The sequence below is a fragment of the Balaenoptera acutorostrata genome, chromosome 16 (genome assembly GCF_949987535.1).
Source record: "Balaenoptera acutorostrata chromosome 16, mBalAcu1.1, whole genome shotgun sequence".
Taxonomy (NCBI): Eukaryota; Metazoa; Chordata; class Mammalia; order Artiodactyla; family Balaenopteridae; genus Balaenoptera; species Balaenoptera acutorostrata.
In genome coordinates, this window is record NC_080079.1 from 1,063,740 (window position 1) to 1,171,782 (window position 108,043).

At 58.4% G+C, this 108,043-nt stretch overlaps 2 protein-coding genes across 6 annotated transcripts; one reads left to right on the forward strand and one right to left on the reverse strand.

Moving 5' to 3' along the window:
- The first annotated feature begins 4,330 nt into the window (after window positions 1–4,330).
- STK32C (serine/threonine kinase 32C) lies at window positions 4,331–89,616 on the forward strand. 5 transcript variants are annotated; one of them, XM_007173318.3, is made up of 12 exons: window positions 4,331–4,451; window positions 54,615–54,670; window positions 76,014–76,165; window positions 77,793–77,966; window positions 78,841–78,878; window positions 78,977–79,066; window positions 79,536–79,639; window positions 80,250–80,366; window positions 81,359–81,484; window positions 81,559–81,690; window positions 87,705–87,772; window positions 88,738–89,585. In XM_007173318.3, the coding sequence occupies exons 3-12, from the start codon at window positions 76,047–76,049 to the stop codon at window positions 88,880–88,882; spliced, it is 1,113 nt and encodes a 370-aa protein (XP_007173380.1). In that variant the 5' UTR covers window positions 4,331–4,451; window positions 54,615–54,670; window positions 76,014–76,046; the 3' UTR covers window positions 88,883–89,585. The 5 variants fall into 5 exon arrangements, 4 of the variants coding, with proteins under 4 accessions (XP_007173380.1, XP_057387564.1, XP_057387565.1 ...); XM_057531581.1 differs by lacking the exon at window positions 4,331–4,451 and adding an exon at window positions 6,333–6,745 and having other exon boundaries at window positions 88,738–89,596; XR_009005741.1 differs by lacking the exons at window positions 4,331–4,451; window positions 88,738–89,585 and adding an exon at window positions 6,580–6,745 and having other exon boundaries at window positions 81,563–81,690; window positions 87,705–87,771.
- Window positions 89,617–90,989: 1,373 nt separating this feature from the next.
- On the reverse strand, window positions 90,990–107,309 carry DPYSL4 (dihydropyrimidinase like 4). The gene is made up of 14 exons (XM_057531601.1): window positions 107,086–107,309; window positions 103,547–103,635; window positions 102,697–102,881; window positions 100,573–100,737; window positions 98,645–98,706; window positions 98,467–98,547; window positions 97,397–97,465; window positions 96,905–97,025; window positions 95,832–95,988; window positions 95,433–95,574; window positions 94,638–94,808; window positions 94,261–94,440; window positions 92,579–92,744; window positions 90,990–91,849 (listed from the first exon to the last, which is right to left on the reverse strand). Exons 1-14 carry the CDS (start codon window positions 107,122–107,124, stop codon window positions 91,758–91,760), a joined length of 1,719 nt encoding a protein of 572 aa, XP_057387584.1. The 5' UTR covers window positions 107,125–107,309; the 3' UTR covers window positions 90,990–91,757.
- Window positions 107,310–108,043: the final 734 nt, after the last annotated feature.

Consider the following 108,043-nt stretch of genomic DNA (forward strand, 5'->3'; position numbering starts at 1 on the left):
TTGGAGAAGCTAAAAGACTCGGGGAGACAGACTAGCTGCACGCCTGCCCCCCACCAGTGAGGTGAGCTGGCAGAGAAAGGACATTGTGTGCGAGCTGCAGCCACACCTGGGCCCCTGCCCTGGCCGTCCAAGTATAAAATCATTACAGCTGCTACCTCACTACTCCCCCTTACTCCCCAAATCTTATGCACAATGCCTCTTGGGCCGAGTTAGGAAACCTGCAGAAAAGAGAATTCTGGAGAAGTAGTTCAGCCTAGCCACACTGACACATCACAAAGCCACCACAATACCTGAAAACAAATGGAGGTACTGTTAGAAGTAAGGAATGGGGTGGCTGGTCGCTGAGCAGGCAACCAGAAGTGTCAGCTACAAGAGCCACTGAAGAGTTTCACACTGATTTTAACATAAGGCCCACCTTGTTGTAAAATGATCACTTTGGATTTCTGCTATGGTCATGGCAGGTGATGCCATTCAGAACAACCCTTCCATGACCAAGGGAGTGAGGAATATTTTCTGCATGTATGCTGTATGTCGATACTAGAGTTTATTCTATACACGTTCTTAGAAGAAAATATGGGTGAATTTTATTTTGTTCTTAGGCTAAGAAAGGATTTCTTAAACAGGATATAAAAGCACTAACCATAAAAACAGATGTTGATAAATTCACTACATTAAAAGTACTCTTGTTGGGGCTTCCCTGGTGGCGCAGTGGTTGAGAATCTGCCTGCCAATGCAGGGGACACGGGTTCGAGCCCCGGTCTGGGAAGATCCCACATGCCACGGAGCAACTGGGCCCGTGAGCCACAATTGCTGAGCCTGCGCGTCTGGAGCCTGTGCTCCGCAACAAGAGAGGCCGCGATAGTGAGAGGCCTGCGCACCGCGATGAAGAGTGACCCCCACTTGCCACAACTAGAGAAAGCCCTCGCACAGAAACGAAGACCCAACACAGCCAAAAATAAATAAATAAATAAAATTAAAAAAAAAAAAAAAAAGAGAGACTCTTTAAAAAAAAAAAAAAAAAGTACTCTTATTTATCTAAAAGATACCATAAGGAAAATTAAAAGTTGAGCCCCAAATGAGAGAAGATATTGGCAATTCTCATATCCAATAAAGATTAGTATCCACAATATATAATCCAATGAGGATTAATATGCAGAATACATAAAGAACTCCTATAATTCAATTTTTAAGAGATTGAGGCAATAGTTACATTTAGGTTAATGGGCAAGAGATATGAACCAACAACTCCCAGTAGAGAAAAAAAATGGTCAATAAAGATATAAAAAGATGCTCCACTTTACCAGCTAGCAGGGAAATACAGTTTTATCTGAAATGAGATACTGTTTTACCCTTGCTCAGTTGGCAAAAATGAAGAAGCCTGGGAACCCCTGTGTTCATGCCCGTAGCTCATTCTTCTGTCAGGGTGTCCATCGGAACTTGGGGCATCTGGGAGAGCACCCTGCTCTCCTGTCGGGCTGGATTCCCACGTGCAGTGACCCCCACCGTTCCCCTCTGGAGTCTCAGACACAGAGTTGCATCAGGACACGTGGGCAGAGACATTCACAGCAGCCTAACTCATTTTAGCAAAACCTGGGAAGGACCCCAGAGGCCAAGAAAGAGAAAGCCATGAAATGAACAAACAATAGCTACTCACAACAACAAGAATGAATCTTAGAAACAGCTTTTGACAGAAAAAGCAAATTCCAGGAGACTTCATAGAGTATGAAATGCTTTTCATACAAGCAAAACTAAATGATAAGCTGCAAATGTTTATGATAAGATTCTAAAACAAAAAATCAAGAGACGAGTTGGCCTATGATATGAGCCAGGGGAAGCAGGAGATGGGGTGCACCTGGTGGGTGTTATGGGCTGAACTGTGTCCCTCAAATCCAATCCCTGACCCCCAGCACCTCAGAATGTGACTTATTTGGAGGTAGGGTCTTTAAAGAGGTGACTAATGTTAAATGGGGTCATTGAGTGGCCCTTATCCAGTGTGACTGGTGTCTTTATAAGAAGAGGAAATTAGGACACAGACACACAGAGGGATGACCTCGGCAGGACACAGGGAGAAGACGGCTGTCTGCAAGCCAAGGAGAGAGGCCTCAGGAGAAACCAGTCCTGCTGACTCCTTGATGTCAGACCTCCAGCCTCAGACCGTGAGAAAATAAATTTCTGTTATTTGACTGCCTGGTCTGCAGGTTTTGTTACCAGAGCCCCAGGAACTAATGCAGTGGAGGTTCGAGGACAGGTGGTCCCTCAGTCCAGGCCGGGGCAGTGGGTGAGGATGCTGGTGAGTTGGGTGGCCGCTAAGGGCTATTTCATTATTACACTTCAGAACATTTATACTTTTTTTAAGGTTTTTTTTTTTTTTTTTTTTTTCCTCCCCTCGCGGCTTGCGGGACCTTAGTTCCCTGACCAGGGATCGAACCCAGGCCCTCAGCAGTGAACGCTCGTAGTCCTAACCACTGGACTGCCAGGGAGTTCCCAGAACGTTTATATTTTGCGTGTGTCCCTTTGTCTGCATCCTGCTACACAGCGAAAGAAGGGTTGCAGTGGGGGCGGGCTCAGCACCAAGCGTCTGCTGCCCGTCTACTGGGTGTGGGGGTCCTAACACCCATTCCTGCTCAAGCCTGGGCCTGGGGGTCGTCCTCGGATGTCAACAGGGCCGTTCCCACAGGGCCGCTCCAGCTGGGAACTTGGGCAGCTACTTGCCTCCCAGGCCTTCTTTCCTTCATCTGTGAAGTGGGATGGTCACGAGAGGTGTTTTGTAGGGTGGCTTATACCCGGAGTCTCACCCAGACCTGATTTAATGGTGGGACTTGGGACTTCTGAGCTGATAATATTTAGATGAGATTTTGGACTTAGAGCTGAAGCTCTAACGGTGAGACTTCTGGGGATGCTGGGATGCGGTGAATGTATTCTGCACATGGAATGGGCTTAGATTTTGGGGGACCAGACGGTGGACTGTAGTGGGTTTAGTGGTGGCCCCCCAAAAGATATGTCCACCCAGAACCTGTGAATGTGACCTTACTTGGAAAGAGGGTAATTAAGTTAAAGAAATCAAGAAGGTATCATCCTGCGTTAAGGTGAGTCCTAAATCCTGTGACAAATGTCCTGATAAAGGAGAAAAGGGGAGAACACGCAGATGAAAAGACGATGTGATGATGGAGGCAGAGCTTGGGGCGATGCCTCTGCAGGCCGAGCGATGCCAAGGACTTCCTGGAGCCGCCAGAAGCTGGGAGAGACGTCTCAGGACCTCCAGAAGGGACCACCCCTGCTGACACCTCGATTGCAGACTTCTGGCCTCCAGAACGGGGAGAAAACACACTTCTGTTGTTTTCACCCACAAGTCTGTGGTCCTTTGTCACAGCAGCCCTGGGAACTGACACACTAGGAGCCTCATGGAGTTAAGCGGCGAGTTTGTGCTTCAGTCCTGGTACCATGACAACAGAGAGGAAGGATTCCTTCCCAGCGGCCATGGGGCTTCTCTTCTCCACTGTGCATTTTCCTCTCCCCATTCACGCTCTCTGGAGTCCTCGGAAGCCAGGCAGCCCCATGACCTCGAGAATCAATACCATCACCAAGCAACCCAGCCACCCAGCACTTGGTCCCCCACGTCCTTGCTTCCACATGGACTTTGTCCCGTGTCCCACCAGGGCTAAGTCGGATGGCAGCACAGCCAGGGATGACCTGGTTTTCCATTTCCTGCTGGGAAGGGGACTCATGGTTTCCCCGCATAAGTGAGCAACTCAGGATCGGAATCCCATTTGAGCTTGTTTCCTGTTTCCTGGGGCCAGTTCTGGTATGTTTCCCAGCAGGAAACAGCACACTCAAATTGGGCAATCTGAGGGGAGTTTAAAAACAGGACTATTTACAAAGGTGCAGGCAGCGTGTTAATTTCAGAATGATGCTATTGGACAAAGTACACATGAAAACTGGAGACTCTGCCAACGATCACACCCTCTCAGGAAGCTTGGCTTTTTGGATGAATTATGGGCTGACGCACGTTTGTGCTTGGGTTTCAGGGCTTGAGCCTTGAATACAAATCAGACCCCTGCTGTTCTGCACATGCCCTGTCTAAGCAGGCACTCGCTGTCCCCCAGAGACACTGGCCGCTTTCTGCCCTCGCACACACTCATTTCAATCTCAGGGACAGTGTCATCACAGCTCCTGGGCCCCAGGCCTTCACAAGGTCACTTGCTCGGACCCCTGCCGACCGCCCCAGCTGCAGCAGTCCTGTGATCACGCACTGCCCACGATCCTGTGTGGGCGCTCCCATATGCTGTGTGTTGTGGACACGTTTATCTGGTTACTGAGTCACTGACAGTCCCCTGTCACTGGCACAGGACGGAGAAGGCCCTGTCCTCACCCTGCTGAAGTTCCTGATCATTGTGGGCACCCCTGGGCACAGGGACACTTTGCTGGCCTCACTGCCCACTCCCCGTTCACAGGTAAGTCCCTCCCAGGCCCCTAGAACTTCACAGTGGCCCTCGGTGGAGTGCGGCAGCCTGGTCTGCTCTCGGGTGAGGCAGCTCCTGACCTTTGCGCTGTCTCCTGCCCACTCTGCACCCCTTGCTCTCAGCCTGCCTGGGGCGACACCCTGCCTCGGTGCCCCCCGTCTTCAGAAACATTCCTTCACTCGCTGCTGCCCCAGAAGGATGGCTACAGAGCCCCTCCTCTGTGCCGGCGCTGAGCTGGGTGCCTTCAACACGCTGACCGGGAGAGGGCAATGGTAGGGGGGAGCCATGTTCCGAGAGCGGCTGCAGCTCAGGATAAGGAGGCTGAGCCCAGCCTGGGAGCCCAGAGCCCAGGGAACCTGCCTCCCTGGAGTTTAACTCAAGACTGGATGCGCGGCAGGTGGTCGTCGGCCAGGTTATGCTGCGGTAAATGCACCTCCCAAATCTGGAGGGCTTCCCACAGTGGCTGATTTCTCCCTTGTTCTGTGCATCCACTGCTAGTTGGAAGGTGGTCCCCAAGTGATGGGGACTCCCTCTTAGCCAAGGGGGCATGTATGGCCAGTCTGAACACTGGCTCCTAAAGTGTGGCTCAGAAATGACGCAGATCACCTCTGCTCACATTTCATTGGTCAAGCAGGCCACAATGGTCAAGGGGCTCCACCGAATTTCAAAGGTGGGGTCGGGGACAAGCGTAGTTCTACCTCGGGCAGGAGACGGGAAGCGGGAACAGCCAAGACTGAGTGCCACAACCTGGGGTGAGGGGCCGAGTCAGGTGAGGGGCTGTGAGGGAAGGACAGAGCCCAGGGTGGCTGAAAGATGTCCACGGAGGGACGGGCGGTGGCGGGAGAGACCCGCAGGGCCTGGTGCCTTGGCCTGCAAGCCGGGTGGGTGGTCCTCTGTCATGGCGGGGCGGGGGTGGGTGGTCCTCTGTCATGGAGGGGCAGCGGAAGGCCCTTTCAGGACTTCCTGGGGGAGGAAGGAACCGCCAGCTCTGCGGGCAGAACCTAAGGAGGCAAAGGCTTCCAAAAGTCTGAGTAAGACAACTCATAACGAAACAATTCTTCAGTGAAAAAGTATTAGGCGCAGGGAGCTGGGCGGTACTGAGAGTCTTCTCCTGGGTCGTTGGCTGTGCAGAGCGCTTTATCCGCGAGGCCAATCGAATGTGGGGAGGCGCATCGAGGTCAAATCGCGCCTCGGACCCGCCCCCCCCATACGCTGCACAAGGTCCCCGGGCGGCCTGAGGCGCGGGCCATCGCCAAGGGGTTCCGCTCGGGAACCGTGCCGGGCGGACTACACTGAGAGCCGGACTGGAGACCCAACCAAGGGTACCCCGAGAGCGCAGGCGCGTGTGCCCAGCGTCGCCGTGACCCCGGGCGCGCCCGTGCGTGCGTGTGCGCGCGCGCTCGCTGTCAGGCTCTGGGCCGGCCGACCGGAGTGGGGCTCGCGAACCGGGCCCGCCCCCACCCCGCCACCTCCCTCCCTCCCTTGGCGGTGCAGCCCGGACCCGGGACCGCGCGTCCTGACACCGACCCGGCCTCGGCCCCCGCACAGCCGTTTCCCGCCGCCCCATTCCGGGTCCCGCGCGTGGTCTCGCCGAGGGCAGAGCCGCAGGATGAGGATTAAGGCTCCCCCGGGTCGGGCGGCAGCAGTCCGCAAGCCACCTTTGTTCACAAAGGCCAAGGGGACCCCCCTCCTTCTCTCCTGTCTCTGCCGCCGCGTCGTTGTGCGCTGCATCCGCCCCTACTGAGGCGGGCGGCGGGTACCCGTAGCCGCTCGCCTCACCCCGCTCCGGCCCCGCCCCGTCTCCGCCCCCGGCGCTCACTCCGCCCGGACTCCTTCCCGCCGGCCCCGCCCTGGCCCCGCCCCCGCGCGCTAGCGTTCGGCGGAGCCGCCCGGGCGGGCAGGACCCGCGAACGCCGAGCCAGGGGCGCAAGGCGAGCGCTGCCAGTCGCTCTAGCTCCTGCTCCCCGCCCGGCAGGCGGGTCATGTCCCGGGCTCTGGCCGCGGCGCGCACTCCGGCCCGGCCATGAGGAGCGGCGCCGAGCGCAGGGGCAGCAGCGCCGCGGCGCCCCCCGGCTCGCCGCCCCCCGGCCGCGCGCGCCCCGCCGGCCCCGACGCGCCCCCCGCCCCGCCGCCGCCCGCCGCGGGCCAGCCCCGGGCCAGGGACACGGGCGATGCTCGCGCGCAGCCGCGCCCCCTGTTTCCGTGGAGCAAGTGGAAGAAGAGGATGGGCTCGTCCATGTCGGCGGCCACCGCGCGGAGGCCGGTGTTTGACGACAAGGAGGACGGTGAGAACGGCCGCGGCGGAGACTCCGGGCCGCTCGCGGGGACAGCGTTGGGACCCGCGCCGTCTGGGGACTCGGCGCGCGCTCGCAGCGGGGCCGCGGCGGGAGGATTTCCGCGGGTCGGGGCACCAAGGCCTCCGGGTGGGAAGGCGTCAGGGGCGTCTCGGTTTCCGAGGAAACTCGCGAACGGTGCTTGCGGTGCCCACGCATGTCTTCCGTGTCCAGTGGCGGCGCGACGGGCGGAGTAGGCCGGCCGGCCCTGCGGGGTGAGGGTCTGCGGTCGGTAGGCGCGAAGGCCCCCGCAGTAGCGAGGGCGCTGTGTTTGCATTTTCCTTTCCTGCGAGGTGTGAGCGCTCGGTTGTTACTCTGCACCTGAGGTGTGCCGAGTTTGCGAAGGGAGATGCCTGCCCCACAGGTGGCGCGGGGGCCCGTCCCTCGGAGATCTCAGTGTAGGTGACGGCGCCGCGTGGCTGCCGGCGTGCCCACGTTTGCACTCAGATGTGCGGTGGAGGCTTGCCTTTGTGCAAAGACCTGCCCTTTTGGGAACTAGTTTGCCCTCAGGTCCCCCTGCAGGTAAAGCTAGTGACCCGGAGGTGGGCGCTGGTGGAAAGCAGGAAAGGCCCGCAGGCACGCCTCCTGGAGCCCTGCTGGGCACCGGCCCTTTCACTTAGCACCCTCGGGAAAGGTGGCTGTGCAGCGTCCGCCCCTGAGGCACTGTGATACTTTCACAGGCAGACATACAGCTCTTCTCTGCAGATGTCATGCAGATAAGTTAAATGCTACAAGATGACACATTTGATGTTTTTTTGACATTTTCTTAAAATAGTCGAAATATGCATTTTTCATTTGTAGGCAGCCTGCAGAAGTAGGATGGATCTTTTATAATTTTAGAGCACAGCTCAGCGAAAGAGCCCAAGCTATTTATTTCTGGTAAATAATTTAAGCATTATAGGAAATTACAATAATACGCCCTCAGGCCAGTGTTGGAGAATGTGCAGGCCACGTGGGCTGTCCTCACAGACAGCGATACGGGGCCTGTTGCTGGGGGGGGGCCTGGGCTCGGATGAGCCTGGCCCCCGTCATCGGGGAGGGGCATGGAGCCTGGACTTGCTGGAGGGGCATTCAGGACCAGCCACGCCCACTCAGTGTGTTCTGGGGAGACCTGTCCTCGTGTTCTGAACTTTGGAACACAGCTCACTGCTGGGAGTGTTTCATATGTTATATGTTTTTGTTTTTAGAGTAAATATTCAAAGTGGAGAAAGCCCAGAGTGAATTAGGAACTAATCAAGAAGCAGATTTGCACCTAGCTTCTGGCCGCACGATGAGAAAACGTCTGAGAAATACATCAGATGTCTGATTTCAGTACTTGCTGGTGTCAGTTGAGAGCTGGCCACTCTTTCATTTCTTAGCATTATGCTCCCCAAGGCAGGTGATGTAGAAAGAGAGAAATTGAGGTAGCACAGTGGCTGCCTTCAGCTTTGAAAGGTAGAATTTTTCTACCTGTTCGCAGTGTGTTATGTCTCAGAATCCAAGGATCGTTAAAGAGGGACCAAGAGCACAGAATCCATTTATGCTGCTCGCAATCTGATTTGAGAATTATTTAACACGACCCCCTTCTCCCCACCCCGTCCCCATTTGCCTGAAGCAGGACGGCAGAGGTGCCAGGCTTCAGCTACAGGTGCTCGCTCTTTAGCACATGTGCCCATCAATCACCTGCTCATCCCGGGGCATGGTGGCCACATCTCCAAACTGAACACAGCACGAGACTTACCTGGGCTTTGTTTGGTCAGATTAGGATGCCAAGCCTGGCCCTGGTCCAGTGGCCGTGGATGTGATCTGGGTGGGCGGCCACTTTGTTCCACTTTTATTCCATGTTTTCACGTTATCGTCAGGGCGCACAGGGCTTGGGAATCACAGTACGTGTTTGCAGAGAGAATGTTGTGCAGCTCTTGGCCTGAAGGCTGTGGGTTTATTTAGGCAGAAGGAGTGGGGTTTGGAAAGGCGGAAGGCCAGTCTTTCAAGAGGGGAAAGGCTGCACCCCACCTTTCTTTCAGGGGGTGAAGTCATCCCCCCAGACAGGGTCCCACACTTCCTCGGCCCCGTGCAGGGTGAGCTGAAAGAGGTGACGGTGCTGTGCTGAGGACGTGCATTTACTGGGACTGCACGGTTGCCATGGCGATGTGAGACCTTCTGATGAATTTTTTAGATTAAAATACCCAATTAATATATCAGATTTGGTATGCAGAGAAAAGGAAAAGAGAAAATAAGAGCGCAGTTTAACAGAGTGCCAGGTAGATTCCAACTAAAAAGCGGAGTTATGACACATAGGATCTTAAATGTCCCCTTCCCTGTTAACCCTGAGGTGCCTGGGCCACTGTCCTTATTTGGCAGGTGTTGGGTGCATGTTCAGAATTCTCTGGGCTTCCTCCTCACACCAGAACCAAGGGGCCCCTTTCCTCTTCCCGAAACCCCATGCCTCCTCCTGTGCGACCCCTTTCGGGCTTCAGGAGCAGTTGATTTAGGGGTTGACCTTGCTCGGGACCTGCCCCAGTGCTGCGGGGTGCTGGGCAGGCCCCTTCATTCCTCTCGTCTGGGTGTCCCCACGAGGGTGCTGAGCGGGGTTCCATCACTTTCTGCCGAGCAGCTCTGTAACCGGTAACTGGGGGGCACCCGCCCTTCTCAGCAGTCTGGCTAGTCTCAAACCTAACATGGTATTAGCTTGCTAGTGGGGGGCAACTAATCACCGAGAAGGTTTGCCTTTGCCCAGACAACTGGAAATAAGGGGGCCCTCGAGGGCTGGAATGCCTGGCCTGGGTGTGTTGGGTGGGGTGGGCAGTAAGGTGGGACACGGGGCTACCAGAGTCTCATAACCTTTTTCAAAATTTATAAAACCTTTGTTTTTTTAATTATAGAAGCATTAAAGGGTATAAATTTGTGAAAGAGTTTAAGACTTTGCTAAAATTGTCCTATATAGGAAAACGAAGACATCAGTAATTTCAGCACTGAGACCTATTAGCGTACTCTGCCCCAGCCTTCTTCTAGGAATGTACTCACACATCAGCCATGTAGAAACAGTCTTTACGTCTTTGATACAGAAATGGGATCATGCTCCGTATACGGTTTTGTCTTAACCTGCGTTTTTTACTTAGCAGCGTGTCATGACCGTCTTATAGATCTGCAGCATCCTTTGTTGGCTAAATTTACAATAGTGCTTCTCAGCCCTGTGAACTAGACTCAAAGGATGCTCTTAAAAACTGTGGATGCCTCCCCCGGAAATTCAGGTTGAATTTGTTGGGGTGGAGTTGGGGGGCGCTGGAGCTCAGGCACCAGTACGTAAACAATTTACCAGTGAGCCTCCTTGTATGTTCATCTTTGTACACCTGACATTATTTCCTTAGGATAACTTCCTAGGAATGACATCGACGGGTCAGAAGAGTGTGCACGTAGAGTGGCTTGGTGCCGCTGGCCAGCTCCCTTGGAGACGGGCAGTCCCGGCACAAGACGTGGCTGTCCTGGACGGTTGTTACGTGGTGGTGACCAGATGGGTGTGGCAGCTGCAGGTGCGGGGTGCCCAGACGAAGGAGGAGGTGCGGAGACCAGTAGCAGACAAGGAAACATGAATAGATACAGTGAGCGGCAGGAGGGGCCAGAGGAGAGAGGAAGAGGGAGGCCTGTGTCCGCGGTGGCTGGCCGGGAGGGAGGTCCTGTTTGCCGGCTCTCGGAGCGCACGGAAGACCTCTTTCTCCGATCCTCACCACCTTTGGGTGTTAGTGGGGTCTATTTTTGGACCGTCTGAAAGGTAGAAAGATTGTAGTAGTGCTCCGAGTCTCTTTGGTTACCAGTGAGGTTGGTAATGTTTTTCTTTCCATGTTTGGGGCGTTTGTGCTCTTCTTTCCTGAATTGCCAGCTCTTACCCCTGACCTGTGCTTCCTGTTGGGATGTTTGCTGCCCGGTTTCTTTTCACGGTTCCCAGTATATAACGGCATGCCCCGGAGCAGTCATTTATCTTTCTCTGTTGCTAATTTTTTTCCGTGTGGGTGTGCTTAGTTTTTGTGTGGTCAGATTCATCAAGATCTTCCTTTCTGGCAGTTTCCGGCCTTGGTGCCCTGTTACACCAAGCACAAGTGATACTCATTCAACTTACAAACCTGCACCTGCACTTTCTTCTAGTACTTCTGTGGTTTCACTTTTCATGTTGCAAATTTTGGTCAGTTTGGACTCACGCTGGCCACAGTGAGAATGGTTTCCTCCCGTGGGTCCTGCTCTTGCTTAGGTTGGGCGTGTTCATTGCCTGTTTCGGTCGAATTGTGAACGAGATCTTTGCACCCACCACATTCCACCCTGGTTAGTGCTGGTATGAAGGAAAGCTTAACTTTGAAAATTATCCGTCCCGCGTGTGGTTGCTGTGCTAAGCCTCCCGTTAGTCCTCATGGCTTTTGAGTTGATTTTCCCAGGCTTCCTGGGTGGTCGGTCGTGTCACCTGCCAACAAGGGCTCGGTGACTTTACGGTGCGTACGCCCACTCTTCCCCGTCGTGTGCCCAGGGCTCACGGGCAGCGGAGAGCGGTGCTGAGTGCATGGGGGGCTGACCCGATTGTGCTGATGGGGCCGTGGTTCCAAAGTGACAGTCTAGCCCTGTTTACTGAGTCTTTGTCCAGTGGTGCGTGGACCTGGGTTTTAATAGGTGTCTCTTCCCTTCCCTCCTGACCCTGGGAAGAGGGGGTGGCTGGCGATGGGGGTGGCAGCTCTCTGTGTGGCCCAGGCTCGGGCTGATGGCAGTTCACACCCTGTCCCCTGCAACGCGGGGGCCTTGGTGGCCAGCAGCCTCATGGCTGCAGACCCTGGGTTCCTTTACCAGCTGGCAGCAACGGTGCAGAGGCCTCCGGTGCAGGGGTGGGCATTTGGGTTCAAGGTGGGGAGGAGGCGTGTGGTCCCGGCTGGCCTTGCACCCCTGCTCCTGGATTCCCTGGGTTCCCACATGCATTGCCAGGTGTCCCGGCGGGGCCGTTGGGTGGCGCTGAGTTTGCTGTGTTCCTGTGGCTGACGAGGCTGGTCTGGGATGGACTTGGGACCCACTGTTGTACTTTTTTATGTAACAAATGTCAGCTCTGCACGTCTATCCATCTGGCTGTGTGTTTTAAAATGCTAAAAATAAGTTGATTTTCTTTTAAAAATTGAACCACCCATCCTTCCGGTTGAGAAGCAATGCAAGGATGCATTGGAGGTAAGTTTTGTTCAGGGCTTCTCTTTGAGGATGGAGCCTCCCAAGGCCCCAAGATGGTCTGAGGGAGGCAAAGCCACGGACAAGCAGTTGTTCGGAACAGGGTCGGGGCAGCTCACAGTAGCTCCCAAACTGTCAGGGCCCCCAGTCCCCTGGGGACCTTGTGACAGTGCAGATTCTGATTCAGCGGGTCTCGGGGGGGGCCTCGGGGTCTGCGTTCCCATCCGTCCCCAGACGGTGCTGGACACGGAGAGGACACGCTCTGGGTGGGAGGGCTTAGCGAGGACCCAGCAGGCGGATGGTGGAGTGGGAGTGGGAACCCACGGGGCGTGGTCCCCAAGGCACCGGCCCGATGCGCAGAGAGCAGCAGGGGGCCGCCTGCCCTGGCGCTCCGCGGGGCCATGGCAGTGGTGTTGGCGATGGATGGGAGTTTCCAAAGCTACTGCTCGCCCTTCGTCTGGAGACGGGCTGGCTCTTCCTGCAGAGGCATCTCATTTAGTTTTGTTCTTACTTCTGTGTCGTTCTTTTTCTCTGGCGTCGCCTGCTACACACGTACCCAAAACATCAGTAGCATTTTGTATCCTGCATTTTCAGCTGACGCTACAGCCTGAACTTCTTCCTTTGCGATGACTAGGACTCAGCAATGTCCTCTGAATCTCACCCAGATGAGGCAGAGGACGCGCTACCAGAGGCAGGTGGCCCCGGGCTGTGTGGACAGCCCCTTCTGGTCGCTGTGTCCTCTTGTCCTGGCTGCACTGAGAGTCCAGCCCCACGCCCGGGACGTGCCCTGTTCTAGGCCACCCCAGGCGGGACCTTCCCGGGGGCCTGTGTTCAGGGTCTGTGCTCCGTGGCCCTGGCCCCGATTCCCCTGTCAGTAGGAAGCTCAGAACCAGATTTGGTGTTCGTTCACCTTAGTGTGGGACCAGGCCTTCTACCTGGTGTCATTTTTCCTTCCCCATCAGATTCTTCCTCCTCATTTGAAAAAGACCTAGAACTTTGGGTTTCTTCCTACCTGCCTCGCTCTGCTATCTCTGTATAACTCTAGGTAGAAATAAGGCTTTGGTAACCAGTGTTTCTACGGGCCGGTGAGGGTCTGGTGAGTGCTGAGCCTGGCTGTTCCCGCAAGCTGTGTGCACGCCCCCTCCAGCCCTGCTCCTGTCCCCCGGGTCGGGTCAACACGCCGTCCACGATGGCTCCTCTCTGGGGCCTCCTTCCCGCCTGGGAGGTGGGCGCACGCTGACCAGCGCCCTGCAGAACACACTGGGCTCCCCTCTCTTCCCCAGACACTGGCTGGGGCCAGCGTGCTGAATGATTTTAATGCTCAGGATTGGAGACGAAAAAAAAAAAAAAAAATTGGAGACAATTTGGGAGAAGCTACAATTAATAAAATTATTGTTATTTTCAAAAACTGGGAAGCCTGCTTCATCAAAAACTTTTTTTGTTTTTTAAATGAAAGCTTCTTTCTTTCTTTATTTATTTTTGGCAGTGTTGGGTCTTCGTTTCTGTGCGAGGGCTTTCTCTAGTTGCGGCGAGCGGGGGCCACTCTTCATCGCGGTGCGCGGGACTCTCACTGTCGCGGCCTCTCTTGTTGCGGAGCACAGGCTCCAGACGCGCAGGCTCAGTAGCTGTGGCTCACGGACCTAGTTGCTCCGCGGCATGTGGGATCTTCCCGGACCAGGGCTCGAACCCGTGTCCCCTGCATTGGCAGGCAGATTCTCAACGACTGCGCCACCAGGGAAGCCCCCAAAACTGTTTTGCCCGTTGACCTGAGATCTATTATCTAAAAACCAAGGCAGCTGACCGAGATCCGTGTGGCTCCGTCCAGCCCCACGTGGGTCATTTGTCCCCACCCTCCGCGTCCCCAGGTGTGACGCGGGAGCCTGAGGTGGCCTCCAGCACGCGGCCCGTGCAGGCGTGGCCCCAGTCGGCGCTGTGCAGACCCGGCTTGGTGTTCTTTAAGTCGTGAAGCCAAGGAGATGATGTGGGTGAGAGTCAGCATCGCCCCCAGTTTATTAAAAATAGGAGCTGAGCACATTCAGATTGCTGGTGTTTAAACGCTGACTTGGCAGGTCTCTGCCCTCACATCGCGGCTCTTCCTTCACACGCACCAGGCGGGGCTTTGCCACCGAAGCCAGAGACGGGCAGCTTTGCGCTCGTGTGTCTGTGAGTCTGTTAGGCCTGGCAGGACGCTCAGCCTTCTCGGGCACCAGGAACCCCCCCACCCCCGCCCCGAGCAGGGTCCGAGGTGCTCAGTGCCGTCCTCCCGGGCCCTGCATGGGACTCGAGCCCGTTTCCAGAGCACCCGGGCCCTGGGAGCCAGGAGCGGGGTCTTGGTCCCGGTAGCTCAGACCGGACACTGTTTTATTATTTATTGCTGGTAATAAAAACCCCCCAAACTTAGTGACTTAGCAACGACCATTTTTATCATTTCTCAAGATTCTGTGACCTGGGAATCTGGACAGGGCCCATGGGGGTGGGTCCCCTGCTCCACGTGCCACCTGCGGAGCCGGAACGTGCTTGGTGGCTTCCCGTTCATGGTGCCTTGTGACGGCTCAGAGGCCTCAGGCTGGTGGAAGCCTCCGCGGGAGTCGTGTCCCGGGGGTGGGGGGGTGTCCTTGGGGGGCTGTCCGTGGGGTCTCAGTTCCCGCTGGTGGCTGCCGGATCAGTTATCTATGACCTCTTAACACATTGCCCCAGAACGTAGCGGCGTAAAGCGACACACATCACGTCCTTGTTTTGGGAGTTGGTAACTCTCGGGGGTGGCTCAGATCCCGGGCCCGCGCTGCACTGTTCCAGGAGCCCCCTGTGGCTGTCCTGGGGTCATGTTTGTTTGCATTGTCCCCGATTCTTTCCTTTTTTTTCTCCGTGTCAGGGTCCTCTTGTGTTTCTGAAATCATATTTTAGCTCCTCAGGCAGAAAGGATAATTTGCAAAGTTAGCACAGGACAGAGAGAGGAGAAAAGGAGGAAGATAAGACAGAAAGGAGGGAAGATGCAGAGAAAAGGGGGGGTAAAAAAATCACACGCTGAAGAAAGGGTTGGGCCCCAGCGTCCATGGGCTTGTGCATGGGCTGGCGTGGCCCTGCCTGGTGGCAGATCTGCCCAGTGCTGCAGGCAGTGGCAGCTGAGACGGAGCAGCGGGTGGGCAGCGTGGGGTGCGTGGCTGCCGCCCCGGGCGTCTGGGGACGAAGCGGAGAAGGGAGGCCCGGGCGCTGTGCCCCGTGCAACTAGAGTCGGGCGGTGGACCCTCAGCTGTGTGGACCCCGAGACTCCCTTCCCAGAGCCCACAGCACTTGGAATGTGCCGAAAGGAAGGGGCTTAGCCGACAAAGAGCCCCCGGAGCTGGGCCTGGCGCAGACCCTGTGCTGGTGCGGGGGGTGTGAACCATCAGAGCAGGAAGTGGTGGGAGGGACCGAGAATTTGGGGTCAACTCCTGCTGTCCCAGGCTGCCCCCCGACGACCTCAGCCCCCCCGCACCCCACGCTGCCCTGGGCTCCTCTCCAGGGTCACTGACCTTACGGGAATCAGCGGGCGTGAGCCTGCGGCTACTGCAGCCTCACCGTGGCCGCGCACCCGTGGATCCCCTCCTGTCCGGTGAGCAGGCATCATTATTAATAGTGTCTCCTTTCGCTCTTAGACGTGTCCCAGTTTGGATGATAGATTATACGGCTGCCCATCTAGCTGCCAGACACTGTTGCCAGATGATCCTTTTTTCCTTTATAGCTTTTTATTATATAACGGAAAGGGACAAGAAAAATATTAAGACTTTCAGTGTCTTATGTAATCTCACCACTATTATAACAACCCTTTGCACTTTTTCATATCGCCTTCCAATCCATACTTGAATACATACAAAATACCTATTACTTTTAAAAAACTTTTTTAAAGTAAACTTTGTTTAGAACATTTTAGCTTTACAGAAAAGTTGTGAAGGTGGTACAGAGGGTTCTTATATACCCCACGCTAGTTTCCCCTAACGTTAATATTGTACCTTTCTCATAACTAGGGAACCAGTGGTGAGACATAGTTGTACTAGTCAGGGTTCTCTAGACAAACAGACCAATAGAATAATAGCGTGTGTGTGTGTGTGCGTGTGTGTGTGTGTGTGCATGTGTGTGTGCATGCGCGTGTGTGCGTGCGTGCGTGTGTGTGCATATGTGTGTGTGCGTGCGCGTGTGTGTGCGTGTGTGTGTGTGTACACACACATGCTTACATACACGTATTTAAGGAGATTTATTACGAGGAATTGGCTCAGGCAGCTATGGAGCCAAGAAGTCCCACAACCTGCCGTGTGCGAGCTGGAGCCCCCGGGGAGCCTGTGCAGTGATTCAGGGCGAGTCTGAAGGCCTGAGACCCCGGGGAGCCGATGGTGTGGTCCCAGCCTGAGAGCAGGAGAGGATGAGACCAGGGGTCCCTGCTCAGCAGGGCGGCAGGAGAGGGGAGCCTCCCTCCTTCCTCCGCCTTCTGCTCTGTTGAGGCTTCAGGGCACTGGTTGACGCCCACCCACATCTGGGAGAGCCACCTACCCTACTGGGTCCCGGGTTCAACTGCTAATCTCATCCGGAAACGCCCTCACAGACACGCCCAGAACACTTTAATCTGGGTGCCCAGGGCCAGTCAAGGTGACGTGTGAAATCTCTCAGTAACTGAAGTCGTAGTTTATTCAGGTTTGACTTGTTTTTACTAAATATCCTTTTTCTGTTCTAGGATCCCACCCAGAATCCCACATGACATTTAGTTGTCCCTCTTTAGGCTCCTGTGAGCTGTGACAGTTTCTCAGACTTCCCTTCTTTTTTTTTTATTAATTAATTTTTTATTTTTGGCTGTGTTGGGTCTTCGTTTCTGTGCGAGGGCTTTCTCTAGTTGCGGCAAGTGGGGGCCACTCTTCATCGCAGTGCGCGGGCCTCTCACTATCGCGGTTTCTCTTGTTGTGGCTCACGGGCTCTAGAGCGCAGGCTCAGTAGTTGTGGTGCACAGGTTTAGTTGCTCTGCGGCATGTGGGATCTTCCCAGACCAGGGCTCGAACCCGTGTCCCCTGCATTGGCAGGCAGACTCTCAACCACTGCGCCACCAGGGAAGCCCTGACTTTCCTTCTTTTGATGACCTTGACAGTTTTGAGAATAACTGGTCGGGTATTTTGCAGAATATCCTTCCGCTGGGATTTGTGAGATTTTTCTCATGGTTAGACTTGGGTTATGGGTCTTTGGGAGGAAAACCACAGGAAAAGTGCCCTTCTCGCCACGTCCTGTCAAGGTATGTACTCTCAGCACGACTTAGTGCTGCTGTTGCTGACCTTGATCACCTGGCCGGGGTCCTGTCTGTCAGGGGTCTCTGCTGTCAGGTTACTCGCCCCCCCTCCCCACCCCTGTCCACACTGTGCTCTTTGGAAGGAAGTTACACTGCACTGCCCACACTTAAAGGGTGGGGGGGTTAAGGTCCACCTCCTTTAGAGGAAGGTAGTTACATAAAATTATTTGGAATTCTTCTGCACAGAAGATTTGTGTATTCTTCCCATTTACTTTGTTATTCAGTCATTCATTTGAACCCATATGGACTCATGGATATTTGTTTTATGCTTTGCATTATGATTCAATACCATTGTGTTTTGTTTATTTATTTTTTGCTCAAATCGTCCAGCTTTAGCCATTGGAAGCTCTTCAGTTGGCTCCTGTGTCCCTTTGGCCTGCTGTCCTCACTGTTTTCTGCCTTTGCTTCTCTCTGAGCACTTCCTTACTTTCTGCGATTAGAAGATGCTCTAGGCTCATCATGTATATTCCCTGACCCAACCGTAGAATCAGCCAGTTCTCCAAGGAGCCCTGGTCCTTCTACTGGGGAAGGTGTTAGAAACCAAGATCTGGGTGCCAGGTGTGCTCACCGTTACTGGGAGATAATGATCTTTTAAAGCACAGAGCTATGTAAAATAGATAGCTAGTGGGAAGCAGCTGCATAGCACAGGGAGATCAGCTCGGTGCTTCGTGACCACCTAGAGGGGTGGGATAGGGAGGGTGGGAGGGAGGGAGACGCAAGAGGGAGGAGATATGGGGATATATGTATATGTATAGCTGATTCACTTTGTTATAAAGCAGAAACTAACACACCATTGTAAAGCAGTTATACTCCAATAAAGATGTTAAAAAAAAAACAAAGCACAGAGCTGATCACACTGCTCCCTGGCGTAAGGCTCTGGTGTCCGCCATCACTGCATTCGTTTAACTGAATGTACCTACTGTGCACCTACTCTGTACGCTGCAGGCGGGAGGGAGTGTGAATTGATACAGCCACTTGGGAAACTGAGTGGTGCACCATTTCTGGGAGAGAGCACAGCCCTGACGTCCAGGAGCTAGCCTGGACCTCGCCGCTGGCCCTGGCATTCTCCTGCTGCACATAAACGATTTCACAGAGCCCCCGCAACAGACCCCTCTGACCGTGGTGGGTCAAGACAAACACAAGACCCCTCCGTAATCCTTCTGGAACACAGGCAGAAACATGACGATTGTCCAGGCCCAGATGACCAGACTCCCTGTGTCCTGGCCGCTGCTTTGCCAGTTGCAGCTCTTGCTTCACTCCTTCTCAGCCTCTGTAGTGGGGTTAAGATGCCCAATCATAAAGTCACGCAGCCTCCAGACAGTGTGGGGCCGTGCTGCTTGAACCCTCCTGAAGGTCACTGACACGAGCCCAAACCCTGACTCTCGCTGAGATGCCCGTTCTCCCTGTTGCAAGGACAGTACACGGCTGTGTGCAGCCTTAAGCTGTCTCTGCTGGTCTTTGGCTGGGGGCATGGACACCTGCAGCCCAGGATTGCATTCCTAGGTGGGACCCATCCAAACGTGTACATCCGTGCGCCCAAAGACGCACACACGGGAATCCATACGGCACTACGTGTGGTAGCCAGAAGCTGGAACCGGACCAAGCGTCCACCGACGTTACTCGGACGAGTGAGTCCTCGGGTCTTCTTTCAGTGCATCCTCTGTACCGTGAGAGTGAAGGCCTCATGGCCGCACCCCACACGGTGCACCTCTTAACCTGCTGCCGAGGGAGCGAGGGTCCCCGCTGCTGACTCCGTTTGTGTGACAAGCACAGAAACCGCCGAGGTGCTGGTCTGTGCCACAAGATGTCAAGCCCATGTCCCCCTGGGGGGGGCACCAGGGTCCCCTATTGTTTGAGCTGAACGCTTGTCAGATGTGCACTTTTTCTGCGTGTTTGTTATACTCTCATCAAAAGTTTATAAGAATATTTTAAAAACCCCACTAGTGCCCAGCCTCCCACCCGGCAGTTCTGGGGCTGGGGAAGAGCTGTCCAAGGTACCGGCTCTGGGCGGGAGGAGAGAGGCCTGCAGGTCAGGCTCCGGGGGCTCCAGGGCTGAGCTTGAGCTGTGCACTGGGCCGAGTGCACGTTTCGTAACTGTTGACCCGTCACATCACAGGCTCCCAAGGTGGACAGGAGTGAACCATGTGTTTTGGTGTCCCCAGGGTAGAGACGAATGCCAGGCGTGCAGAATACATTCGATGTGTGGCTGGGGAGAGAACAAACAACCTGCTTCATGCTTCCCGTATTGAGAAAGCTTTGCTTGATGCTGTGGCCTGATTCCTTTGCTCCCCATTTTCAGCAAAACTCTTTGACAGCACTTTGTTCTCTCAGGTGGCAGTCCTGCCCTGCGATGCTCCCCTGAGTCTACAGGAGCCAGGATTTGTCCCCATGGCCTCACAGCCCTAGTGCGGGTCCCCTGCATGGGGCGAAGTCTGACGCCCGGTTCTCAGCTCTGTTGTCCTGGACCCACGGCAGAGCTTGACCCTCTGGGCCCCTCCCAGCTTCCCTGTCTTCCCGCAGCTTCCAGGACGCCCACTGCCCTGCTGTTCCTTCTCGGCCCCTCTTAGGACCCTTCTCCCCTCCCCGCCATGGTGACGCTGGAGCACCTGGGGCCCCTGCCCGCTCCCTCCTTTTCTGCTGCGCTCACGCGGACAGTCTCACAGTTTCAAGTATCATCCATATGCCGGCGACTCCCGGTTTTATCTCCAGCCCGGACCTGCTTCACACGTTCCAGACTGTTCTGTCCAGTCTCTGGCTCCTATGTCACAGATACCTCCTTGAACACATTCACACCTGCACCCCTGCAGTCTCCTGACTCGCTGACCTCATCCTTCCAAGTGCCCCTAGACCCATCCGTGAGCCCTCTTCCACTTGGCAGCCCCTCCCTGCCCTTCAAGTCACCTTGGCTCTACCTTCCAGAGCATGGGCTGCCTGTGTCCCTCCCTCCCAGAGGCCCCGGGCACCGTGTCCCCGCTCCCTCCACCTGCACCCAGCACCCTGGTCCCCACCCCTCCTCCTGCACCCGGCTCCCTGGTCCCCGCCCCTCCTCCTGCACCCAGCACCCTGGTCCCCGCCCCTCCTCCTGCACCCAGCACCCTGGTCCCCGCCCCTCCTCCTGCACCCGGCTCCCTGGTCCCCGCCCCTCCACCTGCACCGAGCACCCTGGTCCCCGCCCTTCCTCCTGCACCCAGCACCCTGGTCCCCCCCCCCTCCACCTGCACCCAGCACCCTAGTCCCCGCCCCTCCTCCTGCACCCGGCACCCTGGTCCCCGCCCCTCCTCCTGCACCCGGCACCCTGGTCCCCGCCCCTCCACCTGCACCCAGCACCCTGGTCCCCACCCCTCCTCCTGCACCCAGCACCCTGGTCCCCACCCCTCCTCCTGCACCCGGCTCCCTGGTCCCCGCCCCTCCTCCTGCACCCAGCACCTGGTCCCCACCCCTCCTCCTGCACCCAGCACCCTGGTCCCCGCCCCTCCACGTGGCCTGAGCACCAGGACTGCGCCCCTCCGCGTGTGCCTCTGCTCTCTGCAGGGCAGTGTGTCCCAAGGGGCATCCCCTCGTTCTCTGCTGGGAGGCCGGAGTGATGCTCTCTACTGGGCATCCACCACGCCAATGGCCCACCTAGCACCCAGGGGTGGCTCTCCGTGTGGCATCTGCCCACAGCTCCTGCCCAGAGCATCGCATGGCCCGCTCTCCCCAGAGGCCAGGAGAGCAGCCGGCCAAGTGTTTTGGCAGCAGGGTGGGGCAGTGATTTGGCCAGAGCACGGACCACCATGTCTCCTTCAAGCCTTTGCACGTCCTTCTCCCAGGAGACCCACTTTACAATTGTGCCTGGGGACCCACCGGGCCCCTGCCAGGCCCCTGTCCTGCTTTGCTTTCTGGGCACTTACCCTGGCAACTGTGTACTGCATAGCCTGTGACATCTGCGTTCATCTCAGCCCCTGGCCCCAGGGCGAACATCCCACGAGGCGGGGTTTTACGTCCTGGGTTCCTTCCTGTATCTCACGTGACTCGACATCACCTGGGTAGGGCAGGCACCGAGTGAACACGGGGTGAGGGGGGCTGTATGCCCATGACTCTCCTGAAGGGCCCGCTTCAGGGCAAGCAGTAAGACTCCTCAGAGAGAGGCCTTCCAGGACCCTCACTCCCCCCGGACAGCACGACCACTCTGCTGAATTAAGGCCCAGGGCACACTGTTCCTTCAACAGTGCTTTCTGTGTCAGGTGGCAAGGGCCCTGGCCTTGTGGGGCCAGGCAGAGGGTGACCCCACCTCCCTGGGCAGCAGGAGCCGATGTCCCTTTGGACAGTCAGACCTGGGCTTCCGTCCTTGCTGACTCTGTTCCCCCTTCTCTGACGGACGTGCTTTCTGTTCTGGGCTGTCGGAACATTTAGGTCAGGCCCGCGGGTCACTCGGAGAAACAGGCCCAGAAAGCTTGGCGTTCGGACAAGTCGCGGAGCAGCATCTGCAGGGCCAGGGCGGTGCCCGGGCCGTTTGAAGGGGGCACAGATGTGATGGAGGGGCTTCGGCAGCTGCGGGCGCCACTGCCCCGAGTTAGGCTGGAAGCTCTTGCACGTGGGCTGGTTACGAAACACACGTCTGACTGGAGCCGAGTCTGGTCGATGGGCTGCCCGCATGCAGGGCCGGGGCGGCCTCCCTCCGCAGAGGGTCCTGGGGCTGGCAGTGCCTGGCTGTGCCCGCAGGACCCCCGGACGTCCACAGGCCTGAGAGTGGAGGCTGCCCTGTGCTGCCTGGAGCGGGGCCGCTTCCCACCCGGGCAGAGGCAGCAGTGCTGGCGTCGGGCCCGATCGCCCCGGGGGGCAGGGCCGTGCTGTGCACGGTGGGGGGGGGGGCGGGGGGCGCTGTCAGCAGCTGACTCTGATGCAGGAGCACACCCCGCTCCGTGCTCCTGACAACTCATCATGCCTCCAGGCATTGCCACGTGTCCCCTGGGGGTGACACCGCCCCCAGCAGTGAGAACACGGCGCTTCGCTTTTCTGTGGCTGCAGCTGGGGAGTGCGTGGAGGCCGTAGCTGCCGGGCTGGGGCGGGCGGTGTCGCTCCCGAGCGCCTTTGGGAGTCCCTGCCCCTGGCCAGGCTTCTGGGGCCAGAAAGGTGCAGACGGGGCGGAAGACGCTCCGAGAAGCGTTGGCCTCCGTGGGTGTCAGCCCCAGGCCAGGCCCCAGGTCCCCCAGTGTCCCCTGCACCAGGCACCACAGCCTGGCCTCGCGTGGCTCATTTTGCCAACTCCAGCGCCTGCTTTGGGGGGCTCCAGGGTTGAGAACTCTAAGGGCACCTGGGCTCTGCCTGGGGTTCTGGGGTTAACGTGGGTGTGCCTGTGAGCGCCGGCATGTGTGTGAATGTGTGTGTCTGGGGGGTGCACGCCGAGGCCAGGCTCACATGGTGCTGCCCTGGCCTCCCGCCTTCGTGGACCCCTTGTCCCCGTGCAGGTGCAGGTGCCGTGGTGGCGCTGGCCTTCCCGGGGCGGGGGTGGGGTGGGCAGCCCTCGTGGGCTGCCGCCGCCGATGTTCTGTTTCCTTGCGTCTTGAAGGAGTGGCTGGAGTCGTCGAGGCCCTGGGAGGTTCCGTCTCTGAAGGACCCCATGGTCTCCTGCAGGGGAAGCCCTGGACGTGGGGCGAGGCCCAGGGTTTGGGTGGGGAGGCAAGGCTGGCGACTGACCCCGTGTGGGGCTCTGCCTCCTGCCCCCTTCTCTGCTGGGATGGCAGGGGCGTGGAGACCCACTCCCTCCCACTGGAGCGTCCAGTCTGCCGGGGCTGCAGGTTAGGAATGGCCGTCTCGTGCACACAGGCAGTCCTGGAGCCCGCACGGGCTGTGTCTACGAGCTCTGAGGCCGGAGGCTCCGCGCCGAGCTGCAGGGAAGGTCAGAGCCACAGGCGGCAGGTCGCAGAGCTGTACATCGGGCTGGGAGGCAAGGTTTGTTCAGCACAGCTTAATTTGGGGCTTATCACTTCCAAGGGCAGGGACTTGTCCTGCCCGCACTCCCCCAGGGATGACACACATCTTCGGGCCCCGTGTGTGCAGCCTTGGAGTGAGAGCACTGTGGGCTGAGAGGGCCAAGGGGGCAGTGGTCACCTGGAGCCAGGCGGGGTCGGCCTGGCCTTGGACCTACGGGGCTGTGTCCAGTGGAATCTCAAGAAGCCTTTACAAAACGAACTCAAGTTGCTTTTAATTTTAAAAAAAAGCAATGCTCCAGAGAACGCAGGTTCACTCATGTGCAGATGTGTTAATTGAAAGGTTCAGAAGGTTTGTTAATTACACTTCCATCAGCAGTTCCTTCTCTCCCAAGTGCACTCACTTTCCATCTTGTCAACGAACAAATGATGCGCTCCCGCAGGACAGGCGTCAAAGGGAGTGAGGTGGGGGCAGTTCTGAGATGGGTTGTGCCTCTGCCCCTGGGCCTCCTGGTGTTGGGGGCCTGGGGTGGGTGGCCCTGGGTGGGTGACCCTGGATGGATGTCCTGGATGGGGTGGTCCTGGTGTGCTGGTCCCGGGTGGGGCGGCCCTGGGTGGGTGGCCCTGGTATGGGACCCAGGCCAGTGCAGAGACACCTTCTCTAGGGGTTTTTCTCCACTTCTGGAAGAGGCACGGTGGCGGGGCTGCCTTGTGTTCACTCTGGACTCCACAGGGCCTGGCACCTAAGAAGCTCTCAGTAAATGCTTGTTGGATTTAACTAAACTGGACAGAAAGAGACAAGGGAGGAGTCAATGTGGGTGTGCTTAGACCAGCCCCAGCTGGGGGCATTGTGACCGACGGGTGTCGCCATCTCCTCCAGGGACTGTTATGGAGCATGCCGGGGGCAGACGCAGCCCAGCCCTGCTCTCCTTTCTGGATGGGTCCTGGGGGTGCTCATGGGGTCTGGGGTAAAGGCATCTGCTGGCCAGAGGGCAGCCAGCTGGTACTGCAGAGGCTCTGCAGGATCTGTCCAGCAGGCGTGGCCACATCGGTTGCTGTGGAGGACTATACAGATATCCAAAAATTATGCCTCTTATGTTGGCAGATGAGGGGCATTTCCAAACGTGATGAACAAAATAAACAAAGAGAAAGTTTGGTCTTAGGAATATCTGCATTTCCCTGATGACTAAGGCTGTAGATGACTCATTTGCTGATTGGCCCTTTGTGCAGTTATTGTGTGAAGTGACTGTTCAAGTCTCTCACCCATTTTGTGTTGTGTGTGTGTCATTAATATCGAGTTGTAAGAGTTCCTTAAACATTCTGGATTCAAGTCCTTGGATGGATGTGTTTTGATTAGTGCCTGTTTTGATTAGTCATTTCTGTGTCTTGTCTAGGAAATCCTTGTTTACCCTAACGTCAAGTTTGGATCTAGGATAACTTTCAAATTAATTTTTGTGTGGAGTGTGAGGCAGGGGAGTTCATTTTTCCCTGTGTGGATACCCATTTATTTCAGCACCATTCTTTGAAGAGACTTTTCTTTCTTTGCTGGATTACTTCGGCAACTTTGTCAAAAGTCAGTTGATCTACATATGTAAGTTTATTTCTGGAGTCTCTTTTTGTCTTTCCTTATACTGATGACACACCATCTTTGTTATTGTAGCTTTATAGTAAATCTTTTTTTTTTTTTTTTTTAAGGATTTTCTTATTTATTTATTTATTTATTTATTTATTTTTGGCTGTGTTGGGTCTTCGGTTCGTGCGAGGGCTTTCTCCAGTTGCGGCAAGCGGGGGCCACTCTTCATCGCGGTGCGGGGACCGCTCTTCATCGCGGTGCGCGGGCCTTTCTCCATCGCGGCCCCTCCCGTCGCGGGGCACAGGCTCCAGACGCGTAGGCTCAGCAATTGTGGCTCACGGGCCCAGCCGCTCCGCGGCATGTGGGATCTTCCCAGACCAGGGCTCGAACCCGTGTCCCCTGCATTAGCAGGCAGATTCTCAACCACTGCGCCACCAGGGAAGCCCTATAGTAAATCTTGAAATGAGGTAGCGTACATCATCCAACCTTGTTCATTTTCCACATTTATTTTGGCAATTCTAGATCCTTTGTATTTTCTTACAAATTTTGAATCAGCTTGCCCATTTCTACAAAAATGTCTGCAGATATTTTGATTGGGATTGTATTAAATCTACAAATCAGTTTTAGGGAGCATGGACATCTTAGTGATACTGAGTCTTCAATCCATGAACATGGTATGTCTCTCCATTTATTTAGGTCTGCTTTAGTTTCTCTCAGCAATCGGTTGCAGTTTTCAGTAAACAGGTCTTGTACATCTTTTATTAAATGTATTTCCCAGTATTTTATGTTTATTTGATGCTGTTATAAGTGGCATTATTTTTATAGTTTTGTTCTTAGATTTTTTCGTTGCTGGTACATAGAAATAGAGTTATTTAAAATCAGTTTTATTGAAGTGTAATTAACATAAAACAAAATTAATCAATTCTAAGGATGTGATTCAATGAGTTTTGACAGATGTATATAGTCGTATAACCACCACTGCAGTCAAGTGTGGAGTCTCTCTACCACCCCAGGAAGTTTCCCTGCATCCCTTGACAGCCAATCTAGTCATGTGCTGGGAGGTGGGAACCAGTGCTGCATTTCGTATCACTCCCTTTCAGTTCTTAATGGTGATTCTGGAAAAGGAGACATTTTTAATTTTGGTGAAGTCCAGTTTTTCATCAGTTTCTTCCTTTATGGTTTGTTCCTTTTGTGTCCTTTCTAGGAAATATTTACCTAACTCATGGTCATAAAGATTTTTTTCCCTTTGTTCTAGAACTTCTATGGGTTTTTTTTAGCTGTTAATTTTGTTTATGCCCCATTTCAAGTTGATTTTTGTATTGATAGGAAGTAAGGGCCAAGGTTCTGTCTCTTCTTTCCTCCCCCCATTCCTCCCTCCCTCCCTCCCTCCCTCCTCCTCCCCATTTCCTCTCCTTTCCCTCTTTCCCCCTCTTCCTCTTCCTTCTGCTTTGCCATATGATGTCTGTTTGATCCAGAACCACTTGTTGAAATGACCATCCTTTCCCCCATTGAAGTTCCTTGGCATCTTTCTTGAGAGTCAGTTGAACTTATAATCATGGGCCTATTTCTGGACTCTATTCTGTTCCATTGATCTCTCTCTATCTTTACGCCAATACCACACTGTATTGATTATTGTAGCTTTAAAATAGGTCTTGAAAGCTGATATGTTTGCCCTCCAACTTTGTTCTTTTTCCAAATTGTTTTGACTCTCCTAGATTCTTTGCCTTTCTATGTATATTTTAGAATCAGTTTGTCAATTCCTAAAATAAGCTGGCTGAGATATTGATTGGGATTGCATGAAACTGTTGGTCAGTTAAAAAAGAATGGACCTCTTAACATTTTGAGTTTTCCAGTCCATGAACATGGCATGCCATGCATTTATTCTGGTCTTTGATTTCTGTCAGCATGGCTTCATAGTTTTCAGTGTGCAGGGACTGCACATATTTTAACTTATCCCTACATATTTTACGTTTTTAAAAAATAAGTTGTTGCATATTGACTGTATCCTAAAACCCTGCTGAACACGCCTATTCTAGTGTCTTATTTTTAGATTTCCTAGGGTTTTCTATGTCACTTGTGAATAAAAGACAGATGTATTTCTTCCTTTTTACAACTTTATGCCTTTTCATCCTGTCTAGACATCCAACACAAGGTTGAAGAGAGGTGGTGGGAGCAGACATCCTTGCCTTTTTCCTGATCTTAGGGAGAAAGTGTTCAATATTTCACGAATAAGTACGATGTCAGGGACTTCCCCGGTGGCGCAGTGGTTAAGAATCCACCTGCCAATGCAGGGGACACGGGTTCGAGCCCTGGTCCGGGAAGATCCCACATGCTGTGGAGCAACTGGGCCTGTGCGCCACAACTACTGAGCCTGCGCTCTAGAGCCCGCGTGCCACAGCTACTGAAACCCGCACACCTAGAGCCCATGCTCCACAACAAGAGAAGCCACCGCAATGAGAAGCCTGCGCACCGCAACGAAGTGTGGCCCCCGCTTGCTGCAACTAGAGAAAGCCCACATGCAGCAACAAAGACCCAAAAATAAAAAAAAATTAAAATTAAAAAAAAAAGTATGATGTCAGCTGAGCTTTTTCAAAGATTCCCTTATCAGATTGAGGAAGTGTCCTTCTTTTCGTAGTGTGCTGAGTTTTTTGTTTTTAAGTCATTAATGGTTGTTGAATTTTGCCAGATGCTTTTTCTGTATCTGTGGAGATAACCTCCTTTATTCTGCCAATGTGTTAAACTGCACTGGTTGACTTTGGAACAGTATTCCAGTCTCACATTGTTAGGGTCATGTTTAGATATTGCTGAATTCCATTTGCTAATATTTCATGATTTTTACATTTATACTCACTAGGGATATTGGTCTAGATTTTCTTTTCTTGTGATGTCCTTGTCTGGTTTTGGTATCAGGTTTATGCCAGCCTCATAAAAGGGGTTGGAGGTGTTCCCTCCTCCTCTGTTTCCTGAAAAAGTTTGTGTGAGGTTGGTGTTATTTCTCTGTTAAATGTTTGCTAAATGTCACCAGTGAAGCCATTTGAGCCTGGAATTTTCTTTGTGGGAAGATTTTAATGACGAATTCGCTTTCTTTGATAGATATGGGGTATTCAGAGTTTCCATTTCTCCTCGTGTTGGTTTTGGTAATTTGTGTCTTTCAAGGAATGGAATTTATCCCATTCATCCAAGTTGTTGTGTTTGTTGGCATAAAGTGGTTATTTTTCTTTCAGTGTCTGTAGTGATGCCTCAGTTTTACTCCTGATGTCAGTGTTTCATGTTTTCTCTCTTTTTCTGTCTATCAGTGACAAAGAGGAATGATGAAATCTATAGCTCTGTTGGTGAGTTTGTTTCCTCCTTTCGTTCTGTTGGTTTTGCTTCATATATTTGGTCTGATTTTGGCTGCATACACATTTGCTACTGCTGTGTCCTTTGGATGACTTGAACCTTTTATCCCTAAGAAATGTCTGATAATGTTCCTTGGCTTAAAGTCTCCTTTGATGTTAATATGGCTTCCTGGTTCTTTAGTTGGTGCTTGTGTGAGCAACCGTTTTCCACCCTTAACCTCTCACCTCTGTACATTTAAGTGGGAAGTGGTATCTTTATAAATAGCACATGGTTGACACTTGCTTTTTAAAATCCAGCCTGAAAATGCCTGCTTTTTAATTGGAATGTTAATCCATTTACTTGAACATAATTGTCCATACATCTAAGGCTACAATCTTGCCATTTTTTCTACTTTTCCATTTGTTATCCCCATCGATTGTTTATCTTCAGTCTCCCATGTTAGAACGTAGACCCCTTGAGGGGAGGGGATTGTTCCTTGAGTACATACACTGAATCCCCCCCTCTGTGGGATGGGTGGTCCCGGTGCTGCAGCCCTCGGGCTGTTTATGTGCATGGAAGAGGCCACGTGGTCAGCAGTGTCTGTGCGGGGTGCCCGCACTGTCCTGTGCCCCCACCTCCAGCCACGCCTCCTCACCCGCACGGCTGATGTCCGTGCCTCTCCTTGTAGCCCAGCGAGCCCCTGGCTAGGTATGCGGTCTGGGTGGTCTCAGGCCTCTTTAACACCATATCCTGGCGTCCGTGAGATGCCTCCCTTCCCTCGGCCAGTGGGGACCCGAGGCTGCAGATGCCCAGAAAGTCCACAGCAGTGAGTCCCAGAATCTGGAGAAACTGCGACAAAGGAGGGCATGTCTGCACCAGACAGCTGCTGGTCCTGAGCCGCTGGCTCCCGTCGGGAGGGGCGCACCCTCTGCTCCTTCGGCGCCTGTGGCCGTGGTGGTGGCTGGGGGCGGGGGCTGGGCAGGGCCTGCTGGATGCCTCAGGGAGAAGCGGGCGCCATCTGGGACCGTGGGGAGGAGAGGTGGGCGGCGACAGCTGGCCGTGTCCACGCCGTCACCGCCGCGGCGGAGCCAGACTGCATGCTGTCACCGAGCCCTCGGCTCCCTGTCCCTGGGGCGCTGGGTCATCTCCATGACAGCCTCCGTCTGCACCGTCCTCTCCCTGCAGAGGCCTGGGCTCGCAGCAGACGCTGGGGCTCGGAAAGCCGGCGGGCCCTCCGGGCTTCTCCGGCTGGTGGGGAGAACGGTGCCCTCCACCTACTCCAGGTAGCAGGCTGCCCCCTCGCCTGCCTCCTCGGCGCCCGAGGAGTATGGGGGGCCGCTTCCAGAGGAGGCCGGACGCTCCCCAACACGTGCCAGGAGCTCCCGCCTTCCTTCCGCGTGGCCCCGGGCCGGCCCAGCACGATGCTCCCTTCCCTTTGGTTGTGTCTGCCCGTTTTGGGCCCCGGGGGAAGGGCGTCCGGGCTGCTGGGCCACACGTCCAGGAAAGCCCGCCGGGGCACCAGCTCAGCCTTGGATCCTTGGAAGCTTTGAGCCTCAGTGACATTTCCTGTTCGAGTAACCCCTTCACCCGCCAGCCCTGCCCTGCTCCGCTCCATGTCCGGGGCCCGAAGCCGCTCCGTGTGGAGTGAAAGGGGGGCCTTTCCAGGGCTGCTTCGCACGGTTCGCAGATGCTGAGACGAGCAGGCCCCGCCCTGGGTCTGAGGCCTCGGCTGAGGGCCGCTTGTGCCCGGTCCGGCCCCCACCCCTTCCCACCCCACGTGGCCCCCACCTGTGCTGCCCGGGCCTCACCCTTCTCTCCCCTGGGCGCCCGCACCGGCTTTCCTGAGTGGTGGGTGTCTGTGCTGATGGTGGCCCATTGTGTGGGGGGGGGCAGAGGATGTGAGCACCCTGGACCCAGAGAACTCAGAACAGGGCCAGCCTCCTCAGCCTCAGCCTCCAAGGGGTGCGCTCAGGGCCTGGAAGTGGACCAGCCAAGCTGTCATTTACACGTCCCGTGCCTTCTCCCAGGGACACTGCACCTTCCCTCTGGCGACAGATAGGAGCAGCAGAATCCCCTCCTCCGGCTGAGTTCCCTCACGCAGTGGCAACTGGCGGCCAGGACATTTAGCTGGTGGCCCCTGGGCTCATCGCTGGTTAACCGAGTGATCAGAATGCCCTTCGCTGCATCTTCCTGTCGGTCCTTGCCTTTACTATGTTTCTCTCAAGCGGGGGCATCAGTGTGCTCCTTCGTACGTTAACCTCCCCCCACCACGAGCCTGAGGCCATCAGGTCCCCAGGCACAGGTACCCACTGGGTCAGTGCCCCCTTCGCCCGCCACAGAGCTGTCTCTGAGAGGCCGCTGCGCTCCATCTGGGGGCGACGGTTCCTGACCCCTGCAGAAGGCGACCCAGGAGCCCTTTCGGTCGCAGCTGGCACTTTGGCTCCGCGGGGGACACGCGGCCTGGGGAGGGGGTGGCACTAGTCCGCTTGCTCTCAGCAGTGGCGGTGGGTGGTTCTGTGGAGCCCTCGCGGGGGCAGCAGTCACAGGCGCCTCTGAGGCTGGGCTCCGGGTGTTTGCAGCCCGGCCAGGCTCTGTGTGAGCACGGCGTTGGGGTGCAGTTCAGCGCCTCTCCCCCGTCTGCCCCCGCGCTGAGTGTTGCCGTGCGTGCCTGATGGGGCGCGAGGATGGCGTGGGCCGCAGAGCACGGCCCCTCCCCTGCACGTGGGACGGTGGTCTCACGCCCTCCCTTCCCTGCTCAGACGGTGCCCTCGGGGGCTGGGCCGGGACAACCGCGTGGGCGAGGGGAGCCCCATCTGATGCTCAGCTTCTCCTGCTGGGGCCTGAGGGTCCCGTGGTCCCCGAGCCCACCCTGTAGGGCCCCAGCCCTGTGAGAAGTTGCTTTCCTCGTACGGTGGCCGCGAAAGCCTCTTGACCAGCTGCAGAGTAGACACACCTCCGTCTGTGTAGCCATTTTCTCGGAGGAAGATTTTAATTTCCTAAGACAATGTTTCCAGTGCTTTCCAGACTGGGTTCCAGGAGCATATTCTTGGGCTGTGTGAGAATATATTGTTTTTTAAAAAAAGGTCGTTCAAGGAACTTCCCTGGTGGCGCAGTGGTTAAGAATCCGCCTGCCAATGCAGGGGACACGGGTTCGACCCCTGGTCCAGGAAGATCCCACGTGCTCCGGAGCAACTAAGCGCGTGCGCCACAACTACTGAGCCTGCGCTCTAGAGCCCGCGAGCCACAACTACTGAGCCCGCGTGCCACAACTACTGAAGTCCGCAGGCCTAGAGCCTGTGCTCTGCAACAAGAGAAGCCACCGCAATGAGAAGCCCACGCACCACAACGAAGGGTAGCCCCCACTCGCCGCAACGAAGAGTAGCCCCCGCTCGCCGCAACTAGAGAAAGCCCGTGTGCAGCAACAAAGACCCAACACAGCCAAAAATAAATAGATAAAAAATTTTTTTAAATTAAAAATAGGCTGTTCATACTGAGCATGAGAAACATGGGTCCAGGCCCCTTAAGACGTGCGTTGGCAGATGGTAGGGGAGGTCTAGTGAAGTAGGTAGGAATAGCTTGGTCCTCCTCTATATCATTTAAAAGGCGCTTTAAAAAAAAATAAACAGCGGTGTAAAGAAGAAAACAGAAAATAGCCCATACTCTCATGCCCTGGTAATCCCTATTGGCATGAAAAAGCAATTCACATGCAAGTTTCAGACATTAAAACTGCCTGAGGAGGGCTTCCCTGGTGGCGCAGTGGTTGAGAGTCTGCCTGCTAATGCAGGGGACACGGGTTCGAGCCCTGGTCTGGGAAGATCCCACATGCCACGGAGCATCTGGGCCCGTGAGCCACAACTGCTGAGCCTGCGCGTCTGGAGCCTGTGCCCCGCAACGGGAGGGGCCGCGATAGTGAGAGGCCCGCGCACCGCGATGAAGAGCGGTCCATGCACCGCGATGAAGAGTGGCCCCCGCTTGCCGTAACTAGAGAAAGCCCTCGCAAGAACTGAAGACCCAACACAGCCAAAAATAAATAAATAAATAAATAAAGTAAGCTATAAAAAAAAAAAAATTTAAAAAAAAAAAAAAAAAGCAATACAGAGAGACATAGATTAATAAAAAAAAAAAAAAAAACAAAAAAAAAACTGCCTGAGGATAGAAAATGGAGAGTGAAGACCTGTGTTATACACACACATGTGGGCCTCTTGCTCCAGAATTACGAATAAATTCACTCATTTTTCCCTAGAACGCTTCTGGATTCAGTGTGTGTGTGTGTGTGTGTGTGTGTGTGTGTGTGTGTGTGTGTGAATCCTGAGGGGTCACAGGCCAGCAGGTAATTCAGGCCCTCAGTTCTCCATCCAGCGGAGGCCGCCGGGGGCCAGACTGGCTCGCCAGGTCTGAGGCCTCCCCACAGGAAGAAACCTGCGAGGGTCGCAGGAGAGGCAGGCCGCCGATGGTCCTGCAGGTCCAGAGGCCCAGGGCTGTCCCAGCAAACCCCCAGCCTGCCACCTCCCTGCCCGCGGCCAGCGTGGGGCTGGACCCCAGTCCCGTGGCGGTCGCTGTGCCTTCCTCCGGAAGCGGGGTCGGCTCTGGCTCTCCCCCCAGAAGCTTTTGGGGAGCTTCTTGTTGTCCTGGCCACCCTCATCCCTGCGTCATGTGGTTTTTGTATCCTGGCCAAGACGCTCATCCTGGAAACCACAGACTTGAGCACCCACGAAGATGCAGGCTCCCGGCTCTGCTTGGTTCTTTGACTCTTATTTTTGGCATACAAGAGAACAGAAGTCTATGCTCCGTCTCAAAATAATGTCTTTCCTTAATTCTATTCAGTTTGACCAAAAATAGACCCATCCCTTTTCCAGGATGATAATCCAGCCTGTTGAACTGGAAGGGGGAGGGGGGAGCCAGCATCGCGGCCGTTTGGGGCTTGGCCGCGGGGCCTTGTGAGCCTTGCCTGGGTCACCCAGGAAACCAGCCCCGGAGCAGAGCCACGTGTGCCTTCGTACATGGTGGGTGTCCTCCTGGCATTGTTAGACAGCACACGGAAACCCATTTAAACCCCTGGGAGCCAGCTCAGGGCGGAGGACCTGACCCCATCCTGTGCCGGGAGGGTGGGGGAGGCCCACGTCTGCAGGATCGTGGGCCACCGGCAAGCCGATCCCAAACTACTCAGCTTTTTGGCATCTTGTGCCTCTCTTTAAAAATCACCTTCTTGTATCTTTCCTCGAACATTTTTTTTGCTGCTCTTTTTGTGCTGTTTTCTAGCTGCACATCCACCTTCTAATTTTCTGTGGGCTGGAGAAATTGGCGACCAAAAAGTCACTCATCAGAAAGTGGTGTCCAGCCTCGGGGTGAAGGTCTGGGTGAGGCCGGGCGAGGCCGCGGGGCAGGGGCGCGCTGTCGTGCGGGTGTGCTGGCTCTTCTCGGCTGCACACAAGTCCCTGCCCCACCGTACGGAACTCTGTCTTCACTGCTGCCCGTCCGCAGAGAGGCCACAGCCCCAAAGGGGAGCCTGTATTTCCTGGAGAGATGGGATCTCCCTGTAAACTCTCCTCTCCCCACCAGGGTTAGAGCATCTTTGCTTCCTCACAGAGATGCCAGGGGAGGAAGGAGCAGGGGAGGGACAAAACGGGGCCCCTGGGGAGATTTTGGTTGGAGGCTGATGTGTCTCTAATGGGAGGGGTCGTCCGAGGGTCTCCTGACCCCAGAGAAGGCACAGGAGGTCCGTCCGACTTGGAGTCTGGGCGTGGTGAGGAGCTCAGGGTCACGCTGGACGCCGGCCACGGGGTGGTTTGCTGGAGACGTGACATCGTGTTGTGGGGAAAGCGTGGGGAAACGAGTTGGAAGTAGAAGACGGACTCGAGACTCTGATGCTTCTGGAGAAACCGCGGGCCTCCGACTATCCCCGTGCTGGGATCCTGACAAAGCGACAGCTTCTCATCACCTGTTCCTGGCGCCCAGTCTAGACTCTTCAGGGCCAGGCCAGGCTGTGACCCCCAACGGGCGTGCACGTGGGGGTGGAACCCGCCCCGAGGCGGCTGGGCAGCATCTGGGACAGGGCCCACTGGGCCTGGGCTCCCGCGGCACCTCCAGGAGGCCGTGTGGTTTGTGCGGTCATGGCCGTCCTTGGCCCTAGGAGCCAGGACACGTGCAGCAGGACCCTGTGGTGTGCCCTCGGGGCTGGGGGCCCAGGGCCGATTTCTTAGGGTCCCTGTGGTGGCTGTCACCTCTGGTTTGCCTTCCTCCGAGGTGCGGCTGTCTCTGCTCCCACAGCAGGGATGCCCTCGGGGCAGTGGACGGGCACGTGACCCAGCCCTGCCATGCTGGTCCTGATCGGCAGTGGCCCTGAGGTTGAGAGGCCCCATCTACTGGTCAGGCTCTGCCCTGGGGCGTCTACGGGCCCTTCCTGCGTGGCCACGCACTCGGTCTGCCTTTGCCCGGGTTTTATTCTGCAGACGGGCCAGTGCTTGCAGGATTGAGATGGCCCGAGGGCTGGGTGGGCTCATCTGGGCAAGGGGCAGGGGACGCTCCGTGGCCAGGCTCCACGAGGTCCCCAGCCTTGGGTACGTGTCCATCAGGTGGCGTGGCCTCCACAGGCTGGTAAAAGGCTTTGTCATCACTCATCTCCTGCAAAACATGCAACCGTGCAGCTTGTTAATCCTAAGTATCCACTTTCCATCGAAAGCATATGCAAATTTCTTTTCCAAGAAAAGGTCTGAAATAAACCCGTGCACTTACCGGTGAGGTGGAATTTAAAATAGCAACTTTTCATTCACAATGCTGGGTGTGGAACCGGCGTTTGACTGAGACTCCAGCTGCCCTGGTGTGGGTGAGATGGGCCTGCCTTGGGGCTGTCAGTTGCCCCCCAGGCCGGCAGGGCCCCCACCACGCGCACCAGCGCCCCTGCTCACGGGAGTCGTCCTGCCGCTGAGTCCCAGCCGGGTCGGTGTCACAGCCCCCAGGTGGCCACACGCAGGGGTGGACCAGCTGTTACGGGGGGGATCCAGCTCTGGGACTGCGGGGCCTTAGCCCACCAGGCAGAAGCCTGCCTCCGTGTCTTCCCTCCTCCGGCCGCCCTGGAGAGCTCTGGTCCGCCCTTTCCTGCCCCATCCCGTCCTGCCCTGTCCTGTGCGAAGGCCCCTCAGGGTCACAGACCCGTGGCAACTTTCTCCTTGACTCCGGCCTGAACGCTTCATCTTGCAAACGGTTGGATTCCCTGTGTGTTTCCAGAATCCCACGGATCTTAAAAAACAAGTAACCAAAGCCCAGCATCTGGTCAGGCAGGAGTCCGCCTCGGAGGGAAAAGCCCCATTGGCCAGGGGCCGGGGTCAGCGCGGGGGGGGCGGCCTTGTGGTTCGTCTTTCACTCACGCACTTGTTCACTCGTTTATTCGTTCAACAAGCCTCTGTGGGTGCAGAGGACCGGGCTTGGTGCCGCAGAGGTGCTTTGCTGAGTCCCTCAGGTGGCACCGCAGTCACCGCAACGTGCACCTGCCAGGGACTCGGAGCCGGAACCTCAGAGCACCTTCTGGGACAAACAACTTCCTCTTCTGACTGGAGGCTGCCCTCTGGCTGAGGCCCTTTAGTGAACATAGAAAAGCACCGACAAAGCCCCACTGATGTGTTTGAGAGCTGTTAGGAGGCTGAGTGGATAGGAACTGGTTGTTGGTGAGGCTTTGGTGAATGTGTAGGATATTAACCAATAATACATGCCCAGGGCGTGTGAGCTAAGGGGGACCCGGGGCCTCCCCACCTCTGCGTGCCGAGGCGAGGTGCTCCCAGGTAGATGGGCAGCCTGGAGCCTGGCAGCTCTCGATGTGTACGCTGGCACCCGGGAGTGAGACCGTCCCCGCTCGTCAGCTCAGCGAGGGCCTTTGTGCCTCTGGGGATGAACCCATCCATCTGCCAGCCTGAGGCCCAGCAGGCGCAGGGAGGAGGCTGGGGGAGGTGGCGCTCTTAGCAGGGCAGTGGGGGTGATAAATGGCTGCGAGGCCCCATACTCGCCTCGACAGCTTTCTCCCCAGCACCCCCGCCTCCCCGCCTCCCCGCAGCGGCCGGGAAGATCTGGCTCAGCCGGCACAATCTGCTTGCTGCATCTCTTCCCGCAGCGTGGGCACTGCCGGGATCCCAGCGCAGCGGGCAGTTTCCAGCAGGATGTGGCTGTTGGACCTGGGGCTGGCGCTCAATACAGCCACTCGAAGAGGGCTTGTGCAGGTCTCTGTGCCCCACGACTGTGCACGCACACACATCAGACACGCAGGTGCACACAGGAACACGCGCACAGGGAGCTGCGCGCACAGGGAGCTGCACCCACAGGTACACACGTGCACGTGCACCCACCGACACATGCTCACCAGCACAGGCACACACGTGAGTGCACATGTGCACACAGGGACACACGCACTGAGAGCTGCACCTATAGGTACACACGTGCACGTGCACCCACCGACACATGCTCACTGGCACAGGCACACACGTGAGTGCACACGTGCACACAGGGACACACGCACTGAGAGCTGCACCTACAGGTACACACGTGCACGTGCACCCACCGACACATGCTCACTGGCACAGGCACACACGTGAGTGCACACGTGCACACAGGGACACACGCACTGAGAGCTGCACCCACAGGTACACACGCGCACACAGGTGTGATCTGAGTGCACCACTGGGCTCCAGCGTAAAAGGGAATTCTGTGCTGGGCCAACTTCTCCCATTTTGGCCAGGTTTCAAGGGACCCCAAAAGGAGACCAGCGCCCTGCACCCAGCACCCTGCTTCTAAAGGGGATTGGGTCCCTGGTTCAGCTGTTCGCTCTGCCCAGGGCATACGCGTCACCGGCCAGAGAAGCCACGGAGCGGGGGAGCGCCGGGTAGGCCTGGGGCTGGCCTGGAGAGTCCCAACTGTGCGACCTTCTGTGGGCATAGGCTCTGGGGCGGGGAGGGGAGAGAGGGCAGTGGGCCTGTGTGGGCCCAGGCTGGTGCTGATGGGCTGTGCGGGGTCGCCCAGGTTGCCTTGCTGGAGCGGTCTCAGACTTCGCCCGCTTCTGTGTGGGCTAGACAGCCAGCTGAGCTTACTCCTTGGCAGCAGGCGTGGGGGAGGGCATCTGGCCCAGCAGACCCCGCCCCCCCGCCCTAGCTGCCTCCCTGGCCGGGCTGCCCACTCCCGGTGTGCATCGGTGAGTGGCAAAGGCAACCGCTGCAGCCCCTCTCGGCCTGTGCTCACAGCTCCCCCTCCCCGTCGATCCCAGGCCCCCGGGCTGGCTGCTTACACGACGTGCTGCTCGTGTGGTCTGTGCTCCTGGGAGCCCCTTCGCACCGTCTGAGCCCACTCTGAATACCCCTGCCCCGAAAGCGCTTCTAGCCGACTCCCCGCCCGCACCATGAACTCGCACCCCCCCCCCCCCGCCTCCGCACCACGACCTCTGCCCCCATCCTGATCCTGACATGCGGGTTCTGATCCTGACTGCTCTCCTCGGTGGCCCTGTGACTGTGGGCAGGTGGCCCAACCTCTCTGGTCTTTAGTTTCCTGCGCTCAGATAGTGAAGGACTCTTTCCTGTAATACAATAAATTGGGTACCCAAAACTCCCCCTCTACAAAATATTCATAATATGTATTTGTGTATTTCCACTGAGGTATAATTACGGTGAAGTGTCCAGCTGATGGGTTTTTACACGTGTGTCCACCTGTGTAACCAAGACCCCAGTCCAGATACGACCATTTCCGCAGTCCTGGAGCCTTCCGTCCTGCTCTGCTGCAGGCAGCACACCTCCGCCCCCCAGGCACACGCTGGTGGTTTCCGTCACTACGGGTTAGTTTTGCCTGCCCTTGAACTTACGTAGTCAGAGTCATACGCAGCGTGCTCTTTTAAATCTGGCTTCTTTCATTCAGTGCAGTGTTTTGGGGATTCATCCATCTTGTTACGTATCAGTAGTTTGTTCTTTTCTTACAAGAAAATTGCGAGTACTGTCCTATATTGTACGAATATAACTCAATTTCCTTATCCACTCTCCTGCAGATGGGTATTTGGGTTGTTTCCAGGGTGTGGCTGTTAGGAATAAGGTTGCAGAGAACGTTCCCCGTGTAGACATCTGTTTGGTTTCTCTTGGGTAAATATCTAGGAACGGAATTGCTTGGTAGCACAGTCAGTGTACGTTTAACTTTGTAAGAACCTGTCAACGAGTTTTCCAAAGTGACGTGCTGTGCTCCATGCCCAGCAGAGCGTGTGGGGTTGGCTGTTCTGCATCCGGGTGGCCCCCTGGTGCGTCAGTCCGTCACGGGCTGTTCCGGCGGGAAGCGGTGGTACCCTTTCGGGGGGTGGGGGGGGAATTTCCATTGCCTGGTGTCTAAGGACGTTACGTGTCCTTTTCTGCGCTTGTTGGCCTTTTGCACATCCTCCTCGGTGAATTGTCTATCCACGTATTTGCCCATTTTTGAATTGCGTGTTTGTCACTGTATTACTGATTTGCAAGTGTTCTTTATATAATCTGGTTACAAGTCCTGTGTTGCAAATGTGTTGCAACTACTTCTCCTAGGTTGGACTTTTCGTTTCCTTCATGGTGACTTTTAAAGAACACACATTTTAAATCTTGATGCAGCAAAACCTATCAACTTTTTTCTTTTACGGTTGGTGTTTTGGGCATTATGTCTAAGAAATCTTTGCCTGTCTTTAGGTTGCAAAAATATTATCCTAGTTTTTTTTCTAGGAGTTTATACTTTCAACTTCTGTGTTTATGTCTGTAGTCCATCTAGAATAATTTGGGGGCATGGTGTGAGGTGCTGTCCAGGTTAATGTTCCTGATGGCTACCTGGTGGTTCTGGTTCCATTTGCTGAAGGCGGACGTTGCCCGTCAACCTGCTCTAGTGCTTTTGTCAAAAACCAGTTGGCCGTGTATGGTGCCGGGCAGTTTCTGAACAACCCGTCTGTCCTTTGCTCCGTGTGTCTGTCCTCACACCAGCACCAGAGTCTTAAGTCTTGAAATCAGATAGCGTGAGTCCTCTAACTTTGCTCTCCTTTTTTTTAAAGGATTATTTTGGCTATTCTAGGTCCTTTACATTTCCATATAAATTTTAGTATTTGCCTACTAGTTTCTACAAAAAAAGCCTGCTAGGGGTTTGACTGAAATTGCATGGATTCTACAGATAAATCTGGGGAGAAGTGACCTCTTCAGTGTTCATGGTTCCAACCCAGGGCTAAGGGCATTTCTCCACTGATTTAGGCCTTTGATTTCCCTTAACAGTGTTTTGTAATGTTATATGTTATGAGTCTTGCACACTTTTCTCACACAGATATATTATTCCTATGTATTGGATGCTTTTGGTGCTATTGTAAGTGGAATTTTAAAAATCTCAGGGGTTTGTTGCTATATATTAGAAATCCAATACATTTTTGTGTAAACCTTGTATCCTGTGACTTTGCTTAATTCACTTATTAGTTCTAGAAGGGGTTTGTAGATTCTTCAAGATTTTCTTTGTAGACAGCTATGTCGTCTGTGAATCAAAACATTTTGACTTCTTCCTTTCCAGTTTTTTTTAAACTTCTTTTCTTTTTATCACTGGCTGGGCCAGAACTGTGTTAAAAAAAAGTAGTGAGAGTGGCCAGCCTTGCCCTGCTCCCCATCTTTGGGGGAAGGTGTTCATTATGTCACCATTAATTACGGTTTTAGCTGCTGACTTTTTGCAGACACCCTTTCTTTCAGTGGAGAAGTGCTGTTCTGTTCTAGTTTGCTGAGCGTCTTCATAATGAATGGCTGTGCATTTTGTCAAATGCTGTTGTACAGGATATTTTAACAGCTTTACTGAAGCTTAACTGACTCATAGTGAACTGCATTTTCTGCATCTATAGAGGTGATCGTATGAGTTTCTGTCTCTATTCTCTTAGTGTAGTGACTCAAAGGCTTGGATTTTCAAAGTCAAACCAACCTTGTATTCCTGGCATAAACCTCACTCAGTCACGACAGATTCTATTTTTCATATATTGCTGCTAATTTGCTGATATTTTGTTAAGGAATTTTGCATTTGTGCTCATGAGGAATATTGGTGTGTAATTTTCTTTTCTTGTAATGTCCTTATCAGGTTTTGATATCAGGAAAATGCTGGTCTCACAAAATGAGTTAGGAAGTACTCATTTTCTCTGTTTTCTGAATTAGTTTGTGTAAGATTGATATATTGTTTCTTCCCTAAAAATCTGATGGACTTCGTTGCTGAAGCCACTGGGCTGGAGTTCTTTTTCATACAGTGGTTTTCAACTATGAATGCATTATTTTAAAAAACAGTTATAAGACTGTTCAGATTGTGTATTTAGTTTTGTATTAGTTTGGTAAATTATGTATTTCAAGGAATTTTCCCATTTCATCTACATTGTATAATTTGATGACATAAAGTTGTTCATGATATTTCTTCATTATCCCCTTAAATGCCTGTAGGATCTGTAATGACAACCTCTTTCTAAAATCCTTCCAAAGGTTTCATGGATTTTATGAATCTTATAAAAACAGCCTTTGGCTTTGTTGATGTTCTTGTGTTGTTTTTCTCTATTTAACTGATCTCCATTCTTTATTAGTTTCTTCCTTCTTCTTTATATACTTTGCTCTTCTTTTGCTGTCTTCTGGTTTTCTAATTTAAGTACTTAGCGCTGTGAATTTCCCTCGTTGCACCGCTTTGGCTACATCCTACACGTTTTGATATGTTTTGTTTTCAAACATGTGTGCACCTAACAAAATAGCCTCAAAATATATGAAGTACCTGTAGAGAAGAATGGATAAATCCAACATTGTAGTGGGAGATTTCAGTATATCTCTATTATTTTTAGGTTGAGGAAACGCAGTAATAAAAGATCACAATTAACTGTGAATACAACAATAGACATTCGTAGATTCTGTATCTAATAACTGGAAAATATGTATTTTTCTAAAAACAAACAAGGAATGTCTATAAAGTATGTCTATAAAATGTAACTTTGTATGAATGAACTCTTAGTCTTCCGTGCCTGGCTTCTTTCTCTCAGTGTGTCACGTTGCGGGTAGGGTGTGAGATCCACCAGAGCTGTTGGCTGCCATTGGAGTCCGTTCACTCCCTTTCTGTCTGGAATTCTTTGTGTGAATAGATCACACGTTGCTGGTGCATTGTGCTGATGTTGGGCATCTTGGGTGCTCTCCAGTTTTTGACCATATTCCTGACCCCTTGTGCATGTCTTTTGGTGAACATACGTGTGTGTCTCTGGGCGAGGATTGGCTGGGCCATAGGATCTTTTTTTTTTTTTAATTTATTTATTTTTGGCTGTGTTGGATCTTTCTTACTGCGCACGGGCTTTCTTTTCTCTAGTTGCGGAGAGCAGGGGCTACTCTTTGTTGCGGTGCGCGGGCTTCTCATTGCGGTGGCTCCTCTTGTTGTGGAGCACGGGCTCTAGGGTGCGTGGACTTCAGTAGTTGTGGCATGCAAGCTCTGTAGTTGTGGCTCGCGGGCTCTAGAGCGCAGGCTCAGTAGCTGTGGTGCATGGGCTTAGTTGCTCCGTGGCATGTGGGATCTTCCTGGACCAGGGCTCGAACCCATGTCCCCTGCATTGGCAGGCGGATACTTAACCACTGTGCCACCAGGGAAGTCCCTGGGCCATAGGATCTTATCCACTCAACTTTACCAGCTATTGGCCAACAGTTTTTGAAGTAATTGCACAGTTTCACTCCCATTAGCAATGTTGGTCACACCCTTGCCAGCCTCTGCTTTGTCAGCCTCTGCAGTTTCAGGCTCTCTGGTGGGTGGGGTGGAGTTCCACTGTGGTTTAGTTCCACATCCCTAGTGGCTAAAGCATGGAGCTCCCTTTCCTGTTGGCTAAGCTGGGCATTAGGATATCCTCTTTCACGAGCTGCCTACTCAAGACCTTTACTGGTTTTCTATTGTTTTAGTCTTTTTCTTATTGATTTGTGGGAGCTCTTTATATATTCTGGATATCGTGGACATATGTATGGCAGGTACCTTCTCCCCCTCAAATGTAGACCTCTGCTCTCCTAACGGTGACCTATGACGAGCTGCTTCTGACTGTGGTGACAGTTTGGGGCATGTGCACATGTCAGACGGATCAGTCCTGCACCTCGGGGGTTGAGTTGACTGTGTGTCAGTTATGCCTCAGGATAGCGCTTAAGATACCTGGTATGACAGCAACAACTAACAAAAGACGTGCAATGTCTGTGTAGAGAAATGGGGCCCTAAATAAGTGAAGGATATAAATACCGGAAAGATGTCAGTTCTCTCCAAATTGATGTACAGCCTCGGTGAATTCCAAAGAACTTGACAGATTGATTGAAAACATTTGAGGAAGAACAAGGGCCCCTGGAGAAGAGTGGACCTCTGGGCGGTGGATGTCAGCAGTCGTTGCCAAGTGGACGCTAAGAGCGTGCCCTCAGGGCGTCAGCTCAGGATGGACAGCAGGCCAGAGGGGGGGTGCAGAGCCAGCCACACCGGGCACAGGTGGCCCGGCTAAGTCAGACGCAGCCTGCCCTCGGGGATCCTAACTCAAGGACCTTCCGTGAGAAGGGGACGCGGCCCGAGAGATGGGACTTCTGGGGGTGGGGGGTAACCGGCCTTGATGGTCTCGCCCTCCATCTCAGCTCCGCTGTCCTTGCTCCAGCCTTGGCTCCGACGGGCTCCCCAGGGTGTGGTGAAGGCCCCACCTGCTCCTCCAGCCTTCTCCACCCGCCACCCTGCATCCAGAAGTTCGGCTCCAGTCTGACAGGCCAGGCCCAGGCAGCGTGTGACAGGGAGGGAGCCGGTCCCCGGGGAGCTGGGCCGAGGGGGGAGGCGGCCTGCGCTGGCTGGAGGGCCGCTGCGCAGAGCTCGCTCCTTCCGGGCTGTCGTGTCAGCTCCCCCATCTTTCCAGACAGAACCCGCTGCTCTGCTGCAGCGACGGGCCACGGAAACGGGTCGCTGCCTCCAACGCTTTTTTGAAACTAGGCTGAATATAAATAAAATACAGATTTGTTTGATGGATGAGGCTGGGATTTTTGTGAACCTAGCATCGTTTAATGTCAGAACAAAGCTGCCTTAGCTACACACGTGACTTCTTTACCTCTTGCATCGAGAAAGAATGGGGTTAAGGGCGGTCCTGCTCCCGAGTCCCACCCAGGGCAATCACCTTGAGTAGGAAATGCAGGTATATCCCATGCAGATCTGACTCGGTCGTGAGTCACCTGTTAAATAACACTAATTTTTTTTTACTGAGGTGAAATCCACATAAAATTCGCCATTTTAAAGTGAACAGCTCGGCAGCTGTCGGTGCGTTTCCAGGGCTGTGCAGCCACTGCTCTGTCTAGGTCCAGGACGTTGTCACGGCCCCGGGAGGACACCCGCGTGGTCAGGGTCATGCCCTCTCCCTGGCGGCCGCCGTCCACTTCCGTCTCTGGTTCGCCTGTTCTGGACACTCCGTGGGCGTGAATCCTGCACCGTGGTGTTCGGGGTTGGCTGCTCTCACTCAGCGTATGTCCTCAAGGTTTGTCCGAACCCCGACGGGTGTCAGAGCTGCACCCCTTTTATGGCTGAATAATACCCTGTTGTGTGGACCTCCCACGTCGCCTTTATCCATTACGAGCTGATGGGCACTGGGGTCATCGGGGGCGGGGGGGGTCCTTTCTCCCTCTGTTCCCGCCCTCACTCCGCCTGCTTCCGTGGGCTCCATGTCCACAGTCCTCGGCCGCGTCTGTGTCTGTGGGTCCAGCACCGCCTCGGGGCCCCCATGCGCTTCCTCAACATCCTCTCCTGTTTACTGTCTTATCCCACTGTGGACCCCGCTGGAACTTTCCAGCAGGCCCCCATCCCGGTGTTCCCCTCACTGGGTGTCGCGTGCACCTGTGTGGGGTTGATGCGCTGGAACAGAACAAGCGCCAGGACCCCGGGCCTGCTTCCTTCTTCCCACATCAGGGGCTTCCAGGGCGCTGCAGGTGCGGGGTGGACGGTCCTGCACCTCCGCGTGGATCGGACGGGCTGGGGAAGCCGGGCAGGGAGCTTGTGTGCGACTTTCCCTCCAGAAGCCCTGGGCCCCTTCTGTTTCTGTGTCCTCTCCACGGAGCCTGGACGTGCAGGAAACGCCTGTGTCTACTTCGTCTGGTTCCGCGGTGGCCCGGCTCCAGCCTGAGGTGCAGGGCGAGTGTTGGTCACAGGGGGCAGGGGGGACAGGTGCAGGTTACTTCCCAGGGGGATTGTCTAGGCCTGCCCAGCTGCACATCGGGGCCCTCGGTGTGACGCACGGGCGCCGGGCTGGCCTGCTGGCTCCGGGGAAGCAGTGACCGTGGCTCAGGGTGTGCTCGAGCCCCCTGAGGTCCATGGAAGGGGTGGCAGCCAGTCTGACTGCCGTCCCACCCACAGGGACGACGGAGGGGATGAGGGCCCAACCTGAGCTTCCTGGTGGGATCCAGAGGGACGGTCCAGTGGCAGGGGGTCTGGAAGGAGAAGGGGCCCAGCCAGTCCTCTGGGCGTCCTGGCTCTGGGCCTTGGCCATGTAGGCAGCCCACGGGCGCTGCTGTGATGTGTGGAGCAAACTTGGACGGGGCCTCGTCTCCCCCGCCTCCCTCCCTGTATAATGACGTGCGTCATCCCGCGATTAAAAGGGTGCCACGTGGCCGCCGTGGCCGGGTGAGCCGTGCAGAGGGCAGGGCCTCGCCTCCGGAGTGCGCGGCCCACCCGAGCTGGGTGCCCCGTGTGCGGAGCAGAGCTTGTGCCGCGCCGGCACCTGATGGCGCTGCGTCGGCATGAGCCTCAGCGGACCTGCGCCTTGAGTGACGTGGTCCCCCAGGCGAGGGCTGGGGAGCGGGCACCGGGGACCGACTGGCCAGCAGGGGTTCTGGCTTCCTGAAAGGGGTCCGGGCCGGCCCTGGTGCTGGGCCCTGTCCCACACGCAGCACGCGGGACTTCTCGCTCTGGAAGGGCTCGGCCCCCTCGGGTCGTGGTGCGGGAGCCTGTGTGTGGCGGGGCTGGGGCCTGGGTGGTGTGGTTCTCCTGCGCACGGGACGGGATGGGCCAAGGGGCAGAGATGGGCCGTCTGCCCTCCCCAGGGGGTCAGCCTCGCTGACGCCACGGCCGGTCTTCTGAGCCGGCCGCCTGCTGGCAGCTGCGCTGTCCCAACCCCAGCTGACCTTTCCTTCTCAGGTGGGCCTTTGGTGTGTCTCTCTCCAGCTCAGCAGGCGGGGTCCGGCCGAGGCTGCTGACGGCCAGTCTCCGAGTCTGGTGGCACGAGAAGTGGGACCACTTCCGGGGATGGGGGCGGGGATGGCCCTGACGCAGGAGCTCCTGCCTTGTGACCCCCTCTTTCCCAGCACCGGGGCTTTGCCTGTACTTTTTCTTTCCTGAATTAAACTTAATGCCATTTGTGTTGTGATGTGTGTGGCTCTGGGCCTCGGTGATGTGTGTGCCCCGCCCTGTCCAGAAACAGGAAACCATGGCAATGGTCGAGGCCGCACGGTGGGGCAGGATTAATAGCTTACCAGCCGCCACGTGAAGGCTGATGGATCCGTTAAGGTGGGTGTAAACCTGGCTCCTCCACTGAAGTCAGCTGCCCAGCAGGGGCCCCGTCCCCGACGATCTGAGGTGAGCGTCTTGCAGGGGAGGCTCTGACTTCCTGTGTGCGTCCCCAGACGGTCGCTTACATCCCAGCCCCGACAGAGGGGAGGCTGTGCAGGGCTGGTGCTCCCACCTGGCCAGGGCGTCCCGGGAGGCCTCAGGGGAAGGCGCTCAGGTGGGGGAAGGACGATCTGCCAGCCTGCGGTCTGGGGGCCCCACTTGGAGAAGAGGGGGGTAAAAGCAGCATTTAGTCCAAGCAGTGCTGCAGGTGGCACAGCCCGAAGCCCCAGGGTGTGGGAGCCTTTGGGGGCCTGGAACTCAGTGGATGAGGGGCCCCGCCAGGCCTGGGCACAGGTCAGTTTCTGCACACACAGCCATGCATGCATGTGTGTGTAAATGTGCAAACACAAGTGCACGTGCGCACGCGCATACACACGCACACACACACCTTCTCAGTCAGGCAGCACGTGGCGCCCCTACCCTGGCACCTTGGGCACCCGATTGCTCATGGATCCCTGGAGCCCCCCCTCGCCCCCCCAAAAAACAGAAAACAACAAGCGCTGGTGAGGAGGTGGAGGAACAGCGTAACGGTTCCTCAAAAAAACCTGAATTGCCCTATGATGCAGCAGTTCCTCTTCTGGGTATTTATCCAGAGGAACTGAAAGCAGGTCTCAAAGAGACATTTGCACCCTCACGTTCACAGCAGCTAACACATGGAAGCAGCTCGGTGCCCGGCACGGATGGGGGGATAAACAAACCACGGACTCTCCATGCCGTGGAATAACGTTCAGCCTCGAAAAGGAAGCAAATTCTGACGCACGTTGTGATGTGGATGAGCCCGGAGGACCTTGTGCGCAGTGAAATAAGCCGGACACAAAAGGACGGGTACTGTGGGATTCCACTCACATGAGGGTCCCTACAGCTGTCAAATCCACAGGGACAGAAAGTAGATGGTGGGTGCCAGGCTCTGGGCCTACGTCCCCCTCTTCCTGGCACTGCTGCTTGGTGGCACCCGGGGACCTCGGTGCCCCCTTGCTTCAGTCTCTGGCTGTCAGGTTCCACCCCTTCTTCGGAGGCCCCTCTGCCCTGCCTCTCTGGGGAAGGTGGCAGTGGCTTGGCAGGGCTGTGGTCGGGAGCCCAGAGGCTGCAGACAGGCAGACGGAAGGATGGATGGAAAGATGGGACTTTTGCCAGCCCCTGTGCCGAGCCAAGCGTCTCCCACCAAGTGTTGGCCTCGACTTCTAACCAGGGCCCTTCCCTGTATCCCTACAGATCTGGACCCTCTCCTTATCCCCTCCAGGAGCCAGGCTCCCTGTGTGTGGCCCAGGGCCCCTCTGTGCGCAGCCGGTGCTGCCCCGGGACACAGGGTCTGCTCTGACCATGTGCTCCCGGCCGGGCCCCGCTCTCGGGGGTTGGGGGCTGGGCTGCTGCTGACACAGGCCCCCAGGGAGCTGCTTGTTCCCAGAGGGGCTGCCCTGCTCTGTCCCTCTCCTGGTGGTCTGCGCCCGGGGCCTGATTCTCTCCCTGGCGGATCCATTACTGTGTGCCCAGTATTGGGCCCCAGCAGCAGGGAGGCACACACCCCAAATTCGGGGCTCACGTGTGCTGGAGCCTCCCAGCAGTGCTGAGGAAGGAGGGGCGCCCAGAGTTGGGGGTCAGCGTGCCTGGCACGGGCAGACCCGCCTCGGGGTTCGGGGTTCGGGGCTCGGCTGTTCCCCGGGGCTGTTTCTCCCCCATCCCTGCCCCCAAGTGACACCTGAGCCGGGACGCCTCCTCCCAGCGCCCGGCCCTCGGGGCACTCCTGTCTGTCTGCATGTCTGGACTGGGAGCCCCCGGGCAGGTTCCCTGGCTGGTGCGGGGGCCCCGTGGCCTTGGGGTCCTGGAGGTCTGTCCTGCTGGTGGTGCGGGGGGGCTGGGGGTGAACACCCGGGGACGGTGGGAGACAGCCAGCAGCGGGCCTCAGGCAGCAGCCTGGGGGGAGGCATGGCTGTCCCCGCCCCAGCAGGTGAGGGGCTGTCTGTCCCGGGGAACCTCCCCGCAGGTCCCGGTGGAGCTGGGCCCGGCCGGCCAGAGACGCTTTATTGATCTGGCTGTTGCCATCTCACTAATTTATGAAAGTTTCCGGTGCTGTCTGGGGATGTTGGTATCAAATGCTGGAACACGATTCCAGACGATCTGAGATGGACGGAATCCAGGATAAACAGAGGGAGCACTAAGGGTGTTTTATGGGCGGAAGTTTTTCTGGACGCAGCCGTGGGTGGGGGGGGTCTCCCACAGAACCCCCCGGGCAGGGCCAACACAGCATCTGCAGCCTGCTGGTCTCCGGCCCAGCCACGCAGGGCCCCCTGGGTTCCCAGCCGTCCCTGGGCACCAGAAGCCAGATTGTTCCAGAACCCAGGGCCCCCAGAGGCCTCTGCTGTCTCTTGGCCGCTGCTACATCCTGGCCGGAGTCGGCTTCTCAGAAAGGACGGCGAGGGCGTCGCTCCCGCCCTCAGGCCGGGCGTTGTGCTGGGAAGGGCCTGCGGTGGTGGAAGGTACAGGGCTGCTCTGGGCGCCCCTGACGTGCTGGGGGGACACAGACGGGCAGGAGGCACGGGGCGGGCGGTGCACCCTTCGAGGGGCCTGCAGAGGCTTCCTGGAGAAGGGCCTGAAGGGAGCAGGGTGGCCAGGCCAGAGTGGGTGCAGGTGTGTCTCAGAGGGAGGGAAGGGCCGGCCCCTGCAGGGGAGGGGTGCTGAGAAGCTGCTCCACCCTCCCCTCCCCCACCGAGGGGCGGAGCCAGGACGGATGCCAGGGCCACGGGAGGAGGGCTCAGGCACAGAGGCCTGTCCCCTGTCCACGGGATCTGCTGCTTGTCCTGACTGGGGCAGGACAGTGGAGAGTGGCTGGGGGTGCCTGACGGGTCCCCCCACGCTAGTGGGCAGCGCACGTGATGCTCGGCCGTTGCCAGGTGCCCAGGAACGGCCTCGAGGTTGCCCGCCCCACTTCTCGGGAGTCTAGAGGCCAGGCCGGAGCAAACGCCCTATTCCCCTCTCCCCGAGTTTCACCCTCCCGCCCGGGGTTCTCGAGACGTCCCCGGGGGCCAAGGAAACCCCTGGTCGCAGGGTCCCACGCAGGGTCGAGCCGGCAGGTGGAGAACTCTATCCCTCTCTTCTGTGGTCCCTCACTGGGGTCTGCTGGATGCTCGGGGAACACCCACCCTCGTTGCCTGGTTGTTCTGAGAAGTAAACACGATGATGACCCTGGGGCCTCCCCAGAGGGCCCCCTCCTGGCCTGCTGCTCTCGGCCTGCTGGGTCTCGGTCCCTGCAGGCCTGCGGCCTTGGAGGACAAGTGGTGGTGAGCAGGTCAAGGCCTCGGCGTGTCTCTGAAGTGACCGTCCGCTGACCGGCTCCCCTGTGTGTGCAGGTGTCCGTGTACACAGGAGGGCTGGCCGGGCGCCCCAGGAGTCAGGGTGGGCCTGTGCCGGCCTCTGCAGGCCGGGCGAGAGCTGCACTGTGGCCGTACAGCTCTGCAGGGACAGGGATGATTTTCTTGGAGGGTTTTTCGGGTCATAGGATGTATGACAAAATCCAATCAACTTCTGCATGAATTTCCACAACGTGTGCATTACAGCTTTGCACATAATCCCCACTTTTGGTGTGGGGATCTCTCGAGGGTTGGAATGCTCTTAGGGCGGGCTGGGAAGGGGCAGGCCTGGTCCGGGTTCTGGTCCCAGCCCGGGCCCGGGGCTGCCCTCTGGCCGAGGCTTCTCCGCACGCCGTCTCAGGCCCCGAGACGTTAGGACGTGGGGGTGAGGGGTCGGGAGCAGGGCTGCCACTCCAGGCCTGTGGGGAGCGTCACCCCTGGGCTCCTGCGTCCTGCCCGGTAACCATAGCGATGACTCACGACTCCGCAGTCCATCTGTTTTCACTCTCCAGGGCCCAGCTTCTCTCTTGCCTTCCTCGTTGGGGGCAGCTTTCTGTCTGTTTTAAGAAAAGCCCTGGCTTATGAAAGGACGGCCTTCCGCGCCTGGAATCTGAGCAGGACCCAGTGCTTCCCCATGATGGCTTGTTGGGAGGGGCCCTCTGCCCATGGGGGTGGGCGCCGACCCAAGTGCTGGACCCTGACGGTGGTCAGTGCCAGGGCGTCCCTCTCCTTGGATGGGAAAGAAGGCTGGGCCAGGCGCGCGTGAAGGGCAGATAGTTTTATTTTTAGGGAAAGAGTGTTCAGACATTACCTTGCCTTTTCTCTTGGGATCCTGTGGTCACTGCACAAGAGCCAGCATTTGGCTTTCTCTGCTGCTTCGCTCAGGTGCTCGGGGAGCAGCGGCCCCCTCTTCTCCCTCCACCCCCTTTGCCCGTGAGCCTGTGGCCTGTCCCCTCCCAGCCATTGGCAGGACCGCTGGTGCAGCTGCCCGTGACAGTGCCAGGGCTCCTGTGTCTGGACAGCAAAGGGAGAGCGAGTGGGAAGCCAGGGACGATCTGTTAGCCGCCCTGGAAACAGAGCCATCAGGCTGTTGACTGTGCTTCTGGAAAAGAGCTCCTTGACTTTTCCCTGGGGGTGGTGGTCTCCTGGGGAAGCCCTGAGATTGGATGAGAAACAGCCAATCTGGGAATACGGTGGAAGACTCCTTGGGGGGGCAGAGCTCTGTCTGGGCTCCTGGGTTTGGCGCTGAGACAGGTGGTGAGGAAAGCAGCTCGTGACCACTGGGCTCAGGCCCGTGACCCTGACCCAAGCCAGGGCCCGCCGAGAGGACCTGGGGGGGCTCCCCCAAGGCCGTGGGCAGGGCAGGGGGCTGGTGTTGGCACCTCAACCCTTGTAAAATAGGATGAAAACCTCCCTCCACTCATGCTGTCGGCTGGGTCAAGATGACCTATTTTCATAGCAACGGCTGTGCTTCCGCTGGCCAACTCTGCAAATAAAAGCCTTCCTTGAAGAGTAAACATTCGCAAAACCCTTGTTTTAAAATATTTATCCGCCCCATGCAGACACGTTTCCTTTGTGCAGGGCTTAGGCTCCCGGCAGAGGCGTGTCGGGTCAGAATTACCTTTTCCTTTTCCCCGCGTTATGACCCAGGGGGTGTCGGACACAGGGGAGAGTGTGCTGCCGCGTCCCACAGCAGCGTCAATCATGTTGGAGTCTTGGTGGACCGTTACTCGGTCCCCGGGGCCCCAGCCCCTCCCTGGGTCGCCGACAGCGGGGGTGGGGCTTTGCCTGGCAGTGGCTCTGACCCCTATGCAGTGGCCGGGGAGCTGGGAGGAAAGTGGACGAGCACAGTGTCCCCCGACCCCTCTCTGCCCTGGGACCCCTGCCCCCGTGCACACGCACACGTCCCCGTGTTCCTCGGGGCTCTGGCAGCCCAGCCTCCTCCTCTCGTTGGTGAGATGCGCCCGGATTCAGTGTTGGGGGAACTTGACACACTTTATCAGTGACCCCCGCAGACGTCTGGGTGACGGTGGTGTTTGCAGTGCCACTCTCACTACATCCTACTAATTACAGTATCGCTGTCGGCAAACCCGTCCACCACTGGTTTGACAGATCTCGGTCAGTGGGTTTCCTTTGTTCCTGCCTCCTTCGAAGGCCCAGACAAGAGCCGGAGGCGGGGCTGAAAGCATGGGCACTGGGCCGGGGGGGTGGGGCATTCGTGGGAAGTGCTGGTCCTCCCCGGCGTGCATCCAGAGCGCTGTGTGTGGCCAAAAGCAGGTGTGGGGTGGGGAAGGGGCCCAGAGCAGCAGGGGGTCTCAGGTTCCGCTTGGAGGGCTGTGGGGCGGGGTCTCGGGAGGGGGTGTGAGCCACTGTGTGCAGTGGGCACTGCCAGGCGCTCCCTGCCCCAGCAGGTGGGCGGGGGTAGACTGGGCATGGGCATCAGGGTGGAGCAGTGGTCCTTGGGTCCCCTGAGCAGCCCCCAGTCACTGGAGGGCAGAGTGACCCTGGTTAGCCAGGTGGGCTTGAGGCTCACCTGGAGGGGTCCGGGCTGGCCACGCCTCCGGGCAGGGTCACCGGTGCTGGGGCCGCCACCCTCTGGCATGTTCCTTGCTCGTGGCTTCTGGTCTGATGTCATGTGCACCCTGCCCAGCCCTGGGCCTGCCCGGGGACCCGGCCACACTGCTCTCGAGATGCCTGGCAGCCACGCCTGGGGTCCTGTCCCACCGGCGTCTTCCCTGACCGCCCGCTGCGCTGTCTGCGTCTTGCGGCCGCCCTGCCGGTGTCTTAGGAAGTGGGGATACTTGTGTCAAAAACACAGGGCCGGCACCGAGGGCCGCCCAGCGCAGACCGCAGGCCGGGCTCCCCGCAGCGCTCAGCTGCCCCCGCGGCCTGGCTCGGCGCCCTCAGCCCCCCAGCGTCTCTTGGGAGGAGAGGAGCCATGCGTTCAGCCCCTGTTCAAGCTCCCTCTACAGGGAGGGACGTGGGCTTCCTTGTGCTCTGACCTCTTAATGCAGCTTCGTTCCCATCTTTCCTGTCCTGAAAGAGTGAAAGTCTGGCGTTTGTGCTTTTCTCTAAAAATGGTGATTTTCTTGCTAAGCACCCTGCTAACTCACAGGCCTGGGGCGCCCGTGCTCAGGGCTCTGCTGGGGCCGTGTGTGTGGTGGGGGGGGCCTGGGGCACAGCAAGCTGCCCTGCAGGGAAGGCATAACTTCTGCACCCAGGCCCGCTGGACTGGACCTCCTTCCCTCAAGGCGCTGGGCCGCCGTGCACAGCAGGACGGCCCCCGCAGGCCCTCCGGTGGTTCCTGGGCTGGGCCTGGGACACGGCCCTCGTCCTCAGCTGTGTGGGAGCAACTGAGGCTGCGCTGACCTCGGGCACGTGGGCGTGCGGGCCTCCTGTGCTTCTGAGAAGGGAGGAAGGAGCCCAGGGGCCTCCAGGCGGCAACAGGCCGGGCCTTGGAGGAGACTGGGCGGGGGGGGCGGTCCCTGGGCCCTGAGCCCTGAGCCACCCAGCAGAGCCCGTCTCCCCGCTGCCCACGAGGGCCTCCTCAGACCCCGCGGCCACACGGGTGCCAGTGGCAGAGGCCAGTCCCAGGTTGGCACGGGGACACTGTCCCTACAAGGACTGGGGCCACCCCGCCATCCACCTCTCTGGGAGTGGGAGCTTGTGCCGGGGTTACCTGGTCAGCCCAGCTGTGCTAGTGCAGGTTGACAAGTATGCGGCTTAGAGGGACCCCTGCGGTGTCCACCAGCACGGGGCAGTGTCCTCCTGCCGTGCCGGTCTCGGTGCCTTTGTCACCTCTGGGTGCCAGGCTCCATCCCCAGACGGGAGGGGTGAGCCCCACGGGCGGGTGAAGACGCGCAGCTCCGGAGGAGGTGCTGTGCTGGGGTCTCGTGCTGGGCCCCCTCCTCCCTCACTTCCACCCCACCCCACATGCACATGCACGCGCACACGCGCGCACGCACGCACATGCACACACACACACGCATACACACGCACATGCATACACACGCACACACGTGCGCACATGCACATGCATACGCACACGCACACGCACATGCACACGCACATAGGCACCACTGGAGACCGGCTTTCCTGTACCGTCTGGCGGAGACGTCGGCAGCGACTGCTGCGGGCAGCAGGGCCTCTGGGGTTCCTCTGACAGCCTGAGCAGCCCCAGCGCGCGGGGCAGTCGCAGAGTGTATTTAGGTTTTCCCTGGGGAACGAGGCGGCACTGTAACAAGATAGCAGAAGGGACAAGCCTCTCTGACTGTGTCGGGTGCAGCAGGGAGCACAGAGCCGCGTGGATGGAGGCCACGGTGCCCGAGTATTGGAGCGGCTTCGGGAGGCAAGCTCTGAGCTGGGTGGGCGCTGGGGACAGGGAGGTGGGGGCAGCCTGGGGCGGCCTCTTCACGGACTGTGCCCCCAGGTCTGTGCCCCATGGACCCGTGTGTCTCGGGCCTCCCACACCTGGTCACCACCCCAGACACCTGGCGGGTCACAGACCTGGGGGCGCATGGACCTGGGGGCACAGACCTGGGGGAGACCTGGGGGATAGAGACTGGGGGGCCCAGACCTGGGGGGCACATGGACCTGGGGGCACAGACCTGGGGGGCACAGACTGGGGGACACAGACCTGGGGGGCACAGACCAGGGGGCACAGACCTTGTGGGGCACAGACCTTGCGGGGCACAGAGCTGGGGGGTAGAGACCTGGGGGCACAGACCCGGGGGGTAGAGACCTGGGGGCACAGACCTGGGGGGGGCACACACCTGGGGGGTAGAGACCTGGGGGCACAGACCTGGGGTCCCACAGGCCAGGCTGGCCCGGGCCTGGATAGAGACCCGATCCCCCGAGCAGTATGAGGGGAAACCTGTGTGGACGTCATGAACCCCCGTGGCGTGTGTGCAGAGAGAGCGTCAGGTTGGAAACAGAAGTGGGAGCCCCGGAAAGCTGTCCACGCCCCTTCCCCTACGCGGGGCTTCACGCTGACAGGCTGGTGTGCACTGCGGGAGCGTCCTTCAGCAGGGCTGTGACAGTTAGAAGAGCTGCAGTTTCCCCGGGGTGGGGCTCACTGTCTGATTCTGTGAAGAAAGTCGGTAGAAATAAGGTGTTGAGTGGTTTCGCTCAGGCTGTGGACGGCCCCACTATCCATCCTGGGGCCCTTGCAGGCTCCCCTCAAGCTGGTCCAGAGATGCCCACAGGGCACAGCCCCGCCGAGACTCAGAGGGTGGGCCACTTATTTATGGGTCATTGCTGGTTGGGGGCCGCTTTCACTGGGGGCTGCGGGGTGCCTGGGGCTGAGCTGAGCTGCCCTGTCTGATTGTGTCCCGTCTGTGGGCGGTGCGGCCTGGCCTCACCCCACAGTGAGCCCGGCAAGAGGGGCTGCACGGCCCCCAGGAGCCCCCCTCTGCCTCGGCTCAGGCCTGCCCTGCAGCGCCAGGCCCTGGGGGAGGTGGGCCGCCGAAGGGCTGCAGGGGCGCCCTGCAGTGTGGCAGGCTGCCCGCAGCGTAGGGGCACTCGGGGACTGCTTCAGCCGGGGGGCTCGTGGCAGGCACAGGGCTTTTCTGCCACCTCACCTGGCATCCCTCTGTTCTCTCTGCAGTGAACTTGGACCACTTCCAGATTCTCCGTGCCATTGGGAAGGGCAGCTTCGGCAAGGTAAGGCCAGCGGGCAGGGGGCCAAGGCTGGACAGCGGTGTGAGCGAGGCCGGCCCCAGCTGGGTCTATGGGTGGAGGGTGTGGGTGTGCTTCCTGCCGAGCAGGCCGGTGACGCTGGGGCCGCGGGGTGGACTGTCGGCTGAGCTCCCCGCTGCGAGGGTTTCTTAGCCCAGGTCTTTGGGGGTCTTGTAGCTCAGCCAGGAGCTGAGGGTGCAGATGGCGCGGCCCCTGGGCTCTTCCAGGGCTCAGACCCTGACACCCTCACTCTCCATACCAAGGCCCGTGTTGCAGCAGAACAGCTTTCCTTAGGGACAGAGCCGGCTCGAGGTCTGAGATGGAAGCGTTTTTTTTTTTTTTTTGGCTGTGTTGGGTCTTCGTTTCTGTGCGAGGGCTTTCTCTAGTTGCAGCGAGCGGGGGCCACTCTTCATCGCGGCGCGCGGGCCTCTCACTGTCGCGGCCTCTCTTGTTGCGGAGCACAGGCTCCAGACGCGCAGGCTCAGTAGTTGTGGCTCACGGGCCCAGTTACTCCGCGGCACGCGGGATCCTCCCAGACCAGGGCTCGAACCCGTGTCCCCTGCATTAGCAGGCAGACTCTCAACCACTGCGCCACCAGGGAAGCCCGGGAAGCGTTCTGTATAGAAGCCGCTCGTGGTGTAGCTGATGCCCGGTGTCGGGAGCCACAGTGACGCTCGGACACCATTGCTGCAGCTGGAGCCCAGAGGCCAGGCTTCACCTGTGCCCGCTCCTCCAGGTCAGGCAGGGGCAGGACCCATGGTGGGCGGCCGCGCTGCACTTCTCCAGAGAGACCCCCAGAGCCCATTCTCCACTTGGCTTCAGTTTCTCTCGGCCAGATCCGACTTCCTGATTGTCGCCTTGTCCTGCCTAGAGATGGGGGGTAATTACAACTCAAAGAGGCCTAACGAGCGCTCTGCAAAGGTTAAAATTAGCTCCCGGGACTCTGCCTTGCCAGGCCTGTTGCAGTGAATCACTTCTGAATGGACAGTTTCTTTCCAGCTCAGAGGCCTTGGCAGATGAGGCCTTTGCTCCCCTAGGCCCCGCGCAGCTGTCTGGACGCGGTCTGTGTGAGCCCTGTAAGCCTTTTAAAGGGATTGCTGTGCTGCCGCAGACTACCGGGATATCTGAATGCTGTTAATTATCTCCATCTCATTGTATCACAGTGAGTGCTGCCTTAGGTTACCAGGCCTGGGGTAATTATAGCCGGAGCAAATTAGCCCCTTTGCACAAATCCATTGAAATGCTGTGTGCGTTAGGGAGAGAGTATTTTTAACATCTCTCGGAGTCAGGAGATGACTGAGGGACCTGGGCCTTTTGTTGATTGTGCAAAGATGGTCGATCCAAAGATGAGGTCCTTGGTTGGTGAGCTTGTCAGACGCTGGTGGCGCCTGAGACAGTCTCCGCCACCTGGCTTCTCCCATGGGAGCACCGGCATGTGGGAGGCGAGGGGGGCAGGCAGGGTGGGGCTTAGGGGAAGGTGCCCCCCCCCGGGTGGGGAGGACACCAGCCGAGACTGGGTTTGGGAGGGATGGCTTATCCAGGGAGACATGGGTGTCATCCAGATGACTGGGAGATGGGCCGGGGAGGGAGGCTGGGAACTCTTGTGGCAAAGACTGACTGCAGTGGGCGGTGCATTGCCCTGTCCCCACCCCCACTGCCCCCCAGGCTGGGCCCCCTGCACCCCTGCGAAGGGCTCGTCCTCCCCTCAGGTGCACAGCTGGGCAGCCCGCCCGACCCGCAGTGTCTGCAGACCCCAGGATTCTGGCTCCCCCGACCGTTCTTGGCTCTGAAAATCCAGCTGGCCACAGGGTCCCAGGAATGGGGCTCTTCAGAGTGGGGTGACAGGAGGAGGTGTGGGGTACTGCCAGGGTTTTATCTTCAGACGCAAGTTACGGTGTAATTGGAGGGCTGCTTCCTGCTCCCTAATTAGGCGTCCAGGGGTCTCCGGGCTGCGGTTGCCGGTGCCGGGTGCCGGGTATGTGTCTGGAGTGTGGGCTCTGCTCCTTCGCTGCTCTCGGTGGCTGGTCGGTGACCCCATGAGGAGAGGGAGGATTTGGAGCCGGCTCCAGCGTGCACGGCGGGGCCGCGTGTGCACCTATTTACACGTGGCCTTATTTCAGAGGATGTGCACCGGCTCAGCCGTGCCCGGACGCCCAGTGAAGACTGGCTTCACGAACTGCTGGGGAGCCCCTCTTGGCCAAGTGGGTGTGAACGTTCAGCGGCCCACCGACGCCCCCCCCACACCCCCATGCACGGAGGGCACAGTGGTTGGTGTGTGTGACGTGACCCGTCTGCCCCCAGTGAGGTGGCCATTTACCTCGTGGTTGCTCCACCCTTCAGGGCAGTGGCTCCTGGAGATACATTATCCAGATTTGCTGTATCTGGTCCTTGTATCATACAAGACTGGATATTGTGTTTGGTTTTGTTTCCAATTTTTTATGGTGGTAAATTACACAGCACACGAAAGGTACCACCTGAACCATGTTTAACCGCACAGCTCAGTGGCATTAAGTACATCCCCACCGTTGTGCGGCCGTCGCGCCGCCATCTCCAGCCTGTGACACTGGAATCCTGCCCCCAGTCAACAACCCCCAGCCCCTCCCAAGTCCCCAGTTCTCGGAGAAATCGTATTCGAGGGTAGAGAGCTTTGTTCTCCAAGGCAGAGCGGAAGCTGGCGGCGGTCCGGCCCAGCAGCCACGAGTGGGGAGAACACACCCCCACTAGCCTGGGGGTGGACGGGGCTCTGTCCTTGGGCCTTCTGGGGCGTCGTGGCCACCTGACCCCACGAGGAGGCTGGGACCGTCCTCAGAGCAGAGAGGCCGGGCCGAGTGACGCTGCTGACAGGACACTTCCCGCCCACCCCCTGGCCTGAGATGGCCCAGGGCGGCCCTCTGATTGGCTGGTGTGACCACGTGCTCCTGCCCTGCCCCACTCACTGTAGGCGGGGCATGGGCTACAGGGATCCACAGCCGTTGGTTAGAAGCAGAAGGTGGGCAGGGGCCCCAGGGCGCTGCAGTTGGTCCCTGTGAGCTGGGCAGTCCCTACTTTGACCTCGCTGCCCCTGCCTGCCCAGAGCATTGGCTGGCGTAGCTGGGTCTTTTCCCAGCAGAAGCAGCGGCTGGTGGGGGTCGAAGACAGGGTTCATTCACAGGGGTGCGTGGAGTGGGGAGCCCGGTGGGGGGGCTTCGGGCTCAGACCTTTGCCTTTGGGGGCCCTTCCCAGCCAGCCTCTCCTCCTCCCCTTTCCCTTCCTCCCCCTCCCTGACCCCGCTCCCTGCCCCCTTCTCTACTTCCCAGCCTGGCCTGGCCTATTTCCCTCCCTGCCCCAGGCCCGAGGCTGCGCTGGGGAAACTCAGACCAGCCCCTGGGTCAGTGTTGGGGACACCAGCCCCGTGGACCAAGCTGTAGGTCCCAGACCGCCACCTCTGCCACCTCCAGCGCACAGCCCGCCTACCCGCTGGGGCTGGCCTGTGGGGTCCTGCCTGCCTCTGCCCCGTGTTCCGGGTCTGGCTCATTAAGAACCAAACTCCCAGAGGCCTGTTCCTCTGGAATTGCTCATGGCTTAGTCTCTGCTCAGTTCATGAGCACCAGGGCGGTTCCAGCCACAGGACTGAAGGGTCCCATGGTCGGGGGGGCCCTCATAAGCATCCTGTGTTGGGGCGTCTCCTGCCCCACCCCAAGGCAGGCCCTCCTTGCTGCCCTAGAAACTTCCTTGAAAGGAGCCCACCCTCAGGGTGAGGCAAGGCTGGCACTGTTACACCCACAAAGGCCGCCCTCAAATTTCTTCTTCCACACGCGCCCCGCCCCCTCCTTCCAGCTGTGGGTCCACCGGGGTTGAGGCCCCACCCCGCCCCGTTCGCAGCCCCTGCTCCCCTTCAATCCTTGGCTCTGAGAAGCCCCCAGCCCTGGGCCCTGAGCTGACATGGACACAGCTCTCATGAAGCTCAGCGGCCCCTCGGCGCGCAGTGAGTGCCCAGCGGGGCCTGGAGCAGAGTCCTGGGCTTCCCCGGGGCCACGTGGGGACTGTGCACGGGGAATGGGCCCCCCTGGGAGGAGGGCAGGGCCACCTCCCCGCCTTGACTCCTCCAGCTGTGGCCTCACCGCCTGGCCTGGGGCCCAACCGGTGAGCTGGGGCACCCTTGCTTTGCCCTTTCCTGGGGCCACCCTGGGGTGTGCGTCCCCCTCCTGGGCACCCGTCTCCCCGGCTGCAGCCCAGGTGAGCCTGACGTGTGGCTGCCCTCTGGGCCCCTCTGCTCGGGGCTGCCCTGCCCTCCACGTGCATGGCCTCGGGTCCCTGGCGCCCGGGACTTACGGGGCCCCTGCTGGGGAGGGGGCCTGGGGAGCAAGGCTCTGCCTCCTTGTCTGGGGCCGTCGAAGGAACTGGAAGGTCCCAGGCAGTCCTTCAGGCTCCCCCGGCCTCCAGCTGCCCAGCCTGGGGCCTGTACTTAGCGGCTCCTGGGAATCAGAGTGCTTTTCAGGTGTGATGGGCATGAGCTCCCCGCCTCAGCTTGGGTCTCCCTAAGTTCTGTCCAGCTGGACAATATGGCTGCAGTTTATTCCAAGGCAGATCGTTTCGATGGAATAATTAAGACTTGGAGAAAATCGGCCTATTTTTCTGTGGGTGTCGGTGATGGCCTAGCCCTCAAGCGCCGCCACCCACCCACCCCACCCCCGTACCCCCCCGCGTGTGTGTGTGTGTGTGTGTGCACGCGTGCGTGCAGTGGGGCCTCCCCGCCAGCACTGCCAGCCAGGTTTGATTTGCATCCAGGAAACTGAATTCCAGCTCCGTGCTGCACTATCACAGGATTACTGCGGGGCCTGTTGATGGGCGTTTGCTCCGAGCCCCCGACCCTCGTGGTCAGTGGTGTTTGCAGCCCAGTGCAGGGTCGCAGCCCCCAGGGCCCCTCTGGGACAGGCTCTGTCAAGGGGGCTTGCACGTGTGCACAGCGTGGCGGCAGCTTCCGGGACCACGCTGACCCCTGGGGCTAGGCCCCGCTCTGCTGTGTAAGTGGGCAGTGTCCCTTGGCCCTTCTCTGGCCACGCCGCTCCTCCCGAAAGCCTGGACTCTCCCTAGGGCTCTGGTTACCTGAGGACACGGAAGGTGTGTTTCTACTTTTAGAGCGAACGCCTGTGGCTTCCCCACCTTTTTCCCGGCGGTGGGGCGGTGGGCTAGAGGTAAGAATCAGATATCCCGTCTCTCCAGATGGAACTTGCCCAGGAGCTGCTCTAAGGACACCTGTGCCTCCTCGCTGCCCGCCCACCCTCCCCCATCTTCCCTCTCCTCCCCCTCCCCTTCGCTTCCCCCTCCCTCCCCCTCCCTCCTTCCTTTCCTGCCAGCCTGGCCTCCCTCCTCCTCTGGCCCCCAGGCCCCGTGCATCCTCCCTGGGTTCCCGGGAGGCCGTCGCGTCTGCCCGTGTCCACCCGGAGCTTTGTCTCACACTGGCCTTCGTTTACAACGATCGTTACTACTTTTACACTCAGAACAAAGAAAATACTCTGTTTTGGAAAAGAACTTCACTCCCTCTGGAATTTAACATTTTTCAGTCGGCAAGCTCGGCTGCTCTGTCTATCCGTCCATCTGTCTGTCCTCAGGGGGCACCGCTGCCTGTCCTTTGCCTTCTGCGGCCTCTGCCCTGACTCAGGGACTCCGTTTTGGTCTAACCCCCAAGCCTTCAGCGCGTCAGCGGCTGCCCGGCTCACGATCCTCCAAGACGTCCGCTGCTCTCGTGTATTTATTTTTCCAATTGAGCTTTCAAATAAATTTCGTCAAGATCAAAAATAAGCTCATTGAAATTTGAGTAGGAATTGCATTTTAGGATTAAATGGGAGGGAAGTTGGTATCTTACCCCCCCGGGGATCCTTCACATTTTGTCATGTTTAGTATATATTGTTCTTACAGTTGTTTTATGTTCAGCTGTTATGTATTATCTTTTCTGTTACTGTGAATATGTTTTATTTTCCAACTTTATTTCCAGTTTATTGGAAACGGTGGCTTCTGTCCCCCGGCCTGCTGCACTCCCCTCCACCCGCATTGCCCTCTGCCTGCCCTCAGCTGCTGAGGGCAGGGGCGGTGCTGGGTGCGGGATGTGGGTGGTCCCAGGTGTGGGCGGAGGGTGGTGGCCTGGCTTTGCCAGCTTGTGGATGATCCCTGCCAGGAATAGTGAGGCCCCCTCCTGCCTTAACCGGGGGTGTTTGGGGCTAAATGTGCTCCGAGCTGAGGGTGATGTGCTCCCGTGATGCTGTCCGTGGGGCAGAGGTGGGTCTCCACTCTCGACTGGGGTCTGCAGAGCCCCCTAACAGTGGGCAGCCGGCCAGACCGGGCAGCATCAGGAAGTGAGTGTCGAGACATCTGATGGGCACAGCCCTGCAGGAGGAAAGGCTGGCTCCTGGGAGTGGGGCGGGGCATCCCTTGGCAAGTCCCAGAGGCCCTGGCCCTGGATGCGGAGCTCTGCACAGTGGGCGGGACTTGGCGTTTGAGCAGGGGCGTCCAGGGCTCCGTCCTGCATTCCAGCCCCTCTGGCTCCCGGCATCTTTTCTTGACTCTGGGTGGGGTCCTGCCCTCACTGGCCAGGCCTCCTCTCACCCACTGCTCTGCATACCCCACACCCCACGGCGCCCCTTTTTCCTCTCTCTGCATCTGCACAAAGGCTGGGCTGGAACTGACACAGGGGCTGCTTCTGGGGTGCCTGCCGCAGTCAATGTTGGGGTAGGAGGGCCTGGCCACCCTCTGCCCTCCCCCAGCCCAGGCCTGTCAGGAGGCCGTGGCTTCTGAGTCAGGACACTCGCTGTGAATGAAATAGGGCAGGGATGGGGGCTATTCTCCAGCTGTGAGGCCCAGGGACCCTTTTCTGGTCACCTGGGCCCAACCTGGGGGTGAGATGCTCATCCCTGGCCTCTTGCTCCTGCAGAAGGAGGGCTGGTTGGGTGATTATTTGGGGAGGGAAGGAAAGCACCAACCTCAGGGGATGAAGTGGCCAGAGCCCAGGCCCATGGCTTTGTGTTTCTCCAGTTTGCGGGGAAAGAAGTAAGATGATCCCAGCCATCCGAGGAGTCTCCTGCCCCCAGACCCTCGGGTGGACCTGGGGGATGGGGTGGGTGGGAGAGCAAGAGAGTGGTTGCAGGGAGGACACGTACAGTCCTGGGGGCCCTCGGCCTTGCCTCTTTCCCTGGACCCTGTTCTCAGGGTACCCCAGTGATGCCACCTTGCCCAGCCTCCCCCCACTGCCATCTGAGTGAGAAGCCTTTGCTTGCGATTGCTATGGCAACACCTCGGCGGGTGGCACACGATCCGCCCTCCTGAGCGCTGCTGTGACATCCTGCTGAGTTAACCCAGGAGGAGCTGCCTGGGGTTCCGTGCATCCCTTACGGCGGAAACGCTGTGGGGAGAGGGCAGCTGTGGCCGAGAGCGTGGAGGTGTCGGGTTCTGGGATTCGAACCTGGCTGTCGACAGCCACCGCCGGGGCTGCTGGAGACAGCTTTGCCTGCAGCCCGTCCTCAGCCCTGTGATCTCTGGTATTTACACGGGCGGCGAGTGCTGCGCTCTGGCCCTTGCCAGGTCAGCTCCCTGACCAGGCTCGAAGCCCCTTCTCCTGAGATGTCCAGGCGCCGATCTGGACTCTGGATCTCAGAAACCTGTGCCTGCGTGCTGTGCCCCGGACGTTCGGCCCAGGCTCCACGTTCCCATCACACCCTCGACTGCGACCACATGGGTGGTCTCGGGGGGCCATGGGCAGCATCGTTGAAGGCAAGCCGGCCTGCCGCCCACCCCCTCTGCCCGCCCCTGCCCACTGCCCACGCAGGGCAGGGCCAGTCCATGGCTGCAGCCCAAGCAGATGTCATGGATTTGTCTGCATTTTCAGAAAGCCCCGCCCCCAGACCTTCGAGCAATGGTGTTTCTTGACTCCATTAGTTGGGACATACATTGGCTTGATATTAACTTTTTTAAAAAATTAGAGTAAAATACACATAACATAAAATTTACCACCTTTACCACTTTTAAGCATACAGTTCAGTGGCATTAGGTACATTCACATTGGTGTACAACCATCATCATCATCATCTCGGGAACTTTCTCATCACCCCAAACAGAAACTCTGTCCCCATTAAACACTAACTCCCTACCCCCTCCCTGAGCCCCTGGTAACCTCAAATCTGCTTTTCTGTCTCTATGAATCTGGCTAATCTATGTATCTTACATAAGTGGAATCACACATTTTCACTGGCTTAACTCATTTAGCTTGATGTCCTCAAGGTTCATCCATGTTGTAACCTGTGTCAGAATCTCCTTCCTTTAGAGGCCGAATAGCATTCTATTACGTGGATGGACCACATTTTGCTTCTCTGCTCATCCATTGATGGACACTTGGATTCTTTCCACCTTTAGGTGAGTGTGAATCAGGCTGCTGTGAACCCGGGTGTACGAACATCTGCTTGGGTCCCTGCTTTCAATTCTCCTGGGTGCATACCCAGCGGTGGAATTGCTTGATCATATCACAAGCGGTGCCTTGTGATATTTTAATAGTAGAGCTTTAATTTCTGTTTAGATCTCTGTTTATTGGCCTATTCAGGATTTCAGCTTCTTTTATGCTCAATTTGGATAATTTTCTACGTTGCTCGGTTTTGTTCAGGTTTCTATTGTTTTCTCTAGCTGTGACTGTGAGAACGGGGGTAGGGGTGATGCCCTCGGTTGGGATAGGGTCTTCTCCGCCGAGGCTCAGATGCAGGCGCCGGGTCTGGAGAACGTTTTCCTGGACTGAGTTGACAATCTGTCCCCGTGGGACCAAAGGCCCAGGTCAGCCTGCCTGAGACCCCAGGGGGGCAGAGGCCTGGGTGTGCAATTAATGTTATGTTTTTACTTTGCTTTCATTTTTTAGAGATTACCTTTTATGTTAAATTTAATGATTATGTAAGATACTTGCATGATGTCAGGTTAAAATCTATAAGACAAAATATAGCCTCGGCTGCTGTTCCTTCTGTCCTGTTTCCGCCTTCCTCCTATGAATATCCCTTTTTTTTTTTTGACATCTTTATTGGAGTATAATTGCTTTACAATGGTGTGTTAGTTTCTGCTTTATAACAAAGTGAATCAGCTATACATATACATATGTCCCCATATCTCTTCCCTCTTGCGTCTCCCTCCCTCCCTGAATATCCCTTTTGAAAAAGCTTGGTTTATATTTCCATTGGTTTATTTTTACTATATTCACATGACCTGCTTCTTAAATGCCCAGTAGCCTGCTGTTCACACGCTCTCTACACTTTGCTTTTGACTTGACGGTGTTTCTGGAAGTCATGCTCTTCGTTCAGAACCACCCCAGCCCCTGCCCTTTGTAGCCGCACAACCGCCACGGGGTGGGCGTGCTGACGAGCTCCCACGGCTGCAGCAACACAAACGCGTCACCTGACAGTCGTGGAGTCAGAAGTCTAAGACGGGTCAGCCCTGGGCTAGAGTCACAGTGGGGCAGGGTGGGGCCCTCCTGCAGGTTCGGGGGAGCACCCGTGTCCCGCCTTTTCCAGCTTCCGGAGGCGCCACGTTCCCGGGCTTGTGGCCCTGCGTTCCTGAGAGCTCTGCTCCTTTGTCACCTCTTCTCTGACCTCCCCCCCCGCCACCTCCTCTGTCCCTTCGAAGGGCCCGGTGGTTACTCTGGGCCCACCTGGATCATCCAGAGAACCCCTACATCTCAACATCCTTCACGTACCCCCATCGGCAGGGTCCCTTAGCCACATGAGGTGTCACGTTCGCAGGGTCCAGGGGTTGGGACATGGGCATGTAGGCACCCGTTGTCCTGCGACCACATGTGTTCCTGGTGAGCGTTAGGCTGCTTCCTAGCTTTGCGACCACAGGCGGGGCCGCGGGTATCATGCCTCACGCATGACCCAGCGCGTCTTCTGGTTGGTTCCTAGAAGCGGGCTGCGTGGGATGCAGGATGGATGCACGTGTGATGCTCCCAGACACGCCAGCCATCCGTGGGGCTCGCGCGCCCCTGGGCCCCTGCCCGGGGCTGCTGCCAGGGCTGGGCCTCCACCAGCCCGACAGGCGAGAAATGGCATCTTGCATTTCTTTTATGACAAGCAAGGTTGAGCATCTTTTTAAAATGTTAGAAGACCATTTTCACATCCTTTGCCCCTTTTTCTTTTGGGCTGATGGTCTTTTTTATTTTTAAAGCCTCATTATATATTAGTGATATTAACCTTTTATTTCTAAATGAGTTGCAAATATTTTCCCAGTTTATTATTTGTCTTTCAACTTTGTTTATGTGGGTTTTTTCCACGTAAAAATTTTTACTTGTATGTAGTCGTGTTTGTCAGTCTTCTTCCTTGTTGCTTTCAGATTTGGGGCCACAGGGAGGCGTCCCCCCTTCTAGCTATAGAGGACCCCATCCTGTTTCCTTCATCATGTCTGTGTTTCCTTAATCATGTTAAACCTATTATGCATTTGGAATTTATTCTGGCTTATAGTGTCACGAATGGATCACATTACATCTTTTCTTTATCTAGCTGTTCAGTTATCCCAATGCCATTTTTTCGTAAAAAGTCTATTTTCTCCATAAATTTGAGACGCCGCCTTTGTTATGTACTAAGTATCCTTATGAAGCTGGGTCTGTTTCTGGATTTTCTCTCCTGCCCCTTGGCCTGCCTGCCTGTCCCGCTGTAGGACCGCACGTTATCACAGAAGGTTTATATAACACGCTCTAATACCTGATGGGGCTCACGTCCCTGCTTTGCTCTTCTTTTAAAGTTTTCTTCTTGGTTATTTTTATTTGATTGTCTTTCCCTATGAATTATGTGACCCACTTGTCAGCTCCAGGAAAAAAAAAATCTGCCAAACATGTAAACAGCATTCAATTAAAATGAAAATTACCCCGCCATTTGTCACCAACTATTCCAGGCCTTGGAGGCACCGCTGCGGCCAGTGGCATGTCACACGGAAAGCCCGGGGCTGCCCTGGTGCCCTGGGATCTGCAGACTTTATTCCTTTTCACGCTTAGATCTAATTCCATTTCCTCTTTGTCTGTTTGAAGTCGATTATGGGAGGGCGCAGCTCAGAAGCCGAGACCAATTTCGTTTGAGGAAATGGTTTCATGGGACCAATGCTCACAGCCTTGGAGGCTGCTCGTAAAACGCCAGAGGCTTTCCGGCCCTTCCTGCGACCGCGCTGCTCTGTGTGAGCCGCGGCCGGGGCCCCTCTGCACCCGACCCCAGCGCTTTAAAGGGCCGCTGATTGGAGCCCCTCCCGTCGGGGCCTCTGCGGAGCCCGCAGGGGCCGGGCCCGCTCAGCCTCTTCCAGCTGGGCCGCTGGGGGCCTAAAGCCCTTTTCAGCTGCCCCACCAGAGAGCGTTCGGGTGCCACTGACACTAAGGGGAAGCCCAGCACCGGCTCAAACAAATGTGAGTGTGCCCGGCGGCCGTGGGCCTCCGGGGGCTGGTCTCGGCCGCCTGGGGCCGCGCTGGTGCCCGCCGGCCTGGGTGGGCCAGGCTGGTGAAGGAGCTCAGGGCGTGGGCTGCACTGGGGCCGCTTGGACTGGGGGGAGGGAGGGTGCCTGGGGGAGGCCAGTGGGAGCCGGGCGGGCCAGTGCCCGCAGGCCTGGTCACGGACACTGGGAGGAAGCAGGATGTTCTCGCGGCCGTGACAAAGCAGCACGACGGGGCGGCCTCCGACGACAGAGACGTGTTCTCCCACGGTCTGGAATGGAGGTGCCCGCGGGCTGGTCTCTCCTGGGGCTGGAGGGGAGGCCGGTTTCCCCTCTCCTCCCCTAGGGTTTTCAGCCGGCCCTGAGAATTAAAGTGACGTAAGGCAGAGGAACAGGAGAAAAGCATCCACATTTAATGTAAGTTCACGTTAAAAAGCATACACATTGTTTAACATAAGTTTTGGGTGACGCCGGAGCCCTCGTAAGGAAATGAAGACCCAGAGAAGAGGCAAAACCTGAATGTTTCTGTGCTGGGTCGGACAAAGCGGCGACGTGGAAAGGTAACTAGAGTCCGTGGGAGGCCGAAGGAGGAGAAAAAATGCTTCAGCAAGGCCTGCTTGCGCAGAATTCTCTCGGCCTGGACTTCCCGTCCTGAGGATAAGATCATCCACGCGGGGTGATTCCCTGGTTGCAGAGAGAAAGGGGGGGGCAGGTGCCCTCTTGCCCTGCTGCTTTGTGAGGGTTGTTGGCTGGAGGCGATCGTGGCCAGAGTGCACCTTTCAGGGTGTGTCCCACCACCCTGATTCCCCCCAACACCCCCCGTTGGGAAGAGTCACAGCTGTGAACTGCTCCATGTCTCAGTGAACCAGTTTCTCAGTCCTGAGAACAGCTCGGTTTAGTTAAGCAGTCGTGTCTCATTTTAGGAGGCGGTGTTGGAGGGCCTTCCCGCCGAAGTGAGGCCTTTGCGTGGTCTGAGCAATCAGCGTTTAATGGGAGGTACTTCTGTGGAAACAAAGGAAAAGCCAAGTGTCCAGCCGGGTCTGAGTCCAGAGGGTGGTCAGCTGGGGGCACTTCCAGGAGGGTGGTCTCTGTGCCTCCCTGGATGGGGGGGCAAGGGCAGATGGTGGCAGTTCCGCTGCTTTTCCTGGGCCGCAGTTGGCACGTGGCCATGGCGTCGGGTGAGCTCTGAGCAGCCCCCAGCCAGCACCATGGAGATGGTCCACGTGTAACCTGTGTGATTTCTCTGAAGTTTCTCAGCTTGTAGGGGAAGCTTTCATTTTTCGTGATTCCAGGTCAGAAGGGTAGGAGAGAAATTGGAAATGTTAATTGCTGACAAAGAGACATGGCCGTTCGACACCCCACAGGGTGTGCTGTGCTTTTACTGAAACAGAGTTCTCTCCCTACAATCACCCCCCCTTCTTAATAGAGATAATTGAAGATTAATTTGTTTGCAAAATCAGTCTGGTTTCATTAAACTTGGCCTGATTATTGATATCAGTGCAGCAAGAGTAGATTGAACATGTAGGTCTTTTAAGTCTGCTTTGCTGGAACTTATATAAGGAATTCCAGATTAGACTTTTAAAAGCCTCTCGAGGCTAAGAAGCCAAGCCAGCAACTTGTCACCAGACTGTACCTTCAGTACCCATGAATTTGGGTGCATTCCTCTCTTCTTGATGTCCCCAAAACATCCTGAGGTCCCTGGACCTGCTAAGAAGTGACCTTTACTCACTTGTAAGGTCATGAGCCCCGTAAGCCAGGCACTAGGCCATATTCATGGGGCTTTACAAGCATTGCTCCATAAGGTCGACCTTAGTCTGTGGTCAAACCTGATTCGAGTGTCTGGTATTTTCGCTGTAAACATCTTTGTCCCAAGCAGTTTCCCTGCCTATCTAATTGGCTGTAAAAGATAAAATAACTGGTTGACAGTTTGGTTTGACAGTTGGATTTCAATGCCGTAAAAGCCAGATTGCAAACTACACTTGAAAATAACGTGTCAGTCGGCAAATTCTTCGTGGGCACAGCCATCCCTCCCACCCATCAAAACCAGAAGTTTCCCAAACTACAGCAAATATAAAAGAGGTGGCTAGTAATTCACAACAGTCTTGGAGAGCATTAATTATCAATTCTGTAGCTAATTTAGATACAATGTCTCACGCCATCTTTCCCAAATGTATCAGGCAATGTTGGAAGTTGGCAGAAAAAGAAGACTCAGGCTCCTCCTATTCCCTAGAAAGAAATGGTTACGTGATTCCTGATGAGTATACATTTCTTGAAAATGGTGAAACCTTTTTGCTGTTTGATGATGGAGAACATGATGTAGACAGAATTTTGGTATTCGGCACAGAATCTGGCAGAGATGATTTGGAGAAATACAGGGGCTGAGCGTGTGATGGAAAGTTTCCGTGTAGCCCAGATGTGTACTGCTAGTTATGTACATTCCATATATCGATACAAAACAGTAGCCTCCCTTGTCTGTTCATTTTACTTCCAGGGAAATCCAGAGAGAAAGCAGATTTTTTTATATCATAAAGAATTTACATCCAACATTAAATCTTGAATCCTTAATGGTTGGTCGACTTTTAAGAAAGGAAGTTTCATTGCTTTTTCTAAGCTATACCCAAATACAACTATAACCATCAATCTACACACATGTTAAATGTATTCAGATATTTTTTGCATTTTTATTTTTTACAATAAAATCCTTAAAATTTTTTGCTATTAATTTTCATGTTTCATTAAGTCTTTTTAAATGTCTCTCTTTGTTTTATTTTTATTATTTTATCTTTTATGGCAAAATCGTATTATGGCCAATTAGTTGTCTCTGCTTGCAGCAAAGATTCTTAGGGTGAAAATACCTAGAACCACTTGATCCCATGTACCTCGTTTTAAAATATGATATTCCAGCGGAAGTCTGGTAACGTAACCAATGTTTTAAATTAAATCCTGTTACAAGGAGAACATATTCTATTGACCCTATATGTAAATAACTATATTGTCATGAAAACAGGACATTTAATAAGAGTTTCTGAATTTTGGAGGGATCAGGTTGGGAGAAAAGATAAATGTCTCAATTCTGTTTACAAAGGTATAATTTTTCAGATTGCCGTAAGCTAATGGCTTAAAGAGAAAGAGAAAAATAATTTCTTAAGCCTGGAAAACAAAACATTAAAAAACTAACAATGCTTCAAACAGAAAGTCATAAAAATGATAATCATCTTCATGAGTTCATTTAGTCCCATGTAATTAATTCTTGTTTTCCTTGATCTTGGATTAGTAGTTTTATGAACCCATCAGTTTTTCCACTAGATTTTAGAAAGGCTCATCTGATTCAGTGGTATGGTTTTAGTTACCAGAAACCTGTATTCCAGGGTCCTTGTCAGAGTTCTTTCCATGAACTTTTTAAAGATGAAGCACTTTTGTCTGAAGTTCATTGTAAAAGCTTTCAGGAAAGCATCAGAGTAAAACAGTAACTATCTGTAAATGACTAAAGATTGAAAAATAGCCATGGTCGAAGATCTGATGAGTTTATTGCAAAAATGATGCAATTGACATGGAAATTTGGTTATTTCTGTGGCATACAGTATTTTAAGATAATAATTGGAATTATGACTGATTATATAGAGATTGAGGACATTGAAAAATTTCTAACCATTTTGTGTAACTTTGGAAACACTTATATATAAGTAACATATACCCATACAAATATAATCTAGAGAAGATTTATCACCAGTTTTAATTTGACAATATTTCCCATGTAATTTAACATATCAAATATGCCTAATTAGTTTAATATCTCTATTTTTATAAGGTAAGATAATAAATCTTTTGAGATTCTCCAGGGGCCCTCTTGAAAATCCCAAACTTAGTTCAAGGTCGAAAAGACTTTATTTTGAATTTGATTTTGGGAAGTTTGTAAAAAATGTCAAAAAGTTGAAAACACGATTAAATAAGATTGCAGGTCACTATGAAACAATATTTAGCCGTTGAACCTAAGTGACAAAGGTTTTTTTTTTACATCTTTATTGGAGTATGATTGCTTTACAATGTTGTGTTAATTTCTGAAGTGACAAAGATTTTGAAGGCAAATATAGGAAGTCACATACTTGAGGAAAAAGAAAATTTAGTTCTTTTGATATTGAGAAGAGTCAGTTTTTCTAAGTAATCAAAGACCTGATAAAGGCAACACGAAGCACAGGAAATTGTTTGGTTAAGACACAGAATCTTTGTTTTCTAGGCAGATTACTCAAAAGGTAAAGAAAAACCTTTTATGACCTCTTTTTTATGAATACACTCTTTGTTCATCCTATGGGAAGATTAAATTAAAAAGAAGACACAGAATGTCATGTCTAGTCCTAGGACTAGAAAAATAAGCACTTGTATAAATTAAGTATCTCTAAAACTCTCAGAAATACAGAAACTAATCCAAATGTTTTTCAAGTTCATGTGATCTGGGATAATCTTTGGTAAATAAAAGTTGAGTCTTTAAATGGCTACCTATTTTAATGTGACTCTAAACCAGTGAGCCTTTTCATGGCTTAAAACCAATCAGCCTTTCGTGAGTTAACCATGGACACAGAGGCGTCCCCGAAGAGGGCACAAAAATACAGCCCTCACCAAGATCCAGAGCTTCTCCCAAGGTCAGCCCAGAAGAGCAAAGACCGCCGTGTCACAGGTGGTCACAAATAACTCAGCCTCTCCTGAGCCGAGCGCCCTCTGAGCTGTGCTGCTGGACAGGCTACGCGGAGATGTCGCAGCACAGACAAGGCGGTCTGGGGGGAGCTGGCAAAGGCCCGTATGGCTCTGAATGACAAGTGACACGCAAGAGACAGGACAGCAGTGACCACTCCTGGGCACTGTACGTCCATGGATGACCCACGGACTCCCAACACCATGCCCCCCAGAGTCACGTTCGCAGACCAGCTCTCACAAGTGTCTCCCTCCCGCCAGTCTGCATTCGGAAGGGAAGAGCCAGGAGACATCTCTACCACCCCCCCCCCACCCCCAAGGGGCTCTGCCAGAGATCCTGCAGCTCTTGTCAGCTCTCCCAGGACCTGCTCCGCTTATCTTCATTTTGAAAATTTCGACTGGCTTTCAAAACAATAATGTTAAAAGTGATCTAGAAGGGACTTCCCTGGTGGCGCAGTGGTTAAGAATCCGTCTGCCAATGCAGGGGACACGGGTTTGAGCCCTGGTCTGGGAAGATCCCACATGCCACGGAGCAGCTAAGCCGGTGCACCACAACTACTGAGCCCATGCGCCACAACTAATGAAGCCCGTGTGCCTAGAGCCCGTGCTCTGCAACAAGAGAAGCCACCGCAATGAGAAGCCCACGCACCGCAACGAAGAGTAGGCCCAGCTCGCCACAACTAGAGAAAGCCTGTGCGCAGCAACAAAGGCCCAACGCGGCCAAAAAATAAAGTAAATAAATAAATCTTAAAAAAAGTGATCTAGAAAATGCAGAAAGTTCAGGAAAAGATCACTGTCCTGAGGCCGTCTTCACTGACATCGGCAGCACCCTTCCCGGGCTTCTTCTGTCCTTCCTGCATGGCAGCCCCACGCAGCTGCAGCGGGCTCCCGCTCTGTGGGCCGGTGTGGCCCTCGGCACACGGGCCCTTCCTGTCCTGGCGGGCCCAGCTTTCCCCCCACCAGGCAGGGCCAGGTGATGCTGAGGCCAAGACCAGCTCCGACAGCTTCCTCTGGACCCAGAAACCTCAGGCCACGGATGGCCCACCGTTCTGCCGTCGGGCCACCTGGTGGGCACGTTGGGGATTTCCATTTCCAGAATTTCAGTGCATCTGGAAAATCGGGCCAAGTGGCTCGGTTGTGGTGCCCTGAGTTCCTCTTGGTGATGAAGGTGCTGCCTGGCTGCACCACAGCCCGCGGGAGGCTGGCGCTCTCCTCCCTGAGGCAGCGTCCACTAGAGTGAGTGGCATTGCGCTGGCTGGTCTGTGTGATCAGAGCCGGCTGGCAGCTGGAGCTGCATCTAATATTATTCCGGGACGTGGTGTTTTCTACACAGGGTTCTCTGGGAGGGAGCCATTGGCCTTGCATCTCAGCAGTGGCAGAATTTTACTTGTGTTTCTGGCCGATGTCTGCATGACAGGCCCATTTTCTTGCCCAGGTTGGCAGCCTACAAAGGTAGCACCCATCAGCCCGGTCTCCCAGCTCCAGGCCAAGGGTGGGAAGGAGGCTGAAGTGTCACACCTGAAAGGGCTCGAGGGCCTGTCCCTGCAGCTGGGGCAGGTAGGGGTGTTCTTTCTGCGGAGCGATGGGGTCATGAGGAGCCTGGGGGGCAGCCCCAGGGGCGGGCACTGGCCTTCAGAGCTCCCAAGGGACTCAGCCAGGCTGACAGCCACGGAGTGTGCCCCACGGCATGTGCAGAAGCTCGGGGGTTCTTCTCCCGTGACCTCGGCCAGGAGCCCCCGTGGGGCAGCCCACCTGCCCCTCTGGGGCCCTGCCGGCCGCTTCCTTCTCGGCCCCTCGGATCTTTGGCTGGGGGGTGGTGGAGGAGAAGTCTAGTGGCTCACCCCAACCCTGCCACAGGCTCAGAAGTCCTGAGAAGGCATTTGGAGAGCAGATGTGACAGGCTTTTAACTGGTGTAATTGCACTTTATCAAACATAGTTACGTAGCCACCCAGGACCAGGTCTCTGTCTCCCCTTCGTCAGTCTGCATTTCTGGGTGACATTCTCAGGCCAGGGCCGGGCACATGGAGACGCATGAAAGCACATTAAGTCAAGCCCGTGCTGTCCCCGGGCAGCTTGGAAGGTTCTGGGTGTGCGTCCCTAACGCCCAGGGCAGCCAGCTGGGGAGAGCACTCTGGCCATCCCAGGGCAACTTTGGGGCCGTTTTGCTGAAATGAGAGGAAAGATTCAGAAAGGCTCACTGTCCTAAAATGTGTGGCCTTTAGGGGCCTTGCAGTGTGGCCACCTGCCCTGGCTTCTCTCCTGGCCAGTCTCTCTCTGTCCAACAGGGCCTGGCATACTCAGTGACAGGTTGCCCGTTACGGCCCAGAGCAGCCCTGGCAGCTTGGAAAGCAGTGTTCCATGGCAGTGACACCGATCCTCGTCCGGGTCCCTCAGGGCACCCGGAGGGCTGAGTGGCTGCATTTGTTTCCTGGGGCTGCTGTAATGAGTGACCACACACTGAGTGGCTTAAGACAGCACACATTTATTCTTATGGTTCTGAAGGCCAGAGCCCTGGCCTCCGTCTAACTGGGCTAGGATCAAGGGGCCCGCAGGGCCGTGCTCCCTCGGAGGCTGGAGGGGAGAGTCCGTCCTTTGCCTCCCCCCTCCTCCCAGAGCTGCAGCCCCTCCGGGTGTCACGTTTCCTTCTGCGTGGCCTGGATTGTGTCCCCAGATGCACGCTGCAGCCCAGCCAGCCCCCAGGGTGATGGTGTTTGTGATGGCTGGATGAGGTCGTGAGGGAGGGGCCCCCGTGACGGGAGTGGAGTCCTTGTAAGAACAAGAGGCCAGAGCTGGCTCACTCTCTACGCGATGTCACCGCGTGAGGCCACGCGAGGCCACGTGAGGACACGGTGAGAGGTGCCACCTGCGAGCCAGGAAGCACCCTGACCTTGGATGTCCAGCCTCCAGGGAATACATGAGAGAAACACCTGTTGTTTGAGCTGCGCAGCCTGTGGCGTTTCGTTGTGGCACCAGAGCCGAGCAAGACCCTCTTCTGTCTCCGCTCCGCGCCCGCCGCCCCCGCGAGGACCCTGTGATTACGATTAGGGCTGCCTGGACCTGCCAGGACCGTCTCCCGCCTCGACATCACCAGCTTAACCACACCTGCAGAGTCCTTTTTGCAGGTGACGTCACATGCTCACAAGGTCTGGAGACGAGGATGTGGACATCCGTGGGGGCCATCGTTTAGCTGGTCACAGCAGGGAACACGGCCCTGGGTGGACTCGTGCACACAAGGCCCGGACTTGACCTTGACCACGACCAGTTGGCAGAAGCCTCTTACCCATCGTCCTCATTGACTCCTCACAAGCTTGCGAGACAGACGGAGAAACAGAGGGTCAGCCAAGTTCAGAGGCCACCGGCCAGCCAGTCGGAGTGGACAGGCCTGAGGGGAGGGACAGGCCCGGGAGGCAGGGCCCTCTGGCCGGGGAGAGAAGCTGGGGGGACATCAGAGCTGCCCTTGCCCACCCACAGTTCGGGGCTCCCTTCTGCATGCGCCCCATTACCGGCGGGGCCGCGTGGTTTCACAGCGTCGAGATCAGATGGGCGTCGTTGGAGGCCTGAAGCGATGTGGGTCTCAGGCCAGCGCCCCAGCCCCACCCCTCCGGTCCCCGGGGTGGGGTCTTCCCGGGGCGTCGGCCCAGGTGACGCAGCTTCAGGCAGGGCTTCATGGGCATCTGGGTGGCTGTCGCAGCCCTTGGTGGCGTTTGTGCCCCTGGGTTCGAGGTGGGGCAGTGTGGGCTCGGGGTGTGCAGAGCTCAGTTGTGAAACATGCCCCCTCTGTGCCCGCGGGCGTCACCTGTGAGCTCTGCCTCTTGGGGCTCCTGACGCGGGCTGTGGGCAGCAGGGGGGTGAGCGTGGAATCACCTCGAAACCGCAGCTGTGCCCGTGAGGGTCACTGTACCGGGGAGACGTGGGTGTGCAGGACTCGGGCTGCCTCACCACGTGGGTGCGCCTGGGCCTCGGGCGTCTGCCACCAGGTGGCGCCACGATGACGCTGCAGGAACGAAAGCCCGGGAGGGGCGCGGCGTGCCCTGCCCCCAGCCCCAGCGCGGCTGCTCTATTTGCCGGAGCGCAGCTCTGGCTTCTGCCTATATGAGTGTGTCATCTCTACTCTGTTTGCGTTAAATAATGTAGCTTGACCTTTTCCCTTGGCATTTTTTAAATTGTCACACGTCATTAAAAGTATTTATAAATATTATTCCAGTGGCTGTGTGATATTTCATTGCACTTACTTGCCCATGTCTATAAGGACGTTGGATGTTAAGGTGGTTTGAAAGTGTGTTACACAGTTTGTTCACCTGTGAAGAACATCTTTGGAAAAGTCACTGCGTTTCTAAGATGCGTTCCTGCGTGAGGGACGTGGGTTTCACCAAAGGGTTGGATCCAGCAGGTTTGGCTCAAGATCTGGTGCCCGTTGACATGTCTGATCAGTGCCAGGCCACCTGCCTTTGGGTGAGGCATCTGGGACAGTCCCCCGCCCATCTGGAGCTCCAAAATTTTCCACTTCCTCCAGGTCCCTGGCTGTCACTCTTTGAAGATCTGGAGACTGAAGTCTGTGGGAAATGGCTTGGGGTTATCTGTCTTGGGGGGATGGTCTCTCCACTTGAATGGGGGGGGCGTGGCACTGGTTCTGCAGCCCAGTATTTTGTACTTTGACCCTGGTTTCCTTTGTCCGGGTTCTGACTGATGCTTCTTGGCCACGAGGGACCCCAGGCCGAGTTTCTCCTTGTTCTGTGCTTCTCACTCCCCTCTGCATCCTGGTCTCTCTGCAAGCAGTTAGCCCTGTGTTGGTGGTGTCGACACTGCTTACTGACATGGCAGCTCGCTGCGCAGAGGGTTGGGGTTTGAGCTGTGCAAGGGCCCCACCATCTGGGAGCGTCCCTGTTGCGATGGGGACGGGGCCTGTGCTTGGTGGGAACAGCAGCTCTTGCTTCTGGGCTCCCTGGGCGCAGGGCGCCAGGCGGGGGGTCCTCTCGTTCATGCCCCATCAACCCTCCAAGCCAGTCACTGCCCCAAGCCCTGGGAGGGGGGAGCCCAGGTCTCGGCTGGTGAGGGGCACGGGCACCATGTGGGCCTAGCCACCCCTGGCCTCTGTGCTCTCAGGCCGGGTCCCCCCAGCTTCAGTCTGCACAGGAGACTTGTCCCGCCAAGGATGTGAAATCCGGTCATTTCAGCGTCGTTAGGCTGCGGTACCCGTCCCGGCAGCGGTGCTGATGTGCTCTCTGCCCCCAGGTGTGCATAGTGCAGAAGCGGGACACGGAGAAGATGTACGCAATGAAGTACATGAACAAGCAGCAGTGCATTGAGCGGGATGAGGTCCGCAACGTGTTCCGGGAGCTGGAGATCCTGCAGGAGATCGAGCACATCTTCCTGGTGAACCTCTGGTGAGCTGGTGGGGTGGAGCCCTTCTCCTGCCCTGGGCGCCCTCCCCCTCCCCCCCTCCCCCCTCCCCTCTCTCCCCCCTCACCTTCCAGTGCCCTGGGGCCAGCACCGTCCAGGTGTCCACACCCACACACACGCACACACACACGGCACTAACGCAGGGCTTCCTGGCCTGCAGAGATGCCTGTGACACACGAAGTTTCCGGCACTGAAGTCAGGGAGGGGGAGTTTTAGCACCTAACTCAGTTTCCTCCACAAACTGGGCACCAAGACCAGCTGGGGGGGTGGGGGAACCTGCAGTGAGATCAACCCCTTCCGCTCTCCCTGGAGTCCTGCGAGCCCCTAGAATGAGAACAGTGTGGCTTCTGGTGGGAAGAGAGAGGAACATGACATGAAAAATTAATTCTTTGTAACTTTACTCTTGAGAGAGCCAGTTGATTATCTGAGAGCTCACAGAAGAGATTACAAAGTGGACGGAGGTCCTTAAACCATTGTTTTCCTACTGCCACCATCTTCATCATCTCATCACTGTCTTCTTTATCACATTCATCCCCATCACCATCCTCAACATCACCACCATCACCACCGTCACCACCATCACCACTACCATCTTCACCATCATCACCATCGCCATGACCACCATCACCATCATCACCATCACCACCATCACCAACACCATCATCACCATCTTCACCATCATCATCACTATCACCACCGTCACCACCATCACCACCACCACCATCACCATCACCACCACCACCATCACCATCACCATCATCATCACCACCGTCACCACCACCACCATCTTCACCATCCTCAACATCACCACCATCACCATCACCACCACCACCATCATCACCACCATCTTCACCATCATCACCACTATCACCACCATCACCACTGTCACCACCATCACCACCACCACCACCACCATCATCACTATCACCATCACCACCATCATCACCATCGCCATGACCACCGTCACCACCATCACCATCACCATCATCACCATCACCTCCATCACCATCATCACCATCACCATCACCATCATCACCACCACCATCATCACCGCCATCACCATCATCACGATCACCACCACCATCACCATCACCGCCATCACCATCATCACCACCACTATCATCACCACCACCACCACCATCACCACCATGACCACCACCACAGTCACCACAGCTGCCGGCTGTTAGAAGCTGGTCCCTTGCCCAGCCCTACATGAGCATTTCTCCTCACTGTCTCAATTTCTTCTTTAACAACCCTCCAAGGCAGATATCTTTATCCCCTTTTTGGAGAAGAGGAAACCAGGGCAGCAGGAAAATGGCCCAGAGACAGTGCTGTGTTCCACTGTCCATCAGTCAGTCGTGGGCATCTCTGTCCCAGCTGGGCACCTCCCATGGGGACAGGCCTCTCTGTCTCTCCCGAGGGCTCTGGCTCCAGGTGGCTCCTGAGCAGGGGTGGAGTCAGCACCTTGGGCAGGGCCCCTCTCCTGGGAGTGCCTGGTGGGGGGTGGCCTTGGAGCCAGGGCCCTTATGGGGGGACTCGTCAGGTGTGGCAGGAGCTGTGACTCTGGCCCCCCAGCCGTGCGCATGCCAGGTCCTCCCACGGTGCCCACAGGTACTCCTTCCAGGACGAGGAGGACATGTTCATGGTGGTGGACCTGCTGCCGGGGGGAGACCTGCGCTACCACCTGCAGCAGAACGTGCAGTTTTCCGAGGACACCGTGCGGCTGTACGTCTGTGAAATGGCCCTGGCCCTCGACTACCTGCGCAGTCAGCACATCATCCACAGGTGTGTGCACACCTGACGGGGCGGGGGGCCTGCGGGTGCCGCCCTCCAGCGGGACCCGGATGGGCTCCTGTGTGCTCTGCCCTGCCCTGACCCGCAGACCTGCCCCCAGGTGTGGCACTGGGCCCGTCAGTGCCTGGCTCCAAGGCCAGCCCCATGGCGGCACATATGATGGCCACCTGGGGTGGGTCCTGTCTGAGCAGCCCCAGCTGAGGCCGGGCACAGAGGGCTGGTGGCCTTCATGGGGTGGGGAGGGGGGCTTCACCTGGTCTGTTCAACTGCAGGGTCCCTGCCTCCGCCCAGCAGGTGCCCTTGTGCCCATCTGCCATGTCTTTGGCAAATTCAAACTAATTTTAACATTTTAACATTCAAACTAATTTTAACATCTGGAGGCAGATGAAATGAGGAAGATAAAGCTGCATCCACAGGACAAAACACAAAATCGCATGTGGTATAAAGTGAAGTAGACATGATTTCTGCGTTTCTGCCTGTGGGATTCTGTTATCTGGTCGTGGTGCGGGCACCGAACACTTACTGAGTGCCGAGAGGTTGGGAGGGCAAGGCCTGAGGCCGGCTGGTGGGGCCACAGACCCCCAGTTGACAATTCTGCGCAGCCCCGGGGCTCTGGGAGCGGGCCCCGCCTCGGGGATCCAGGCGAGGGGGTTCTGCTTTCATCCTCTGGGGGCTTCGGTGCCCCTCGGCGTCCAGTGCTGGGCATTCTCCCCGCTGTCCGGCCTCAGGAGGTGAAGGGCTGGGTTCACCCAGCTCTGCCAGGGTGCTGCCGGGTGGGGAGGGGGTCTTAGGACCCAGCTCGTGGGAACCCCCAGCCCTGCCGGGAGCTTTGGACTCATCTCCCTGCTTCCTGCTCTTTCTACAGAGACGTGAAGCCCGATAACATTCTCCTGGATGAGCGAGGTGAGCCCAGGCGTGTGAGCCCAAAGCCGCGAGGGTGTGCACCCCTGCCCGCAGGACACGTCCCCTCGGGACAGGCATGCTGTCCTCTCTCCTCGCAGGACACGCACACCTGACCGACTTCAACATCGCCACCATCATAAAGGATGGCGAGAGGGCGACCGCGCTGGCCGGGACCAAGCCATACATGGGTGAGCCTCACTCCTCCCGGCCTGCGCCCCCCGCCAGCCTGCCGGCCGGTCTCCTCCCCTGGCCTGTGGCTGGTGCGGTCGGGTCACTAGCCTAAAGGCACAGCCGCAGGGGACGGGTCACGCTGTTAAGAACAGCCAGGCTTGATCCGTGCAGAAGAATCTGAGAGATGGGCGTGTATTGTGGGTCTGATAGTGAGACAGCCCACTGCCCTTGTCAGGTTGTGGGGCCTGGACTTGAACCAGGCGGTCAGCGGGGAAGGACGGACGGACCGCTGAGGGCAGTTTCCTAGTCCGTCTCTGGCGGCAGCCTGGTCTCTGGGCCTGCGGTCACGGGCCCTGCGGTCACCGGGGCCGGGGTCACGGGCCCTGCGGTCACCGGGGCCGGGGTCACGGGCCCTGCGGACACCGGGGCTGGGGTCACGGGCCTTGTGGTCAGGGATGCTCAGCTGCTCCTTCCTTCCCTGGAAAGCTCCGGAGATCTTCCAGTCTTTCGTCAGCGGTGGGACCGGCTACTCCTTCGAGGTGGATTGGTGGTCGGTGGGGGTGATGGCCTACGAACTGCTGCGTGGATGGGTACGGAGCTCCTGCGGCCTGCGGGCTCAGTCCCCAGACCCCGAGCTATCTGCGTCCTCCCGGGGTGGCCCCAGCTCCCAAAGGGGTGAGGCTGCGCCCACCCCCAGGTGCTCAGGGCGGTCCGTGCTCTCCGTCAGCAAGGCTGCACGCTGGAGGGGGCTGGGGGGCAGGCAGAGAACCGTCCAGCAGGGCTGCCCCCTCAGGACTTCCCGTGAGGCTCGTGTGCGGGTGGGCCCCTGTGCTCTCCCCGCAGCTGCCACGGCCCGGCCAGCGCTGGAGCCCCGGGGGCTGGGGGCCTCGTCAGGTCGCCACCTGCCCTTCCCACCTCCTCGTCGGGGCCTCCGAGGCACTGTGCCCTGGAGAAGGCCCTAAGCAAGGCAGACCCCTCTGCCCTCTGCAGCTGGCCCACCAGGCCCAGGCCCCCTGGGGGTGCTGTGCGTCCTTCCCAGCCCGTTGGCAGCCTCTCGGGTAGCCTCCCCGTCTGCACTGCAGGCTTGGCCTCCTGGGCTCTCCCCTGGGCCTGCGCCGGGGGCTGGGGGCAGGTAGGGCATGCCTCGGGTGGCCCTGGGTTCGGGGAGGCGCCTGCCGCAGCTCTGCCTCTGCTGCCCAGAGGCCCTACGACATCCACTCGGGCAACGCCGCGGAGTCCCTGGTGCAGCTGTTCAGCACCGTGAGCGTCCAGTATGTGCCCACCTGGTCCAAGGAGATGGTGGCCCTGCTGCGGAAGGTGAGCCCCTCCCGGCCCTGCCTGGAGCGCAGGCCCGGCCGGACACGTGGGGCTCGACGGGCACCCTGTCCCGAGGGCGAGCAGCCTGGAGGCCCTGGTCCGGCGAAGGCATCTGGCTCGTGCCTTGTGTCCCTCTCCGGCCGCGCTTCCAGCCTGGCCCCGCCACCGGCTCCTTGTCCTGCTTTAAGGGCTCGGCCCACGTGAGCACCCGTGCAGCTGAATTTAATCCTCACGACCTGGTTGCGCGTCACAGGTGCCCAGACTCAGGGCAGGTCACCCCATCGTGTGTGTTGGAGGGAGGGTGTGCGGGGCTGAGTGCCGGGGCCGCCCTGCTCTGGTCCCCTCTGCCCCAGTCCTCCTGCTGGACATGGGCAGCCAGTGGCCTGGCCAGACCCCCACGGGGAGCAAGCAGAGAAAACCCCACTCGGAGAGCCGCCCCTCAAGCACACTGGTGCGTCGAAGCTGGGTCAGGACGGGTGAGGGAGGGCGTGCTGGACATTGGTGGCCCGGCCCACCCCCAGCTCCTGTCTCCCGGCCCCGGGGTCCTGCTGGGCAGGTCCTGGCCCCTGCCCGGAGACCTCTGGCCCTGGAAGTGTAGCCAAGCAGCTAGAGGCCCTCCCCCAGCCCCTGAGAGGGGCTCTTAACACAGCCTTTGCCCCACGCAGTTGTGCCCACACCAGCCAGGTGGCTCACAAGGTGGGACCTCGGCCGCCAGAGGCCCAGGTGGGGAGCGAGGAGAAGGCTGGGGAGGCCTGGGACTGGGCCTCTGGTGTTTCCCCCGGACAAGGCGATGGCTGTGACGCTGGCCATGCACGCGCGGCTGCCCTGGGGCCTCCTGGGGCCGTGACGGTCGTCATCCTGTCGGGCTCCAAGCGGGAGGGCAGCTAGCCAGCCTGCAGCCGCTGCCTGCTGGTGGGCCCAGGGAGACCTGCACCGGGGCCGGTGAGAGCCGGGCAGACCTGGGCCCCCGGCTGACCGGGGCCTTGTTCCAGCTGCTCACCGTGAGCCCCAGGCACCGCGTGTCCAGCCTGCGGGACGTGCAGGCGGCCCCCGCGCTGGCCGACGTGCTGTGGACTGAGCTGAGTGAGAAGAAGGTGGAGCCCGGCTTCGTGCCCAACGTAAGCCTGCAGGCCCGGGGTGGACGGGGCGGGCGAGGGTGTCCGCGTGCCGGGCTCAGTGCCGTCCTCCACAGAAAGGCCGCCTGCACTGCGACCCCACCTTCGAGCTGGAGGAGATGATCCTGGAGTCGCGGCCGCTGCACAAGAAGAAGAAGCGTCTGGCCAAGAACAGGTCGCGGGACAGCAGCAGGGACAGCTCCCAGTCGGTGAGCGTGGGGCCCCGGCGCCCAGCCCGGCCACTGCTGCTGGCCCTGCGCTCCCTCCTCCGCAGGGGGGGCACCGGCCGTCGCAGTGTGCGGGTGCCTCCTGCCTCACCCAGCTCTGGCGTGGCTGCGTAGGGCCAGGCTCTGCCCCCGCGGTCACGGGGCCATCTGTGCGCGTGCTTATGTGCATGCGTGTGCGCGCATACGCGTGAATGCGTGTGTGCATGCGTGTGTGCACGTAGCCTGCACGTGTGCGCGCGTGCATGCACGTACGTGTGAGTGCATTGCGTGCGTGTGCACGTGTGCGTATGTGTGTGTGTGTGCACATGTGTGTGGGTGTCTCTGCCTCCTCTTCGCACGAGGACACCAGTGACACTGGGTAGGACGCATAGTGCAGGGTGACCTGCCCTTTACTTGACTGGTGGCATCTGCAGGGACATCGTTTCACATTCCGAGGAAATGGGGCCAGGACCCCACCCTGGGGGACATGGTTTAACCTGTCACAGCCCCCGTCCTGCCCCAGGTCAGCTGCTCTTGGAAGTGGGGGGCGTTCCTGGGGAGCAGGGGATCCAGCCTGGACCCGTCCCCGGGGTACGGCTGGTGTTCACAGCACAGCTAGGGCTGCGGGTGTGGGTGGTGGTGGTCACAGTGGGGACACTGTATGCGCTCGGCAGTCCCCCAGCCCCCGGGCCCGTCCGAGCCTGTGGGGATGCCCTGGGATGCAGCCTCTCACACATGGGGGGCCCTGTGCTGCCCCCGGCCTGGGTCCTGGGCAGAGAGATGGGCGTCAGCCTCTTCTCCCTGCGGTGAGGGGCCAGGATGGGGTCTTCCCTGGAAGCCTCCATTTCTCAGTGAGAAGGTGGGTGGGCTCCCATCCCCTCCCCTGATGGCAGCCCCTGGCGCCGGCAGGGGCACTGCAGGTGTGGAGCTGTGCTTGATTTCCTGTTGGCCTGGCTTTGTTCTTGCTATCAGGGTGGGAGTGATGGCTTCGAGTTCTTTACATGGAAGAGTTGAAGTTACATTCCTTATTTCTCTTTTTTATTATTGATCGATGAGAGTTATTTATTTACATATTCTGCACACAAGTGCCTTAGATGATTTATAAAGATTTTCTTCTAGTCTGTGGGTTTTCTTTCTTTTTTAAAAAAATAAATTTATTAATTAAGTTATTGATTTTTGGCTGCACTGGGTCTTCGTTGCTTCTTACGGGCTTTCTCTAGTTGGGGCGAGCGGGGGCTACTCTTCGTTGCGGTGCGTGGGCTTCTCATTGCAGTGGCTTCTCTTGTTGCGGAGCACGGGCTGTAGGCGTGTGGGTTTCAGTAGTTGTGGCACGTGGGCTCGGTAGCTGTGGCACACGGGCTTAGTTGCTCCGCGGCATGTGGGATCTTCCCAGACCAGGGCTCGAACCCGTGTCCCCTGCAGTGGCAGGCGGATTCTCAACCACCGCGCCACCAGGGAAGCCCTGTGGGTTTTCTTTCTTCTGGTTGGCACCATCTGCAGTGGAAGTGTGGTTTTGATGAAGTCCCACGTATCTGTTTCTTCTTTGTTCGTTCATGCTTTTGGTGTCATTTCTAAGAAACCATTGCCTCACCTAAGATCACAAAGAGGTACTCCTGTGTTTTCTTCTAAGTGTTTTGCAGGTTTTTCTCTTACATTTTGGGTCTAGGATCCACTTCGAGTTAGTTGTATGGATAGTGCCAGGTAGGGGTCCAACCTGATTCTTTTGCATGTGCACATGCAGTCGTCCAAGTGCTGTTTGTTGAAAGAGCTATTCTTTCTTCCCCTGAATTGCTTGGCATCATTTTCAAAAATTCATTGGCCGTGGACGTGGGGGTTATTTATGGACTTGCAGTTCTAGCCCGCTGAGCTGTGTGTCCGTCCTGCTGCTGCCACACTGACGGGACAACGCGAGCTCTCTGGTCAGTTCTGAGGTCAGGAAGTAAGCGTGAGTCCTCCAACCTGTTCTTTTCCAAGACAGTTCGGCTACTCTGGGTCCCTTGCATTTCCAGGGCATTCTGAGGGGTTTGGGAATTACATCTAAGTTGCTCAGCAGGTCATTTGTGACAAAGTTAGGGATTGGTGCCTGGTCCCCATGCCCAGGCCCCTTGTCACTCCCCACCTTGGGTGACACCTGGGGTCAGACGCTGTGTGTATCAGCATTGATAGGGCCCGTGGATGTCTACCCCGAGGATCGAGTGCACGGATTGACTCAGGCAGGGCGCCCAGGACAACCACTCATGCAGTCGAGGTCGGGGGCAGCAAGTCAGGGTTTCAGGCAGAGTCCTCGGAGAGCAGCCTGGCCTTCAGGGACCTGAGTGCGGGTTACGCTCTGGGGAAGCGGCCTTTCCTGCGCCTGCACCCAGCAGTTGTCAGCAAAAGGCCCCAGAGGGATAGACATTTCCACGGCCTCCCGACTCGGTGCGGCAAAGGGTCCAAAAGCCCACAGCAGGTCGCTGGACCACACGCAGGCGCCATCGCAAGGAAAGGCGCCAGAGCCGGACGGGGTGCGCGGCGAAGCCACAGCTCCCTGCCGACAGCACAGCCCGCGGCTCGGGAAGGAGGGGTCCCCGGGGCACGCCACCGTCCACACCGTCCACCTCTAACGCTGCCCAGACCCCCCGAGCGGCTCCTTGGGCAGGAGCGTCTCTTGTCCTTGGAGAACCTGGGCGAGAGGAACCGCAGCCCCTGCCCCCGGCAGCCCCCAGGCCACGGACAGCGTCTCTCCACCCCCCACCCCCGCTCTAGCGCCTCCTCACCCTCAGATGGCACCTCTTTTGGTCTGCATGCATCAGGGGCTCACCTCCTGGCATGACCTCGGCCCTCGCGCCTGAGTGGCCTGAGCTTCCGGTCCAGAACTGGCTCCGGCTGGAGTGTGTGCACCTGTCCGTTTATCATCAGCACTGAGCCAGGGTTGATGGGCCCGTTGTAAGTTGAACATATCATAAGTCAATATGCATTTACGATCCCTCACCTACCAAACATCATAGCCTAGTCCGGCCTGCCTTATACATGCTTAGAACACTCCGGGCAAAATCACCTGACACAGAGTCTATTTTATAATAAGGTGTTGACTGTCTCATGTAAATGATCAAATGCTGTACTGAAAGTGAAAAGCAGAATGGCTGTCTGGGTCCAGAATGGTTGTTCACCCTCGTGCTCGTGGGGCTGAGCGGGAGTTGCAGCCACTGCCCAGCATCACAGGGGAGGATCAGACCCCATATCGCTAGCCCGGGAAAAGATCAAAGCTCAGAATTTGAAGCACGGTTTCTACTATCTGCATATCACTTTCACACCACTGTAAAGTCAAAAAGTCATTTGCCAAACCATCATAACTGGGGACTGGCTTTATAGTGTGTTAGTCCTAGGTGAATGCAAAATACCAACCCTCTTTGCTGATGGGATCGGAAAGGATGCGTGTGTCGTCAGTGGCTGCACGCCACATACCAGCAGCTGTGTCGTCTGTTCTGGTAAAGAGTCCGCTTCAGGCTCAGCAGTGGCGCTCGGGCTACCACTAGGTTAAATCTGTCCCAGTTCCCCTCTCCTGCCACGAGCCGTCTGATCTTTGCAGGGCCAGGCTCGTGAATTAAATGGGAAAACGATGGAAGCAGCATCCTTGGATCCCCACAGATAAAGGCAAAGACTCAAAAGTCCCTCACAGTGGCATTTGTCACTGCTGTTCCACTGTGGATGTGGGTTTGTTTTTTATTTCTTATCTCGGCTGGTTTGTTGAGGGGGGTAGAGTTTCAGGAGCTTTCACTGGGCTTTTCCATGATAATAGCTGTTACTCCACAGGTCAAGGTACTAATCTGAGAATTCTGCCAGATGCCGAACACATCGGTCTTGGTTATGCATGCAGCAGCTAGGGGGCAATAGCCACTGGGCAGGCTAAGATGGACGTGGGCCAAGTGTCAGCTCAGACCCTGTCTCCAACAGACCTCTAAGCAGCTGGGCACTCCCCCTCTCCCGTGTGCAGACACGAGGGAAGTGGTCATAGATGCCTTTGGGAAGGGCCCAGGGTATGGCTGCCGTGTACGCTTGCTACGAATTAGCCTGGGCCTTCCCTACGGGGAGCCTGCCCCTCCTTCAGTCCACGGGTCTAGGTCTGAGAGCCGAATTCGATCTGGAAATGGGAAGAAGAATTGTGACTTTCCGTCAAGGTGGCCGACGTCGGCTTTCTGCTCCTGCACCCCTGATCTTACTCTGTGTGTGTGTGCGCGTGTGTGTGTGCGTGTGTGCATTTGTGCGTGTGTGCGCGCGCTGTGTGTGTGTGCGCGCGCTGTGCGTGTGCATGCGCGTGTGTGTGAGTGTGTGCGTGCACGCGTGCGAGCACTGGCTGTCCGCCTCTGACCCCTGGGAGCGCCGTGATCTGTCGGACACCATCCACCTCCCTGGGGGTCGGGGTGCCCTGCGTGCCACTCTAACCCGGAGGCCTGTTGCCGCAGCCCCACCCCCCTCAGTGCGGCTGAGGAGGCGAGGTTACGGCTTCCACTGTTCTGGGTCCCGTCATCACCTCCGCTGGGGGCGCGATCCTGGAGCAGAACCTCCTGAACAAGACAGACGCCACTGAGCGTCCCAGGGCACCGTGTCCATGTCCCACCCCCCCCCCCCCCAACCCCGCCCCAGCTCATTCCTTGTCATCTGGCTGGAAGGAGTATCCTTCAGGCCCTCCGAAGAACACGGTCATCTGATGGGTCTGTGGGTCTTTATACTTGAGTCTGTTGACGCGCTCCAGCTGCCCAGTCCTCGGAGACGTTGACGCGCCCGCCACCCCCCGGCATTCTCCCGAGGCCGTTCTGAACCTGCCGGACTCTTCACCTGGGCCATCAGTTTTTCCATGTTTCCACGTTGCAGTGTATTAGGACCCACACACGCCAGGGGCTCTTGCCAGGGAATCAGACCCAAGTCGTGGAAGGGCAGACTCTCCCTTGTCCAGCCACACAGCCCCACCCCAGGCCCGTCCTGCCGGTCCGTTGAGTAGCACCTTCCTTACCAGCAGGTTGAGCGCCTGCTCAGTTGCGAGGGGTGCACGTGACGAGGAGGGCAGGTGGGGCAGGGCTTGAGCGGGCGAGTGGTGGTCCGCCTGCTGTGGTGGCAGCTCTGTGTCGTCCGCAGGAGTTGGGGAAGGGGTGTCACGCTGCTCCAGCGGGGAGAGGCCCTCCCGCGGGCCCGGGAGTGCAGGGGCGTGGGGTTGACGTGCCCACGCACATCCCCTCGGGCGGCCCCGCCCACGTCCCAGAGGCCCACTCCTTCCCTATCAGGGCCGCACATTTGATGCAGGAAGCGTCAAGGCTGTGAGTCCAGCGCTCTCTGAAGTTCCGCTGCTCGGGCATCTCAGCCTGGTCTCCAGCTCCCTGTCGGGGCTGCGGGACGGGGCGTCTCCACACTGCGGCTTGGGCCGCCGCTTGGCCGCCCGGAGTCCGTGGCTCGCTCACCCACGGGGCCAGGCGCGACCACCCAGACCCGCAGTCCCGGTGCGTCCCCTCCACCTGCACCCTCTCCCGACACACCTGAGGCGAGGGTCCTAGTGGTCGGGGCCTCATGCCCGCCAGGGACCTTCAACATTCCTTGCATCTGGCCAGCGCGGGACCCAACTCCACAACCCCATCCTGAGAGTCTGCCTCTCGGGACAGCTCCTGCCGGTGACCTTCTTAGTCTGGTTCCCTGGAGTCAGACCCCCAGATGGGATTTGTGCACCAGGGTCAAGTGACCGGGAGGACCCGGTGCGGGGGGAGGGAGGGGAGGGCGCCAAGCCCGGTGTGGCTTCCGGCCGAGTCTGGCTCTGCACACACTGCAACCACCCTGAGACAGGGGGCCGGGCGTCCTTCTGTCTCTGGCTAAGGGTCACCTGGAGGTGCAAACTCCCATGCCCCCTGGCTGCCTAAACAGCCCAAAGGCAGGCTCCTCAGAGAGGAGGAGGCCACGAGGAGCGGACCAGGGGCGCCCAGGAGCTCACCTGAGGGATGCGAGGGGGCCTGGGGGCTCCACCGCGCTCACTTTTGTGTCTGTCTGACTCACAGGAGAACGACCGTCTTCAGGACTGCCTCGACGCCATCCAGCAAGACTTTGTGATTTTCAACAGAGAAAAGTGAGTGTGCGCGTGGGGGCCAGTAACGGGGCAGAAAGGACTTTGGGGAACTGGGCCTCGGTTTCCTTGGCCACTGCAGCCACGTGGCATCAGTGGGGCTGGGAAGCCTGACCCCTGCGCTCCTCGGGGACTCTGAGTGGTGGCCCTGGGGGAGAGGGTGGGAGGTCCCTGTTCAGGCTTCTGGGGGAAGGGCTCGTTGGCCACCTTCAGCCAATGGCCAGAATCTCCTGGGCAGACACTGGGTGGACTGCCCAGCTGAGGGCGGAGGACTTCCTGGGCGGCCCCTGCAGTCACATCGACTCCCACCCCTCACTCGGTTATTCAGGGACTGTGGGACAGAAAGGGCGGAGCTGGCTGGCAGGGAGATACGACAGGCCACAAACAGACACCCAAGACACCTGCCACAGTGGAGGGAGGCGGCCCAGTGCTGTGGGGCCCGAGAGGAGGAGGAGTGGGATGAGGGGCAGAGGACTTCCTGGAGGAGGAGACTCTGAGCTCTGGCCTGGAAAGTGAGCAGGATTAGCTGGTGCTCTTGTCCTGCCTCAGTGACCAGGACGACGTGTGGACACTGTCTTAGGACAGTGGCCATCATCCTGGAGGTCAAGGCCTGGGTAGTAATGGGACCCGGCCAGGCACTTTGTTCCAGAATTGCTGACCCGCAGAACTTGAGCCTAAACTAGACCTCCTTTTAGCTTCTGGCTGGAAATAGGCTGAGACTCACCAGCCCTGCCGCTCCGAGACTGAGGGCCACGAACGGCCAGACAGAGGGTGCTGGGCTGGAACGCCCCGTGTGCCCGCACACCCTGTTGAGCCAGTGTGGCTGGAGGAGCTTCTGCCCAGGCAGAGATGCCCAGCATGTGTCCGTGTTCCTGCGGGACCCACTCCAGGAGTCCCTGGAAAGGCCCTGGGCCAGCGAGCAGCTGCCGGTGAGGCCGCATAAAGGCCCTCCCTGTGTCTCCCCCCAGGCTGAAGAGGAGCCAGGACCCCACGAGCGAGCCCCTGCCTGCACCTGAGCCCGGGGAGGGCGCGGAGGCCTTGGCGGACGGCGAGGGGGCGCGCTCGGCCCTGCACGTTTGTGGCACCATCTGCCCCTCGGCCGGGAGCAGCTAGGTGGCCCCGCCCACGGCGTCAGCTCAGGTCACGCCGGAGACTCGGGGCGTCCAGAGGGACCTGGCGGCGGGCGGAGGCCCAGCATCGACTTTCCCACGGAGCGGCCCGGCGGGTCCAGGCCCAGGCCCAGGCCCAGGCCGGCGGCTCCCGCTGCACCCCGGCTGGAATTTCCCTGGACAGTCCGACCGCCGAGGCTGCCCTCCAGCTCTCGGTAGCACGTGGTGACAAGAGGCTGTCGGTGTGGCCGAGAGCAGTGGGCGTGGAGGGCGGGGGCCACCTGGGCAATGGCGGAGGGAAGCACGTGGCCCGCACGCGGGCTCTCCTGGCGGCCCCCCGACGGGCCGCGTGGTGGGACGGGCGCCCTGGTCTCCTGCCACCTGCTGTACATAGCCTGCCTCGCCCGGCCCTGCCGCCTGGAGCCGGGGGGGCGGCCCAGGGGCTGCTCGGCTCTTGTCTATCAAGGGGGGAGGGGTGTGGGCGTGAAGAGTGTTTTATAGAGATACAGACCGTTCTGGTAATTTCTGCTGTGTTCCTGTATAGTTTCCACCTCTGAGAAAAACATGAGAACCACTTGGTGTTGGCTGTTTTGCACGCTCTGTGCCTGCTGCGTTACAGAGAATGTTCGTCTGGGAGTCAGGGCGGTTCCTGCTGGGGCAGGGCCTCCCCGGAGCCCCGGTCCTCGGCCTTGGGGTGGATGCCCGTCTCCTGCCCCAGACGCCTTAAGGCCTCTGCAGGGTTGAGGGGCAGGTGGTGCCTGTCAGAGGACAGGGGCACCTGGGGCAGAACCGCGAAAGCGACAAGGACCGGAGCACCCACAGATTGGAACAGCTCACGGCCCCCGCTCGCCCAGGTGCAGGGAGTTAGGGTCAGCAGCGCAGCACGGCGAGCCCACACAGGGCACATGGGCCCAGGTAGCACCGGGGAGCCAGGGTCCAGAGGTGGGCGGTACTGCAGGATGCCCTGTGGTGGTGCCGATCCCCAGAGAAAGTTCTGGGTGGAGACCTGGTAATGTCAGAGGCAGGAACTGGGCAGGGGGTAGGTTTGGCGTTTTGTATTAACCCACGTTTTATATGGGTTTTTGTGTACATCTAAGTGTGCGCTTTTGAGGCCCAAGGGGACAGCATGCCCATCTCCCGAGCCGCTGGCAGGGATGTGGGTGTGGTCACCTGTCCCCCCGATCACCCTGGCTCCCTCTGGGGGAGGGGGACACTGGTGCCGTGAACACTGGCCGCAGTGGAGCCCCGGGAATCCAGCAGCTCTGAGGCCACACTGACCAAACAAATCTGAGCCAGAGGGAGCCCCCGGGAATGCTGCAGGACCACCAGGATGGGCCACCTCCAGGGGCTGCCATGCTCCAGTGCAGCACATGGAAGGCCGGGATTCAAAGATGGGGCTGGTCATGTTCCCCCGGGGAACATGACCGAAGTGGACGCCTGGGCAGGGCCCCGAGTGCCTGGCCGTGTGAGGGCTAGGGGGCCGCCCCTGCCCCTTCCTGGTGCTTTTGGGGTGAAGACCCCTCCTGGGAGCGTCCCACATCTGGGGGACAGAACTGGCGCCGTTTTTATGAGAAAGAGGCTGAGGCCAGGTGGCCAACCCAGCAGTTCCATCCTCTAGAAAGTTCTGGTGCAGCTCAGTCCATGGGTCTGGATCAGAACCCTGGGCTGCTCTGCTTTAAGGGGGCAGAATGTAGGCTACACCTCCCCCCGCCACTGCCCGCTGAGGTGTGAGCTCATCGTGCTGTTCCTGGCGGGTCCCCAGGCGTCATGCTACCCCCAACCTTCTGCTGGGCTGGCTCGGGCCCATCAAGTAGAATGTAGGCGGGGGTCCTCCCAACCACCCCTCTCCCTCTGAATGCCTGGCTCTCTCTGACCTGCAGGCCTGGGGCCCCTTCCCTGAGAGGCAGAGCGCCTCCCTAGGGCTCGGCCCCAGCCCTGCCCACGCCCGGAGGCCAAGCACGGCTGGCCCCGCAGGTGGTCTTGAGGTCCAGCCTCGCCGTCAGCTCGAAGCCAGGCCAGGGGGCTGCCGGGTGTGCCCCAGCATCCCAAGTGTGAACCCCCAGGGGACGGCGCAGGGGTAGAGAAGTCGGGGCTCTCCACACGCCGGCGGCTTCCAGCCCAGATGCCTTTAATCGACTTGATTCACGTGGACCGGGGCACAGTGCTGCTGGGCTGTGGGTGGCAGGCAGGTTCCTGGCTACGGGTGTCCTCACCACACAAAACTGCTGCTCTAATAAACTACTGCAATGCACACTTAGTAGTAAACAGGAAGCATCTTAGCTAAAGGATCCTAAAATTCCCTGGACATGGGCTCTACGAAAGCGGAGGCTTGGTCCTTGGAAAAGTGTACAGACACATCTGCACAAGTCCTGCCGGCAGCTGCCCTACACTGTGTTCCTGGTGGGTCCCTGAAGTCACAGCAGCTCTGGGCAGGGCCGGGGTGCTCCTCCCTGCGCTAAGGCCCGCAGGGGCGGGCTGCACCTCTGCCCGTGGGAGCAGGCGGCAGAGCTGGGGGCTCCGCAGGGCAGTGGTTCCTGATAGGGACGAGGGCAAAACACCCCCAGCCTTTCGTCCTGGCCCGGCTGCCCTGGGCATCCTAGGAGGCCCCTGTCTTCCTGAGGCACCCGGCACCCGGGCTCAGGGCCACCTGAACTGTCCCCGCCACCACGTCCGGCCTCCTTGCCCTGGCAGTGAAACCTCCCCAAATTCAGCCTCTCCCGCGGGGGCTCCCCGTAACAGGACCTGGGACCCCGAGAGGAGAGTTTCTGGGGAGGGGAAGGTAAGGCCAAGCACCTTTCAAGATGGGCTCAGCGAAGGGAAGGGAACAGAGGGGCATGGCGGCTGCCCTCGGGCCCGCCCGCCGCTGGCACACGCAGCTCCTAGGCCAGGGACGTGATGCTGGAGCGGCCGCCAGGCGGTGCTATGATCCTCTGGGCCGCGCGCCTGGCGACGTGGTCACCGGCCGGAGCGCCTGCGGGGACGCCAGGAGTGGAGGGGGCGCTGGGGAGGGGCGCAAACACGCCACACCCGCGAGGCCAGGGCTGCGAGCCACAGCCCCGCCCTGCAGGCCCCCCACGCTGCCCGACGGCCTTGCCGGGTCAGCCAGGCCGCCGGTCAGGCACTCCCACCACCGAGGCCTCAGAGGAGCAGGCAAGTGAGGCCAGGTGTGCGTGCGGCCAGAGACTGGAGGTCAAGGTTGACCCTCTGGGAGTCCGGTCCGGAGCAGCAGAGGCTGGGCCAGTCCTGCTCGCCCCTCCCGTGGGTCTTGCCCTGCACCGACCCCCGTGATGGGAGAAGGCTGTCTTTAGCCTTTAGGACGATGCTGGGTTCCAAAGGGGACCTGCCCCTGGCCCTACATCCCCAGGAGGCAGGCAGGGACCACCATCACCTCCCCAGCAGGGAGGCTGAGACAGGATGTCAGGGGCTGGGTTGGCCCCCGTCCAAGGGCGGGGAAGAGGGAGGGCGGGTCTGGCTCCGTCTGCAGGGAGAGCCTGGGGCTCAGGGCTTCTCTTAGAAGCCTAGCACGCCGGGAGCACAGCTGAGACCCTGACCAGAGGCCTGAGCCTAGTGGCTGCACGCGGGGCCCCCAGGCCCCATCCTTAGGCGCCTCACATACGTGCCTCTGCGTTACGGGGCAGTGAGGGGCTGGAGGCTGGACTCCCACGTGGCCCTCGGGCCCCCGAGGCTGGGCTCAACTCACCAGACAGACTGAACCCCGACTGCTGCGGGCTGCGAGTGGGTGGGGCTGAGGCCTTCCCCGGGCAGGACGCGCGGGCCTGCACACCGCCCCCTGGCTTGGCGGGCACCAGCACCTCGTGGGCCAGCCCGTCGTACCGGCCTCGGGGCACGCCGTGGATCTCTGCCAGCTGTGGGCCGAGAGGCTGGCATGAGGGGGTGCTGCGTGGGCCCCGGGCTCGAGGGCAGGGGGCTCCCCGCCCACAGGGGTGACTCCCCGCGCGCGTGGACACATACCTCCCTCCCCCGAGGCTGGGCAGCAGTGCCCCGAGCTGGAGGAGCAGCTCGGACAGGGGTGGCCTGCGGAGGCGTCTCCTCTTGGAATCAGAAACTGGTCCCAACACGGTCGCCACCTCCTCAGTACCCGCCGTACTGTGGCCCCCCACGCAGCCCCCGCTGTGTTCCCAAGGAAGCCCTGAGGTGGTGGCCCTGGGTCCTGCCCTCCCTGAAAATGGCCCCCAGAGGCAGAGGCCCTTCCCTGTAGCCACCATGATGGACCAACAGTCCGAGGGTTGAGGCAAACCCTTCAGCTGTGCTTGTGTTTGCAGCTGGCACCTGCCTGGGGACTTGTGGTTTACACATGACTGTGGGGCTGAGCCCAGCCCCAGGGGCCTCTGACCAGATCCTGCCCTGCAGGGGTCACAGCGGGGCAGGGGCGCAGGGCAAGAGCGACTGTGGGGTGTGGAGTTCTGCAGATTCGGGTCTGCATCCAGCCCCTGCCCCCATCACCCCGGGTGTGCGATGGGGAGCCGTCCCCTCTCCCCGCTCCGTGCCGCGGCTGTACATGGGGCTGGCCTGCCACCTCACGGAGCTGCCCCGTGGCCAGTGCCCAGGGGTGCCCCGGACCTCACCCCAAGGGGTGCGATGCCCAGCCCTCCGCCCTGGACCCTGCCTCTCGGCCCCGCTCGAACCCTGCGGGAGGAGGGGGTGGCGTGCCCAGGTCAGATGTGGGCGGCAGCCGTGGTGCGGGCCCTGCAGCCTGAGACAGCAGTGTCTGCGAGTTAGGGCAGCCTCCACTCTCCTTTCCCGGGAAAGAGACCAGCACCTGGCCCCTAGCCCGGCCCGAAAGCCATCCCTCCTCACTACGAGCTCAGACAACGTCTTTAGTCTAGAAAACTGGAAACAGGGCTGGGATAAGGCAAACCAGAGGGTACAATAACCACGTGTGCAGGTGTGTGTGTGTGTGTGTGTGTGTGTGCGCCTGTGTGCATGCGTGAACCACCTGCACGTGCAGCGCGGGGCCTGGGTGGACACCTGGTGCATCCGCCAGACTCGGTGGGCAGCTGGCCAAGCCCGCATGGGAAGACAAGGGCTCACAACTTCTAAGGTCATGGATGCCCTGTAAACCACGTGTTCTCCTTCCTTAATTTATTAACATCCACGTCTGTTCCCGGGGAAATCCTGGGCAGGCTCTGCTAGCCTTAGTGGCAGTGTACCTGGGGGGTGGCTACGAGGGGTTTTTTTTGCTTCACACCCACGCATTCTAAAGCGACATGGGCTGCCTGGTGACGAACGCGGGCAAAGCACCGCTAAGAAGCGCCCAGAGCAGTGGGGCCGCTGTGCTTTCCCGACAGTGGCCGTGGGCAGGGCTGACCCGGAGGAGGCCTGAGAGCTCATGCCCACCCGCCTGCCTGGCTCAGGCCTTACCCTGTTGCGAGCCTTTATCCTCTTGTAGACGAAGTCGGGGAAGGTCTTCCGCGGAATAAAGCGACCAGTCCCGGGGGTGACGAACAGGGCCCCGTCCTCCAGCACGACCCTGCCCTGACTTATGACCACCACGGGGGCTCCTCGGCACTCGACGCCTTCGAAAATGTTGTACTCCACGTTCTGGGGAGAACAGCCAGGGGCTGCTCAGTGTCCTGACCCAGGACCCCCGACGGGGGGCGCCCACTCGGCCGGGCCGGGATTCAGCAGGCAGTGGCCGCCACGCCCTGCACCCCTGCTCCTGCCCATCCCCCCAGGAAGGCTGCGGGGCTCCCCAGGCCCCGGACCCTGACCCCGACGTGGGACCAGGCTTCTCTCACCAGGTTGTGGCTCTGGGCAGAGATGATTTTCGTGGCCTTGGGGTTCCATATGACCAGGTCGGCGTCGGCGCCTACGGCCACCCGCCCCTTCCTTGGGTAAAAATTGAAGATTTTGGCTGCGTTTGTACTGGTCACAGCAACAAACTCATTCTCGTCCATCTTCCCCGAGGCCTGAGAAGTAAGAAGGTGGGGGTGAGTCGGGGGGGGGCGCCCTTCCTGACCGCAGGCGGGGTCTGGTCTCGGGGCTCTTGTGTGGAGGTGGCCCCTGTCCCCTAGGCCGCGGGTCGTGTGCCTCAGTCGTGCCTGCAGGTCTGGTCCTTCCTGGGCACCAAGCTGGTCTCCATGCTCACTTTGTGGGCAAATGAATGCTGATGTTTCCACAATAATGTCTGTGTCCCCAAAGGACGCAACCGTCCCCCTGGGGTGGCCAGGAGCCTGGGGTCAGGGCCCCAGCCCAGGGAAGGTCTCAGGACCGGGGCTGGGGGCACGGGGGCAGAGGCCGTGGGCAGGGCCCTCCAAGCGAGATGGATGTCTGAGGAAATCTCAGGCCTCCTAGGGAGACTTTGCGGAGCGTAATTCCACCAGGGCAGGGACCCCGCTCTCCCTGGGTCGTGTGCGTTAGGACCAGAAGCAAATGTCCAGGGAGCCCAGGATGGCAGGGCTGGGGGGACGACACCCGGGGGCCCACGAGCCCCAACCTCTGCTCTGGTGAATTTACTGCTCAAGGGGCTTCCCTTTCTGATGAACAGGCAGCGTTCTGAGGGGAGGACCCTGCGTCCCCCCTTCTGCACCCACCACGCATTTCTCCCAGACCACGGACATGCGCTCCTCCACGCCGTTGGTGCCCTCGGGGATGAGCATGAAGTTATCCCTGCCGACGGCCTTCTGGGCAGTGGTGAAGGTGCAGTGGGCACTGCCGGTCACCTGGAGGTCCCCGCTGGGGAAAGCCGGAGTCAGAGCCCAGAGGGGCCTGTCCTTCCTGAGCCGCCAAAGGCCCAGCTGGCTCCACCCCTACCCAGCTGCTCGGCCCCCGGGGGGGGTGGGGGAGAGGTTGTCGGAGAGGGCAGAGCTGGGGCCTCGGGGCGCAGGTGGGAGGGCAAGGAGCCCGGTGCGGACTCTCCGGACACAAGAGGCCTGGAGCTGCCGGCGGGCACAGGGCAGGCCGGGGCGAGGGGCACACAGGCAGCTCCCTACCTGGCCAGCAGGGAGGCGAGATGGTCCGCGGTGCTGGGGTCCGGGCTGAGGGGCGGTGACGTGACGAAGGCCGCGGCCTTGGCCCAGTTCTTGCTCCAGTAGTGGGAGCCGTCGGTGCCCAGGCCGGCGGTGATGGGCTCCCCGACCACGACCACCCCTGCGGGGAGGCCGTGAGGGGCACTGCCAGCCCCCATGTCCCCAGACCCGGGCAGGGCCTGGGAATGCCCCCCTGACCTGGACTTCATCGTGGGGTGGGTCTGGCCCCGCAGTCCTAGGGCTGACGCGCAACTGCCCCTCGATCTCCCAAGCCTGGGCAGTTCTTCCCCTGCTCCGGGGGCGCCCGGCCCAGGCCACCTGGGGCTCCCCAAGTGGGTCCTCTCTGTCCCTGCTGCCTCACACCCCGGCTGGGGCCACAGGCTGCAGTGAGACACCGTCAGCTGACTGTCCGCCCCGCCTGGCCACAGCCTCTGTGCAAGGACCTGCTCCGTCACTGACCCCCTGCCTCCTCCAGGGCCTGGGCTTCCAGGGCCAGAGGGCATCCAGCCCTCGGGACCCGCACCCCAGCTCCTGGACGCAGGACGTGCCCAGCGGACAGTAACTTGGGCCCCCAGGGACAACTGGGCCAGGCTGCCTTACACGACATGAGGATCTACTCTCGTGCACCATTTACACCACACACACCACACACACACAGACACGTGCCACACACATCGCACACATAGACACACACATACCGACACACAAAGAGCATAGCTCTGACACTCACTTCTGTGCAAACAGAGCCACTAGGCCTCACTTTTGCTTCAAGGCCCCCCGGTGCTCCACTGCTGTTTGGACAAGAGGGGAGACTCAGGCCACCCACCCCACACAAGGACCAGGTGCCCATATCTCCCGCCGGCCACAGCCCTGGTGCCCCTGCACCAGAGGCCACCCCACCATGAAGAGGCTGGCAGGGCGGCCGCTGCGTCTCCGTCGGATCTGCCCACGCTGAGCCTCAGTCCAGCTGGCCCAGCCCCGGGAGGCTGAGGACGTGAGCGACCCCCACAGAGACCCGATCCGGGGCCGCCACTCACCTCTACGCTTGGCTTGGGCAATCACATCGGCCGCAGCCTTGCTCATCACCTTGGTGACGTACAGGGGACAGTTGGCCTGCTTGGCAACGGTGACAGCACGGTACACGGCCTCAGCCTCCCCCTGGGGATGCGGACGCTTAGGCCACACGAGCACACTGGGGCCTCCGGACTGGTATGGGCGTGAGATGCCCCCGGACCACCCATGGATCCCGGGCCCAAAGGGAGCACCCCGGGCGGGTGAGGACCCCCGCCTGGGGCTCAGTGCCCAGAATGGGGCTCAGTGCCGACCCATGCTGACCGCAGGGCTGACCACGCCACCTTCTTGGCCTCGCATAAAGGCCTCAGGGTGACCAGTGGTAGGAGGGGACGTGAGCCTTGATTCACGCCTCCAGACGAGGACAGCGGGATCACAGCCCTGCCGGGACCACGGGGCCAGCCCCAACCCCTATGAAGGCCCAGTCAGGGGGGCGTTCCCGGCAGGCTCACACCTACCTCCTCTGGGTGGCTGAGCATGTGGCCCTCGGGGCCGGTGATGCCGAGTGCCAGCAGCCGCTTCTGCTCCTAAACACACACCACGTTCCAGCCTGGACACAGCCCAGAGCACCCCGGCCCTGAGACGACCCCTGCTCGCGAGATGAGCCCTGACCCCCGACCTCTCACGTGACCCCTGCTCGCGAGATGAGCCCTGGCCCCCGACCTCTCACGTGAGCCCTGCTCCCCGAGATGAGCCCTGACCCCCGACCTCTCACGTGAGCCCTGCTCCCCGAGATGAGCCCAGACTTCCAGGCCCCTGAGAATCACCAACCACAGAGAGCTCAGAATGGAGTAGCGCGCTGACCCGAAGCGGAGCGACTCCAGCTCCCCAAACTGTAGATGAGGGAACGGGGCTTGCAGAAGGGAAAGACTCACCCAAGGTCGCAGCCCCCCTAAGTGAGGGGATAAGACCCCGCAGCCTTGCCTGCCGTGCTGTTTCCCCAGTGGGCGCATGTCCAGAGTGTGCGCGTCGGGGGCGTGCGCGTCAGGCAGTGCGCGTCGGGAGCGTGCGCGGCGGGGGCATGCGCGTCAGGGAGTGCGCGTCAGGGGCGTGCACGTCAGGGAGTGCGCGTCGGGAGCGTGCGCATCAGGGAGTGCGCGTCGGGGGCATGCGCGTCAGGGAGTGCGCGTCGGGAGCGTGCGCGGCGGGGGCATGCGCGTCAGGGAGTGCGCGTCGGGGGCGTGCGCGTCGGGGTGTGTGCATCCGGGGTGTGCACGGCGGCTCTGCACAGTCGGGGATGGGGTTTCTTCTTGGGCAAGCTCACTCATCCTACAGGTCTGAGCCACAGCACCCTCTGGTGTAAACGACCTTCGGCGTGGAGAATGGGGGAGAAGCAGAATCCCACCGACCCCCTAACAAGCCTCCCCGGCACTCGCGGCCCACCGTCCCGAATGCTGAGCATGACCCACGACGTCTCCCGCCTGGGCCTGGCCTCGAACCCTGGAAGCACATACAGCACCCGATGCCCGGAACCCCACATGCCCCCACAAAAAGTGGGCAGGGGTCACCCCGCCAGCCCCGCCCACACCTCGTCCACGATGTCCCCGTTCTCTGCGTGCACTTGGGCCACGGCTCCCAGGTCCCGGATGACACTGAAGATCTCGTACATCTGGGGAGAGGCACATGGGCTGCGTGGGGCTGTGTGTCTCCCGTCCACAGCAGCCTGAGACATCTGCTTGCCCCCCCCGCTCGGCACGTGGCCTTACCTGGCCGTCCGTGCACTGGCACCTGTCCTTGTACGCCATGAAGACCAGGAAGGAGTTCACACCTGGGGGGAGGCAGGAGGGGTGGATGCCAGGAGCCTCCACTGCTCCCCGAGCTCCAGGGGCCCCGCCAGCCGGCCTGGTGGCTCTCCGGGACCGGCCCCACACTCTCCCGAGCTGGGACGGGGACAGAGTCACCCCGGCGCCTCCTGCTTCTCGAGCTCTGGGATCAGGAGCCGATTGTTCCCCAGTGGCAAAGCCAGGTGAGAACCCGCACCCCGCCCCCTAACCCCCCATGGACCCCGGGAGCCCTGGGAGCCCCGTGTCCCCCGGACGGAAGGGAGCCGTGAGCTGCAGTCTCGCTGCCTGAGCTCTGCCCGGGCTGCACCGGAGCCGCTCCCGCACTGGGCGCCGGGGTGGCCCTCACGTTGGCCACCTAGCCTGTGGGGCCTCGGTGGCGCCTGCCAGGCCCCGCTCAAGGCTCCTCAGCCCGCTCAGGCTCTCAGGAAAAGCAGAAGGAACAGGACCGGCTGCCCGCGGTGTCAGGGCCCCATCAGGCCAGGGTCGAGCTCTCCTGTGCTGTGCGGACGCGGGACCAGCTGGGGACTCACCTGACCCCCACCATCCAAACCAGCGGCGCGGCCCCTCCCTCCTCCCTGTCATCTCGCTGGGTCGAAAGTGCGAACTTGAGGAGCAAAGGCATGTGGGGGAAACTGTCACCCAGTGCCACACGAGCCGACCCCCCAGGTGACCACCTGCCCCAGGGCACCTGGTGGAGGCTACTGGTCAGCATGCAGGCCCGTCCCTGGACGCCACCCAGCGGGCCAGGACCGACGCTCTGCTGGGAGCAGACCGCTGGGCAGCGCCGCCCCGGCAGGAGGGTGGTGGCGGCAGGTGCCCGGTTTCTGCCTCTGCTCGGAGCTGCAAGGCCGCAGGCCTCCCGACCCCGTTAAGGAACAACGGGGGGGCGGAGCCACTGCCTGGAATGAGGTGCAGAGGCTGAGAGCCCCCTGCCCACTCCCAGGCTGGGGTCCTAAACGCCAAAAGCTACTGGTGTGAGGACCGTCGCTCTTTGGGAAACGGCCTCGACGAAACTCCCTGCCTCCCTCGGATGTACAGTGGGGCGGGGGGCAGCGTCTCCTGAGGGGAGGGCCCTGTGGCCTCCAGGGCCCGGCCAGGGGTCTGCAGCCGGCACCCCCCGTCCCAGCCCCGCCAGCTCCTCTCCCGGCTGTGCGCTAGGACCACCCTCGAAGCCAGTCACCGGAGCTCAGTTACGACGGCCACCTAACTTGTCAAATCCTCTATAAACTTTGGTGTGGTTTCAGCTTCAGGACTTTTGATTAAAAAAAAATTAAGCCTTATCTGTAAACCGTCCTGTTTCAGCTGAGGCAGCAGATTTTATTTTATTTTTATTTCTTTTGGCAGTAGGTTTTAAGACATCTCCTTCTAAAGGCTCTTAAGATGCTAAAGAAAGCTTATAGGGCTTATCCTTCATCCAGGGCCGAGACACAAGGGGACCGAGGTGACAGCTATGGCTGCTGTGTCCTCTTTTTTTTTAAGTCTTTGTTGAATTTTCTTACAATACTCCTCCTGTTCTATGTTTTGGTTTTTTGACCGCGAGGCATGTGGGATCTTAGCTCCCAACTAGGGATCAAACCCGCACCCCCGGCACTGGAAGGTGAAGTCTTAACCACTGGACCTCCAGGGAGGTCCCTGCTGTGTCCTCTTGTGAGGACAACAGCTACGGGATGCGTCCCCAGACCTGGACGCAGGTGACCTCTCAGCCTAGCAGACCTTCGAATGGCCCTTGCCCAACTCTCTCCCAGCTCGCGGCCGCCTGCCCCGGGGTCAGGTGCACACAGCGTCCCCCCGAGGCCAGGGGAGCCCAGGCCCTGAGGCTGCCCTTCCGCCCGGCCGGGCCGCCCGCTCACCCTTGTCCTTCACCAGGGCCTCCAGCTCCTCCCTGGTGCTCTCGTGCCAGCGGGGGACGTCCACGTGCAGGGAGTAGTCGCAGCAGGCGCCGCGGTCCGCTCTCTCCCGCCACTGCTCGTAGGCCGCCAGCAGGCTCACACCCGTGTCGGGGAACACGTGGTCCACTGTGGGGACAGCGCGGTCAGCGGAGCCCCCCACCCGCGCCACTGGAACCACCTGGGCCTCCGAGGGAGAGCGGGTCCGTGTTCCCAGGAAACCAGGAAGCACGTCTGAGAAAAGCAGAGAAGAGGCCTCGTACCCAACGCCGGGCTGAGGCTGCTGGGAACCTGCCCGTCGCTTCTGTCCAAAGAGGCATCTCCCGCCCCTTGTCCCGGCCTCTCTCTGAGCAGAGGGAGGGCCTCACTCTCCAGTGGACACACCCCAAGGAGCCCGGTGGCAGTTCAGGCCTCCACCCCCTGCACAGGCCTGGCCTGAGTGAGGTGCCCCTGGAGGGGCAGGGGTGGCGCCACTGTCCGTGGTGCTGGACCCGCGAGCCTGCCCGCAGCAGCGCACAGGGCTGGCTTCCTCCTGCCTCACTGGCCGCACACACCTCGAGCAGCGCACCCACCCCACCCCCCGGGGAAACTGGGAACGCACATGGGCACTGCACCGTCACCCCACCCTGCCGGCAAGCCCACGTCCAAGGTCCAAACCCCACTCACAGCCTCTGCCAGGTGCAGGGAGAGAGCTGGGAGTGGGGTGGCCAGGGGGAAGGCACACCCGCCCCGGGGTTACAGGCAGATGCCGTGCCTTCCTCCAGCATGCCCTCACGTGGGCCCCTCTGCTTCCCGCGGCTCAGGTCGCGAACCCAGGGCCCCGCCCCGCAGGCCGCTCACAGCTCCAGCCTGGAGCTGCAGGCGGCTCTGCCTAGGCCAGCCGGGGCCTGCAGCATCTCTGTCCTCACAGCCGGTCTGATGCCTCAGCACCGGCAGGAGCAGGTGACATAACCACGAAGGCGCCTGCTCAGCCTGGGCCACCAATGACAAGCAGGACCAAGGGCCTGAAATCACAACTCTCCTTAATCAGACTGAAAGGTGGACCATTGTTGGGTTTTTCTTTCCACGTCGTAGTTCAGTAAACCACACCAGGCCAGGATTTTGCAACATCTAAATGTCACTTGTGAAGTAGCCCAGGGTCCCCAGAGCAGCCTTTCCCGGTGGCAGCAGTGGCAGCGCTCACATGTGCCAGACACAGCAAAGCGACGACGTGCACCCCCTTGCTCCACCCTCCACCCTCTTCCCCCTGCCTGACAGATCGGGGAAGTGAGGCGCCTAAAAGTGAGTTGCGCTGCCTGAAGTCACAGCCAGGATGTGGTGCAGCCGGGGCTGGACTGGGCCTGTTAGGCCAGGTCTAACCCCTAGTGGACGTGTCTGTGCTCGGGCCTGCGGAGTTGATGGCGCTCAAGGCCACGGGAGGAGGGCTGCAGGCCGGTGCCTCTTCCTGGCCCTGCACTGGCCACGAGCGAGGTCGCGGTGGGCAAGCGAATTCACCTCCCAGGCTGTTCACTGGGGCGTCTCCGCCCAGCTGAGAGGGTTGTACGAGGAGAGCACGAGCTGAGGCTCACCAGGACGGTGCTCGGGCCTGGTACAGCGTCGGCACTAAAGAAACCGTACCTCTGGGGCGTGTTGATAGGGTGATAGCATTTTTCATCATCCTTTTCCTAAAACACAGCCTCCGTCTTTAGCTCTTTTGACATGGGCAGGGAGTTTCTGCAAACCAAGCCTCAGAGGGTGTGAGGTTCAGGGGCAAATGTGTCTGACATTTCAGGCAACACGACCCCTGCACTTGGGTTTTCCAAACCTGGTCCTTAGCCAGCTGCTAGCTTCCCAGGAAATGATAAATTACTGGGCACACATCCCTGTGCTCCTGTGGAAATCCCAGGAGCGCTCCAGAGCTGGCCAAGGCAGCACGGCTCAGGAGGAGGGGCAAGGTTAAAGACAGGCACTCAAGGATTTCTTAGAATGAGATGTAATAGAGGGAAAGAGGCCCGAGAAAAACACTGTCAGGGAAAGCTCTTCCTGCGACATGCAAACCTGCCAGAGGACCACGGCCTGGGACGGACGCTCCCCACAGGAGACACTCACGTATCATGGTGGTCCCTCCTGCCAGGGCGGCCTTGGTCCCCTGGCAGAAGTCATCGGCCGGGGTCATGCCCAGGACGGGCATCTGCAGCCTTGTGTGGACGTCGACTCCGCCGGGCAAGACCATTAGGCCGTGGGCGTCAATCGTTTTGATGCCCCCAGGGACGATGAGGTTTTCTCCGATTTGTCTGAAAGCAACAGAGATTTCGCTGGTTAGGAAGAGCCCCGAGCAAACGTGAATGGGCTCCTTGGCGATGCTGCAGAGCTGGGACTCTTGCCCTTGGGCTCTTGTCCCTGAGGAAAAGGGCAATACGGCCAAGACTTAACTGGACCAGCCCACACTCTGGGGCTCAGGACCGTCAACACGGAGGAGCCAACCCTGCGCTGGTCCTTTAGGTGTCCACTCGCTGCTTACTGACCAGAGGCTGGAGCTGCTTTTTTTGTTTTGTTTTGTTCCTGCCGCGTGGCATGTGGGAACTTAGTTCCCGACCAGGGATCGAACCCGCACCCCCTGCATTGGGAGTATGGAGTCTTAACCGCTGGACCACCAGGGAAGTCCTTGGAGCTCCTTGACAGGCACAAGCAGACAAGCTAATAGGTGTGGTCGATAAGCATTTATTAAACACCTGCTTTGAGCCCCACACCATACTGAAGCTGTGTTAACAAAGAAACGAGGAAGCCATTGGCCTGCTCTCTGAGGCTTCCCTGAGGGCTCGGGTTGGGCAAAAGCTATTTCCAGGGAACAAGCTTTTGGAAAAGAAAGAACCATTCACATGGATCTCGCCCAAAAGTAAACTTCTGGATAGTGTGTGATTGACGTGTGACCATGAAGACATCTGAGGTAGAAACTCACTTTATCAAACCGTCCTCCACGTACAGGTCAGCGTAAAAGGACTGGTCATCGTTCACGATTCTCCCGCCTCTGACCAGAAGGCGGTCACTCTATCAGAGACAAAGAAATGGGTAAGTTTCCTCCAAACTAAGTGACTCAACAGTATCCTGAGCACAAGCTTTACCCTGGAATTATGATGGAAACATTCAGGCACAATTTGTGTGCATGAAATCCAGCACAAAGCCTGCATGATTTATCCCACACACACACCGAGGGTGGGCAGAGGGTGCCCCGAGATGGTGGCCCTTGGGGGCAGCTGCCTACGGGCCCCGCACACGACCTGCAGCCACAGGTCAGGCAGTCTGGCCTCGCCAAAGGCACAGGGTGTACGACCAGCTAGCTCCCCGCTTCACCACGGCAAAGCCGAGGCGGTGCGAGCCGCAGTGCAGTGAACCACGTGTACATCTGCACACCCGCTGCCTAATTTGTAAAGCCCAGGACGAGGGGGGAGGTGGACCACGTCTCACACGCCCCTGCTGGCCTGGAAGGTCTGCCCTCCTCGTCCACCCACAGAGGCGACTCCGGCTGACAGCTGGGGCGGGCTCCTTCCAGAATCTCTGTGCCCTGAGGCAGTGCCGGCAGGCAGGGGCCCTACCCCTGGGGAGGGAGACAGACATCACACACACGGCCGTCACAGCTGGTGACAGACGCAAGAGCACAAAGCAGGTGACGTGACAGGGTGATGGGAGACAGGCCTGGCTGCCTCAGGGACCGAGAGGGGCCTGTTGGAGGAGCTAAAACTGGAGGCGACTCAAGCTCAGGCCAGGGCGCAGTCCATGCAAAGGCCCTGAGGCAGGAAAGAGTCTGGTTGATGCAGGAGAGGAAACGAGGCGGGATGGGGGGTGGGGGGAATGGGAGGTGGGTAGGGGTTGGGCATGCTGGGCTTGGGGAGTCAGTGGGCCGCCACCTGGGAGGCCTTAAGCTGGGGTTTAAACGATCATACAGAGATCACATTAGCCTGTTGTAGAAAGCAGCCCGTGGTGTTCAAGGATGGAAACAGGACCATCGCTGGAGTGGGATCTGATGTGGTCTGGGTGAGATGCGGGGCCCCGGGCCAGCATTTTGGGGCGCATGAGAGATGGACTCCAGAGAGTCTGGGAGTTGGGGAGAAGGAGCTGCTGACGGAGAGGCCATGGGGGTGCAGGGCCAGGAAGACATCGGGGTGCCTGCAGGTTCTGGTGCTGCCTGGGGGTACCCCAAGGGGGTGAACAAAGTGGCAGCAAGTTCGGCCAGCTCTTCGGGGCACCCCACAGCACGGAGCTGGGCCGCCGTAAGTCCACTTCTGATGGTCGGGAAGGAGGGAGTGAGGCAGAGGGGGAGCCAGTAATGGAGCTGTGTATGACGTCAGGGGTGATGGTCTGACCTCAGTGGAGAAAAACGGAGAGAAACACAAAGGAGGAGCAAACAGCTGAGTGCAGAGTGGAGCGGGCGAGAACCCAGCCCTGCAGCACTTTCCCTCCGTGACCTTGCTGGAGCCTCCCACTCTCTGGGACTTGACCAAGCCGGAGTGACAGCTGTTTCACAGGGGGTCTGGGACCTGGCCCGGGGCTCATGGGTGCCCACCCAGAGGCCAGGCCAGGGCTCCAGGCCGGGGCTTCTGGCTCTTCGCACACCATCGGCCTGATGCCAAGAGAACTGACGTGTGTGGCGCACTCAGCAGAACCCTGAACAGTCTGCTGAGAGGATAAATAATTCATCGCTTATGAGCCTTATCACATCGTTCTCTATTCTTATTAACATCGAACAGTTTGGGCTGAATTCTCAGATTTCTACTGACTAAAGGTAAAACCACCACCGTACAGTCTACAAAAGGGTGGCCAACTGTGCCACAAGCCAAACACGGCCCTCGACCTGTCCCTGTGCAGCCCTGAGCTGAGCGTGGTTTGCACCTTATGCTGGTTGAAAGACATCATAAGAAGACTTTCAAGACTCATAAAAGTTACATGAGATTCATGTTTCAATGTCCAAGCTCAGCTTTTACTGGAGCAGTCACACCCAGGACCGCTCTCTTGCAGAGCTGAGTAGCTGCACCAGAAACAGCGTGGCCCTTGAAGCTGAAAATACCTACTGTGTGACCCACTGCCAACTCCTGGTCTACCACATGGCCCGGCCCCAGCTGCCTGGGCCTCTCCCTTCTGGGTTCTGCAGAGGTTCACTGCCCGGTCCCCTGGGCCCTAGACCCAGCCCTGACAGGTCACATCACAAGGACCCACCTTGCCCAGCTTCTGAGCCAGCGTTCAGACCCTCCTGCCTCCCCCTGCAGCGCCCCCACTCCAACAGCCCCAACTCCAGCCCCAGTGGACCAACGCGTTCTCAAAGAAGCCCAAGAAGAGGAAGAGGAAGGCTTTGGGCAGGACGAGACTGTGGCCTGGGTGCCCTGCTCAATCCCCCAGCCTCCAATGCTCAGACGTCTGGACTCAGATTCTGGGAGCCTTCCTGGGCTTGGAACCCAGAGGCAAATGCAGCAGGATGAGGTGCCACGCTCCTCAGGATGAGGGTAGAAGTTCCGCTAAACCAGCCACCTTGAGTCTGAGCTGCCCGGAGAGGGGATCAGCCCCCCTCCCGGCCCAGGCTGGCTCCTGCATCAGGTCTCACCCTCTCCCGTATGCGCGGGGTGGGGCGGGCTTCTTCCTCCCTGAGTATCTCAGGAAGTCAACTGGCCACCCCATGGGTCACCCCACCGCCTCCCGCTGGATCTGAATCCGCGGGTTCCCAGGCACCGTCCAGCTGGCGCCCAGGCGCCCGCCTCCCTCCCTCCTCTGGGCTCCTGGCCGCATGGAGGGGGCGGCTTTGTTTCCTGGCAGCGCGGGGTGGACAGTGGGACCTCCCGCACCAGTGCGTGTGCTGTTAGAGGGTCTCCTCCCCGGAGCTGAGCTGCCTGATGCCCACACAGTGACTAGCGAGCTATCTTCTCTCCCCCCCGCCCGCCCCCAGAGGGCTCCGAACCCCGGCTCCATGGAGGGGCTTGGGTCGCCAAGGGCTCCGGGCCGGTTTGAGTTTCTTTGTCTCGGACAAAGAGCTCCCGGTGGTGCGGCGGCGGCGGCGTGGGCGCGGGGTGGAGGGGCGCGGGGCGGGGATGGCATCTGTGTGCCCCGAGGCCGGAGGCCGGACCGGCGGTGTCAACAAAGGGCCGCGCCAACGGCCCACTCCTAATCGGAGCTCCCAGAGAGGCGCGGACGCACGGGGGCGGGTTGGGGGGGAGGAGGCAGGCGCATCTGAGCTTGCGGAGCAGGCCTCCCCCCGGCCCCGAGCCCTCCCCGGGAGCAGAGGAGGGCCTGGGCCTATGCGCCGGCTCCGTAAGGGGGTCCGGCGCGGCGCTCGCGGGGACCCCGGGCTGCGCGGGAAGGAGCTCGCCGGCACAGGGGCAAGCGCGGGGGCTGGACACGGAGGGAAGGGGGCCCGGCGCAGGGCCGGGAGCGTCTTCCCCGGGGCCCGGAGGCCAGGTCCCGCCCGGGGCAGTGGGCAGGAGGCGCGGAGCGGGCCCCGGGAGCGGAGCTCACCGTGATCCGGGGGATGCTCTTCTTGCCCTGGAAGGACATCCTGCTTCTCCGGCTGCGCCGCCGTCTCCTTTGGCCGGCGCGGCCCGGTTCGGGCGGGGCGGTCCTGGGGGGTCTCCGGCGGCGGACGCACGAGCTAGGCCTCGACAGGGGGCACGCGCAGAGCCCAGGCGTGCGCGTGGGGGCGCCGGGCGTCCGAGTGGGAGCGCGCCGGGCCGCGCGGCTCCGTTGCCGGCCCCGCCCCCGGCCCCGCCCCCGGCCCGCCGGGGCTGCTCTGCTTTCAAGCCCCGCCCCGGCCGGGCTCGGTGACTGTACCCCCAACCCCGGCCCTAGGCGCGAGCTGAGGCCGCGGACGGGCCCCTGCGAAGACCGAGAGGCGAACTTGTGCAGGGTGGGCAGGAGGAGAGGGTTGCGACCGGTCCCAGCCAGTGTGTGTGCAGAGTCTGCACCCGGGATGGAGAGTAAGAGGGTTCCGGCAATGTCCTGCCAGGACCCACTGCCCCCCTGGCCAGCCGAGGGCCCGCCACCAGCTCCCTGATGACCCGAGGCACCCAGGGCCGCGGGGATTGAATCCAATCTCAAGTGCAGGCTCAGGCTGGACTCCTTCCGGAAAGATGTTTCAGGCCAAAGCCGGGCTCCTTGGAGTATTGCCCGGGCAGGGATCGGAACGCCAGGCCATGCGCTGGCCCTGGGACCGGACAGTGGACACACCTCATTGTGAGGCTGCCCCAGGGCCAGCCCCGCGAAGCTTGATGTCAGGTGGGAGGTTGGAGAGACACAGAAGGGATAGAAAGAGACCGAGAGAGACACACAGAGAAAGAGCTACCCAGGACCCAGGACGGACCCGAGAGGCAGACCAGGGCAGGAGAGGCCAGGCCTCCGGCGGGTTCTTAGGAGGGGGTCGCGCAGGATAGGGAAGTCCAGGCTCAGACACGGCCAGTCAGGGAGAAGTTCCCGCCGC

Excerpts from the sequence above, each read along its gene's own strand:
- STK32C (XM_057531581.1), top strand. The coding sequence starts at position 6,484 with ATGAGGAGCGGCGCCGAGCGCAGGGGCAGCAGCGCCGCGGCGCCCCCC. Across the intron at positions 54,671-76,013 it reads GGAAGGGCAGCTTCGGCAAG|GTGTGCATAGTGCAGAAGCG; the intron begins GTAAGGCCAGCG and ends CTCTGCCCCCAG. Across the intron at positions 79,067-79,535 it reads CGGGACCAAGCCATACATGG|CTCCGGAGATCTTCCAGTCT; the intron begins GTGAGCCTCACT and ends TTCCCTGGAAAG.
- DPYSL4 (XM_057531601.1), bottom strand. The coding sequence starts at position 107,124 with ATGTCCTTCCAGGGCAAGAAGAGCATCCCCCGGATCACG. Across the intron at positions 102,882-103,546 it reads GTGGAGGACGGTTTGATAAA|ACAAATCGGAGAAAACCTCA; the intron begins GTGAGTTTCTAC and ends TGTTGCTTTCAG. Across the intron at positions 92,745-94,260 it reads GGATAAAGGCTCGCAACAGG|CTGGCAGAGATCCACGGCGT; the intron begins GTAAGGCCTGAG and ends CTCGGCCCACAG.